Raw genomic sequence first — 137,868 nt, forward strand, 5'->3', positions numbered from 1 at the left:
TGCGCTCCCAGTCCAGGTCCAGCTGAGCTACTTCAACTTTAGCAGCCTTGTCTACTTGCTCATTGTTTTGATGTTCTTCGGTGGCACGGCTTTTGGGCACGTGAGCATCTACATGACGTACCTTTAGAGCCACGTTTTCCACTCGGGCAGCGATGTCCTGCCACAGTGCAGCAGCCCAGATGGGTTTACCTCTGCGCTGCCAATTGGTCTTCTTCCACTCCTGTAGCCACCCCCACAGGGCGTTAGCCACCATCCAGGAGTCAGTGTAGAGATACAGTACTGGCCACTTTTCTCGTTCAGCAATCTTTAGGGCTAGTTGGATCGCTTTTACTTCTGCAAACTGACTTGACTCGCCCTCTCCTTCAGTGGCCTCAATGACTTGTCTTGTGGGGCTCCACACAGCAGCTTTCCACTTTCGATGGTTTCCTACCACACGACAGGATCCATCAGTAAACAGAGCATACCGCCTTTCATCTTCTGGTAACTCGTTATATGGTGGTGCTTCTTGGGCACGAGCCACCTCCTCAGGCAGTGCTCCAAAATCTCTACCTTCTGGCCAGTCCATGATCTCTTCCAGGATTCCTGGACAGTTGGGTTTTCCCAGTCGAGCTCGTTGCGTGATTAACACTACCCATTTACTCCAGGTAGCACTGGTTGCATGGTGCGTAGAAGGATGTTTCCTTTGAACATCCAATGTAATACAAAATCTGGGCAGGGAAAGCGGTTCAGCCTCACCGCTGTCAGCAAGTCACGGTTGGCGTAAGACCACACGAACCTCTGGGGGTGGGAGAATTCGGTGGTGGGTAGGTAGCTCATCACTGCGACATCCACAAAGGCCTCGGCGGCACCAGCACTGGGCACCAGCGGAAGGTGGCCAGGCTGGCAGGTGACTGTGGGTGCAGGAATGGGGTGCGGGGGGGCCTGTGGATGCAGGACAGGGATGGGGGATGCTCAGGGGGGGGCCCACAGATGCAGGACAGGGATGGGGGATGCTCAGGGGGGCCCCACAGACGCAGGACAGGGATGGGGGATGCTCGGGGGGGGCCCACAGATGCAGGACAGGGATGGGGGATGCTCAGGGGGGCCCCACAGACGCAGGACAGGGATGGGGGATGCTCAGGGGGGCCCTGTGGATGCAGGACAGGGATGGGGGATGCTCGGGGGGGGCCCTGTGGATGCGGCGCTGGGGATGCCAGATGCTTGGGGGTCCCTACAGGTGGACACATGAGTGTGGTGGGTGCCAGGTCCCATCTCCCGCACTCTCACCCAGAGCATCCCGATCCTGACGCCCTCCAAGGAGCTGCCAGCGGCCCCCGGCCCGGTGAGCGCAGCAGCCGGCAGCGCAGCGGCCGTGGAGTTTGCCCCTCCCAAGCTCCCCGAGCTGGTGAAGAGCCAAAGAGCTGCCAAAGCAGCACCAACTGCTGCAGCCACTGCGGTGCTGCCCGCGGCGGAGCCCAAACGGCCACACGCGACGCCGTCCCGGTTAACGGTGAAGGAAGCGGCCACCACCAAAATGCTGGCGATGGAGGAGCCACCAGTGAAAACGGAGGTTGCTGGCGGTGCCGCCAAAGTGCTGGCAGGTACCAGCCCGCGGTTACCAGCCGTGGAGGTGGCGGTGCCAAAAGTCACCGTGGGGCTGAGCCTCGCCGGAGCGGCGCCGCTGGCCGCCCCTCAAGCCAAGTAGCCGGTGTTCCGGCTCCCACGGTTGGAGGTGGCTGTGCTCTTCCTCCTCATCCTCCTCCAGCCCCGCGGTGTGTCCCAGGGGTCCTTCTGTCGCCTGTGAGGCGAGAGGACATGGAGAGGGGGCACAGACACCGTGATGAGGGGCTTGGGGACACCCAGGGACGCTTGAGGACAGTTGGGGATGGTAGAGGATAGCAAGGGGCATCCAGGGAGCCCCAGGGACAGTCAAGAAGCTTCTGGGGACATTTGGGGACACTCGGGGACACCCAGGGAGCTCTGGGGATGGTCAGGGACACCCAGAGAACACCACGGACCTTTAGGGACCCCCAGGGATGTCTGAGGATGGTCAGGGACACCCAGAGAGCCCCAGAGATACTTGGGGACGGGCACGGAGTCCTGGGGGTGGCCGAGGATGGCCAGCGACAGCCGGGGAGCTCTGGGCACACGCAGCGCCAGTCAGAGACCGCCGGGGGCTCCCGGGGAGGACTGGGGTCCCCCGAGGAAAGACAGGGACAGGCGCGGCGCCCCCAGACAAGCCCGGTGACAGCTGGGGACACCCGTGGAGCCCCCGTGCCCCCCCTCCCCACCCCGCCCACCCGCCCGCCCGTCCCCTCAGGCCCAGGCCCAGCTTCAGCTGGTGCCGCCGCAGCCGCTCCCGCAGCACCGCCTCGATACCGGCGGTGCCGCTGGCGGCCCGGTCCAGCGCGGCGCGGGCCCGGCGGGCGCCCAGGGCGGCGCGAGCCCCGCAGGCCGCCGCCACCACCCACCCCGCCGCCGCCGCCGTGGCCGCCATCTTCCCGCACCGCGGGCGCCAGGGCGCAGGCGCGGCCGCCGCAGCCAATCCCCTCGCTGTGCTTCCAGCCAATGAGCGGCGGCGGCACGGGAGAAACGGGGCGGGAGCAAGATGCGAGGGGCGGGGACTGAGGGCCGGCCACCAATGGCGGCGCGGCTGCTGGCCAATGGCGGCGGCGGGGAGGCGGGGCCGTCGGCGGGACAGCCAATGAGAGGAGGAGCGGAAGCGGAGGCGGGCTGTAAGGGTGCAGCATGTGCGCGGTTAGCGCTGAAGCCGCTTCACGCCCCCCGCCCCGGAGCGGGGCCCTGGTTCAACCCCCCCCCCGCCCCCCCCCCCCCCCCCCCCCCCCCGAAGCTTTACAGGCCCCCCCCAGAAGGCAGCACAGAAGAGGGGGTGCTGCACCCACAGGCGTTTATTTGACAACTAAACCTTGTTACAACCAGCAACACTGACCAGGGGGAAAATACCGGGTGTGTAGGAAGAAACGGGGGGAAAAAAACAGGTGTGTAGAAAGAAAATAGGGGGACACAAAGAAAATAGGGGGCAGCAGTGGGGCGGGGGGCACGGGGGGGCCCCCCTCAAGCCTTCATCAGTTTGCCGAGGAAGCAGAGGTTGAAGATCTTGACGTCCCCTGAATCCATGCGGACGAACCCCTTCTCCCTGTCGGTGTAGAGCAGGATCCCGGTAGCCTCACGGTCCTCCCCCAGGATCACCTTGATCTGAGGTGGGGGGCAAATGGGAGGAGAGTGGGCCTTGAGGGGGCTGGTGGGGGGACCCAAGGTTGCTGGGAGGGTCCCAGAGGGGTTGTGGGGAGGTCCCAGAGGGGCTGGGGTAGCACCTGAGGGGATCTAGAAGGTCCCCAAAGGAGCATGCGGTGGTGGGGGGAGTGTTGGGGGGCCCAGGATAAAGGAGGGGCCTGGGGTGGGGCCCTACCTTGTTCCTTCTGGTGGGGGTGACGGGCTCCAGGTGCTCGCTGGGGATGCTCACCATGTAGCAGATGTCCTTCAGGTAGAGGATGCACATCCTGTCCTACAAAAACAAAAAAAGGGGGGGTGGGGAAATCAGCATCACCATGTGCGCTACCCCCTCCCTGCCCCAAAACCACCCCTCTGGGGTAGGGGGGGTGTCTCACCATGACGCTGTGGATGACGCCGGTCTGTCCTGCCACCTGACTGTCAGGGTAGGTGTCACAGACCTTCACCTGGATGTTGGTGGTCACCCAGTCACTGGAGCTCTGCTCGATCCCCGAGCCGGGGGTGTGGGGGTTGTACCCCCCCAGAGAGGGGGCCCCAGGGGTCCTGCAGCTGTAGTCCACTGGTCTGGGGCTGGTGCTGGCCTGGGGAGAGAGAGAGGGTGGTGTTGGGGGGTGTTGGGGGGCCACAAGGTGGGGTGTTGGGGGTCATAGTGGGGCTATGAGAGGGTTTGGGGGGGTTGTAGGGAGTTCAGAGGGGTGTAGAGGGGCTACGAGGGGAGTTTGGGAGTTGTAGCGTGGCTAGGAGAAGGGTTGGGGGGTTGTATGGAGTTTAGGGGGGAGTAGGGGGCTACGAGGTGGGTTTGGGAGTTGTAGGGATTTTAGGGGGGCTATGAGGGGAGTTTGAGGGGGAAGCTTGGGGGGGGGGGGGCTGTGGATGCAGGACAGGGATGGGGGATGCTCGGGGGGGCCCTGTGGATGCAGGACAGGGATGGGGGATGCTCGGGGGGGGGCCCTGTGAATGCGGCGCTGGGGATGCCGGATACTTGGGGGTCCCTACAGGTGGACGCATGAGTGTGGTGGGTGCCAGGTCCCATCTCCCGCACCCTCACCCAGAGCATCCCTATCCTGACGCCCTCCAAGGAGCTGCCAGCGGCCCCCGGCCCGGTGAGCGCAGCAGGAGAGGATGAGGAGGGGGACGCCGGCGCGCGAGGGGGATTTACCAGCGTCCGTGTCCTCCTCGTGCTCATCACCGACCCCAGCGGTGCCGTAGAGCTGGTCCCTGAGCTCAGTGTGCCCAAAGCAGAGCCGGCCGTCACCAGCGGGCAGCCACGGGTGGAGGTGGAGTGTCGGTATAGACAGACAAACTGACGCACGCGCTCACACGGGTGAATAAGCGGCTAGTTTTGTTTTTTTTTTTACTAAAAGCATGCATTTTTATATATTTCAGGGGTCAGAGTGTCACAATATAATTGGTCAAAAAGTTGCTTCCAACGTTCTCATTGGATAACCTGTGTCAGTTTTCTCCCTGGTTACTTCATGCTGCTGCGTATTCTGCAGCTCCCTGAAGTTACTTTCTTGAAGCAAAGCTTCCCTTTCTCAGTGATACACTGTAATGTTGTCAAGGTCAAACTCCTCTTCAGTCAGGTTGTCGGCAGACCAGCTGCCTTCCCCAACAATTCCCCCTTTTTGTATTTGTGTAAAAATATTGCATGAGCAGTTTTTTGCAGGGCCCTTTGCAAGAAAGTGCCAAAGCAAGGCAACATCAGTACCACAACCACAACTATCAAGATAATTAGTCCCAAAGTCCTGACCACAGATATTAATCATCCGGACAGTCCCCAGCTTTTGAACGTTTTGGTTAACCAATCTAGATTATCATCCACCTGTAAATGTTTTACTCCTTCTTTTAGCTGCTGTGTGCTTTTATGGATCGACTCAGAATGATCCGATAAATTCATACAACACATTCCTTCAAAATCTTCGCACCCACGTCCTTGTGCTAAAAGCAAGGAATCTACGGCAGCTCAGTTCTGCAAAGCCGCGTGTCTGACGTATCTGCACCAGTTAGTAACCCACTGAGGGCCAGTGGTGCAGCCCTGTCCTGCTTCCTCAGCCAACACCCCAGCCAGTCCATTTCTTTAGTGCAGCCGCAGCAGCGACTCCTGGTGCAAAAAGGGAGGATGCGATAATTTGACCAGGATTCCACAATGTTACTCTGTCATCACAGTTCTCAGCAAATCGATGCATATTCCTTTCATGTCGCAATTCTTTGTGTCTCACTGTAATACCAGGTGTTAGCACAGTAAGACGACCAAGGCTACGTGGGCCACCATTAAGTTTTGAGGGCCGTCCTCCCCACGCTCTGTCCCCACGTATCAAGAATATGCAGGGGGTAGAGCAACGGGAACACCAACTGACTGAGAGACCTTCGGAGTGGTAGAGGCACACCAGGCTGTTGCATTGCGATAGATTGGCTTTACCTGCTTTTCCTGAGCCATCTGTAAAAACAGTGAGGCCTTTCACTGCTTCTGGGTGGCTTAAACGTTTCTGACCAAATGGTACTTCCCGAGCAAATTTCAGCAGGGGTGTGCTGGCAGGTGATATGATATCTGTCCCTGAAAACCTGCCATGGCTGCCTGCAGCTCGTAATTATTTGCCAGGCACCATTCGAAATACCAACTTTGCACAGGTAAAACAACCGTAGCCGGATCACGCCCCGTGAGTTCTAAACATCGCTTTCTGGCTTTTATGATTATGTCAGCAATAAACTCAGACAGTCCGGGAGCAGTTTTTCGTGGCTGGAAGGACAGAAACATCCACTCTAGACTATGCAATGGGTCATCCCATTCAGGGTTCCGTTGTACTGGAGCCCCAAATGGTACAGTTTTGTCAGTTAGTACAGAGAATTGTACTACCTGAGACAGATCTATTCGAGAGACAAATCTCCCGTGTGTAGATTGTTCCTCCATATGAATGACACTTAAGGCTTCCTTGTTTAGTATTCTGGGTTCTGCTGGATCATTAGAATGTTTTAGTAGCTCCAGTAATGGCTGTAATTGAGAACTGGTAAGTCCAGGACAGGGCCTTATCCAATTTAAGGATCCCATCAGTTTCTGTACATCATGGAGAGTTTTGATTTCAAGGTCGAGTTTCACAGGTTGGGGCATAACCTGCTTGCTTGTCACTGTCATTCCCAGATATTTCCACAGTTCTGCCTTTTGCACCTTTTCAGGGGCAATAACCAATCCCTGTTGTTGCAAGGACTCTGGCTAAATGCTCCATGCTGTTCAACTGCTCCTTGCTGTTGCTGCTAACAGGATGTCATCCATATAATGGCAGCAATAGCCAGGAGGGAACTTTTCTCTCACAGGTGACAAAGCCTGGGCTACAAACCATTGACAAATTGTTGGCAAATTTTTCATGCCTTGTGGCAAACCTTCCCAATGGTACCTTTTCGAAGGCTCTGTATGATTTCGAGAAGGCACAGAGAATGCAAATTTTTCTTTATCTTGGGATGCCAATGGGATAGTAAAGAAGCAGTCCCTTAAATCCATCACAATGATTTCCCAAGCCATAGGAATCATGGCAGGTGAGGGTAGGCCCGGTTGCAGGGCCCCCACTGTGGCCATAACAGCATTTATTTGCCGTAGGTCATGCAAAAATCGCCATTTTCCTGATTTCTTTCTAATTACAGACACTGGAGTACTCCATGGGCTGGCAGAAGGCTCACTATGTCCAGCAGCTAGCTGTTCATCACCAACTCCTGCAGGGCCTTTAATTCCTCAATTGGCAGGGGCCACTGATCCACCCCCACGGGGTTATTTCTTAACCAGGTCAATGCAAGGGTGGGTTGTTTTACACCCTGCAGCACAGTGGCCCCTGTCAGAAATCCGTAGTAACCTTCGCTCCCCGTTGTGACAAACAGTCCCTCCCCGTAGGTTCAGGGGGGCTGTCGTCACACAGGGCTTGGCCCTCAGGCTCGGGGACCAGAACAGGCGCAGCTGCTGCCCCTGCTTGTGTTGACCCTCCCCGTCCTACCACTCCCATTCCCGTATTTACAACTGGCCAGGTGGGTGGCCACGAGCACTGAGATACAAGTTACCTCGGCTCCTGTGTCCAGAAGTCCCGTCAGTTTTACTGCTGTCGGCGAGTGCCCTCTGCTGGATAGGACACAGCCCGTCCGCGCTCTCCGGGATGAGACAGTCTGTGACCAGACCTGCGGGGTCCCGTGCAGCCAAATCCTCCGTCATGTCGCTCCCGACGTTCGGTTTGGGGAACACAGCTCAAAAATGGTACGAGCTGAGCAATTCGAGTTCCTGGGGAATGGTTACGGGCGGGCAGGGAGTAGAAATCCCAGCACAAACGTGCCCAGTATAATCATCGGTAATTCCCACGTGCACAATTAGTCCACTCAAGGTGCTGCCAGAGCTCCCAGTCAATCAAGCACTCAGCCCTCGCCCTGTAGGTCCTTCAGCACCCAGCGGTACTTTAACGATGTCTGTCGGTGAAATGGTGGCTGTGTCGGCAGTGCAGACACCCAGTCCTGCTGCCCCGACAGCTCCGGCCGGGAGCCGCTCACAGAGAGGTGCCGAGCCCCTGACGTGCAGGAGGGATTTTTTACCGTCGCGTGCCCCCTCGCGCTCGCCTTCCCGTTCCCCTGGAGAGGCTGTCCGCTGGCAGGAAATCTGCACCAACATTGTTTGGCAAAGCGCCCTATTTTTCCCCAGCGGCTGCAGGTTACTCCTGCGGAATTGCTGGCAGAGTTTCTTGGATTTTCTTGTCTGGCAGGGCAATCTGCTTTAACACGTCCCCCCGGTCCACATCCAAAGCACTTGGGAGCGGATTTAGCCTTCATGGCCGTAGTAGTGCAGCCACTTGATGCTCCACAGTGCCAACTTCAGAGCAGGCAGCGACCGTATCAGGCACAGAGGGGTCTCCAGGCATGGCTTCAATCATTTTTTGGCAGTCCTCGTTAGCATTATCTCTTGCCAATGGCAAGAATACAAGAAATTGCACCCCATAAGTTTTGCCCTGCTGCCTGCCACGCTGATACACTAAACGCCGTGGCAGCTGTTGCTTCAAATCCGTGCATTTTGCTCCAAACGAGCATTCGCCTGAGCCCGTATTCACTAGTCTCACCACCCTTCCGTTGAAGCAATGCTTTCCATGGGGACAGTGGTGTTTCCTCTTCTTTCGTTAAATGCTGTCCCATGGCTACAGTCCCGTTCCCGGTGGCTCACCTTATCAGGTGTCCAAGTTCAGGTCCGGACCACGCAGGTTCCCACTGCTCTCAGCTCCGCCGGGCTCCGTCTCCGCTCACGCCGTCCTGCAGCCCACTTCGGCGAAGTCGCGAATCCCGAATCACGTCCTTGCCAAGTCGCCGTCTCGGCCTCGTTGCACGTCGTCGTCGCGCGTCGGGGCCACCAGATGTCGCTGTACAGACGGACAAAGCGACACACACACACACGGGTGAATAAGCGACTAGTTTTTTTATTACTGAAAGCAGGCATTTTTATATATTTCAGGGGCCAGCGTGTCACAATATAATTGGTCAAAAAGTTGTTCCCAACATTCTCATTGGATAACTTTTATCAGTTTTCTCCCTGGTTACTTCATCCTGCTGCGTAGTCTGCATCTCTGAAAGTTATTTTACTGAAGCAAAGCTTCCCTTTCTCAAGGGTACACCGGAATGTTGTCGAGGTCAAACTCCTCTTCAATCAGGTTGTCGCAGACCAGCTGCCTTCCCCGACACTGTGAGACCCATGGGAAGTCTGTCTGTCCAGAGAGGCTTCTGAAGAGCTGACTTCAGACACAGGAAAGACCCTTCCAATCCAAACCATTCTAGGATAGGATTCTAGGATTTCTCTTTGTCACGGGTTCCTCCCTGCAGGCACAGAAACGCTCCCTCGCTCTTCTCCAGAGCCACCCCTGCTCTCCAGAGAGCCTTTCCCCAGGCGAGAGGGCAGGGGCTGGGCTGGCCGGCCATTCCTGGGGCCCACCCGTGCTCCCCGCAGGGCCCTGCTCTGGCGGTGCTGCCCTGCAGAGCCAGAGGGCTGGGGTGCCCCGGGGCCGTGGGGTGACTCTGCCCTGGCCGTGCTGCTGGGGGGGGGAGCAGAACCTGCTGGACGGGGATCCCTGCTGCTGAGCCCTCTCCCACCATTCCCGAGCGCTCAGCAGCCAGGGACGGCTCTGGGCAGGACCATGGCTCACAGGGGGGCTGTGCCAGATCCACCCCGTGAGTTCTTCCCAAGTGTGTCCCGAACCCCTCTCCAGTCCTGTGTCCCTTTGCCTGCTGGCTCCTCCCAGCCTCTCCCAGAGGGGATCCTCAGCATGGCCCTGAAGATCTGCACATAGGACACCACAACGAAAACAAACCATCCAAGAAATAAACAGGCAGTAACCATGATAAGCCCAACTTCCCTGAGGTAGGAGCGTGAGCGGGAGAGCTTGAGGATCTGGGGGATTTCACAGAAGAAATGCTCTAGGGTTTTGCCTTGGTAGAACGATGATGAAAATGTGTTGGCAGTGTGCAGAAGAGAATTGAGCAACCCAGTGCCCCAGGCAGCTGCTGCCATGTGGACACAAGCTCTGCTGCCCAGGAGGGTCCCATAGTGCAGGGGTTTGCAGACGGCAACGTAGCAGTCGTAGCACATGATGGTGAGGAGACAAAACTCTGCTGTGACTAAGAAGAGAAAGAGAAAGGCCTGGGCAGCACATCCTGAGCAGGAGATGCCCCTGTTGTCCCAGAGGGAATTGGTCATGGCTTTGGGGAGAGGGGTGGAGCTGGAGCCCAGGTGGAGGAGGGAGAGGTTGAGGAGGAAGAAGTACATGGGGGTGTGCAGGCGGTGGTCGCAGGCGATGGCGGTGATGATGAGGCCGTTGCCCAGGAGGGCAGCCAGGGGGATGCCCAGGAAGAGCCAGAAGTGCCAGAGCTGCAGCTCCCGTCTGACTGTGAGTGTCAGGAGGAGGAACTCAGTGATGGAGCTGCCGTTGGACATTTGTTCACTCTTGGCATGGGGGCCTGTTCACAGAGGAAAAGACATCACTAAGTTAGGACAGATTTCTCATTTCTGTCTATTCGGTTTCTCATGAAGCTGCTGGAGAACACAGAGGTGCCCTGGGAGAGCTGTGCCCTTCTGGAGGACAGGCTGCAGCCCAGCAGGATCCCACTGGGAAAGAGTCAAATGTCAAAAAGATGGGTTGTCCTGATGAGTGAACTGGCTCATTTGTATCACCCTGAGCCTGCAGAGTGCGAGGGCACATGGACATTTTACTCCCATGGAAACATCTGCATGGCAGTGCCCATAGGGATTGCTCACGGCTGAACCCCACCCCATCCCAGAAAGTCCGGTGATACCAGCACGGGGAGCAGAGGCCGAAGGGGAAATATGGAGAAATGCCACAGGGCTGCTGTGAGGAGGCAGGACAGGGACAGAGGGTTGGGCTCTGCTGGGTGGGAGAGGAGACCAGGGGGTTCCTCTGGAGTAGGTGTCTGCACTGCAGGGGATGGCAGGGAGGTGCCTGAACTCCTCCTCCCGAGGTCTTTCCAGCAGCAGCTCCCTCTTACTCTCTGCCCACGTCTCTGCTGCCTGGAGCTGTCACAGCCAGGAGCTGCTTCTCTGTCCCCAGGTCTGCTCCCTGTCAGTGCTCACAGCCCCCATCCCACCCGCTGTGTGCTCAGCTTGGCCCTGCAGACCCCTCCCGGCAGCAGGGCCCTGCCCAGGGGCATCTCTGTGTGTGCAGGGGCTCAGGAGAGGCTCAGACAAGTACTAACGAGACCTGGGGTCTTAGTGTCTGTTCCAGAAAGGAGAAATAAATTCCCATCTCCCACTGCCCGCCCAGCAAAACAAGAGGACACTTACTGGGTTAAGTACTGTGAAGATTTCTCCTCCTTCGAGCTCTCCTCACCCTCCCACGCCCGTCTGCCTTTCCCCTCTCTCTGCCCCACTCCTCTGCCCTCGGTGCCTGCAGGCAGTGCCTCCAGCCCTGCTGCGCTTGGCAGAGGAGCTGCTCCTGGGCAGAGCTGGCTCTCTGCAGCGCTGACCACTTGCCCTCAGCTCCCTCTGGCCCAGGAGCCCGGCCCAGCTCCGCAGCAGAGGACCAGCCCAAGGCATTTTAAGGACCCCTCAGGTGGGTTTGGGGCTGAGTCCATGAACCCCAGGCAGCAATAGGAAGTTGAAGAGCCTCTCAAGAAGTCCAAGTCAGATGCAAACTCCAAAGTTCCTTGGAGTGTTAATGGGTCCCAGTGAGGACCATTCCTGACAAAGCCTCCCCAGGGGCTGTTAGAGCAGAAAACTCCAGGCAGAGGTGACAGGTTGTGAGAGACGAGAAACCAGGCCTGCGAGAAACTAAGAAAAACAGCCTGAGAAAGCAAAAGTTGAGGCTGATCAAAGAAATGCCTCAAACACTCGCAAGACAAAACTATGAGTCACAGGGTGCATTCTGTGGAGGCTGAAGCTGATAAGGCTGCTCCAACAACACAAGATGCAGCTGGAGGAGGGAGCCCTGTGGAGACAGGACGGCTCTGCTCTGGGGCACCCGGCCAAATTTCAAGGGCCATCTGTCCCGTGAATGACCTTTGCTTCATTATCCACGAAATGCATATTAAAGTTAGCACCCCTCAATATGCTAACGAGGGCTAACATGATCATGCTAATTACATCATCCCATGAAACACCTTACCCCTCCCACACATGGGATACGTAGGTGTGTGGGTCGACCTGGGGGACGGACCCAAGGAAAGTGGGTATAAATCAAGGGGGGGAAGGAAGGGGGGGCCCTGGAGAGTGCAGGGAAGCGAAGAAGACGGCTGCCTCCTGTGCCTTCTGGAACCCTTGCCGGCGGGATCAGCGCAGGAACCCGGATGGGTGATCTGTATTTCCCCATTCCCTCTGTCTCCCTCTTTTCCCTTTCCCATTAAGACATGCAAGGCATATTGTATTGCTTGCCACAACTCGCTATGTACCTAGCCAACTATCGTGTGTTCAGTTAGTACATTGTGGGTAGTTCATAAATGTTTGGACTTGGAGACTTGTTGTCCGCTCCGTTGGGGTGATACTAAAAAGCCGGTCAAGGAAGAACTCTCTAAGAGTCAGAATCAGAGTGTTAGAAAGCAGGCATTCTTTACTGCAGCGCTGGGTGCACGGGGGATCGCTCCTCCCCAAGCGTGCACACCTTGGAGCGAGAAGCGGCTCCCTTCTATAGTGTAAAGCGTCTACATATTCATTATAATTCTGAGAATAGGGAGAGATATTACAGTTAGTTCTGAGAAGTCATTAACACAAATCCCACCCCAAGTCTCTCTCTGTTGCGCCTGCGCAGGGGCTCCTGGTGGTCTTGGAGGGGGTCTTCAGGGTGAAGACTGAAGATGCCTCCTCTTCCTCTTGTGACATCTCACCTAGTTACCATTTCTAGAGTTATGACAACTTAGCCTTCACTGAGTCACAGAATCACAGAATCATCCAGGTTGGAAAAGACCTTGAAGCTCCTCCAGTCCAACCACTGACCTAACACTGACAGTTCCCAACTCCACCAGATCCCTCAGCGCTAAGTCAACTTTACTCTTCAACCCCTCCAGGGATGGGGACTCCACCACCTCCCTGGGCAGCCCATTCCAATGCCTGAGGACCCGTTCTGTAAAGAAATGCTTCCTAAGAGCCAGTCTGACCCTGCCCTGGCGTAGCTTGAGGCCATTCCCTCTTGTCCTGGTGCTGGTTCCTTGGCTCAAGAGACTCATCCCCCCTTCTCTGCACCCTCCTTTCAGGGAGTTGCAGAGGGCCAGGAGGTCTCCCCTCAGCCTCCTCTTCTCCAGACTAAACCCCCCCAGTTCCCTCAGCTGCTCCTCCTAAGACTTGTTCTCTGGATCCTTCACTAGTTTCGTTCTTCTCTGGCCACATTCCAGCACCTCAATGGCCTTTTTGGGGTGAGGACCCCCAAAACTGAACCCGGTCATCGAGGGGCGGCCTCACCAGTGCCGAGCACAGGGGTGAGATCCCTTCCCTGTCCCTGCTGGCCATGCTATGGCTGATACAAGCCAGGATGATGCCATTGGCCTTTTTGGCCACGTGGGCACACCACTGGCTCATTATCCATCAATCAGCCCTCCAGGTCCCTCTCTGACTGGCAGCTCTCCAGCCACTCCTCCCCAAGCCTGTAGCCCTGCTGGGGGTTGTTGTGGCCCAAGTGCAGCACCTGGCATTTGGCCTTATTGAAACTCATACAGTTGGCCTTAGCCCATCGCTCCAGCCTGTCCAAATCCCTCTGCAGAGCCTCCCTACCCTCGAGAGATCAACACTCCCACCCAACTGGGTGTCATCTGCAAACTGACTGAGGGGGCACTCGATCCCCTCGTCCAGACCATCGATAAAGATGTTAAACAGGAGTGGCCCCAAAACCCAGCCCTGGGGGTTCTTCATCCCTCTGTCGTCTCCACCACAGGCTGTCCCACCGTGTCCCACACCTGCACCTCTTTCTCCACAGGCTGTAGACATCCACCCGGCTACCACGCCTTGCTCTCACCGCAGCATCTCCCTTCCTTTACTGAGATCTCTCCATCCTCCCTGGCTGCTCCTGGAAACACAAAGCCTGGGGCTGCTCCAGTCTCCCTCTGGGTGACTTGTTACACCACAGCACTGCCCTTCGAGTGACAGGTTTTGTGTCCAACCTGGGCCTCCCCAGCTGCACGTAGTGGCATTAGTTCTTTCTCATGCTCACTCATGCTTTCTCACTACACAGAAAAGCTCCATCAGCTCTGAAATCCCCCCTCAGCCACTCTCAGGCTACTCCTATAGTGCCTGGAGCCTCCACACCACTGGCCAAAGAACTCCAGGTCCCTTGCCCCCCCCCCACAGGACATGGGCACTAGGTCCCAAACCCCACCTTGGCAGAGCTTCACTCAACACTCTCCAGGTCCCCCCCTACTTCTCCAAACTGGGGAGCCACACCCTGGGATGCACCCATGTGTGTGGGGCCACACCAGTGCTGAGGGGAGGGGGATGGGAATTCAGGGTGTCGGGGTGGCCCCCGCTCCTCCAAATGCAGCCCCGTAGGCAGCTGCCCTTTTTCCCCATGTCCATCCTCTCCTGGCTCGTAGGGCATCCCTTGTAGTGCCCAGGCCCTTCTCCTCAGAGTCGCTGCTCAGCCGGGCAGGCCCCAGATGTACGGGGCTATTTGCCCCCTGCCTGTGCAGGACCGACCACTATTCCTTGCAAAATTTCAAGTGACTTCCATTTGCTGAACCCCAGGTTTTCTCAAGGTCTCCTTGGACTGAAGATCCATTTGGTCAGCTTTTAATGTTTGTGTGTAGCTGGCTCATCTTGATTGGGGGGGTCTCTCAGAAGAGAACAACGTGAGGAGTTGAAGGGTACTACAAATACCCCCTGCTAGAGAAACTCTGGCTCTTGAGGGGCTGGTACTGCTAAGGCCATGAGGCTGGGCCTGGAGGGGAAGTTGCCCTTCATGGGGGAGAGCAGCAGGAACGTGTGGAGCTCTGCCTGGGGATGGAGGATGAACCAGCTGAGAGCTGAAGGGTCACGGGCAACACTGTGGTGGGCAGATGTCTGGTACAGACTCCCCGATGGAGGAAGTAGATAGACCTTCTTCATTCAACTGGAAGAAGCCCTGGTCCTCATGGCGGACATAAACTATCCCCATATTTGCTGAAGGGGCAACACAGCAAAGTGAAAGTCATCCAGGAGGTTTCTAGAGTTCAGTGACAACATCCTCCTGACAAGGGTGACTGAGGAGGCAGCGAGGGGAGGTGTCCTGCAGGAAATCATACTTAGGAACAAGGAGGAGCTGGTCAGGGATGTAACAATCAGGGGTGAGAAAGTAGAGTTGAGGCTCCCGAGAGAAAGGAACAAGGCAAAGAGCGGGACTTCAGGAGAGCAGGCTCTGGCCTGCTGAGGAACCTGCCCGGAAGAATCCCATGGGATACAACACTGAAGGAAGAGGGGAGAGCTGTTGGATGGTCAAGGATCTCCTCTGCCAGCTCCAGAACAGCACACCCAGACATGCAGGAAGTGAAGCAACATGGCAGGAGGCTGGTGTGGATGAGGAAGAAGCTCCTGACAAAATTCAAGCATGAAGAGGCAGCCCAGGGAAGGTGGAAGCTGGCTGCCTTCCAGCCTCAGTGGTTCTGTGACTGTGCCGGAGAGAGACCTTGGGGTGTGTGTGTGGCAGGGAGGTTGGGAGTACTGGAGGGATGAGGGGATCCCAGGGCCAGCTCCTGGACAGCTGGAGAGTCTAAGCTCAGCTCCTGGAGAGATCACTACCGGACGTGTGTCTATCTAGGGCTGTTTGCCACTGCCACAGCCCAGCATACAAACAGCCCAAACCTCGTTTCTCCTTTCTCCACTGACAGTGGTTGTGCTTGGCCTACAGACCTCCTGAGGTCCCTTCCAGGATGGGTGACGGTGCATTTCCTTCCACCACAGCTCTTCCCTTGATGATGACGGGGAGAGCACTCATGTTCCCCATGCCCATGGAAGCCAGCAGGCATAAGTTTGGAGCGATCAATACTGACTTTTTTGTCCCCTTGAAGTCACTGACGCAGGGCTGCTCGGCAGGGAACCTCTGATGCAAGTTTCATCCTATCTGAGCTTAACCTTTGGTTTTCTTTTTCCTTCTTTTCCCTCCCAAGTTCTTTATTTTGATCACCCTCATACACTCCCTACAAACAGCCCAACTCTGCTCTTTCCCCACTGCCCCTGGCTTTGCTTGCTTCGTGCCCTCCGAGAGTGTTTCTAAGAGGGTTCTCGTGTTGATTCCTGCCTTGCTCAGTCCAAAACCAGCAACTCCTTTTATTAGCTGTGGTGTCCTGCAGTTTCTTATCCTGTGATCTGGTGTTGATGTCTCACCACAACCAGGGTGAGCCACCTGCACACAAACATTAACAGCTCGCAGAATGGAGCTTCAGTCCAGGAGGCCTTTGAGAATCTCTGGGATTTGGCCAACAGAAACTTCTCAAGTTTTACAAGGAGAACTGACCAGTCCTACGAGGGGAAGAATAACCTCTATTGATCCCAAGGTGTAAGAATCAGGAAAGGAAGGCAAGAAACACGCATGGCTGAGTGGAGACCTGCTGGTCAAAGAAGGGCAAGAAGGAAATGCACAGGCAGTGGCAGCAGGGACAGGTACCCTGGGATGAGTAGAGCAGCTACTCATGTAGTAGGGATGGGGTCAGGAAAACCAAGAGGTGGCTTGAGAGGAACTTGGGAAGGGATGCAAAGCATAAGAAGAGCTTCTACAGGTACATCAACCTGAAAAGGAAGGTCAGAGAAAGTGCATCCCCCTGATGAGCAAGACCGACAAACTAGTAACAGTGGACAAGGAGAAGGCTGAGGTACTCAACAACTTTTCTGTCTCAGACTTCACTGCAACCTCTCTTCCCACACCTCTCGAGTGGATGCACTGCAAGGCAGGGACTGGGGGAGCAAAGTCCCTCCCGCTGTGGGAGAAGATCAGGTTCAGGACCCTCTGGGGAACTGAACATACATAAGTCTGTGGGACCTGATGAGCTCCATCCCAGAGTCCTGAGGGAACTGGCTGATGTTGTTTCCAAGCCACTCTCCGGGATATTTGAAAAGTCATGGCAGTCAGGGGAAGTCCCCCCTGCCTGGAAAAAGGGAACCACTGCACCCATTTTTAAAAAGGGTAGAAAGGAGGACCCTGGGAACTACTGACCTGTCAGCCTCACCTCTGTGCCTGGGAGGATCACGGAACAGATCCTCCTCGAAGCTGTGCGGAGGCACATGGAGGACAGGGAGGTGATTCGAGACAGTCAGCGTGGCTTCACCAAGGGCAAGTCCTGCCTGACCATCCTCGTGGCCTTCTAGGATGGGGTGACTACATCATGGACAAGGGAAGAGCTATGGATGTCATCTAGCTGGGCTTCTGTAAGGCCTTTGACACGGTCTCCCACAACATCCTTCCCTCAAAATTGCAGACATCTGGATTTGATGGGCTATTTGGGGTCCATACTGGGACCAGTACTGCTTAATATCCTCCTCAATGACATGGACAGTGGGACCGAGTGCACCCTCGGCACGTTTGCAGATGACACCCAGCTGAGTGGTGTGGTTGACACTCCCGAGGGACGGGATGCCATCCAGAGGGACCTGGACAAGCTGGAGAATCGTGCCCATGTGAACCTCGTGAGGTTCAACAAGGCCAAGGGCAAGGTCCTGCACCTGGGTCAAGGCAACCCCTGCTATCAGCTGCAGAGGACGCAGGGGTACTGGGGGATGAGAAGTTGAACATGAGTCAACAATGTGCCCTTGCAGCCCAGAAAGCCAACCGTGCCCTGGGCTGCATCAAGAGAAGTGTGGCCAACCTGTCGAGGGAAGGGATTCTGCCCCTCTATTCCACTCTGGTGAGCCCCCCCTGCAGTGCTGGGTCCAGCTCTGGGGCCCCCAGCCTAAGAAGGACACGGACCGCTCGAGCGGGTCCCAAGGAGGCCACAAAAATGATCCAAAGGCTGGAACATCTGCCCTGTGAGGACAGGCTGAGAGAGTTCAGTCTGGAGGAGAGAAGGCTCCAAGGACACCTTACTGCAGTTCTGCAAAACTTAAAGGGGGCCTGTAAGAAAGATGAACAGGGAACCACCACCCCTCCCAGAGCAGGTCCGCGCTGCCTGTCCTGCCCGACACCAAACTGTGCTCTTTGGGGGACAGTGCTCGCTGGAGCCCAACAAGAAGCTGTTTCCTGCTGTGCCTCCAGAACACGGGGTGCCCCGAGGGCTGGCACCGGCTGCCCCTCACCAGGACACCCCAGTTTGCCCTAATCTGCCCTTGCCTGGGGCACACGGCGGGTGGGACGGGGATCTCCTCTACAGACTCCCCCCGGCCTCCCTCAGCCACTCTGCTCATCGCCGAGGGGCAGCCAGAGAGGACCCGGGCGCCCGCAGAGGAGAGGGGACGAGGACACGCACACGCACCCGGCCGCAGAGCGTACCTTTGCTGAAGGGGCTTATTGATCGTTAGAGGGAAACGGCCCAGGGCTCCCGGGGATCAGCCAGGGCTGATCATCTCCTCATGCCGCTGCAGGGGAACAGAACAAGGGTGTCACCACCAGCTCCAGTCCTGAAAGACAGAGCTCAAAATGTCACCCCCAGTGTCTGCTGGGACACGGGACGGGACTTGTCCCCACCATCTCTCTCTGCAGAGACCTGGGGAAGGAGAAGGGAATTGGAGCCCTCAAGATAGGACTTGGCTCTCCTGAGACCGATGAGGCACCCAGAGCCCCTGGCCCAGGGTGTCGTTGCCCCGGGATGCCCCTACATCTCCCAGAGCCCTGCCCAGCCCTCACGGTGATCCCGGGGTCTGGATGGCACCAGAGCCCCTGCCTGGCCTGAACAGTGACCCTCCGGGGCTGCAGAGCACCACGGAGCACGTGGGAAGGCACGGGGACAGCTCTGTCCAGCTCACCCTGATGGGGGACACGGGGCAGGGACAGTCCCCTCTGCATCCCTCTCCCACACCCAAGGTCTGCCCACCCCTGAGGGCTCAGGGATCCCCCGGGACCCTTTATGGGGGTAGAGACACCCTGATGCTGCTCACCTGGACATCAACAGCGGCAGTCAGGCGTTTCTGGTCTGCAGCTTCCACCAGCTCGTCACCCATCAGGGACTGGGGAGAAAGGGAGGGTTAGGGACACGCCCGCGTGCACTGGGAGCTACTGGAGGGCAGGAGACAGCAGTGGGGACCTTGGGGAAGGGGCTTCTGGGACAAATGGCATATGTGAGTTAGTGGGGTGCTGCACAGAAAGGAGTGGGGGTCCTGGGGAAGGGGCCCACCTGGGTGCGTGGCTGTGTACTGGGGCATCCTGGGGTGTACTGGGGTGTAATGCGATGGATGGGAATGCAATGGGGACCCCGGGGAAGGGGGCCTCCCTGGGAAAACACTGGGGTGTAATGGGTCACACTGGGATGCCCTGGAGTGTCGTGGCCATGGGAGGGGAGGGTCTGGGGCCAGCAGAACCCGTGGTACCCAGCCCAGCCCTCTTCACTCGCCCGACACTGATTCCCCCCTGGAGAGAGACCACGAGACCTCACTGGTCACTGGGATGTCCCCAGTCCCAGCAAGGGATGGGAGGACCAGTGTGCCCTCCAGTCCCCCACACTGGGTGCCCTCCAAGTCCACCCCACTACCGACCCCCAGGCAAGCACCTCCACTTGCTTCTAATAATGCCTGGGGAAGAAGAGCAAAGGGTGCTCTGGATTGGACCCTGCTGGGGCTGGGGCTGGGGCACAGGTGTCTGCAGTCCCTGCAGGCCTGTGGCTTCCCCCTGCTCTGAGCAGGAACATCCCTTCTGCACCCCCCAGCCCCATTCCTCCAAGTGTCACCTGGCAGAGCTGTCCATGCAGGGACCAGGGGTGGGGATGGGGACAAGGAGAGCCTGGGGAATTCAGGGCCTCCAAACAGGATGGGGTGCGGATGGGGGCAGCCAAAGACGGGGCACTGGGGTGAATTAGTGGACCCCAAGGGCCTGGGCTGGGGATGTTGAAGGGCCAGGACTGCGTCAGATGGAAGCGGGGGGTAAAGAGATCCAAGTGGAGGGGACACGGGGACTTCAAATGCGGTGGTTGGTGGGGACAGAAGGAAGAAGACTGCAGAGGCCAAAAATGAGGGGATTGGGAGAGGGATTGGGAGTGGGGGTTCAAGGAAGGGGATCTGGGGACACCACCACTGTGGACAGGATGAAAGGCAAAGGACTGAGGGGAAAGACAAAATGAAAGGCTTTGGAGGGATCAAAGGGAGGGAATTTGGGTACCCTAGATGGGACATGGAGGAGATCCCAGGGATGAGATGTGTGAGGGGACCAAAAGGATGGCCCGGAGATGCACAAAAGGGATGGAGGGGGGAGCACTGGGACAAGAAACTGGTTGGGGCCCTTCCAGGGAGGACACAGGTCTGACCATTCAGTGAGGAACTCGGGCTCCAGGCAGAAGAACATTAATTGTGGGGGAAGTGGGGGAAGAGACACAATTGTGGAGGGGAGAAAACTGCACTGCCCAGGGCTGGGGGAGCAGGGGAGCCTGCAGGAGCCCCTTGCTTGGGAAAGGGAGAGGCCAAGGCAAGGGGCTTCGTGCTCCCCACTGCGATTCCGTTCTGCAGGAGCTGATGTCCTGCAGCCAAGACCCATCCCCAGCCCTGAGCCCCTCCCTGTGGCACTGGGGACTCACCTGAGCATCTCCCGCGGCGCACAGCAGGATGGGGAAGAGCAGGGCCACGCCGAGCACTGCGACCTTCATCTCCTCTGCGGTGTGGCGAGTGCTGGGGGAAGCTGGGGAAGGTGAGAATTTCCACTGCCTCACAGAAGTGACGGCAGGAAAAAGAGGGAAACTTCCAGAAGTGCTCTCAGCCCTGTTCAGAGAAGGTGGAGGAAGACAGCACAAGTAGGATTAGCTACACGTTAGACCAAGCTTGTAAAGATCCTTGTCCATCTCCTTATCAAAACGGCAAACTCATGACATTTTATTTTTTCAATATGCTACTGTTACATAAACACGAGCACGTCTTTTTAGATGCCATTAAACCAGCGGATAGGATCTCTCTGAACAGCACCTTCCATGTTAAGTGGCTACCAAATGCCACCCACCTGACTGGCAGCCTGTTTTCAGCGCAGCAACCAGCACCATAAGCCGAGGGCCTCCAGTTCCTTGGGGACACTCAGACATCAGCAGTTACTGACATTTTTCACCTCCTGGAACTGGAATCCAGTTGCTGGGGGCTACGTTGGGCAACCTGCGCCCCTAAACCCGATGCTGCCGCTCGCGGTGGCTCCCGGGCCGAGTCAGCACAGGGCAGGGCTGTGCCCAGGCTCAGCACCACGTCCTACCAAGGCAGCCCCGCGGAAATACAGCTGCAGCCTCCCGGCAGGGAAAGGAGCAACACAGGGTTCGCTCCCCAGCTCTCCAGGGTAAGTCTGGACCTAAACCGCCCCTCTCCAGCTTTACGCTCAGGTGACACGTGCCAACACCCACCGCGGACCAGGGAAACTCACAGAGCAGCTCCCGCGGGGACGTCACGGGGGAGCGCAGGGCAAGAGAGAAGGGGCTGGCGAACGCGCAACCAAGCCCCAGCTCTGCACGCAGAGCGAGGGCTGGGACTCCTCAGAAAAGCACAGCTGGCCTGAAAGAAGTCGCCCCTTCCCTCCTCACCTCTCCTCGTCCCAAACACAGCTGTACAGGCCACGTGGTTCTCCAAAAGGAACGGGGCCCTGGTTGCTCATCGCATCCTTGCGCGGTGCCACGGCCTGCGGCACAGAGGGACAGCCTGGAGGGGTTTCTCCTGGAAGGGAGCGGGGTGGGGAACAAAATCAACATCACGAACAACACCACCACCACCACATCCAAGCCACCACTGAAAAACAGGAAAGAAAGTGCTATAAACCCCAGGTGGAACAGTGAAGAACAACAACAATGAACTCAAAATTTCCCCCTGTCTCGCTTTCCAGCCCATGGAGAGTTTCCTCAAGAATCACCAAGCGCAGGTGACAAAACAAGGGATCTGTGTGTTCACAGCACAGGAAAGCAAACGGCTCCTCCTCAGCTGGGGTACCCTGCGATAGACCCCCACACCAGCCCAGCCAGTGCCCCCTGCACACCGCCGGCTACTGCGACGCTGGATCTGCAGGGCCCTGCTGGAGAGCGGCCAGGCCGGGGCCTCTCCCAAGTGCTGGGGACTTTTTCTCCCAAGAAAAGCTCCACGGGAACGACACCGCCAGGGACACGCAGCATCAGCAGCTCCGAGTCCAAACTCAGCTCCACGGACGCTGTGGGCGCAGAGTGACTGAGGGTTTGTGCTGCAGCTTCACAGCGCTGCCTTCGGTCCCGCACAAGTTCACAGAATCACAGAATCACAGAATCTTCTAGGTTGGAAAAGACCTTGAAGATCATCTAGTCCAACCATCAGCCTAACATTGACAGTTCCCAACTACACCAGATCCCTCAGCGCTGGGTCAACCTGACTCTTCAACCCCTCCAGGGATGGGGACTCCACCACCTCCCTGGGCAGCCCATTCCAATGCCTGACTACCCGTTCTGTAAAGAAATGCTTCCTAATATCTAGTCTAAACCTTCCCTGGCGCAACTTGAGGCCATTCCCTCTTGTCCTATCACTCATTACTTGGTTAAAGAGGCTCATCCCCAGCTCTTTGCACCCTCCTTTCAGGGAGTTGTAGAGGGCCATGAGGTCTCCCCTCAGCCTCCTCTTCTCCAGACTAAACCCCCCCAGTTCCCTCAGCCGCTCCCCATCAGACCTGTGCTCCAGACCCTGCACCAGCTCCGTTGCCCTTCTCTGGACACGCTCAAGTAATTCAATGGCCTTTTTGGAGTGAGGGGCCCAAAACTGAACACAGTAATCGAGGTGCGGCCTCACCAGTGCCGAGTACAGGGGCAAGATCACTTCCCTGTCCCTGCTGGCCACACTATTTCTGATACAAGCCAGGATGCCATTGGCCCTCTTGGCCACCTGGGCACAGTGCTGGCTCCTGTTCAGCCGGCTGTCAATCAACACCCCCAGGTCCCTCTCTGACTGGCAGCTCTCCAGCCACTCCTCCCCAAGCCTGTAGCGCTGCTGGGGGTTGTTGTGGCCCAAGTGCAGCACCCGGCATTTGGCCTTATTGAAACTCCTCCCATTGGGCTCAGCCCATCGCTCCAGCCTGGCCAGGTCTCTCTGCAGAGCCTCCCTACCCTCGAGAGATCAACACTCCCACCCAACTGGGTGTCATCTGCAAACTGACTGAGGGGACACTCGATCCCCTCGTCCAGACCATCAATAAAGATGTTAAACAGGAGTGGCCCCAAAACCCAGCCCTGGGGGACACCACTCGTGACCAGCCGCCAACCGGATTTAACTCCGTTCCCCACAACTCTCTGGGCCCGGCCATTGGCCAGTTTTTTACCCAGCGAAGCGTGTGCCCATCCAAGCCTCGAGCAGCCAGTTTCGCCAGGAGAATGCTGTGGGAAACGGTGTCAAAGGCCTCACTGAAGTTGAGGTAGACAACACCCACAGCCTTTCCCTCATCCAATGAGCAGGTCGCCCTTTTGTAGAAGGAGATCAGGTTTGTCAGGCAGGACCTGCCTTTCCTAAACCCGCTGACTGGGTCTGACCATCTGGTTGTCCCGCATGTGTTGTGTGATGGTACTGAGGATGAGCTGCTCCATCAGCTTCCCAGGCACCGACGTCAAGCTGACAGGCCTGTAATTTCCCGGATCATCCTTCCGACCCTTCTTATCTCTGGGCATCACATTGGCCAGTTTCCAATCTGTCGGGACCTCCCCGCTCAGCCAGGACTGCTGGGAAATGATGGAAAGCGGCTTGGCGAGCACCCCAGCCAGCTCCTTCAGCACCCTCGGGTGTATCCCATCCGGTCCCACAGACTTGTGTGTGTCTGTGTGATGCAGCAGGTCACTGACTGTCTCCTCCTGGATTGCAGGGGGGTCGTTCTCCCAGTCTCTGTCCTCTGCCTGAGGAGGCTGGATTCCCTCAGTACAACTGCTCTTGCTATTAAAAGACTGAGGCAAAGAAGGCATTAAGCACCTCAGCCTTCTCCTCATCACTGGTTACCACGTTTCCTCATGCGTCTGGCAGGGGATGGAGACTCTCCCTGGTCTTTCTTTTGCTACTGACATAGAAACATTTCTTGTTGTCCTTGATTGCTGAAGCCAGGGTAATTTCCAGCTGGGCTTTAGACCTCCTGATTTCTGCCCTGCACAGCCTCACTGCCTCTTTTTTGGTCAGGTGTAGACAAACGTAGTTGTTTTGGAAGTTTTAGGTGCTTGTAGTCAGTGCTGTGTGTGTGGGCTGTAACAGAACATTGATTCCACTGTGGAGCATCTCCTGAAGACGCACTGTCAACATAGACTAGTACGTAGTGGTTTTAATCTTGTAGATAACTGTGTTATAGAGATTATGGCCTAGGCAATAGCCTTAGATACACAGATGTTAAGAATCCCCATTAATTTTTATACTGAAGGGAAGTAAACAAACAATTACAAGTCTGTCTTAAAAGAAAAATCAGGAAAATAATCAGTTAAGGCAGCACCAATATCCAGCTAACCTCGTTGCACATATTTTCTATGCAGCCTTCTTAATGCCCAAGAGCACTCTCTAACTCCCCTTTACTTCCAAGATACTGTCAAACTGGCATTTGTTACATGTGCAGCCAGAACTTCCAGGGGCTAAAAGCTAATGCGTGAAGGACAGACTCCTTGTAGCTAGAACAGTTTTTCTCTAATAATAATGATTAAAATTTTAAACTCTCTCTCTTACAATCAAGAGTGTAAAAGAGTATCTTAATTGGTTGAGTCGGTGTGCAACATATGGTTACATTTGTAGAAGACAATCTTCATCTTGCTGCTGAAATGAAGTCCAGGCAACTCAATTGCTAATTTTTCATGGGACCTATGACAAAGTTTGGAATCCATTAGTCTGTATGTCTTTACGAAACTCTGGCTTTCTCATTGTATGGGCATTTATTCCTCCTTCCACTCTAGCTGGATGCTGCTGCTTTCTGAAGCTGCTGTGTGCTTAAAAGAATCGTCATGTCTCAGCTAAAATGGAAAAGAATCGCTCGTCTGAGGCAAAGAGGTGGGGACTGACTTACTGCAGACTTGAAAAAGTTCTCTCTCCCCCAGCTCTCACAGATGTTGTCTCTGAAATCTGCGATCAGAAGTGACTGCTCTTCAGAAGATCAGAGCCTCCAGTGTATCATGCTGGGCTTCTAGTCTACTAGGGGATGAAATGACTAACGATGCTACTAGGGACTGGCGGTGCAAGAGGTCAAGTGTTTCAGAATTTTCCCAGAACCCACGGACTGTGTTCTTTCCATTCAAAGATGTGACCTTCATGTTCTCCTCCTACTGTTAAATGAGAAGAAGGAATCTAATAGGACTCTGCTCCCATGAAAAAGAAATCCATCTATGCATGGTGAAGGAGATCTTTGTGAGAAAAAACTGAAGGACCACCTGTGTAGCTGGGGGGGAAAGGACAGATTTCAGTAATAAGGAATAGTTATACAACCTTTACTACTAACATAGATCTGAAATACAGAATTTTTCTAGTCTGTCACCATTATGGGAGAATAAAGACGATGTTCGGTGATTTCTCTGTCTTCCTTTCCCTCCCTCACAGCAAAGATGAGGCTTTTGCAAATGCTCCCGAAACAAGTCGTGGGGTTAGGATTGCACCACACCATGACGGAGTAGTCATGAAGTCTTATACTTGTGATCTGAATCTTGGCTGTATCACACCTTGCAGAAGTGGTACGATACGTGGTATTTGGCAGTGGTACTCTCCTTTGTCTTACGACAGCTTGCCTGAAAACCATTCTTTAGAAGAAATTACCTGAAATGGGGATTCTACCTTGGAAAGGAAGACTAAATGCATTCAACAGATGCGTAATCAAGACCCTCCAGAAGATAAAATGAAGGAACTTTACCTAGCCTGGATGGCATCATTGAAAACTTAGAAGCAAAGGAAAACTGTTTAAAAAACAGTTGTCGATAGCTTTCAGAATTAATAAAACATGCAGGAGTTGTGACACTGAATGTCCTTATATAGCAGCAACAATAATCATACTTTCTTGTTAAGAAATCAGAGCTGAAGTCTTGTCCTGTGACTAACGGGGGAGCAAGTGTAAGCTGGAGGGACCCGGCGTCTCCGTTACTGCAGCCTATCAAGAAGAATCCAGATGACTCATGCCATCAGCCCGCAGTCACAGAAGAACGGATCCAAACTGGTCCTCTGCGTCTCCTGAAGTTGTGGCCCACCAGGTGTTGGCCATACCTGAACTGACTGGCCATCCTGCTTTCCTAACATGCTGCTTCTCCTGTGTCCAAGCACCGAGTGCCACCAAGCAGCGCTTCCCGGCAGTGAACATGAAGATGTAGGGTTTCTTCTGCCCAGACTCTTTGTGGCTTTCTAAGCAATAGTATCTGCTAAGCAAGCAGCTTGTACATCGCCCTGGAGGGACATGGGCAGCCGGGTTAGGTGTCTGGTGATTCTTGGCTCATCTACGCAGAAGCTATTCAACAACCACTCTGCAAACATCCCTCTTCCAGAATAGGTGAGCCCTATTTTCCTCTTTGGTTAAAACTCACAGTGTTAAACTAAGCCAGAACAGCTCAGCCTTATTCTGGAAATCAGTCAGGAATAGCTCCTCCTGAACACCTACGTGTATAAACAAGCCGTAGACAACATTTATGTTGTCTGGAGCCATGGGGGCCACTGTCACAGATGTAAATTACTTTCCAGTGCCCCAGAAGACATGAAGTAAGAGTTGTGGTCTTCCAACCGGGGACGACGAACACTTCACACCCCGCGTTCGGCCATTGCGTTTGTCCTCGCCGGGCAGTTTGCGGAGCCGGCGGGACTGGACGGGCCCCAGCAGCAAGGCCAAGCCCTGCAACCCGCGCCAGCCCCTTCGGCAAGTTGCCCTGCGCCAGGTGCGCCGGGCGAGGGGCACGCTTGGGGCGACGGATGTATTTTTAGTTTTATCTGTAACGGAGAGTCTCGTCCCGGAGGGATGGATTAGCTGAGATGAAGAAATTCACTCAACAGTCAGAATGCAATCGAACTGTTCAGCAGGAATTCTTTATTAGCAGCGATGGGGTCGCCCTGGGGATTCTGCACCATAAGGGCTCCCCTGAACTAGCAAGGGACATGAGGTTACATACACACAAATCATACATATCCATTAGATTTCCTGGAAAGGGGTGTCTTATGATAATGAGTTCCCAGAATTTATTTACATAGTCCGAGCATGCGTAGTGAAAATAGGGTGAGGGTCTTTGGTGGTGGAGGGAAGAAGTACGTGGTCTTCTTCACGGTGTCCGCTCTTTCCAGAGCATGCTCTGGGAGGTGAAGTCCAGGTGTCTTCTTCCTAACTCCGCGAGCTCACCCTCCCTAGATGGTATCTCTGGGTCCTTTGGTTCAGTTGCCCCTTATCACAGTTTGCCCAAGCGCCCACTGAAGGCCGCTACCAGTGAGTCCTAGAGGGAGCGTTTTACTTTTGCCTGGACAGACAAAGAGGCCGAGGGAGAACAGTTGAGGAGCCCTTGGGAAACAACCACGAGCCAAACTTTCCTGCGTCACAGTTTAGTCTGAATCAGAAATTCCCTGGTTCGGGCCCTTTCGGAGCAAACCCCCATACTGAAGGACGTCGCTCCAGCAGTTTCACTTTCGCGCAGGCCGGCCCCGGCTGTGCCTGTGCCCGCGTGGGACCGCGCCGGGGACGCTCCCCGGGGGCAGGCACCCCCTTGGGGCAAGCACCCCCTCGGGGTCGGCGGCTGGAGCCGCCGGGGCTCGGCGGCTGCCCGCGCCCCCCCGCCCCGCACCAGCGCGGGCGGGCCCGGCACGCAGTGAGCGAGTGACAAGTGGCGGCCGCCCCCGCGGCCCCTCGCGGGCTCCCCCGCTCCGCCTGCGGCCCCGCGGCCCCTCCGCGCCCGCCGAGCCGCGGCCCCGCGGGGAAGCGCCCGCGCTGCGGCCCCGCCGCTCCCCACGGCGCGGGCGGGCGCAGGCGGCGCCCCGGGCGGGGCTACCTGGAGCGATTGGCAGCTGGCGGCAGCCAATGGCGGCGCGGGGGGGCGGGAGCCGGGGGGTGCCGCGCCGCGGAGCGTGAGCAGCGCCGCGGGCTGGTGTCGGTGCGCGTGAGGGCGGAGACCCCGCGGGGCGGGGGAAGAGCCGCCGTCCGAAGCGGCCCGGAGCGTGACTGAGCAGTGGCGAACCGGGCGGGCAGGAGGACGGCGAAGGAGGAAGGCACCGAGCGGCAGAGCCCGGCCGAGCCCGCGAGCGGCGGCGGGACGCGGCAGCTTCGGCCGCGGCGGAGGAGCCGGAACCCCGACCGCAGCGGCGGCTGCCGCCTCAGCCCGCGCCTGCCCTGCCCGAGCGGGGGGGGCCCCGCCGCCTTCCCGGCCGCCGGCCACGTCGGAGCGTGAGGCCGTTGATCCTGAGTCGTCGACGGCGGACAGGGTGGTGAAAGGTGGGTGCCGCGCCCCCCGCCCCCCCCGCCGGCCCTTCGGCCGGGTCGTCCCGCCGTGGCCCCGGCGGGGGTCGCGTCCGCCCCCCCCTTCCCCGCCCCGGGCAGGTGCCGCGGGGCTGCCGGCGGCGCGGCCGCTGGAAGCGTCAGGCTCGGCCCGGGGGCTTGCGCCGGGCCCCGGGGGAGGGTTTGCGTTTTCCCTCGCCTGCCGGTCCGGCGCTGCATTGCAGCATCTGCTCACCTGGAGCGTCTCAAACATCTGAATCTACCGTTTCTGAGAAAACTTAGCAGTGTGTACGGTTAGATATTTGTATAGTGCGGCTAAAACAGAAATCACCTTTGTTAAACTGAGTTAAACTGTTGGGTAAAAAGACAGAACGCACATGCTGCTTAGGTGTCCCTCTCCCCTGGTAACGGTTGTCTCACAACGTCAGTGCTTCGTTGGAGACTAGACGGGAAGATTTAACTGGTTCAGCCCTTTTTAAATATTAAAGTCTTTCTTAAAATAGCAGCCGAAGAGAGTCGTACACAGTAAACTGATTCTTAATAGGATTATTATTTGCTGTACCATAGGCACTTCACACTGCCTTTGTGTACGCTGTAAGGAAATCGAGTAAGACAATAATTGGTGGTAATAATAGAGATGGGAAAAGATTATTTTGTTGTTTCTTTCCCGTAGGACGTGATTTGTACCATTCTCGAGATGAACACTGAAATAGGCTTGCAGTGTTAAGTGGATAAGGAGTAATTGAAAAATAAAAAGGCATCGTGTAAGCACCTGTGCAAGTACTTGGAGAGCCTTGCTATTTTAGAGAGGAAAAGCAGATAATCTGATGTTGGTGAGATATAACCTGTGAAGACAACTTTTTATTTTTTTAGGTTAGAATATCATATAAAACCTTACTTGGAAAGGAAATGTCTTTAATCCAGAGCCTACATCCATATGCTAAACTCTCTCTTCTGTTTGTGTGTGTGTGGGTTTTGCTTGTTTTTATTGTGTTTGGCATTTTTTTACACCCTTCCGTTTGCCGGTGCGTGACAGGAGATGTCTCCTCCTCACACCAATTCTGGGCTGAGTGGTGAAAACCCTGGCTGGGCCCCGTTGTGCAATGGCGGGTGGGTTTGGGGAGGTTACGGTTCCAGCAGCTTCATGCAGATCGCTTGTGGCTGAGGGCTGCCTCTTCAGGGGGTTGCTGGGGGGTTTTTGTTTTGTCTTCTCACGCTTAAAAGACTCAAATATACTGAGACGTGGGGTATTTCCACAGGTGAGGACTTCATCTCACACTCGTTTTGCTTTGCTTGTTGAATTGCCTGAACCGTGCTTAAACTGATTTGAATCAAAAATGAAACATGCTTTTGAGAGAAGGGGAAAAAGGCTTCGGAGCCCCTAACGCTTCCAAGGTCCGGGTATTCTCCCGCCTCTGTTACGCAGCTAGTGCACAATTACATTTGGTGGTTGGAGTGACATTTTTGGATCTGACGCTGTTGTGCAATGAGCAGTGTGTACAAGAAATTCAAGTCTGTGTATTGTTAAGTTTTCAGAAGCAGATTAACTCGTGTTGAAGTTGGCAAAACTCTGTTCTGCGGAGCTAAAGGAAACGTGTGTGAACCTAGAGGATGCAGTTACCGTTTGAGGAGTACTTCTTTTGATTTACTCTTGTGCTCTCCTTAAGATGGTACCTAGGTTATGATGCAAATCAGATAATTCACCTTTACTCTCTGGGTTTTGTGATCCTGTGGAGGAGCAGTACTTTGGTCTGTTGGCTGCAAGTACAATAACCTGTACCTTCAGAAGCCTGCGGGATCGAGGCGCAGGACAACATACTGTTGCAGCAGATGCTGACTTGACATATGCATTAATTGAAATTTCTTGCTTTTTTGTTAAAGGTATGATGCAGTCTTCACCTGGTCTTTAAGTTCTTGTTCTCCTTCAGGACTAAGAAAGTTACTCAAACTTCTTTCTACTTAGAAATAAAGCTGTGTTGTACTCAACTTCTATTGCAGCTTCCCTTTGTTTCTGGTGAGTTGGCTCTGTGTTTCAATATGTCCTTTCTTTTCCTGCCTATTCCTTTCCTACATTTCTACAAACTTTTTTCTTCTTATTGCTCTCATAGTTATTGCTCAGTATGTTGAGCAGCGTAAGTGCTGCCTTGTAGTTGCGATTTGGGTGTGTGTACCTAATGCAAGAGGTTCACTGAACACGGTGTCTTTCCTTTGGTGCATCTATGGACATCTGTAGGTGCCTGGGGAAGCACGTGAGAATAGGGCAAGTATATTCGGCCCCTTCCTCGGGCTTCTGTTGTAGTTCTGTAGCCAGCTGCTGACTGTAGCTTTCTTTTCAGTGAGTAGCTCCACTGTTAGTGTGTTGCTCAGGCTCTACCCAACTTGTCACAGAAGGATGTCTCTGTTTTGCAGTTCAGCTGCTGCTGGCAGGTTGCTTAGCAGTAACGTTGAAAACTCACAGCGTGACTGTTAGTTTTAACTTGTGTGGTTTGCAGAAAGCTCAGAGGGCTAGCATAGACAGTGGTGTGTTTTCCTTAACTTGGAGAGGCAGTATAAGCACTCGTGCTTTGGTGTCTTTGCAACCAGACACGGAAGTTAGTTAGCAGCGGAAGGCAGGATTTGGTGAGTTGGTAATACTTGAAAAAACCCCCTGCAGTTCACCACGGATGAGTGAGCTTTAAAACCCCTATCTTGAACTCTAAGCATAAAAGGTGCAGAACCTAGTCTGTGTAGAGATTCTGCAAAATCTGTGTGGTAAAGAAAGGAAAAACTATGCTAAAATGTGGTTGTATTAAGTCTTCCAATAGTAATAGCTATTTTTTCATCTTTCGGGTAGGTATATATGGCTTAATAAAATAATTGAAGTCTGGTGCATTACAGGGCTTTCAAAATTGAGAAGTGCTGTGAAGAGATTAAACATGTACTGGTGGAGACAGGTATTGGTGTAACAATACGGGTATTCTACACCATATTATTTTTCTCCATCTCATCTTTTAGAGGCATGCAGCTTAGGCATTTTATTGCATTGGATTTGCATGGGCCAAAAAATACTTTCCTTGAGTCGTCCTGACTGTTGCACAATATAAACCAGATGGAGTGGAGCGAAAAAGCATAACTAACCTGCTATGGAGCAAATTCTGCTCTAACGTTGGCTCTGATACTTGCTAATTATACAGAAATATCAAGGCTGCACAGTGTTGTCACAAGAAAGGAAGTGCACTTTGAACTTCTGATTGGAATGGTGGAAATAACATGTGTTAATAATGGGTTACGCAGATGTGATGCTGCAGACAGTCTTTAACACTTATTCTGGCCATTGTTCAATAGGCTTAATTAATAGAGTCCAAGCTACAGGTTTTTGGCCTAATTTAGTGTGTGATTAGATTTTAATTTTTAATTTAAGCTTTTGTGAGTGTCTTTGAAGGTAGCTTGTGTGACTTTTAAATTTTTTTTTTTTTTTTTTAACTTGCTGATAGTGACCGCTCAGTAATTGTGTGGCCGCGTAAAGCAAAGTTCCTGAGTTGTTCATGTTTTGAAGTAAGCGTTGTTTGGAAAGAAATCCTTTGCAGTCTAGATAGATGGCCCAAAGCGAGAAAAAGAGGCCTAGCTTCTGACATGTCTTCCGTTGCTGTGTTTGGTTATGAGTACGTGTTTAACAATTATTTCTCCCTTTCTGTGGATAGGGATGCTTCGTTTTTATTGTTCATTTGCTGTGGCTGTATTTGTTACTTGTTACTGAGTCCCAGACTGGTTCCTATGAAAATGGGCGTATGCTGTGTATGATTAGGTGGTAGTCTTTCTGAAGTGTCTGGAATCCTCCTGGAAGTGCTTTTCTGTCCTGAAGTGGAGAAACTGGTAACATGAATGCTGGTTTTCTTAATAAATTAGTGTTTTCCTTGGTAACTAGGGGGAAAAAAAGCAGTGCAGGAGCGTGTGACTTCTTTCTGGTCTATAGTTCTGTATGAGTGAGTTTTGAGGGGAAGGCACATGGCTGGAGGGGAACATATAACGTTGTAATAGTATGTTCCAGGTACTGTGGAGTCTTGATGTAGGAATATATGCTTTGCCTTCGCTTTTTCTTCATCCGTCAAGGAGTAATGCTCCAGGAGAGAGCTGTATCTGAAAATTCTTTCTGTGTCTATATAGGTGGGTTTTTTCTATTTTAACCTTTTATTTGCTTTTGTATTTGAGTCCTTATGAAAAATCTGCTTTGGTTCACATATAGTGCAGTAAACAAAACAATTAAAATCTTCTAGATAGGGAAGCTCACCCTGTTGTTGGCTCCAGAGAAAAGATGTTTCATCAGCCACTTTGGACTTCAGATAGTTTTACTCAGCACACTTCTTTTCAATAACAAATTTGGTATTTCTTGGCTGAATTCTGCCTTTATTACTGGAAAAGACAATTTTAATAATATAATACCGTTTATTTACCATCATTTTTTAAGTAGATTAACATAATTGGCAATTTGAATGCAGAACTGTTCACGCAAAATCCCTTCCTATCCCCCCGAACACAAAAAGCAACCCATGAACAGAAATTAAAAAAAAAAAAAAATCAAACAGATTTTAAATAATTTTTTAGTCTCTTTTCCATCATGCTTGCCAAGTGTTGGTTTGATGTAGATTACGATGGCCATACTGTGTTACAGTCTTTGCAAAAGTGCAGCTGGTCACTAGCTGCAGTGACACGAACAGCTGTAGTATTTTATGATAACAGCTGGCAACAATCTGGTTCTCTTCAATAACTTTCTTTTATTGTTCTTTTCATGCCACTTTTAAAATGAGAAAGCAGGATTATTGTATTTGTTCTCTATTTTACACCAGGGATTTCCTCATAGGCGGTGGTGGCAATTAGGTATCGAAACAGGCCATGCTGATGGTGACTTGGGACATTTCCCTCTGCAGGACCTGTTTCATAACCTGCTGAAATCTGCAGGAGCTGGAGTCTTGTCATTAGCTTGAGTGAGCTGTGAATCAAGTCATCATCCAAGGACTTACCATTTTGGCCCTCCTTTTCGGTGCATGATTTCTCTTTGGTTTAAACTGCTTTGTTACATCTGATTTTACACAGCTTAGGGCAGGACAGCATTAGCTCTTATTTTCACACTGAGCAAAGTACACTTCTGCTTTGCAGCGCTCTCATTTAGCAAGTGGAAAGGGACTTGGCTGTTTGTAGGCAGCTGGTTTCCCAAGAAATAGTTTGCTCTTTTGTGCTGTGTCTTCAGAAGTGTAGTCTAAAACGTGTTCCATGTACGTGTGGTTGTGCTTTATCGTTGCAAAAACAAGTAGGAGCCTTTCTCATGTACAAATTTTTTTTGTGTCCCCTTACAAATGAATTTTCTTCAGTAACGAACACATCTGGGTTGCCTTAAGTAAAATCTGTTTAACTTATTTTTCTGGTGCAATAGAGTAAGTCTTAATATTAAAATCACACTGGTGGTACTAAAGATGTACGTACCAGATCTGCATCGGAGCATTGTTGTCTTCCCTGAGAGACCTGCTGTTCTGTGCCACAGGTGGTGGTGTCTGTGATTCCTGGAGAGGAGCCTAATGGCGTAACAAGGTATATTGGGCGTAAAGCTGAGGCGTTTGGGAAGAAGAGCACAGTGGGCAAGGGTGTGTGTTTTGAGTGCAGTAAAGTGTTACTTAGGGAATCCGATCTAGTTTGGCCATCAAAAGCAGAGCGCTGTGTAGGAGTGCTTTGCCTGATGAGGTATGTTGGCTCAGGTGAATGTCTTAGCGGTGTCTGTGCAGCAGGGCGAGAAGCTCTGTGGTAGCTACTGGGGAGCTTGACTATCAACAGGCAGAGAACTGGCAAAGGCAGTTGGTGAAACTTTTAGTTACTCATATACTCTGTGTGTGTAACCCTAAGTTTAGTTTGCACTAACAGTGAAAGATCTTTCTGCATCTTTAAGAAGAGTTTCGCGAGATAAAGTGCTTATAGTTTCTGTTAACTGTAACAACTTCTAAGCTGTTTGTCCGTATGTTTTCAGTAATAAGGAGGGGAAAATGACTTTGAGATGCTATCTTTTGAGCATACTGAGATGAGATTACTTTTGGTAGAGGGAGGGACGGAGGAGTGAACTCAAAAAACCATATTTGTACTACAAAAGAGGATGAACCTGCATTCGTTTCAGTTGAGAGCTTAGTTTTAGCTTCTGGGCTCTTGACTGCCTTAACAGGCATGGGGGTTTTTTTCTTTATTATTTAACTTTCTGCTCACCACTCCACTGGAGAAACAGCGTATCCTTAATTTTTGTGAATGATGTGTCAGAATTGCTTTCTCAATCACTCACAACTAAACTTCACAGAAGCACAGAATGGTTGAGGTTCTGGTCTAGTCCCAACTCTCTCAGCCTTTCATCATAGGAGAGATCCCTCAGTCTCTTAAATCATCTTTGCGGCCCTTTGCTGGACTTTCTGCAGTTGCACCGTATCTCACAATTTCTGTGTGAAATCTAAATGTCAGTAAAAGTTAACTTGTACATATAAAGAACTTGCACATTAGGGAGTAGCACACTCTTATTCTTTTTAACAAGGTACTGCTGCTTCCCTGGAGGATTGAATCTCAGGTGACAGCTACATCACAAGTAAATACTGTCTGTTTACCACATAGAAGATGAGGGATATTGCTGTCGTTAACAAAGGCCTTAACTCCGTGTGAACTTTCTGTACAGTATTAACTTCACATCTTGTATCCTATTGTCACAGACAATACTTTGCTGTAGGATGTTGTTTGTATAACCTGGGCTACTCTTAGAAGTAGTACTAGCCAGAAAGTTACTCTGCAGATACCTTTTTGGTTGTAATCCAGTTGCTCTGGTTATAATCCAATATGCTGAACATATATTAGACTTCTTTTTTTTTTTCTCTCCCTCCTCCGCCCTCCCCCTGATTTATGGGAGTTGAAGGAGACAGAGGTTTTTATAGGTCATTTTAGAGAATTTGCCTCCTGGGCTGCATTAGGAGGAGTGCTGCCAGCAGGTCGAGGGAGGTGATCCTTCCCCTCTTCTCAGCCACAGTGAGGCCACACCTGGAGTGCTCGATCCAGTTCTGGGCTCCACAGTATGAGAAAGACGTGGACATACGGGACCGAGTCCAGTGCAGGGCGACAGAGATGCCTGTGGGACTGGAGCATCATTCGTATGAGGAGAGGCTGAGAGAGCTGGGCTGTTCAGCTGGGGATCTCGTCCTTGTGTATAAATACCTGGTGGGAGGAAGTGAAGAAGCGGCAGTCAGGCGCAGTCAGTGACAGGACAAGAGGTACTGGGCACAAATTGACTTCTCTCACAGTAAGTTAATTTTCTGGTTTTCAAACACTGGCACAGGTTGCCCAAGGAGGTTGTGGAGTCTCTGTCCTTGGAGACATTCAAAAGCCATCTGGATGTGGCCCTGGGCAGCTGGCTCTAGGTGGCCTTGTTTGAGCAGGGGTGTTGGACCAGGTGACCTCCAGAGGTCCCTTCCAACCTCAACCATTCTGTGATCATCTTTTACTGAACACTTCTAGATGGATAAATAAAATGCTGTTTATCAATTCACAGACCTTTTGACCAAACAGGAAATACAGGAATCTCCCTTTAAAAATGAAAAGCTGTGTCTGCTAATGAGGTATTCTACAAGAAGAATGCCTTGTATGATGATGAGGATCCACCATACAAATACTTATTTTGAAATAGCAGCAAGACATGTTGCATTGGGAAATTATATACTTGTTTTCGTTGACGCATCCATATGTAGCTGGTAGTGTTGCTGGCAAAACATTTGCACAAATCACTCTTGACAAGTTTCAGAACCTCCTGAGCGTGTGTAGCTCTGGAGTTTGGTGTACCTTGAAAGCAGGGACACATAATATGCCCACTGTACTTTGCTTTGGGCAATTGTAAGAAAAATGGAAGAAAGCTTTTATGTAACTATTTCATAGTTATTACCAACACTTCTGTTGTGACCATCAGAAAGGGTCCATTTTCTAATCACTGAAAGGAAGTGGTTATCTTTTACTAGTCCTTGGTTCATCTGGTTTTTCCATAGTGGCATGACGATTAAAACTGAGGGTGATGGCAATTGTCTCTCAGCTCTAATACTGTCTGACATATTTTTTTCTTTGCTGCTTTCTCATGCCTTTTTATTTCCCTCTGAGGATGCACATTGCCCTGTAAAGCTGACTAGGAAATACCTGAATATTGCAAGTATAAAAGTAAAATCAAACCTGTGATAAGGGAGTCTCCTGATGTGGGTGACAGGGAATGAAAATAAGCATTTTGGAAGAGTGTGTGACAAAAGTATGCTGACAGCTTTAGAAAAGTTATAGAGCTACCACACTAGAAGTTTTGAGCAAGTTCTCTAGGTGGAATCACCTTCATGGGTAATTAATCTGAATAATGGAGATTTTTTTTTTGTAGTAAAAATGCAGCTTCCAGGGTTGCTCAGTGACTAGATACATTTGAGGAAAGTGATAGACAGATGCTGTAAAGTTTGAATTACCGCAGTGCTCATATAGGTCATACTGTATAATAAAAACCTGGGGCAGCATACATCCTTATGAAAGAAGTTTCAGTGCATTTACTGTATTTACAACATGCTGGACAATGACTGGGAAGTGGACTTACTAGTGCAGCTAATTAATCTTTGGCCTAATTATTTGTAATTGGAAAAGTTATGTCAAAAGATCAGTTGTTCTGGAGAACTTTTGGTTGCAAAAAGGCAAGTAGAATGTCGAAGAGTTGCCTTAAAGATACCAAAGGAAAGGAAAGGACAAGTTGAACATGGATATCACGACCTTTCACAGGCCAAAGCCAAGCTTTCAAATGTCTACTGAACCTGCCAGATTCTGTTATCAGGGGGTTGTCTGTCAAGAGACTCAAACCTTTCCATGGATTCAGCAAATGGAATTGAGCAGCAGGGATAAAAATCCTGGAAAGGATTTGCTGGGAAGGCCCCTGTGTTTGTAAGGACACCTCAAATGCCCAGGATCAGCCTATGAATAACTGCCCACCCATGTTACTTTTAGTAGGTACGAGATGTGGAGGAGTTTCAGGGCAAGAATCAGCAGTCCAATACATTTCTATTGTGTAGAAGAGCTGTGAACAGCTGGTGCCCCTCCTTTGTGGAAAGAGCCGGTGCTTTGTGAAAGCCAGTTCTGCTTCATGTTTCAGACCCTGATAGTCCAATGGGAAATTATAAGGTAGCCCCAAACTATCACAGCTGTAATGTTTCCTGTCTGATGGCCAGAGCTCACAGAAAACCTTCTAAACCCTGACTACAGACTCATTTAATTGAACCTCATATTTTAAACTGGGCATATCTTGGACTGAGTCCAGGGCGTGAAACTGGAGAGGATCTGGTGGCACTAACAGAAGGTGTTCTCCTGTAACTGGATTGCCAGGCATCTGTTGCCTGCCCAGGAGGAGGCAGCATGAAAGAATGTGCCTACTCGGCGATAGGCAAAGAAACTTCCCTCTTAGATTGCTTCTTGCTGGGGATCTCGTAGAATCTTTTATGCTGGAGCTTAGGGCTCCAGAATGAGGCTTTTGTACGTGGTTTTGCTCCTCTGGCACAAGGGAAGTACCCACAGCAAGAGGATATGGATTTTGCTTTATTGCTAGGCTGAAGTTGTGGAATCAGGTCTCTCTTTCACTGGGATGAAAGGTGGTCCTAGATCTTATGCTCTGTACACCTGTGTAAGGTGTGTCTATCTTTGACCTTTCCTTTTCTCGTGCAATCTATTATCTGTTTCAAATCTGGGTGGTTAGATGTAGCTCCCACCAAAATAAAGTGCTCTTTTTTTTTTTTTGCTTGCCCATCTCTCTGTGGAATGGTGAAGAGTTCAGACCTCATGTTGCAGATGCTGATAGTTGTTGTTTAATTCAGTTCAGGTTCTCCAGCAAGAAGGACGATGTAAGAACAAAAAGTGGAGAGAAAACAAGTAGTGATAAAAACAAATCATGCCTGTATATGTGGCCGTGTAGCTTTTGTCTTCCTTCAGAGCCAAGGACTTCTTGGTTCATGCCTGGCTGCCTCACCTGGCCTGCACTGCCAGGCTGTGCAGTCTGTCTTCCCGAACAGGTTTTAACAGGGTTTTTTTCACCTGTCTGAGAATTTTCCATTTTGCAGGTTTGGGTTTGGTTTTTTTTTTTTCAGGAGTCCAGTCCCCTCCCCCAGAGGTCATCTCTTGTATGTTGATGTACATAATCCTAGAATCCCAGAATCATTCAGGTTGAAAAAGCCCCTTGGGATCATCGAGTCCAACCCTCAGCCTGACTCTACAAAGTTCTCCCCTACTCCACATCCCCCAACATCTCATCCAAACGACCCTTAAACACACCTAGGGATGGGGACTCCACCCCCTCCCTGGGCAGCCTATTCCACTGTCTGACCACTCTTTCTGTGAAAAATTTTTTCCTCATGCCCAGTCTGAACCTCCCCTGTTGCAGTTTAAAGCCATTCCCCCTTGTTCTGTCACTATTCACCTGTGAGAAGAGACCAGCACCAACCTCTCTACAATGTCCTTTCAGGGAGCTGTAGAGAGTGATGAGGTCTCCCCTCAGCCTTCTCTTCCCCAAACTGAACAGTCCCAGCTCCCTCAATCTCTCCTCACAGGATTTATTCTCCAGGCCCTTCCCCAGCCTCGTTGCCCTCCTCTGCACTCACTCCAGCACCTCGATATCCCTCTCATATTGAGGTGCCCAAAACTGGACACAACACTCCAGGTGTGGCCTCACCAGTGCAGAGCACAGGGGGACTATCACCTCCCTGCTTCTGCTGGTCACACTATTGCTGATACAAGCCAGGATGCCGTTGGCTTTCTTGGCCACCTGGGCACACTGCCGGCTCATGTGCAGCTGCTTGTCAATGAGAACCCCCAGATCCTCCTCTTCCAGACAGCTCCAGCCACACCTCCCCGAGCCTGTAGCCATGCAGGGGGTTGTTGTGGCCCAAGTGCAGGACTTGGCACTTGGCCTTGTTGAAGCTCATCCTGTTAACGTTGGCCACCGATCTAATCTATCCAAGTCTCTCTGTAGTGCCTCCCTATCCTCGTGCAATCGACACTCCCGCTTAACTTGGTGTCATCTGCGAACTTACTGATGATACACTCTGTGTCCTTATCGAGATCATCAGTAAAGATGTTGAACAGAAATGGTCCCAACACCGAGCCCTGAGGAACACCACTTGTGACCGGCCTCCAGCTGGACTTAGCTCCATTGACCACCACTTTCTGGGACCGTCCATCCAGCCTCAAGATTTAATCTACCTCAAGATTTTCTTGAAGAATAATGGAAACAAGCCCACTAGTGCCCCCAGGAGGAAAGTGCAGTGAGGTCAGCGATATTCCTTTTGCTTCCCTTTTGGTTTTGTTCACCCTTACACCTTGTAAAACAGCCAGGAAGATTTTAATTAATTTAATTTCATTTCCTCTTGTGCAGAATATGATTCAATATGGACTTTTATTTTTCTTGTAGTAAATCTACCAGAAATTGTTTGGGTTTTTTAAAAACCTTAAAACAAAATACAAAACCAAAAAAGCACCCCCAAAACCCACCTGAGTGTTACAAACATATCTTGGGCATAACTTCACTCAGACCATTTCATTATTGTCTCTCATTCGTTTGATCCCCATGCAGTTAATGGTTATTGACTCATGGGATGCGTAACTAAGGTTCACCTTGCCTGTATAGCCTTTGGTTATTTTGACTTGTGTTTAAAAAACCCTATATTATAAATTTAAATGACTTATGAACATCTTTCTTCACATCTATCTGTGGATTATTATTCAGGCTTTCAGATGTTGGAGGGTTTTATTGGGGGGGGGGTGTGACATCATGACATTAGCAGAAGTGCTTCAGGGAGGGATAATCTGCAGAAAGGGGGAAGGGTGCAAACCTGGGGCAATGCAATGTTTTGTTCTCTACCAACTTATTTTCTTTCCTGATAGTTTTCACTTGAGCCCAGGCCAAGAAAGGGGAATGTTATGGATTTTGGTTTTGTGTTGCTTTTTATTTGGTTTGGGTTTGGTGGTTGTTTTTTTTTTTTTTCTTCTGATTACTCATATGTTAGCATCCTCCTTCTGGTCTCAATGTGAGTTACTGAAAGGAGAAATGGTTCAGGTGGCCCCGGGGGGACTTAATACATGTGGTGAGACCCACAGCGAATTTTCTCTCTGAAAATACGCTGTGAGTTACTGGAGTTCGTTGCATAACATTGCACATCAAAGTAAATGACAATAAAAATGGTATTTTGCTGTGCTGGTACTCTTTTTAACATGCAAGCTGTGTGTTTTTTCTGTTCTTTGAGAGACAGAAGAACTTGCCTCTCTGAGTCCACAGCTGCTCAGTGACTTTCCCATGGTCTTGCAGGAAGCCAACAGCAGAGTCAGGAATGGCATTTTAGTCTCCTGATTTGGAGTCCAGTGCCCCAATCTGTTATATCAATATTGCTCTCAGAGTAGTGCCACCTGGTGCCACCTGTGTGATGAGAACATTTGGTCTGTCACACAGAGCTGTGTTCTCCTTGTACTGCTTTGCCTTTTGCTTAAATTAGAGCATGTGTCTTTCCCCACCATGTACATGATCCTTCTCTTCACAGCTGGGATCCCAGAACATAAGCAAGGATTGATCTTTAGATGAGAATATGCATTGTTACTGTGAAGCCTGGACTTTAATTACAGTCTGTTGTCCTTCAGTAGCAAATCTTTTCTCTATCTTGTCTCATGTTTTTAACTGGAATATCTGCTACCTTTTAAAAACTTTACTGGATTTGTTATGGATGGAAAGTAGTCGAGCTGCTCACAGCACAATATTCAAAGGTTTGCAGTGTGTACTAAGAGTCTGTTGCTTTCACAGCACCTTTTGTTTTTGATTCCTCTCTCCGATCTTACTTCATCAAAACCCAGAGTCTCTGGCACTGGGAAGTAAATGTGAAAGGCCAAAATATCTCATTCAGATGACAACTCGGGTGTGTAGTCACTTAACTTTCGAGAGGCTTTGTTGTGTCTTAAAACAGTGTGTGCATCACGTTAGTATATCCTTAGACCTTGAGGATGTTGTTGGGCACTCAGCCAGATACAGATTATCACAACCCTTGAAAGCTGGTTGGATCCCAGTATAGTTTTGTGGTGGTTTAGCCCCTGCCGGGGTCTGAGACCACGTGGCCGCTGCCCCTCCCCCACAAAGGGAGTGAAATACAAAGCCCCAAGACTGAAATAAGGAAAGGTTTAATACAACAATGCAATAGCAACACAACAAACAACAACAATAACAGTAACAGTAATAGCGATAGCAATGAACAGAGCAAAATAGCTACCAAATACAGCAGTGAGAGGAGCAGATGTACAAAACCACGCGTGCACCGCGCTCCCGCGCCAGGAAAATGTGACGCGCCAGGATGTGACTTCCGCATGGTATCTGAATAACCCGGCTAGAGCTCCCCCCCCACTGCTGGGGAAACTTAACCCTATCCTGGCTAAACCAGGACAAGTTTGCAGTAATTTGGTTTTATGTAGCAATGACTAATCAAGACAAATATCCTCTGAAAAGCCTCTTAAAATTTTAGGAAGAAAAGGTCTTATTTTCTCTGATGCACACTTTCCTAAGGCAAAGTGATTATTCTATAAAATCTGAATCTTCTGTGGTGATTTTTCTCCCCCAAGAAAATCTATGTGAAATTCATAAAGAGCTGCGTATAGAAAATATATTGCGCTCAGCTTCTCAGAGGGAGAAAATGTTGTTACAAATTGAAAAGATAATAAATTTACAGCATTACGGAGGGCAACTAAGAAATAATTCTTCATGTTTTTACCTTGAGAGAGTGGCAACAATTAAAGCAGTTTTGCAATTCAACCAAAAACTGACATTGGTATTCATAACGGCCTGTGACTTGTGCATTTAATGAAAAGAAGGACCAGGAAGATGCGTCCCGTCTGCGGAACAGCTCATTCTGTGGGTTAGAGGTGCTGACTTGAAGGGGACATGGTGTTGTCCGGGGAAGAAATTTATCTTTCCTTCCACTCTTGCATCTTGCCTCTTTTTGTGTGTGTGTGTGTGTGTGTGTGTGTGTGTGTGTGTGTGTGTCTTTTTCTTTCTAGCTGAACTGTGTAGATTTGTGACATGATCCAAAGAACAATGAAAACAAAGTGTGGTGACACTGAATAGGTTGATATTCTTTGAGATCTGGTGCCAGAAGACTTTTGGAAAGATACCTGATTCTAACATGTGCGGAAACTCAGATCAAATATTAAATGTGAGACCACTTTCATTTGGTCACTACAAAAGAGGAGCAAATTATAACAGTGTCCTAGCTCAGGTGGGCTGTCAGGAGTATTGCCCTCCTGGGGACATCTGTTTGCAGAAGTAAAAAAGGCAGGTTGCATAGTTTTAGGATAGGATTCCCTACATGTAGATCACTTCTAAATTGCAGTTATTTTACACATAAACTGACTTTCCATCTAAACTCACAATTAGCAGAAAGTAAGCTGAAGGGGATATTTGTGGATATTTGTCTAAATCACTTCTAGTCATGTGGAAGTTTCTCAGTATTCATACCGGGCTGTATTCCTGAGCCTCCACGTTGCTGGACTGGCCATGAGTGGAAGCAGACCACTCGCTTCAGTCTTCTCTCATCAGGTATTTTCTTTAGCTGTGTGGAGACTATGTTTTGCCTTTAATTCAACTAATGTAACATCCATCCAGCTGATAGCTTTCATTGGCTGTGTGTGCAAGAGGCAGTGATCCTGGCTGCTGAGCGTGCAGTTGCTAGGTAGGATGGCTTAGCACAGCCCCAGCGGCTCACCCGTGCTCCTTGCAAGAAAGCCTCTTCAGGGAAGGGTGGCAAGCTTACAGTTGAGTCTTCTCAGTTCGCAGGCTTTGTACCAAGCCAGCTTATTAAAGTGGCAAAGTGCAGCCTTTTTTCTTTTTTTTTTGGTTATTCACTAACACTGGTTTGCAGTGTGGCTGAAGAGCCAGTTCCTCACAATGCATGGCCTGTGAGTCAGCCGTGGTGCTCCCTGTATCAGCAGTCAGTCCTGTCTTCATGGATCAGGTAAGCGTAACAGTTTATAGAAGGTGAGGAAATTCACTTAAGGACTGGTAAATACTGTTACCTTACCTCTATTAACCTAAACAGTTTCTCTAAATGGCTGGTGGTAAATGATCTTGGCTAAGTTATATGAAAATAAATTATTTTATTTTAAATTAGTTTAAGAGACCAGCCAGAGTTTACTTGTTTGTGATGGTAAATTTTCAAATAAATCACAAAATCATCTATGGGTGGTCTTGAGACAGGCTAATTAAATACATTAGGAATCTTAAACTCAAATTGAAATAGCAAGATTTCTCCTCCATAGTTTTTTGTTCTTAAAAGGTTAGTTACTTTTTCCAGAATTATGTAATCCGGGGTCTTATGGAAGTGGTTGCCAGAAATTGTAAAAGTTTCAGGATCCCCTCAGAATGATTAGAAAAACAATTTCAGTGTAGTGCTCTTGCAAACATCTGCAAGAGGCTGGAGTTTGTTACCTTGTCATTGTGTAGAAGCAGGGATGGGTCAGAAGGCTTTTTCCGGCTGACGTCTCATTTACTGCTCCATGGTCAGCTGAAAGGATAATGAAGAGGCACAGTGTCTTGGCTGTGAGGGAGATACAACCCTTGACCTTTTCTTGCAAAGGCTAGATGACCTGTTTTCTCAGGGTCTTGCCTAAAGCCAAGTATGGAGCACTTGTTCAGTAAATTAATGATGTATTTTTGATAGTGTTGCCAGGTCCTGTTCAGCTCATGATGTCTTACTGATTAATGTAAAAGTTGCAGTTCCTTTTAAACTTTGTCATCCTCTTGCTTTACCTTTGGTATAAAACACTAGGAACCTCTCTGAAATTTATTTTCTCTTGCTTTGCTTGACCTGTGAAATCCTTTTGATTTTATAATTTGTAAAAAAGTATGTTTAAAACAAATTCTGCTGCCACCTATCCTTCTGGAGGGGGATGGAGGGTGACCGCCCAGGGTTTCTGCATTACTCAGTACCAGTCACCTCTGCTTGCTGAGGATGTCTTGGTTGCTGTTGCCCTCCCTGTGAGAGGATGAGGTGCTGCTGGTGGCCTGCTTTCTTGCACCACCATCCAGACAGAGCAGCTTCAGCACTGCTACCATCCCTGTAACATAATGCAGGTCAGGGGACTTCTCGCCTATGGGTGAGGAGGGCCTGTGTGTAAAAGGAACAAGCTTTAGAAAACTCTTTTCTCGTAGGATATTATTAATAGCAGGAATAATTAATAAATATTGTTTTATAGGTTTAATTAATAGAGCACAGGTGCGGTAGGAACAATACTGACAGTTTAAGCAACTTAGAAAAGCCAGGTAATGAAAAGCTAGACATAGATTAAGTATATGTTAAATAGAACATTCTGAGCCTTTTCTCAGAAGTCGAAAAGTGAATTATGATGAAGATTGTTCAGAAGATAAGTAACCATGATGGCCGAAGACTGCAGCAGTGAGCAGTGGTGTCCGAAGGGGAATTGGAACGGCACGGTCAGAACTAGCTGAAACTGTGGAATACAATGGACTTTTGAAATGGGTGATGAATTGAGAGCTGGAAGTGCCTGGAAACTCCCCAGAGACTCTTTGTATTGTATGTTATATCAATCTCTAGAGAGGGCGCTTTTTGTGAGCTGTGGCCACTCCCTGAGGTGCTGGCCCAGCTCTGAGTTGTTAATAAAGCCAGCCCAGAGGTACCCGCAGCCTGGGAAATCCTTTAACACTGTGATCTTCTGTACAGTGTAGGATTCTTCAAAGCCTCTGTGCCAGTTTAAAATGTTTTTCTTTATGTAGGAGGAGGAAAGAAAAGAGAAGCTGGGAGTGTTCAGATCCTCCTTTTTTTCTTTCCAACATGAAAAAGATCATTAGCTGATTGCTAAAACCTACAGCAGTTTCATCTGTGATGCAAGGCAAGAGTCACAATAACTAATTAACTATCTAAATAACTAACTGAAGTCACTGTTAAATAACTATTTGTGGTGGTTTGACCTTGGCTAAATGCCAGGTACCCACCAAGTCGCTCTATCACTTCCCCCCCTTTCCCCTTTTTTTCTCAATAGGGCAAAGAAGGGAAAGAAAATAAGATAGGAAAACAAAACAACCCTTGTGGGTAAAACAACAGCAGTTTTAATATAAGCAAAGCGAAGCAAAGGTCCGCGCGCGGAAGCAAAAAAAAGAAAACAGATTTATTCTCTACTTCCCATTAACAGGCGATGTCGGGCCTTCTCAGGAAGCAGGGCTCTGATACGCGTAGCGGTTGCCTCGGAGGACCAAGGGTGACCCCACCCCCTTCCTCCTTTCTCCCAGCTTTATACTGAGCAGACGTCATATGGTATGGAATATCCCTTTGGTCAGTTCGGGTCAGCTGTCCTGGTTGTGTCCCCTCCCAAGATCTTGCCCACCCCGTCCCACTGTGGGGGGGGGGAAATGTCAGAAAGAGCCTTGGTGCTGTGTAAGCACTACTCAGCAGTAGCCACAACACCAGTGTGCTATCAACACCCTGCCAGCTCCCAGCATAAAACACAGCACCATGAGGGCTGCTACAGGGGAAAACCAATTCTGGCTCAGCCAGACCCGATACACTATTCTAAAATGAAGAATCATAAGACCGTTCTGTAGAACATCTGAGATCACGTCTGGATGTCATAAAGTGTAGGTATGGATGTGCTTGTCCCTTAAGTTCTTTAAAAGGTTTCTTTGAGTTGAACATTGCAGCTTTTTAAAGGACCAAACGCAGTATATGAACTGTGATATTCTCCAAAGTTGAAGTATAAGAACGAGTCATAAGCACCTCCTAAAACTGTAACGGAGTAAGTAGACTTGCTATAATCTAGAGTTGCCTTTCAGATCCAACATTCTGTATTTTTTGTATTCATACAGAGGTCTCTTCCCCTATGCTGGAAAGTCCTGAAGTGATGCAGGGAAGCTTCCTTGCAAATCTCTTTACCGGTGGTGTTCTAGCAGAACTTTTCTCCAGCTGTGTGCAGAGCGTAGGCCCTTGTGACTTTTAAAAACAATCCTTACTGTTTATGAATGCAGTGGTGAGAGAGAATGGGGCTTCTGGAAATAGATCCAAGTCTGTGTTTGTGGGTGGGAGCGTCTGAGTTTTTATGGTGTTTTTTTAAAACTGGTATCTTGAGACAAGCAGCTGCAGTGCCTCTAGCATTGCTCAAAGGGCTGCAAAATTGAATTAACCAGATGTGCTGCTTTTACTGATAGTTAGAAACCAATGGCAACCCTGCCACTGTCCACGGTCAGCTGAATTTCACCTAGTTGGAAATCCAAGTGTTGTTCTCTGTTTGCAGCAGAGGACGCTGAGCCACTGGCCAGACCGTTGCCTGTTGACCTTCTGTGGTGATTTCTACCTTCCCTGGGAAAGGCTCTCCTGGTTGTTGAGGGGTGAAGGATTTGGTCCCTTTGTAGGAATTTTCTGTAGTCCTGAACATCCTGACTTAGAGGTTAGTGTGGAAGAACATAGACCCGGGCTTCCAGGTTGAGCTTTTTTGCATCCATACCTCTTCTTTGGGACCCAAATAGTACAGGCTGTTCCATTAGGCCTAATGATCTGTGCCTCATTAGAATTGTCATTTCCTTTAATATAGAGTCTATACGCAATTCATATGTTACAAAACAGCTGACCAACACTATTTTCAACTGGAATTACAATGCTGGGAAAACTTCACATAGTCTCTGTTTTTAGTCACGGACTCTGAAGTCCAGAAAAAATAATGACAATACTTATATGACTGCAGGTGCAATATGAATGTGTTTCAGGTAGTATTTTAAAATCTGCTAGGCTTCCTGTGGTAACATGTTAGGTGCTTTTTTTGACACCGTATATAAAGACAATTAGAGAGTTGATCACTAAAGCTTAGAAGGTGTGAGTATGATGGATAAAATACCTGTCTTACTACTTATTTCTGTATCTAATGGTTTAAATATCCATTGGGGTGTGCTAACAGCAAGATAAAACTAAATATAAACGTATCCCAGGCTGATGTAGCATCAGCTAAATATACAATATATTGTAAGCTTCCAGACCAGCATGAAAAGTGCAAAACGCCTGAAAGGCTGGAGGAGACAGTCAGGCTTGGGGGGGCGGCCACATTCCTCTGCATCCTGGTGCTCCCTGCCAGTCCCGCAGCAGGGTGGGAAGCTCCTTCAGGGACGGCAGGTTGGCAGTTGAGCACTGCTGAACTGCTCCCGAGCATCCCCCACCCTTCTCTGGAGACTGGGCTGTGCTCTGGTGCCTGCCAGATGTTAATTTTGTGCTCGTGAAGTCAGAAGACACAGAGGCTTTTCCCACATCTGGGTGTGGCTGGCGCCTCAGACTTCCTTGCTCGTTTTTTCTTTTAAATGTGGAGATATCTGCCCAGGTCACAGAGTTGAAACTAGACCATGTCTCTTGGTACGTGGCCCCGTGTCTTCTCGAGCTGTGACTCTGTGGCTTTAATTATGGTATGGAAGCAAAAGTAAGGCAGGGAGAGTTGTTGCTCCCGTGCAGTGTAACATCACATACTGGTCACCTAGCGGTGCCGGTAAGGTGAGCGTGTTTTGCCTTTGATATTTATGCCAAGAGGTGTCAAGCTGAAAGCTGTACCCTCCAGAGGAGGGAGCAGGACAGTGACAGTGGTGTGTGGCTCTGCTAGCAGCACAGCAGAAGGCTCTTACTACTCTTGAGGATATTTTCAGTTACCTGATCTGCTGAATGATTTGTCTTTCAGCCTCTCAGATTAATGCAGATGCTAACCTGCTCTCAGAGCACTTTTGGGTGTTATTAGTTTCAGACTTGTGAAACCCTTCTGCTCAATAGATTTTAGTATGTGCATTTCACAACTGGGGTGTAAAGGCCGGGTTGCAGTAGTGATAGCCTGAAGGAGCCTTGGCTCGAAGCATGTAATGAATTAGAAACTTGGCTTGATCCATAAGGTGGGGTTTGCATTTCTTTTGGGATGACTCTTTTGTTGTTCAGTCTGCATAAATATCAGATCTCACCTTTACTATGCTCAATAAAACTTGAATAATTCATGCAACTCTGACTGGTGCTTGACAAGAAGAAGCAGCAGTGCTCTTGGAATTTTTGTGATTGCTGAGATGGCTGCTTGTTAGGAATTATGATGAAGTTCCTAAAAACTGAGAGTAGAAAAATTATTTCAACTGGAAGCATGCTATGGACTTGCAAACCTTGTTAAACAGAAGCATAGCGATAAGAAACAAACTACTGAAAAGGAAGGCGGTATTCGTGTGTTTCCTGTTTTATCATTATTTTGTGTTTAACTTGTCAGTAGCAAGGTTCGCATGACCTAAAACATCCTTTTGAAGCGAATTTGCCAACTTGTACGACTGTGCTTATTAGTTCTGCATTTTGAAGAAATCCTGAGTGCGTTCATGAAGAAGCTTACTTTCGCTATGATACAATATATTGTGAATTATCAAATACTGCTTTATTTTATTTCACCTACAGGAAATGAAGTATAGATGACCTTAAGTTATTTAGCTGGTAGTAGGTGGTCCTTGTACTTTTTGGTATTTAATTTATAGAAGAAACATGTGTGAACTGAGTGTGGGAAGTTACATTTCTCTTTTTGTATGAATAAACAAGGTTTTAATTGCTACTCTAAGGAGTAGGATTGAGTTTATAAATGTATCCCTCCTTTTAGAATGTAACAGATATATTACTGTTCTCCCTTGGTCACTCTTGCATGAAACAGGAAAAAAGATGCAAAGCTTTCCTTCAAACTACAAAGCAGCTTACACTGTATAAAAGCTGTCAGAAGCACCAATGTGACTTGTAAGTTGATGTTTTCTGTTGAGAACGTTTTCAGTGAGCAGTCTCCAAAAGGACAGGGAAGCTCTAGTGATGAGGTAGGAGGAGGAGATGAATTGTGCTGGCACTCCAGAGCAGTGGGATCAAGGCAGCTTCCTAGGCCCACCTACATGTCCCAGTTACACCATGACTCCATCTCAGGATGGCAGATGATGTCTAGCATCTTTTTCCCTTTCCCAGGCTCTCTTCTGCTGTATTTTCCAACACAAGGAATCTTGAGTGGCGTTTGGCAGGGTGCCTGGGTGCTGTGCAGCCTTGCCCTGGCTTGGGGTGCTGGACCCTGGGTGGCTTTTGCAGAAGGCACCTACAGCTGGGCTTCCTCATGAGCTCTCCTCATAGAAGAAGAGCTGCCCAAGTGTGTCCCATGCAGGAAATGAAGGGGGTGAGTGGTTTCCAGGTAATGTGCTGAGCCAAGTGAAGGGATGTTATTCGTCATCCTCTTGTTTTGAACTCAGGAGCAGATCTAGGGGGTTGTCGAGTTAAGAGATGGTGCCAATAAGGAGCATTGCAAAGAAGAGCTGAGCATTTGTGTGCAGAACGGAGCAACAGGAAGGTATGCGTAGCTCCTGCAAAGGCTGGCACTTGTCCTGCTGAAGTGATCTGTGTAATGTTACAGTAGACCGCTGACACTACAGAATTTTGATAGGTTAAACTGCAGTTTGTTTATACAGATTTTTCTCTAAGGTTCAGTAATTCCAATTGAAGATGTCAGTCTTAAATAAAATTATTTTCAGCTCTGTTTCCAAAGCTTGCATGATGTTCAGGCTGAAGAGTAGTTGCTATTTTGGGACTTAAGCAGTAAGTTATTTTTTTGTATAGCTTTGCAAACATGAAATAACCCCACAGTCAAGTGAATAGTCTTCTAATCTACAGAGATGTGTTCCTCCTTTATTTGAAGTAGGTGGATCAATTACTACAGTTTTATTACCTATGTCTTCTATGTGCTTGGGAAGGGTGGGTGGATTTTGTTTTGATTTGGTTTCTTTTTCCCCATTTAGGGGAGCGCATGGTTTCGGGAGAGTTTCCTTATATCTGAAAACTTTGCAAGGAGTCTGCAGCTGATATAGTTAGTTCCATTCCTAGTGACTTCTTTTCCAGATATCTTTTTGGTTTCTGCTTAATTAGATACTTTTGGTGATGAGAATGTTTTTTAGGACAGTAAATAGGTACACGTGTATAAAAATAGGCCCTGTTCAAACTCTTGCCTACCAAGCTAAATGGTAGCATTTAAAAGTCTATCAACAAACTCAGTGAGGAAAGAAGCATTCATAGTGATGAGGTACGATTAGCTTGGTTAAAGCGTGTGCTGAAGAAATGATTCTTTCCATTGCCTGGATGATAACAGGCATTAATGCTGCAGGCCACTTGAGAAGTGAGGCTGAAATGTTGAGCTAGACTCGGTTGTTTGCTGTCAGACTATTAAGTTAATTCCTGGAGGAGGCTTAAGTTGTTTACTGGTCGATATGCTCAGTATTCATCATCCATTTGTTACTGTCAAAGAGGATGATTTGAGCATTTTTGGAAGACAAAGTGGGAAGGGATTATAAACAGTTAGGAGGACAGATTTAGAATTTCAGATGATGAATTGGAAAAATGGTCTGAAATTTACTAAAGACAACTGTAAAGTGTTACACTTAGGAGAAGTCAAATGCACAAATATAAATGGGCTAGTCAGCATGCTGGCCAGGAAGGACCCAGGAATCGCAGGGGATGGCAAACTAAATTTGTCAGGGGTGGTGTGCATGGTGCTGAGATTTCATTGTATAGGTGATGAAACATGTCAGATAAATAGCAGAGGAGGTAGTTACTCTTCTGTGCTTAGCACTGTGCTTTTAGCCTCTGTTTTAGACTCCTTATTAAAGAAGGCTGTGGTAGATAAAGTGGGCAGGGTCTCAATGGCACCAACAAGGCTAGGATGCGAGGTTTGAAAAACTCCAGCCTTTTGGGAAAATCTTAAGCCTTAAAGAGTTAAAACTTAAAGAGTTTCTTTAGCCTGGAAAACAGAAAGATTGGGGAATGCCCAAATCTTCAACGAAATGAAAAGATGGTGTAAGGAAGATAGAGAACAACAATTCTTCATTTTTGCTGAGGCTAAAAGAAATTATTTTAATTTGCAGTGGTGGAGCTTTAGATTACACAGGATGGAAATTTTCCAGTACTGAACATGTTTTTAAGGGAGAGAGATGAAACATTGACACGGTTGCAAAGATGCACAGGTAAAAGCTGGCCTAGGTGGGTAGCCCCCTCAGTCGCCTAGCTGTGGTGTACAGCATAGGAAAGGAGATCGTAGCTGGACTCTGAAAGCAACAGAGCATTGAGTTAACCCCGTTGAGAGCCCCTCAGCTCGGCCTCAGAGCTGCACTAACGTAGCCAGGGATATCTGGTTCTGTTCATGCAGCTGCCTGGGATGCTTCTGCAGAGAAATTCTGCTGCGTGTGGTAGAGACTGCCTAAAGATGCCGGAGTCTGTCCTGGAGGCAGGGACTGGTATTAGTCAAGGCTTCTCAGCTTTTCCGGTCCATATCCAATTCTTCCTTTTAAAAATTCTTGTCTCATTACAGTATGTGGTTCTTGGAGTGGGGAAGGGTCTTTATGCCTCACTTGCTTTCTGCAGTGTTTCAGCAGTGAGTTACACCTCGCAAGTGGGGAAGAACAGGCGATTGCCAGGGACTGTGTTCTGAGTTCTGTTTTTCTGTCATTCACTGTTAAAATGATCAGCTCTTTGTGTAATTCAAGACTGCAGTTGATTGAGCCTGAAACCTTACATCTCCCTTGTTCAGTTTCTTTTCTCTGTAAACGAGCTTCTTTCAGGACAGCATCTTTCATCTACTGAGTATTAACACTAGTAATATTACTTTAAAGATGTTGTTAACATTTACTTATACTCTTGTATACAAAGACTATGTTCGCTTTTCTTTCCAGTACCATCTGAACTGAGTTTGATAAGCTAATGTGATGCGTACTTAGCTCTGTACTCATTGAGGTCAATCTTGTGTTGAAGTTACCCAGGAAAAAATATGCTCCTTTATTTCTTTCTACTTATCCAGATGCTTTAGTCTTGGGATTTCAGGTTGTTGGGATTTGTGTTGTCTTTGTACCTTTGGTAAAACTGCACGCAGCTATGCAATGAATTGACGTTCTGTAGCAAGTGGTAGTTTTATTGCTTCCCTTTTTATTTCTGCAAAGTACGGCATGTATTTCTGGATTCCCTCTGTGTGTGTGTGAATACTTTAACTGGATGGTTTTCATGTTCTCTAAATAGTACCAAGTGATTATTTCTCGGATGTTTTTCAGTTTCATCTAAAGGTGCGTTTCAAAGTTGGGAAACGAGTATCTGAGGATTAGCTTGCGACTTTAAAACAAGTCTCGGATTTGTAAGAAGCCTGTGGTTGAGCAGGCTCAGGAGCAGGTCAAATGACAGAGCTGGCTGTAGTGAGCACATCTGAGTCAGTGCAGGGTTCGCTTCTCAGCCGGGTACATTTGCCTACAAGAGACTCTGTGCTACAAGGGCTAAATTGGTTCTTGTACCTGAGTAACGCGTTGAGAAGTGGCTTGGGAGCCTCTGCAGCGCTGAGCGACCTGACCCTCGGGCATGTTCATCAGCCCCATAGCTGTGGTACAGGGAAAAGCAGCCTTTCCTCTGCTCTGTATCTGGCAGGACTGACTCTGAGTCAGCCCCACCGGGTGAGCTACTGTGTTTGGACAATTATTAGGTGGTAGCTAAAGTCAAAAGGTTTTTCTTTTCCTGTCCAGATCTATCCAGCTGCACAGAGAACTGGACCCAGGTAAATTGTTTACTGCCTTTTGCTGTGACTTGTAGTAGGAGCTGCTTGCACTGATGAATAGGAGGTGATTTTTTTTTTCCTTTCTTTTTTTTTTCCCACTCCCCACTGGCCTTAAACAATAGAGCAGTATATTGAAGAACTAGTTATGCTTGAACATCATGGGGGGGGGGGGGGGGGGGGCGGAAATCCTGATTACAGATCCTAATGACTTTTTTGCTTTCTAAATACGCTTGCTATTTTTGAAATTCATGTCTTAACTCTTGCATACAAAAGGGGGGATGAGGCAATTTCAGGGAAACTTACAGGTTTTATAGAAGTTATAGAGCTCTAGTTCAGGGGTTTTACTGCAGACTGGCTTTTGAGCTCAGTGAAGTCACTTTTAACTTAGGTGCTACTGCAAAGAGAATGCTTATTTTGGTAAGTTAAGGGGGGAAGATTAATCTGAGCCTTCTGTGAAATGATTTTATTCTTGAGAGTGGAGGAAAGTGCACAGAAGTGAAATCAATGTATTTATACTCACAACAAATTGGCTTTTTAACTACGTAATTTGCAGAGGCTAAAATTTCGAAACTTCACCATTCATGTAAGTTCATCACTTTCTAAGGGCCTGATTTTCAAAGTGCTACAAACATGAAAATTGTGCCTTTTGGTATTATTTGGTAAGTGAAAACCAAAACATTGGCATTCAGCACTGAGGCTGTTGACCATTTATATCTGTCTCAGGGAAGTCGAGTTAAAATGTCACCTACAGAAGGAACACGTGTTCCAGATGATTTACAGGAGGTGACTGTTATAATTTAGCACAGCGTAATTTCCAGGCTGCTGCTGTTAATTCCTCACTCAGGTGCTTCTTGAGGAGAAGGGAGCATTTCATTTGGAAAACCTTGTTCTTTGGGCAACTGCACTGGTGGTATTCAGACTTTGTGTCTTCTGGCATGCAATGAAGACTAGTGTTAATCCCTACGTTTTCTCTTTATTGGGGTCTCTGTATCTCAGCTGTAGATAGGATACAACGCTTGATGCAGTTGCCTCCTCAGCTGATTGAGGGTTTATGCTGGAAGTCCCTCTTATTGCTCAAAGTAGAACTAATAGTCTAAAGATTTTCACAGGCAGTCCTAGGTCAGTTTTGTGGCAGTCATTGAGATGCAGATTCAATGATCAAGTGATGGTCGTCTTGTAATGAGCTCTTTCAGTGCCCTGTGGGGAGCCAGGCTGGTTTCACTTGGACTCCTTCATTTGGCATTGCTTTAGCCTAGTCCGTTTTAATTTCATTTCCTTCCCTGACAGGATACCTACAAAAGTTTCTCATGCAGTTTTTTTCAAGGGAAAATAGCTTTGTTAATTGGCTAACATCACTGTTAGGGTTCCCTTTGCTTCTGGTCAGTTCTCTTTTCTTCACTGTGTGAAAGCATTAGCTTTGCTGCTTGCCATAGTGTAGTAACGTTTTTCCAGAAACTCAAATATTTAGACAGCTGTTTCCTTTATTCAGTACAGCACTAAAGAGGTTATTTTTACTACCCTGACACTGTGCTCTTAAACGAACTCATTAATTCACTGGGCTTGTTGCTTTGCCTTCTCTCTGCTAAGACAATTGGTTTATGAGAGTCTGTTCTCTTATTTCTCCGCGGCACTTTCTGCTCTCGCTGTATGAGGCACAGCAGGTGTTTTATCAAGGGGTTTGGCATGTGTCATATTGAATGGTATCTGGGATGGCGCTCGACTTCCCTGAAAACCTGCAGGAATTTTCAGTGGGGTAAATTCAGGCTTCATAAATATTTTATAACATGTCCAACATAGGCTTGTTGCACTAAAATGAGACTGGTGTTCTCTTGCCAGCCCAGGCAGTGCTCGGCATCGGTTTCCACACACCAGCACTTCTGCAAATCCCCCCCAAAAAGCTCTGAATGCTTTCCACATTAGTTGAAAGGCATTTATATTTATCATCTGATAGGATTTTATGTACCAGCCACACCTGCTACTTTTGCAGGATGTAAATATGCTACTTAAATACACCATGTGCTTTAATATACTGATTTAAACTTAATACTTACTCGAGGCACACCTCGTGTTTTCAGCTGGCACATCTTTGCGTATCCTGGCATCACAGAAATCTGAGGCACCTCCTGGTAGAGGTTTGCTGAACTTCTTTGTGGGTGGTATTTACTGTCAGTCCCGCTTTGAACATCACGTACTTAAGGACAATTTGTGGTCAGCAGAGTGGTTGCACAGGAGGGCTTTTAAACCTGTAGTTCTACGTAGGCTAAATAACTCTGCAGCATGTATCCTAGACTTTCTGCATTACTAAAACTTCTCATATTTTGCAAGAAATTTCCCGATGTTTACAATTGTATGGAACTTTCAAAATACTTCTTATGGCACACAGAGCTAGCGTTTGAAATATATGCAGTGCTGGGAAAAGTCATGTCCCAGTTCTGCAGCGGGTCTGAGAGTGGCAGGGGCTGTGCCCAGAGCTTGCAGCACCGGGCGCTCATCGCTCCTCCTCTCTGCGGGGGTGCCCCCTGCCCGAATCGGACCGAATCCAGAGCCTGCGGTGCTCCCGCGGGTCCTCTCGGGGAGGAGGAGCACACCTACAGCCTCCGAGTGGGCTCTCGGGGCGAATGCCGGCTGCCCCATCCTAAAGACGTCGACCTGGCAGGGAGGACTATGCGGGATTTGGGTTGGGGCTCTGGAGAGCGAAGCACGTCTGGATGCCCCCCGCGTCCCCAGGAGGTGCCGGTTGGTCCCAAACCAGGCAGGTCGGGGGCGTAAGGGGCGACGGGAAAAACGCAGGGCCGAGGTAAGGGTGCTTCGTCTTTTGTTTCATCCCCAGTGGATTTGTTTGACGGAGCGCTTGCTCTGTGTGGCCGCAGCACAGCAAACACGCTCCGTTCTTCAGTTTGAAATGCAAATTTTTATGTGTTTCCTTTATGGTCTCTTTTTTTAAAAATTTAATTCCCTTCTTGTAAAGCTAGCATATGCTCAATAGTTTGCATTCCTCTACAATTTGTGACTGTTTAATTCATTTTATGTTTTAAATAATTCCCATCTGGGGGTTTTTGTTGTTTCGAGGAAACGCCGAGGAAATGGAATTATATGTGGCTCTGTACTGTTGCTGGGCCCTGGCTGTGGGAGAGGGAGGTTTCGTTCTCAGTCATGTACTGCATATGTTTGGCAGAAGCGGTTAAAATTGCACCAGCTTAAACTCCTTCATTCTTACAAGTCAACACTGGAAAAAAATGAGTCTGGAAAGTTTGGCCTTGTGAATTTGCTAGAAGGTATTTCCTGGAAGGATAGATCAGTAAGCAAAGCTGTGATCGTTCTGCTTACTGAGGAGCCTTCCTGCCGGGGTGTAACTCTTGGATGCTGATCCCAGAGACACGACCTGCTTTTCTCTCTTGTCCTCATGTGTTTCATAGCACCATTTCTCTTAGTTTAGGTAGGTTGCTTTGCTGTAATTCAAATGTGCAGGCTACAGTAATGTGCAGCAAATAATGGAAAGGTTTATTCTCTCAATTTCTTGCCTTTAAATTTCAGCTGTCTAAGCTCTGCCATTTGACTTCAGGTTGGATTTGAGCAGGTGCCAGGAGCTACAGGTGACTGAGAAATCGACTGAGTTCTGAGAAGATCAAGGTTTCCGGAGAACTTGTCGTGTGCTGTTTTTCAAGGATATTAGAAGTTCTTGAAAAATCCTGCTCCTGAATTTTGCAGAAATCCGCCTGTTTCTCAGTAATCTGTAGCTCCTGGCAACTGCAAAAACTCACATGGCAGAGAGAAGGGGTTATTTTATGTCCAACTCTCCACCCCTGTTAATGTCTGCAGTGGTTTTGCACCCATACTGAGGTGAAAGTACACATTCTAACCTTTTTCTTACCCCCTCCTATTACACCTGTAGCAAAGTACAGATTTTTTTTTATTGCTTGGAAAAAAGTCAAGTTTTGTGAATGGTTCCAGCAGTTTCTAACATCTTGACTTTATTACTCGTCTCTAAATATAGGCTGATTCTAAATATACAGATTTTATGCTCATGTAGCTGCTTGACTTCAATGGAGTCACTTGTGATTTATGCTGCCGTGCGACCAGCAGCAGGTTTATGTCTGCTAACAGTTGTTACCTGTTCCTCTGGCTCTTGTATCTCATTCCTGTCAGAGGCTCTGGGCAGGAGATCCTGACTTGTTAAAACTTCTCTCACTCTGCCCTCACACGCTCACTGCTGTATTCGCTGTAAGAATAGGTAATAGCCGACACTGATTCTATAAATGTTTTCTCTTTGTTGTGCTGCTGTGTGAGTTATACATTGAATTTCTGATTGACAGCGCAGAGGGTGCTGGGAGCTTTAGTTTTAGTGACTCTACCCCTGATCAAGCAGTCTTTTTCCTTGCTCCTTTCTAGGGTTTTTTGCTGATCCAGCCCCTTTTTTGGGAGCGTACAACTCCATTAGCCGCCTCCTGGCAGACTTCTCCTGCGGAGAGCTGAGTCTGACCCATCCCTTACTCTTACTCCAGATACAGGAGGAAAGCTCATTGACTGACTAGAGGACAAAAGGTCACATCATCATGTCCAGGCTTTTCCTTTCTCCTTTTGGACCTAAAATCTAAACCTAAAAATCCACCCTAAAATCGAATCCGTGTTTAATTGCAGGGCTAGAGTGTCACCGATACCAAATACGACAACGACTCCCTGTGAGCATCCCCCAGTAACGTCCTCCTCGCTCGGCCGTGCCGCGTGGACCCGATCTTGCAGATGTCTCTTTCCGAGAGTGATGCTGATTTGTCTACTGATAAAGAAGAGTAAATGCGTTTGCATGACCCTGTGGTGGGGTTGGCAGGCAGCCAAGCATCTGCTGTAAAACTGGAAAGAAGTGCCTTTTTTGTGCTTTTTCATTTTCCTGGCTGAGATTTCCTGTTCCGACTAACACTTGAGTCGAGTAAGTACCAGTGAGAGATACAAATTTAATCTCTGGAAAACTGGGGCGAGAGAGAGGGAGTACCCCAGGACGTGCTTTACCGGCGGGCTCTGAGCTGCTGCTCTGCCAGGGCTTTGCCACCACCCTGCCTCCGCCGCTGCCGGAGCCTTGCAGGGAAGCGGCAGATGACCGGAGCGGTCAGCTCACCGCCACGTGAGGAGAGGAACCGTACGCTCATCTCACCTCCGAATTGATAATGCAGTGGCAAAGATGCCTCCTTCGTTATCGAGGTTATTTAATTTACTGGTGTCTAATCTCAGGGCTGTGGAGCAGCCAGTGAGACCGGCGAGCAGCAGCCACTGTGCTCCCGGACGGGAGAGGGTACCTGGTACACTCCTCAGCATGGAAGAACAGCCTCTTGCCAAAAATTGGATTTTGGTGGGCTTGGCTGCAAGGTGCTTTTTAAAGACCAAAAGATTGAACGCATTCACTTCTTACAGATGCTGGATTACAGGAAGGACATTCATTTTGGCCTCCTCACGAAGAATTTTGCAGTTGATTGGACTGGCAGATGGGGCATCCTTTCCCTTGTGAAATAGGTAGCAGCAGTGGGAAATGTGCCTGGTATTTGTTTTCAGTTTCTAATTGATGCTAAAGTTATGCCTCTGAACCCTGCAAAAAGGATGCTTTGGTTTTACAGTGAACCCTCAGGTAGGAGCTGAAGAATCTTTTGTGTTATAAGGAAAGTAATTTTTTCACTTGATTGGTCCTACGAAGGTCTGTGTGTCTGTAGCAGCCTTAAAGGTGCAAGCAAAAATCGGAGCAATATTAAAGGTAAAAACTGTAACCAGGAATTTCTTGGAGAGGAGCACAAGTACATGGAAGACTGGGCATGCTGTGTCAGGGAAACAGAGTCGGGGAATGTTCTTGATGAAATATTTTTCAGTCTGGAGGTTCTACATTTGTCAGAATGGAAGGAGAAGGGAAGAAAGGAAGAGGAAAGGGAGGGGCAGACCTTTTTGAAACCACTTGCAGGCAGTTGAGCGTCAGAACACCAACAGACCTTGAGATAGGTTCATTTCTGCTCAGAAACAATTCTGGGGAGAAACTTTATATTTGTGAAAATAAGGAATAACAACAAAATAGAATGATTTTATGGATCTGATTCGAAGCTTTTAAAGATTCTATTTTAAAAAGCTGGACGTGGTTTTTTGCATGCTATTTCAGATAGAATTCAGATTTCATTCTGTTTCAGAAAAAAGTTTGAGTTTTGCGTTAAATCTCCTATCCGGTAACAAATACAGACAGAAGCACTTCCCTGCATTAAAAAAAAAAAAAAAAATTCTGCAAAAGTTCCAAGAAATGTGTGGCAGAACTTCTGCTCTTTTTGGTTTTCTGTCTTGTCACAGTTGTAAAATAATGAGACAAAGGTGCTTGTGTTCCTTTTTTTTTAATAAAAACCTCTAATTATTTAGGGTAGGCAAAAAATTGTAATTTAGTGAAATGAGTACCCATAGCTAGACATTGACATTCTAAATAAAATTTAACCTGATTTTCTAACCTGATGTGTGTGCTCACTAAACATATTAAAGTCAGGAGCAAACAGTTTTAGGGGTTTTTTAAATTATTATTATTTGGATTATGAGTCTTTTTAGATACTTATTTCTTAAACTCTTCATTCTATAGGTAAGATGACAACAATGATGCAGTAGAGTTGGATTTGGGTTTCTGTTTCCTTTGCTTTTGTAAGGGAGAATTCAGGTCAAACTCAGTCAAGGGATAACCCGTCTGTTGAGGCTGAGGTAGGGCTCTTTTGTTGGCCTCTGTAATTTGAATTTCCCTTATACTGTGATAGACAGTAAACTGTTTGTTCATCAAATTCCATTGAAGATACTGGGAGCTCGTGACATGTTATTCCATAAACTATGTTGGCCTAAGCTTAATCTTAACTATTACACTGTGTAACGACTAACTGACTGTAAGTGCTTATCTAAGTTGAAATGCTGAAGCAAGGACTTCTACTAGGCAAAAGACTGAAAAGAGGGAGAAAGGGAAGAAGGACAAAGGGGAGAAAGACAAAGGGAAGAAGAAGAAGAAAAAAAAGGGGGTAGTGTCTATATTCTGTAAGATATAAACAAAGACTTTGTGAGCCACTCTCAGGAAAGTAGGAAATACGAGAAGCTGGTGACGTGAGGAAGACCCGGATGGAGCGACCCCCTAGCTGCAAAGTGCGCAGACGCAGGATACACCTCTCAGAGAGACCCGATAACGGAAGGCGGAGGATATAAAAAAGACGGACCCTCGGGAAGTGAGTGCGCGCCGTTGGTGGAGCAGGGACTCCCCGGCCGCCCAGCGCTGTTTTGCTTATTGCCGCTTGCTAAAATAAATAATTGAAATTTAATTTGTCCTAACTTGCATCATTTTGGCAAGATAGTCTATAACAAAATTGGTGCCGTGACTCGGATAGAGGCAATCTGGTGGGAAGCCCCATACGGGGAGGCGCGCCCCGCTGAGTTCAGCGACCCCGGCTAAGTGCTATCACATCACGCCCTCTACCGACGAACTCCAAAACTCGGCAACAAGCAAAAAAAAATACCGGTAACCCCGTAATCTTTGTGCACGAAGCCCCGGACGAAGACGCAGGGTTGCGTGAGTATAGGCCGGTTACCGTTCGGTTGGGGTTGGGTTTCCCGGAGCGTGGTGTGTGAGACGCCCAGCAGGGCGAAACGAGTGCGGACCCCTCGGTAGTGCAGTTCCCATATCCCGCGAGGGACTGAGTCACGAAAAGGGGGAAGCGAATTGTGTGAGTGTGTGAAGGCGCTCCGGAAGATGGGACAGAAGAAAAGCAAGCCTTCTGATCCCATGGGTGATTTGGGACCCGAGGTGAGGTACCCCCAAATACCACCAGATAACCCTTTAGGCTTGATGTTAAACCATTGGGAAGATTACCCCTCTAGGCGGGGTAAGGACAAAGCAAAAATGATTTATTATTGTATGGAAGTTTGGGGAGGGAAACAAATCAGAGGCGATCATCTCTATTGGCCTGTTTTTGGGTCCTTTGAAGAATGGGTCTGCCAAGCCCTAAACATTTATGTCAACTCAAGGGAACCCTTTAATTTAGAGGAGAGTGAATATACACAGATATGGATAGCATCAGATACCCGAATAAATCTATATCCTCTAAAAGAAAAAGTTAAGAAAAAGAAGGTACGTGATGAGGACGAACCTCCCACCTCTCCTCCTCCTTACATACCTCCACCCCCACCTCCGGCGCCTTCACCTCCTCCGACTGCGCCGGAGGACCCAGAGAATTCAGACTCCCCACCTGAATCCCCAAAAGAACCGAGACGAATAACCCGTAGTCAAACTAGAATGGGGTGAGGTGATAGTGGCTTGTACCCCCTAAGGGAGGTTGCGATGGGAGAACCCCAGCCTGACATGGGATATGTGACTGTCCCTCTTAATTCAGGGGACGTCAGAGAATTTAAAAAAGAGATGGGGAATCTATTGGAGGATCCCTTAGGTGTGGCGGAGCGGGTGGATCAGTTTTTAGGACCAAACATCTATACCTGGGATGAAATACAAACCATAATGGCTATACTATTCACTGTTGAAAAAAGGGATATGATCAGGAGAGCAGGAATGAGAATTTGGGATCAACAGCATCAGCAAGGTCCGGCAGCAGATGTAAAATGACCTCTAAATCGACCTAATTGGAATAATCAAAATGAAATCGATAGAGGTCATATACAAGACCTGAGGACGATTGTAATCCAGGGTATAAGAGAATCAGTCCTTAGAGGACAAAATATAAATAAAACCTTTAGTGAACATCAGAAAAAGGATGAAACTCCTACTGAGTGGTTAGAGAGACTGAGGAAAAATCTTCAGCTTTACTCAGGACTAGACCCTAATACCCCAGTGGGACAAGCATTGTTAAAGACACAATTTGTGGCAAAAACATGGATAGATATTAGAAAGAAGCTAGAAAAAATAGAAGATTGGCAGGATCGGGGGTTGGATGAATTACTGAGAGAAACACAGAAAGTCTATGTCCGAAGGGAGGACGAGACTCAAAAGAAACATACCAGAATGATGGTAACTACGATAAGGGAAGGACAGAGAGTGAACAGTGCTGGGAAAAAACAAGAAGGTCAAAGAACAGGCTATAGATCAAAGGAACCGGAGAGAAAGAGAGAAAAAGGGAGTATTGTCTGCTTTTATTGCGGAAGAAAAGGTCACACAAAGAAGAGCTGCAGAAGGAGAATGATGGATGAGAGAATGTTTAAAAAAGATTAGGGGTGTCAGGGGCTCTATTTGCTGAGGACCCGAGAACGAACTGAGCCCTTGATAAAGTTAAAAGTAGGTCCTCAGCAACAGGAGGTAGAATTTTTAGTAGATTCAGGAACGGAGAGATCTACTGTTCAATCATTGCCCCAAGGATGTAAGATTTCATCAGAAAAAGTACAAGTAGTTGGGACGAAAGGAGAACCATTCGGAATACCGGTAATTAAAGATGTACTCCTTGAAACAGATTCTAAAGTGGGGGTGGGATCCTTATTGTTAGTACCTGAGGCAGATTATAACCTACTGGGGAGAGATCTAATGATTGAATTAGGAATTAGTTTGGAAGTAACAGAACACAAACTTGAAATCAAACTATGCCCCCTACGGGTTGAAGATGAGACTAAAATCAACCCTGAAGTGTGGTACACTCCGGATACGGTGGAAAAATTGAATGTTGAACCTTTTATGGTAACCATCCGGGATCCTGAAGTACCGGTGAGGATTAAGCAATATCCCATACCTCTGGAGGGAAGGCAAGGATTAAAACCAGAAATTCAGAGATTAATAAAGCAGGGATTATTGGAACCCTGCATGTCCCCTTTTAATACTCCCATTTTACCTGTCAAGAAGGCAGATGGTGGATATAAATTAGTCCATGACCTAAGGGAAATTAACAAAAGGACTGTAACTAAATTCCCTGTAGTAGCTAACCCACACACTCTCTTAAGTCAATTAGGCCCGAACGACCGGTGGTACAATGTAATAGACTTGAAGGACGCTTTCTGGGCATGTCCCTTAAAAGAGGAGTGTAGAAACTATTTTACTTTTGAGTGGGAGGACCCAGACACCCACAGGAAAACTCAACTCCGGTGGACAGTCCTACCCCAAGGTTTCACTGAATCCCCAAACCTGTTTGGGCAAGCTTTAAAACAAATTTTGCAGGATTACCAGATAGGAGATACCCTTACCCTAGTCCAGTATGTAGATGATCTTTTAATAGCAGGGGAGGATGAGGAAAGGGTTCGGGAAGAAAGCATCAAGTTGTTAAATTTCCTGAGCTTAAAGGGACTGAAAGTGTCAAAATCCAAATTGCAATTTGTTGAAAAGGAAGTTAAATACCTAGGGCATCGATTAAGTCAAGGAACTAAGAAATTGGATCCAGAAAGGGTGAAAGGGATACTTTCCCTACCAAATCCAAAAACTAAAAAACAAGTCCGACAACTATTAAGGCTATTTGGATATTGTAAGCAGTGGATCGAAGGGTATAGTGGAAAGGTAAAGTTTTTATACACCAAAATAACTAAAAATGGATTATTAAAATGGACTCAGGAAGATGATCAACGGTTAAAAGAACTAAAAACTGAATTAGTAAATACTCCTGTTCTGAGCTTGCCCGACCTAAAAAGACCATTTTTCTTATTTGTCAACACAGAGGAAGAAACTGCATTTGGAGTATTAACCCAGGAATGGACAGGAAAAAAGAAACCAGTAACATATATCTCAAAATTACTGGACCCCGTAAGTCGGGGATGGCCTACGTACCTACAAGTTGTGGTGACAACTGCTTTGTTAGTTGAGGAAACGCATAAAATAACTTTTGGTAGTGAATTAAGGGTACTATCACCCCATAATATTAGAGGTGTGTTACAGCAAAAAGCAGAAAAATGGATAACCGATGCTAAACTAGTAAAATATGAGACAATCCTCATTACGTCCCCCCACCTGACCCTTGAAACAACATCGTTACAAAATCCAGCCCAATTTTTGTATGGAGAACCTAGTCAAGATCTTTTTCATGATTGCCTCCATAACATCGAGGAGCAGACTAAGATAAGACCAGATTTGGAAGAGGAGGAATTAGGGAAAGGAGAAAAATTATTTGTAGATGGATCCTCTCGAGTGGTAGAAAGGAAAAGAAAATCAGGGTATGCCATAATTGATGGAAAAACTTTTAAGGTGATAGAATCAGGACCCTTGAGTCCCAGCTGGTCAGCACAGGCATGTGAATTATATGCAGTATTAAAGGCTTTACAATTACTAAATGGAAAAGTGGGAACTATATACACCGATTCTAGATATGCCTTCGGAATAGTACATACCTTTGGGAAAATATGGGAAGAAAGAGGTTTAATCAATTCTCGGGGGAAGAACCTAGTACATCAGAAGTTAATATCACAAATTTTGCAAGCTATACGAAGACCCAGCAAAATTGCGGTAATACACGTAAAAGGACACCAGAGGGGGCTAAATCCTTTAGTACGGGGGAATAACCTTGCTGATCAAGAGGCAAAAAGAACAGCGCTATCAGCACTGGACTTGGATGATCCGATAGAGGACAGAAAGCGGTGTGTTAATTATGGAGATAATTACCTCCCCTGTTATGGTTGCTGGAAAGAATACGGAATAGACGGTATAGAATGTGTATGTGAAAGACCAGGGTTTAAGTGGTGCTTTTTCCATGGAAAATCCTATGAACTTTTAAGTTTTACTGTTCAAGAACAAGCAAAATTAAATCAAATGGGAATTAAACAGAAAGCTAATGGAAAATGGGAACTCCCGGACGACCGAGAAGTTCTCCCAAAACCCATAGCTACCAAGATAATGCAGCAATTCCATAAAAACACTCATTGGGGAACTCAGGCATTAGTGAATCAATTTACAACTAAATACATGTACATTGGGATATATGATATAGCCAAACGAGTGATAAGAGAATGTCTCATTTGTCAAAAAATAAATAAACATCAAATAAGAAAACGAGTATATGGGGGGCGAGAATTGACTCATAAACCTTTTGCAAGAATACAAATAGACTTTACTGAATTACCAAAGGTGGGGAGGTATAATTACCTATTAGTAATTATAGATCATTTAACTCAATTCGTAGAAACCTTTCCCACAGCCCAAACCACAACTCACACAGTAACAAGGATATTACTTGAAGAAATTATACCTCGGTATGGAGCAATAGAAGCAATAGACTCAGATAGAGGTCCACACTTTGTATCCAGAATAGCCAAAGAGACTTTGGCTGCACTGGGTACACAGTGGCAGTACCACACTCCGTGGCACCCGCAGAGCTCAGGGAAAGTTGAACGTATGAACGGAGAAATAAAAAAACAACTTACCAAACTAATGTTAGAAACTAAAATGTCATGGGTAAAGTGTCTCCCTTTAACCTTATTAAATATCAGAACTCAGCCCCGAACTGATGTAGGCATTTCTCCCTTTGAAATGCTATATGGGATGCCTGATGATTTAGAAATGCCACCGGATCACCCCCAACTTGAAGAATTAAAGATAAAGTCCTACCTGATACAGCTAATGACAAGGAGAAAACAACTACAGGCTCGGAAGATGGTAGTACAAAGACCTCCATTGAATGTGGCCATGCATCAAATCCAACCAGGAGATAAAGTACTAATCAAATCATGGAAAGAATCTTCTTTGACCCCCCGTTGGGAAGGACCCTATGTTGCTCTTATCACTACAGAAACTGCTGTTCGGACTGCTGAGAAAAGGTGGACACACGCAAGCCGAGTAAAGGGACCTATACAGGATCCGGCCTGGAAAGTGACCAGCCCTCCTGGGGATCTACGAGTCACCCTTCGGAAAACCTGAAAGAACTCTCTACACATTGTGAGATAAGAACCTACGAAGGACTCGATGAGTGAGACCCTGATATTTTTGTCCAATTGAAACTTATATTTGTTTTCCTTTTATATGCATAAAGTGTAAAGTGTAATGTATGTAAAGAAGGCTGGGGGATTCATAATGCACATGGAATAAATCTTCGGTCTAGTTGTAATCAGTGTTATTAACGAGAACGGAGATTAACTAATCAGGCCCTAAAACTGGAGATTCTAAAACTTGGTAGAAAATATTTACTAAAGGGATAAATCCTGAAAGAGAGTGCACTCACTCTAATTGACCTACTCAATAGCACTCTCAGATCCTAAGGGTGATCTGTAGAAAACACATCTCCTGGGTCCCCTGTCGTGAACCTGAGGTCAAAGATAAAAACTGGGAGACCTATGTGTCCCGGAATAGAGGCAAACGTACCCCTGAAGAATACGGCTGCTGCCGAGAAGATGGAACACCCTGCTACTCTAAGCAACAGAGTAGGCAGAGGAGGCAGAGACGTATCAAAGTGGGGAAAACTTTACTGCCCTACTCTGAAGAAAAAAGAACCTCTAAGGGAGAAGGGCCAGACGAGAGTGTCAGACACCCCGATACAAAAGAGACTAAGAAAAAAATATGCAAATCTATAGAATCCCGTCAACCTTCTATTGGAACTATTGGATAGTCTGGCTAGGTGTATTAGCTACAATGAATACACTACCAGGATGGACTAGAACGACTAACCAATCCCACCAACCTTTTGAACATACCCTAACTAATCAAATTATATGACCTTGGACAGATGCTTATTATGGACATACAGGAAGTATGGATGCAGATTTGTATGGGACAGAGTTAGCAACTACCATACTAAGCAATAACCTAACACTCCAAACATATAAATGGGAGAATTCATCCCATACCTGGACAGCTAAAAAAGGAGATGAGATACAAATAGGCTGCAGAGTATTCAACGTAAATGTGATAATAAGTCGGCACCCTTTAATTCAAACCGTCCGTCAGCCCCCTTTTACTCAAATCGTTATCAGAGACAAAACGGAATCTAAAATAACTCAAACCCGTTGTGAGTCGGAAACCTGTTGGTATGCATTTACTGCAACCCAACCGGTGTCCATAGTTTGTTTGGGAGGGACCAGGTCAGGAGATCAAGCTATATCTTTCCGATTTCCATTGAATATACAGGAGGAAACTACAACAACCACAACCCACGCTCCCAAAGAGACTACTCAGACTACTCATACTGTTCCAACACAACCAACAGTCGTGCTTAGCCCAAGAATTTTTAAAATTGGACCATATGCAATTAGAAATACAGGTAAACAACAAATGCTGTTTAACCCGGCGTGGTCTCTCAAACAAGTTGAATTGTTAATGCAAAATAATATTTCAAATATTCAACCAGCATGTTCACCTTTCCTAAAGACTTCTTACGAGGGATGGACAACCTGGCTGCAAAAACAAACTCCTCACACAAAAAGAACGCAGAGAAACTTAACCGGTGCTTTGGGAACAGGATTGGGAGTTTTAAATAATATTGATTCGGAGGTGATAATGAACAAATTGGCTACCTCAATTAGTAATTTAACTAATATACAAAGACCTTTGCGATCTTCCTTATTAACTTTAGGAGCTAACCAGTGGCTGTTGTCGAATATATTACCAAAAGGGGAAAAGGTAAATATAAAAGATCATGAATTGATTACAGATGCACTCAGTGTGCTCCAAAATAACCTCTCTTTAGCTCTCAGCTGCATCCAGGCTCAAATATGGATGCAGTCGATAGCTACCTCAATTATAAGAGAAGGTGAAGAAGGTATTCTTCCTACTGAAATTCGGAGAATAATTTGGGACAGTGCTACTAATTTTGAAAAGAAACTCCAATCCTGGTGGAACCTGGTAAACTTTACCTATGACCCCATCACAAACACAGCTACTACCTTTATACTCACTATTTACAATGCCACCATATACCAAATTTATCCTATCATTGCATTAGGGCTGAATCACAACGGAACCATACTCTATCCTTCTGAGCATAGAGTATGGGCCCGAAAGGTAAACGAAAAATGGCAAACTGTCAATCTAGAGTCCTGCATTGTACGGGAACAACAAGGATTCATTTGTGAAGGCAATGCAATTGAGGCACAAGATATTTGTTTAGATACCGAACAAAATATTTGTCACTTTGAGGTCCATCCCAATGAAAATCCTAAAACAGTACTTATATATATTGACAAAGGTTGTATATGTTTGAGGACGGTTTGTGAATTCTTAACCGTAAACAAGATCATAATAGAGACAAAAAATTATTCAAATCTCTGTGTTTACAACTTCACAAAGGTAATCGGATGTGACTTTTCCTATTTAACCCCGGTCACGTCTTACCAACTCCTACAATCCAATTATACATTAATACATAATCTACAACCTACACCCATTGGAATGAATCTCACTTTGGTTAAGCAGTTACTTCAACACAAAGACTTAGTTAGAATTTTAGAGAAAGTTAGAAAAAACGGACAGAAAACTCTAATAACTGTTCATCACAATGTGGAAGAAATACACCGAGTCTTGGAAAGAGCGAAAAAGAATACAGAACATAACTGGTGGGACACCCTTTTTGGATGGTCACCTACTACTACAGGCATCTTGAACAAGTTGTGTCACCCCATTGTGGTTCTCTTGATATTAATCTTAATCAGTTTGACTTTGTCAATAATATTATATGTCATAACTTGGAGAATGATGCAACGGGTAACATATCTGATATCTGTCACCCGTCCAATACTCATTAAAACCAAAAACAATCAATTAGATGATGACTTTAAATTGAAAAAAACTCTCCTGTTAAGTCAACAAGAATTGCAACGATTTGATGAACAAAATGATAAAAAGAAAAAGGGGGGATTGTGATAGACAGTAAACTGTTTGTTCATCAAATTCCATTGAAGATACTGGGAGCTCGTGACATGTTATTCCATAAACTATGTTGGCCTAAGCTTAATCTTAACTATTACACTGTGTAACGACTAACTGACTGTAAGTGCTTATCTAAGTTGAAATGCTGAAGCAAGGACTTCTACTAGGCAAAAGACTGAAAAGAGGGAGAAAGGGAAGAAGGACAAAGGGGAGAAAGACAAAGGGGAGAAGAAAAAAAAAAAAAAAAAAAAAAAAAAGGGGGTAGTGTCTATATTCTGTAAGATATAAACAAAGACTTTGTGAGCCACTCTCAGGAAAGTAGGAAATACGAGAAGCTGGTGACGTGAGGAAGACCCGGATGGAGCGACCCCCTAGCTGCAAAGTGCGCAGACGCAGGATACACCTCTCAGAGAGACCCGATAACGGAAGGCGGAGGATATAAAAAAGACGGACCCTCGGGAAGTGAGTGCGCGCCGTTGGTGGAGCAGGGACTCCCCGGCCGCCCAGCGCTGTTTTGCTTATTGCCGCTTGCTAAAATAAATAATTGAAATTTAATTTGTCCTAACTTGCATCATTTTGGCAAGATAGTCTATAACAATACATTTCTTAGTGGATTGTGCTTAACCACTGTGCTGTTCTATGTTTTTAGGAAAAATTATTTGCAGTTTGTAGTGTTGACATTCTTCTGTTCTCTGGATGCATACCAAATTTCGCAGTCCAGAGGTGGAAATGCTGTGCTGTGATATGCTATTCGATGGTTATGGTTCTGATCTGGGAGAGATGTGTGTCCCTGTTCCTCCCAGCAGATGGAGGAATCAAGCCTCAGTGCTCAGGCTTGAAAACAAATCCCCAAGCTATTGGAAAAGAAGATGATTTTATTTTCTAGTGTTCTTATCAAAAGTTTTGTTTCTCATTTGTTTTGCTTTTATTAAAAGCACATGAAACAAAGGAACAGTGGCTGCTTTTTTCATTTCAGTAAGTAACATTTTAGAAAGAGTGTCCAATAGCAGTTGGGCTTTTTTCTTCTGTTTTTGTGCTGAGAGCCAGCTGCTTCTGTAGCCCTAAGATTTCAATCTCTGCCTAGGTAGTGCAAATGTAAGCCAGCATTTATTTTTAATTGAAACAGAGGATGTGGTGCTGTGGTGGTGCAATTCTTACCGCCTGCCCCCCCCCCCCGCCCCCTTTGTTGGGCTGCTTGGTGCTAGGTGCGATTCCACCCACATCCCCCGAGCTATACACCAATCTGTGGAGATAAGGACTAACAATGTTAACGAGCCTGGCTCCTGCCCCTCCCCATTGCTCGGAAATGGTTAAAATGGCCCATCAACTCCTAAGGGCCTGGCACACCTGTGCCTGGGATGGGGTCAAATGGGAACAATAACAGAGTTGCACATTCATCAAATTCTTGTGTAACTGCTGGAAGGCACCAGAAGGTATTTGACAAAAGTCAATTATCTTGGACCCTATAAATGGCGACCACCAGGGAGACCCTTTGAGCTCTCCTGGATCGCAGCGGGCCTGTGACCAGCATCTCCCCTGAGCTGGGACGCCTCTCAGGTACCAAACCCTTAAGGTGTCGTCTGCTCCAGACGGAAGGCCAGGGCGAAGTCCCCCGCTCGAGTCTCAATTATCGCCCGTTGAGGAATGCCAAGGCATTGTGAGGATTTGCTCTAAACTCGAGAGGGAAATTTTCTTTGAGCTCGCTTCTCTTTACTCTGTGTGTGTGTGTGTGTGTGGGTGGGTACGTACCCTTGTTTCTGTGTGTGTGTGTGCGTTCTGTGTTCATTCCACTGAGTCCAAACACCTTTGTTTCTGTATGTTTGTCCGTTTTGTTATGTGCATGCATGTGTATATAAAGGTACCGTTAAGTAAGTTAGTGTGAATCTTGTCATTTTAGAATCTGAATAAGTTGCTTTTCTTTCTTTTAGTGTTTCTGAATTATTTTATAATAATAAATTGCTGTTAGTTATTAATAAACCTAGATTTGTTACTAAATATTACTGTGTCAATACTTTCATTCGCGACAGGTGCATTAAGTTTTGGAGACACCAAAGCTCTGAGAGTGTTTGGATTACAGGTCTCCCAGCTCCCTTTCCCTTTGGTCAGTGGTGTGGCAGGCAAATATTGCTCGTCTTCCTTGCCACCCCAGTGCAGAAGGGGCTGGTGGGGTTTCTTCTGCCAAAGCAGCCTCTGCTGCACAGATGGAATATATGGTATTGCCAGCACCCAAAACAGCCCTGGCAGCCCTTGAGAACCCTAAAATTGTGAATCCTTGAAAGTATGCCTGTTAACACTGTTTGCCAGTTTCCTAAGGGAAAAAAGTATTTGGATGCCGTTAGGAACATGGCAAGACTGTGTCCGTTATTAGACCCTAATGTTATTAGCCAAGCGCAAAGAGCAGGTAGTGTTTGTTTATTCCAGCAGCCTGTAAGGTTGGGCCATTGATTACAGAATAGGAGACAACTTTAGAAAAAGGGAAAAAAATGAAGCTGTGTTGTTATCAGTGTAGCTTAGCTCACACCAGGATTTTCTGGCACTGTACTGTGTGGATTTGAGCGTGTGTTCTCTGACCAGGCTCAGCACTTCTCAGGAGCCTTCCTGAGCTGCTCAGAGAGAGCCCGGCTGTGGAGAGGTGCCCTGTCCTCCTGGGCCGCCGTCCCTACCAGCAGCGTGGGCATGGTGATTCAGTGTTTCAGAATGCTTTGGAGGTTAGTGCTGTGTGAAAAGCTTTGCACAAGTATTCCAGACAAATAGCAAATACTTAACCCTTGTAAATTTAGCATTCAGAACGGTTCAAAACCTTCCCTGTTTTGGATAGGGAAGTGCTGCTATAAAGGTTAAAACAATTGTGTTTTGTCATCCAATAAAGTACTGCTCTCTCACCCATAACCTTTCAAAACTCTTGTTTTACCTGCTCTCTTTTATTTCCAAAGGTTTGCCTGGAGGCCTTCCAAATGGAAAGCTTGCCAAGCGTCTCTCCTCCTTGACCAGGAGGACCCCCGCTATGAGAAGCACGTAGATCTGTGTGGAGGTGGCGTACAAACCCGGGAGGTCTGCTGCGTCCAAATCACCGTGGAGCCTGGGATGCACCGACTGCAGGAAGGTACGTGCCAAGGGTCGTTCTGAAATGTCTGGCCCAAGTAGATCTGAGTAAGAGAAATGGGGGGAAGAAAAAACGTAAAGAACATGCAATCATTCGTAGGCTTCGGCTAGGTGATGCCCTCGTTGTATCCATGCTTACAAGGGAGGTGTTACTCGGCATCGGAGGGAGCAGGAGGGCGTGGTCCTCAGGGTCCTCAGCCAGGAGCCACAGCCTTCTGGGGTGGATGGCTGCCAGTGCTGTAGGTTACTTGTGTGGGTGGGTTTCAAAGGATGAAGGAGCTAAATTTTGCTTGGAGTTGAGTTTCCTTGCTCTCTCATGTATCAGGTCGCCCAGCCCTTTGGTAGCTGAATACATTTATCTGTGGTTTTAGTCCTGGTTTAGTCCTGAACAAAGATGTCCCGCTCCATTCCGGGTATGGCTTTAGCCTCTGCTTCAGCGTGATACACAATCTTTCTTGTGATTTGAAGGGGAAAGCAAAAATAATGTTGTCACAACTTCTGAGCAGACAGACAGTTTTTGGACTCTGGAAGTGAGTTTATTTCTTTTAGAAGAATAATGAGTGGATACAGATGCATGATGAATAATTCATCTTATGCTGTTTTATTTACTCTATGTGGTGCTCTTGCAGAACATGTTTTTGAGCAGAGATGTAAGATAATAAGAATGCAATGCCGTATCTCTAGATTTATTTACTTACAAAGGCAAAGCAAACATTTTCTGGACACCCAGTGTGTCCTAGCATCCCACACAGACTCTGAGATGACAGAAAACCAGACCCATTTTAATCTCTACTCAGTCCACGCATAGTTGCTGCTTCACCTCTCCCATACATCTGGTGCTGCCTTGCTCTCCCAGCACAAACCCTGCTCTGTTGTTCTGCACAAGTGTGTGATGCCCATGACTTTCAAAGTAAGAAAAGGGCTGTTGATGGGAGGTCTGTGTTATTTCTTGACTGTCTTCATCCTTCTGACCTCTTCTGTGGTCCATGCAGCCACTGTACGGCAAGTTGGTGAGCAGCAAGCTTTAAGTGACTTCATTCACACTTCTTTATTCTTTTTCGGTATTGTGAATTACTCAAGAAGATTAGAGGAGTGCATCTGAAACCCTTACACCAACAGAATTCGTTACAGAATTGGTGCTGTATATCCAGTGTGTGATCACATGCAGGTTGTTCCCTTGTTCAAAGTTGAGTTCGAAGTTCAACTTAAAAATTCCAAGACCTCCCCTCAACAAAAAGCAAACACTGGCATACCTCCTCCCAGGGCCGCCTTCCGTACCAGCAGCGTGGGCATGTGAGAGCTTCTTACATGTGTCAGATCATTTTGGAGACGATCCTTTCAGTTAAAAGTCTCAACTATAGCCACCTGCCTCATCCTCTAACATAAGGAAATGCATTCGCCTTTCATTCTGAACGCATTGATACAGTTGAGAAAGGAAACCAGGGATAGTTCCTGCGCGGTGCCCAGCCTGATTTAATGATGCGCTGCTCCTGGACGGTCTTGCTCCTTTTTCCCGCTGAGACGTGTTTCCGCTCATCTCCTCGTGGCGGATGTGGTGGCTGTGTGACCGTGAGGCACGTAGCACAGATGCACCCAGCTGTTAGAAAATTTACTTTTTTTTTGGTGGGTTACTTTTTTGTCCAGAGCAGAAAGGTGGTGTGGCTCAGCCTGGGGCCACACAATTACCGTATCTTGTTGGGGAGAGTGTGTCTGGAGATGGAGGAGAAGAGCAGCTCTACCCCGCTGGCAGCAGCCTGCAGTTACGCAGCCACAGGGGACGGGGAGCTGCACAGCAGGAGTGGCACGCAGGGCAGCTTTTCCTCCGCCTCTTCTTGCTCCAGGACTGTGCAAGTGTAAAAGAGGCATGAGTAGGCTTCCTTTGGTTTAGTGGGGTTTTTTTGTACGTGGTTTATTCCCCTTCATTACATGAGAGAGTAAGAGGGCGCTCGTGGGAGACGTCGGCCTGTCAGCCCTGCACAGCCTCTGAATCAACAGCCAGGCTTTGATGAGAAACAGGCCTTGGGAGAAAGATCAGAAACTGCTGAGTTGTGCCAAGGTGGCAGGGAAAAACCACGGACAGCTGCAACACTGAGCTGTGGGAAAGCGCTGAACTGTGAGAAGTTACCGCCGCATGAACGAGAAGGTGATTGGTCTGCACAGCGCATGTTAGAGCGGTCTGATGCTGATAGGAGAAAAGCTGCCTAATTGCTGATTTGCTAATTATGAAGTAAGAGCTTTGGTGAGAGCATAAGTATGTACTATTGGAAAAATAAACGGCTTTGCTGGATATAACTCTCACAGAGTTGTGCAGGTGCAATATCCTCCCGCAACAGGCGCTCTGCCGCGTGAGTGAGCGAGGCTTCGTGTCGCTGTTACCTGCTGAGTGATCCCTCCGCTTTATACCACAGGCAGCGTAAGGTACATTGTGAAACAGTTCCTGGGGCTTTACAGTGTCGATCCAAGCATGTAACATAGCAAAAAAGCATTAATCACGTAAGTATCCTGCTATGTCACAGTTATTAGATTGACTCCCGAGAGGAAGATCTAACCTGATAGCTTAATATGTGGAAAGTTTGTTTAAAACCAGGCTTATGTAGTCTCTCCCGTCCTTCAGACCCTCCTTCCTCTCCCTGCGGGCTGGGATGCAGCTACAGCAGCGCAAATACACGTCTGGTTTGCAGCCCCAGGCTGGCAAGTGTCTCACACGTCTCGGCTTTATCTGTACTAGATTGTCCTAAATGCATCTGTGACGTACAAGACTGTGTCGGAATTCCATGGAGAAGCATGGTTTTACATTTGTCTTTGTGTTGCTGGTGTCACAGTTAATTTGACTTGGAGGCTCTGAACGAGTAGGTACAAGTTAATTAGATTCACTTTCTGCTGGGCCGTTGCATGTAACTCTCCCTCAAAAAGCATCTGTTCGAGCAGAAAGGGGGAAACCGCCACCTGGACGTCTTGTTCGCCGTAAGGTCGATGAAGTTCTCTCTTTAGCCTTTTGTAGTAGCAGCAGTGGAGGGATTTTCAGGGAAGGAAACGCCTGTTCAGTCTTTGCATCCTGCAAAAGCTTTTGCAGACAGCAAGGATGATTGCTGGGCAGAGATGTGCTCTGCGGCCAGAGTGTCAGCATAGGTTGAATCCATGAGGAGAGGTGTTATAGGTATTGTCTCGCTCAGATTTGGGGTTAGCAATATTCATTTTAAAGAAGACCCCAAAGCAGATTTTTAAAGGCTTCATTTTGTTTGGTATTTCAGTAAAGATCAGGCAAGACTTTAAATCTCCTTTGCAGCGGCACAACCCCGGAAATGAATTTGGGTTTTTGTACTGGTATCTGAATGTAAAATTTTGATGACTCTTTAAATTGTGAGATCAGTTACCCTGCATGCTGTGTTCTTAGATAAACTCTTCTTGTGGATTTGTCGTAAATTTGAAGCAGAAGGTGGAAAAGGCAGTGTGTATTTATGCCCTGCTCAGCCTCTTCTCACGGTACTTAAGGTCCAGGCTTCTGCAGTCACTTCTTTGAACCCAAATTGTGTGAGAGAATTTATGGTGTGTGGGTGAGTGGAGTCAGAGGTGGGGGTTTGTGGATGGCTGTGTTGGAAATGAGAAGTAGGAATTCTGCTGGGGTGTCTGAAGAGCTGTTGGGAGGCCTGTGCTGAGAGGGGTCTGGATGGCAGGACTGCTGCATCTGATCTGCCTCCACAAGGAGCTGAGGCTTCACTCACCTGCAGGGGTTTGTCTCCGCAACAAGCGTCTCCAGTGTGTGTGTGAGAGAGAACGTGGGGTGTTCTTGTGTCGGTGATACTGAAGGCAGAGAGAGAGGAGTACAACCTGGATAGCATTATAGAAATGATTTCTTCGGAGCTCTACATCTCTAAGCAGGTTTTGTTCATGTCAGAAAATAAATAAAAGCAGAGCCTTGCCCCTCTGGCCCAGAGAAGCTGCTCCTCCCTTACGAGGTGACCAAAAGGGAGGGTGGAACTTCATTGGTAACTTGTGGAAATTACCTGCAGCTTCCTTACTAGATATAATTTACCTTGGGGAGATAATTTGGGAATTGCTGTGGTTCACTCAGGTCAGTACGTTTTCCATGACATACTTCTGAAGATTGAGAAGGTCTGATTAACAAAACATTCAGTATCTATTGCGCCGGCCGGTGCAAAGAGAAGAGCGTGAGAGCTGGGTGCCCGCGGAGAGGAGCAACCCGGCCCGTGGGGTACCCTCGTAGCTCCGGATAGTCGTAGCTCGGGGTCTACAAAATCAGGCTGCTTTTCCTCCCTTTGCTCGTTACTAGATGGACTTTTTTTTTTTTTTTTTCGGCTGCACGCATGCAAAATGTCTGTTGGTAGAAAACGGGATTTGGCAAAGTCGTAAGTGGGGTCAAACCATTTGATTTGGCTTCATTCTTGAATTCAGCATCTGGCTGCACCAGTGGGCACACATGAATCTGAGCAGGCGCATCTGAATTTGTCTGGCAGATGTAGGTGACTGTTCATGCTGTCCTGCGTATGTGTCCTGCATCTGCACGGGACAGTCATTCAAAATTGGTACCTAATGGGTGAATTTGTAAAAATAATCCTCAGTTATAAAAACAGGGAGAAGAGACTTTAGCTTTGGAAGGATTAATTTTAAATTAATTGAATTTTCTGCCGTGAATTGTCTTCAAAGCAAAATAAGCTAAAATGGAAAAAGCTACCACCCTTCTGGAGTAAGCTTACCCATTCCTGAGAAATGTTCTACATAATTACAGGAGTATAATGATATCTGTTATTTCCTGGAGTAAACAAGTTCTCAGTATGATTTTAAAAAAAAAATCAGAAAGGGAGAGTGAACATTTATATCACTACAGTCTAGTAATGAATAATAGCCGGGGTATTCCTTTGCTCTGTTGTTAAGGGAGTTAAATCAGAGGTTCAGTGTTCATTAAAGCAGTTTCCTAGTTGCTTGTTGGACCCTCTGCTTCTCTGGAATGTTTTAATTTCTAAGAGGGTCACTCCATGTGGAAACAATCAGCTTAATTGCAGGTGGACCTGAGAATGGCAGCCTGTTTCAGGATTGTTGTGTACAAACAGTCCACAGGAAATAAATATCATAGAAATTTAGACTGAAAACGTGCATCGTTTTCCATTCTGATTAAACTGTGTGACATCTGCGTTTTTTGGTGATATTTTTCCTCTTCTCTGTTAGATCCTGCCTCACATCTTCTCAGTAGCGTAAATATTTCTGTGGCATCACTCCGGGACAATTTCGTTGTGTATTTCTTTCTATTTCAGAAAAGTCGACACAGAAATATTGAATATATTTGATTGAATAGTGCAATAAAACCACACGCAGCTCTGTAAATATGCAGCTGTATGTATACACTCAGCTTAATGTATGCAACACTGAAAAAACTGGATACTGTTGCTGTGTTACTAATGAGCCCAAGAACTCTGGGGGTAGCAGAACAAATACTCTCTATTCAAAGATTCCTTACTGCTGTTTTACTTCCAAGGCAACAGCTCATCCTGCGAAGATCACCTATCCAGAGCTACCAGCTGGGGATTCTTGCGTTTTGAATATAATTGATATTATTATCTGTTATTCCAGGAAATGACAGTTCTTAGACTGAAGGATTAATTTTCCACCACGAGCATCCTCTGGTGAACTGAGTCATTGGGCTCATTCTTTGACACAAACAGAACGTTTTGTGTGAGACGTGACGTAAGTCTCCGCTCACCTCGCTGAGCACATCAGGAACGTCGAACGGAGCGACCTGTGCCTTTGGAAACGGCCACCTGTCCCCTCCGCAGCTCGGAGAGGCCCAGCCGCGGTGACCCCACTGCGGTGTGCTCAGGGGCTCCGGACACAACCGCTCGCACTGCAGCGAGTCTTGGCCTCAGCCTGTTCTCGGACCTCAAACCCGTTGAGAATCTGAACCCTTGAGCGCAGCTGCAGGGGGACCCGCAGGTCCCCGCAGTCCTCGGCACTGACGCTCCCAGCTCCCGGGACCTGGCCTGCTAAGAGGGACTCTCTTGGCTACAGGGTGTTTTCACGCTGTCGTCAGTGGTGGCCGTGGGTCCATCTCGGTGTGGGAAGGCAAGTCCGGACGCACGCTGGTGTCAGAGGAGCAGCTCTCTGGGCTCCCTGCTAAATGTCGCCACCTTTGCACTGTCACTCTCACTTCTGTCAAGTGAACGTGATCCCAGAGGTGTGTTCTTCTTGGCTTCAGGTACTCGGTAGCTTTGTCCTTCATTGCATTAACTAATTCTGTAGCTTCAGGCGTTTTTCCAGCAAACGTCTTTGCTCAGACGACGCACACATACCTTCCCTCGGATTATTTAAGAAGCAACTGCTGGTGTGTACGTAACCCATCAAATGGCATTTCTTGGCACCATCATCCCAGTAGCTTCACATTCCATTTACTGAAACCTCTGCCCCCGTGGTTCCCCAAACCAGTACAGGTAGCTGGATAGTTTTGAATTTTTCCCTGCATGGCTCAGTAGGCTGAGCTCCTGCAGAGCATCATGGGAGCTGGCAGAGTTTCTCATTTGCTTCTTTTCTTATGTGTGGTCTTGGTGCCATACACATACGGGGAAATCGGGGCATATCTGGAGAAAAACCTGTCATCTGGGGCCATGGTTTTTTTGGAAATAACAAATGTTACTGCCTGGCAAATATCCAGTGGCTCGCACGCATCTTCATAACAGCAAAAAGCTCAGTGTTTGTCTCCTGTAGAGGAGGACGATCTTTAAGTCTTCAGCACAAGACCCACATAGATAAATAGTTGTCTATTCTTTGAGAAATCTTTTGAAAATTATACTGGGTAGTAATTTTGAATGAAATCTCCTGGCTGCAGTAAGGAATTGTTTATAGAAGAACTGGTGCAAGCAGTCGCTGAAGTGCTCAGGCTTGGACAACAGGCCCAAGCCAGAGCTGACCTGTAGATGAATCCTGTACATTTTATAACTGATAACCATTGTGCTAACTGGTATTACACTGAGTTATAACAAACCACCTATTCTGATGGGAAAGGTGGAAGTGTTGAAGCCTGAGCAACAGGCCCTGAGCCGAAACTGCTAACTCGGTGTGTAACCCCTAATGAAACCTGCATGGGGGATGGAGCTGTCTGGGATGTATCTTTCCCTTCCTTTGTGTGTGGATAAAATAACAGGGTCACGGAGACAGCTGTCTGTTGCTGTGGCCTGATGTGAGACCTTGGACATAATCCAACTAGACCAGCAGAGAAACTCCCTGAGCTTCTCCCCTGAGCCCTGGCCAGGCTCTGGGGGAATCTCATGGCTCGTTGTGCACTGCTGGTTCATTACAGCATAGGATCAGCCTCTGAATCTCTTGGCTAAGGAACTTTTAAAGCCAGTGTTAGACCATATTAGTGCCATATTGCTTGTAACTTACTAACAATTTTTTTGGTTCAGAAGCAACTCAGTGTTTATACTAAGTAGTTGAGCAGTGTAAATTCTGTATTTATCACAGTTTAGGAAGAACATGAAAGTAGCAAAAAATACTTTCTTACGCCGTTATCTGTTCCTTTACAGGCAGTTGAAGATGCGTACGTACCAGTCAAGTTTGATGGCGTGGAGGTAAGCGGTTTGCTTTTTTTCTTTAAGTGAGAAATACTTTTTTCTTCCTTTGGAATAGGGTAACTTCTCCAGGGAGCTGTGACCATGCTATTTCACAAGGTTATTGGTACCTTATAGTGTATTTAGGAAGCTGTAATTAAACGGCCTGAGCACAGCCTGTCCCAGGAGAAGACGCTGCAGCAAAATGGAAAATAAGCCCCCAGGCAGCCTGGCAGGCGTGGGGACATCGGGGACACCCCTCTCTAAACCTGTGCTGTGGAGCAGGGTAGCGTGCCCAACTTTTATTTCTGCTTTCCAAATTTTTGCCTGTCTCCTCCAGATTTGTTTCTCCATCAAAATTGGTGTTTCTCCATCAGAATTTTTGATTTTTTTCCCAATTGCTGTTCCCACTCCCAGTTTTTTTGTTTCTCCCCATTTTAATTTTTTTTATTTTTTCCTCCCAATGTTTTATTTCTCTCTTCTAGTGCTTTATCTTTTCCTTCCAAGTTTTTATTCCTCCCTTCTAAATTTTTATTTCTTCCTTCCAAATTTTTGTTTTCTTTTCTCCAAATTATTGTTTCTTCTTCCTAAACTTCAGGGTTTTTTTCTCCAAATTTTGGTTTTCCTTTCCCAGTTTTTGATTTTTTCCCAGTTTTTGATTTTTTCCCAGTTTTTGATTTTTCCTTTTGAAATTTTTGTTTCTCCCCCACTTTTGTTTCTGGCCTCCCAATCTGTGCGTATTTCCTCCTCCACCTTTTCCGCCCTTTTACCTCCAAACATTTGCCCTTTTTCCTCCCCAGTATTGCCGTTTTCGTCACAAATGTTGCCCTCTCGCTCCCCATTTTTGGCCTTTTCCTCGCAGGTGTTTTTTTGCCCTTTCGTTTCCCTCCCGCTAACAGCCCCTGTGCCCCTGCAGACGCTGTCCCACGAGCCCAAGGGGCTGCAGGAGGGGCTGCTGCAGCTGGAGGCCGTGCTCTCGGCGCTGGAGCCGCTGCACCGGCCCATCGAGGCGCGGGGGGGTTGGTGCTGCTGCGGGAGCTGGGGGGGGCCGGCAGCGTCCCCGACGCCCCGCTCTCGGCACAGGCCACCCCCCTCCTCCACGCCCTCACCGCCTCGCACGCCTGCATCATGATGTTCGTCCACACGTGTCGCGTGGGGCAGGTAAAAACCCCTTGAAAACGCCCCCAAAAAACCCCAGGGGCGGCGCTTTTTCGGGGGGGGGGGGGAGTTTTGTCAGTTTTTATTGTCGGGCCGTTTCAGTGAACCAGTGGGGGTCCCAGTTGGGGCTGAGCGTGTTGGGGAGGCTCAGTCAGCTCTACTGCTCCTTGGTGTGGGAGAGCACCGTGCTGCTCTCGCTCTGCACCCCAAACAGGTACCGGGGTTTGGGGGGGTTGAGGAGGAGTTTGGGAGGTTTAGAGGAGGATTTGAGGGCGTTGAAGAGGATTTTGATGGGGCTGAGGGGGGCTTGAGAAGGAGTTTGGGGGGACTGAGGATTTTTGGGGGCTTAGAGGAGGATTTTGGGGGGATTTACAGGAGGATTTGAGGGCACTGAGGAGGTTTGTGGGGGGCTGGAGAGGGGTTTGGGGGGTTTGAGAAGGATTTTACGGGGTTTACAGGAGGATTTGAGGGCATTGAGGATTTGGGGGGACTGAGGATTTTGGGGGGCTTGGAGGATTTGAGGGCATTGAAGAGGATTTTCAAGGGGCTGAGGAGGATTTGGGGAGGGGTTTGGGGGGCTTGGAGGATTTTCAGGGGTTTAAAGGAGGATTTGAGGGCGTTGAGAATTTCGAGGGGGCTGAGCAGGATTTGGGGAGGGGTTTGGGGGCTTTGAGAAGGAGTTTGAGGGGACAGGATTTTGGGGGGCTTAGAGGAGGATTTGGGGGGTTTAGAGGAGGATTTGAGAGCATTGAAGAGGATTTTTGGGGGGTTGAGGGGGATTTGGGGAGGGGTGTGGGGGGTTTGAGAAGGAGTTTGGGGGGACTGAGGATTTTGGGGGGCTTAGAGGAGGATTTGGGGCTTGGAGGATTTTGGGGGGTTTAGAGGAGGATTTGAGGGCATTGAAGATTTTCAGGGGGCTGAGGTGGATTTGGGGGGCTGGAGAGAGGTTTGAGGGGGTTGAGAAGAAGTTTGGGTGGTTTAGAGGAGGATTTTGAGGTGGCTGAGGAGGATTTTGGGGGGGTTGAAGTGGATTTTGGAGGTTTAGAGGAGGATTTTGAGGGGGCTGGGGAGGATTCGGGGGGGGGCTGAAGAGGATTTTGGGGGGGTCAAGGAGAACTTTGGGGGGTGATGAAGATTTTGGAGGGGGGTGTTGAAGAGCATCTTGGGTAGGGGAGGGAGGATTCACAAGAATCTCCAGGTGCTGGCGAGTTCCTGGGGGGGATGAGGAGGATGTTGGGGTGCTGAGGAGGCCCCTCCAAAGCACGGGGTACCCCAGTGACCCCCCTTCTTTTTTGTGGGGGCCCCCCCAGTCTCCCCCCGGTGTGTGAGTTCGGGCAGGCCGACATGCAGAAGGTGGTGCCCAAGGAGGAGAAGGCAGCACCCAGCCCCCCCCCAGGGCGGGAAGAGGGCAGGTAGGTTTTTGGGGTGCAGGGGGGGGGTTAGGGGTGTGGGGAGGTCTATGGGGGGGTTTGTGGGGAGGGTTTAATGGGAAAGAGAAGAGTTTTAATGGAAGGGGGGTGTTGGAGTGGGTTTGGGGGTTGAGGGGAAATGGGGGGGTCAAGGGGATGTTGGGGTGTCTTGGGGAAAGGGGGGGTCTCTAGGGGAAAGGGGGTCTTTGGGGGGTCTTTAAGGGGAAGGAGGGGTCTGGTGGGGAAGGGGGAGGTGTTTGGGGAGGCTTGAGGGGAAGGGGGGGCTTTGGGGGGAGGGGAGAGTTTTTGGGGAGGCTTTGGGGGAAGGGGGGAGCTTGGGGGGGTCTTTAGGGGAAGGGGGGTCTTTATGAGGGGGTTTGGGGGGAAAGGGGGGTGATTAGAAAGAATGGGGGGTTTGGGGGGGTCTCTAGGGAAAGGGGGGTCTTTGGGGGGCTTTAGGGGAAAGGGGGGGGCTTAGAGGAAGGGGGGAGGTTTTTGGGAGTGTCTTTGGAGGGGAGGGGGGTTTGGGGGGGATCTTTAGGGAAAGGGGGCTCTTTAGAAAAAATGGGGGGGTTAGAGGAGACCTTTAGGGAAAGGGGGGGCTCTTTATAAAAAACGGGGGGGGGGGGTTGGGGGGCCTTTTTGTGGGGCTTTAGAAAGAATGGGGGGTCTTTAGGTAAAGGAGGTCTCTTCAGAAAAAATGGGGAGGTTTCGGGGTGTCTTTAGGGAAAGGTGGATTGTCATGGGGGGGTCTTTAGAAAGAATGGGGAGTTTGGGGGGGTCTTTAGGGAAAGAGGGGCTCTTTACAAAAAAATGGGGGGCTCTTTAAGAAAAAGGAGATTTAGGGGTGTCTTTAGGGGAAGGAGGATCTCTAGAAAAAAGCAGGGGGGTTTAGGGGGCTCCTCTAGGGAAACGGGTGTCTTTATAAAAAATGGGGGGGGTTGGGGGGTCTTTAGGGAAAGGGGGGCTCTTCAGAAAAAATGGGGGAGCTCTTTAAAAAAAAATGGGAGATTTAGGGGTGTCTTTGGTGGAAGGGGGATTCTTTATTGGGGGGGTGTCTTTGAGGGGAGGTCTTTAGAGGAAGAGGGTGGGGGGAGACGTTGAGGGGGTTCTTTGGGGGTTCGAGCAGCACTTTGGGGGTGCTGAGGTGTGTGTGTCCCCTTTTTTTTCAGAGGGCAAAGGGGAGGGAGCGGGGAGCAGCGACACACCCCCACACACCCCTCCCCCCCCCCCCCCCAGTGCAGGGGCTGCCAGAGAGGATGGGGCTGGAGGGGGAGGCGCTGGCCCCCATGGACATGGACGAGCCCAGCACCGCTGACCCCAAAGCCAAGATCACCCCCGCCATGGCCACCCGCATCAAGCAGATCAGGCCCCTGCTCTCTGGTTGGGGGGGGGGGGGGGGGAACCCCAAAATTATGGGGGGGGGGGGGGGGCCTAAAATCCCCCTCAAAAAACACCCCAGGGGGTGTAAAACCCAGCCAAGGTGGAGGGGAAAATGCAGCGAGAGGAGGGGGGGGAAGCAGAGGAGGGGCTGTGGGGATTGGGGGGCCCCCCCGAAAAAGGATGGGAGTGTGGGGGTCCCTAAAGAAAGGGGGTGCACAGGTGGTCCCCAAAAAGATGGGGAGCATAAGTGGGGGAGTCGCTGAAAGGGAGGATGGAGGGGGGGTCCCCAAAAGGGGGGAGTGTGGGTGTGGGGTGTCCCCAAAAATGAGTGTGGATCCCTAAAAAGGGGGGAGAACTTGGATAGGGGGTCCCCAAAAAGGGGGGAGTGTGGATATAGGGTGTCTTAACACTTTTGAGGGGTTCCCGATCCATTTTTGGGGGTGCCTGATGCTTTTGAGGGGGGTTCCCCTTCCGTTTTTTGGGGGTGTCTCACTCTTGGGGGCTTTCCCCCATTCCCCATCGATTTCTGGGGGTGTCCTCCTTGTGGGCGTGGCCACGCCCCTGGGCAGAGCCTGACCTTCCTCCCTGTCTCCTCTTCCTCGCGAGCCTCACCTTCTTCATCTGCTTGGTGGGTTTTACCTCCCCCGTGCTCTTTGACGAGCGCAAGTTCCCGTATCACCTCATGCTGCAGAAATTCCTCTGCTCCGGTGGCCATAACGCGCTCTTCGAGTAAGACCCCCGCCCCCCGAAAACCCCCCCTTAGAAATTCGGGGGACTCCCCATTTAACCCCCTTTGTTCTTTCCCACCCAGGACTTTCAACTGGGCTCTCTCGATGGGGGGTAAAGTACCAGTGATGGAAGGTTTGGAACACCCTGATTTACCCGACGGTACCGGGGGAGTTTTTCGACGCTTGATTGATGTTGGTGGAGAAAACGGTGAACCCCAGCATGGTGCTGGAGTCGCCCCACGCGCTGCCGGCCAAAGCCCCCGCTCACGGCCAGCCCCACTTCAGCGCCCTGCAATTCCTTGTCACCCAGAAGGTTGGGGGGGCAGAGGGGGATTTTAGGGGTGTGGAGGGGGGTTTTGGGGGCTTGGGGGGTGGTGGAGAGGGGGTTTGGGGCTGTAGAGGGGACTTGCGGGGCTGTGGAGGGGGTTTAGGGGGTGCAGGGGGGAGCTGGGGGGCTGTGGAGGGATTTTGGGGCATCAGAGGGGACTTGGGGGGTGCAGAGTGGGGTGAAGAAGGGATTTGGGGGGCTGTGGAGGGGTGGTGGGGAGGGGGTTTGGGGCTGCAGAGGGGGCTGTGGAGGGAGTTTGGAATGGCAGAGGGGACTTGGGGGCTGTGGAGAGGGTTTTAGGGGTACAGAGGGGGATTTTGGGGGCACGGAGGGGGATTTTGGGAGCTTGGGGGGCAGCGGGGAGGGAGTTTGGGGGTGGAGAGGGGACTTGGGGGCTGCAGAGTGGGGTACAGAAGGGATTTGGGGGGCACAGAAAGGACTTGGGGGGCTGTGGAGGGGGTTTTGGGGGTGCAGAGGAGACTTGGGGGGGTGCAGAAAGGACTTGGGGGGCTGCAGAGGGGTCCCCAAAGGAACCCCAAGTCAACCAGCAGCAGCTGCAGCAGGTGAGTTGTGGGGAGCGGTTGGTGACACCCCCCCCGCCCCTAAATTCATTCTGGTCCTCCCTGGCCCTTTCTGGTCCCCCCAAATCTTCTCTGGTCCCCCCCATCTCATTCTAGTCCCCCCCAAACCTCCTTCTGGTGTCGTGTGTCCCCCCCCCCCCGCCCCCAGTTTTCTCTGGTCCCCCCAGATCTCTTCTGCTTCCCACCAAATCTCTTTTGGTTTTCCCAGATTTTTCTCTGCTCCCCCCCAGATTTCTTGTGCTTCTCTCTGCCCCTTTTTAGTCCCCCCCAAACCTCTTCTGCTTCCTGACAAATCTCTTCTGGTTTTCCCAAATTTTTTCTGGTTATTCTTGTCCGTTTTTAGTCACCCCAACCCTTTTTCTGGTTCTCTCTAAATTTTTTCTGCTTCCCCCCAAACCTCTTCTGGTTTTCTGAAATTTCTTCTGGTCCCCCCCGTCACCCCCCCCCGATTTTTTCTGGTTCCCCCCAAACCTCTTCTAGTTTTCCCAAATTTCTTCTGGTCCCCCCCAAACTTTTCCTGGGTCCCCCAAACCCCCTTTCTGTCACCCCAAACCCCTTTTTTACCCCCCCAAACTCCTGTTTTGTTTCCTTAAATGCTCTTCTTCCCTCCCAAACTTGTTTTTGGTCGCCCCCAATCCTCCTTTTTCCCCCCCAAACCCCTTTCTAGTTCCCTCAAATCTTCTCTGGGTTCTTCCTAACCCCCTTCTCGTCCCCCAAATCCATTCTTGCCCCCCAAACCCCCTTTTTTACCCCCCCAACTTCTCTTTTTGTCCTCTCAAACCCTCTTCTTCCCCCCCCAGATCCTCTTTCCCCCCCAGATCCCTTTAGTTCCCTCAAACCTCCTTCAGGTCCTCCCAACCCCCCTTTTTATCCCCCCCCCACCCCCTTTTTGCCCCCCACCCTTTTTGTCCCCCCAAATCTTGTGCCCCAAACCCCATTTTTTACCTCCTCAATTCCTTTTTTGTCCTCTTAAATGCTCCTTTCCCACCCCCTCCCCCCCGGAAACCCCTTCTTGTCCCCTCCAAATCCTTCCTTGGCCCCCAAACCTGTTTTTTTAGTTCTCTTAAATGGTGGTTTTTCCCCCGCCAAACCCCTTCCTAGTTCCGCCAACCCCCTTTTTGTCCCCCCCAAATCCTTTCTTGTCCCCCAAACCCCCTTTTTTACCCCCTTAATTCCTTTTTTTGTCCTCTTAAATGCTCTTGTCCCCCCTCAACCCCCTTCTTGTCCCCCCCCAACCCCTCTCTGTGACCCCCCCAGCTGATGGACATGGGTTTCTCCCAGGAACACGCCATGGAGGCGTGCTCAACACCAGCACCATGGAGCAAGCAACCGAATACCTCCTCACCCGCCCTCACCCCCCTCATGGGGAGAGTCGTATGGGTAAGAACGGGGTGCAGGGGGGTAGGGGGGAGCCCCCAAATCCTCCTGCTCCTTCTCCAGCTCCTCACCTCGCTTGTGGCCCCCCCCCCCCTTCTTTTTTTTTTTTCCAGGATCTGAGCATGTCGGAGGAGGACCAGATGATGCATGCCGTCGCCATGTCCTTGGGCCAGGACATCCCCATGGACCAGCGGGCAGAGTCCCCCGAGGTTTGGGGGGGACACAGGCTTTCAGATGGGACTCCCGCATCCCCCAGCCCTGTTTTGTGCCTCTCTGCACCCCGTTTTCCACCCCCTCTCCCCCGTTTTGCACTCCTTGAGTCTGTCTCAATCCCTCAGCCCCATTTGGGGCCGCCTTGGCCCCATTTTGTGCCCCCTCAATCCTATTTTGTAGCCTCCCCCCCTTTTTTCACCGCATGACCCCATTTTCTGCCCCCCCTTCTCACCCTATAACCCCATTTTGTGCCCTACGACCCCCCCAATACCTTCTTTTCACTCCCTGCACCCCGTTTTGTGTCCCCCCAACCCCTTTTCTTGCCCTGTGACCCCATTTCTCACCCCACTCACCCCATTTCTTGCCCACTCACCCCCTTTTGTGCCCCCCTAACCCCATTTCTTGCCCTGTGACCCCCTTTCTCACTCCCTGGGCCCCATTTCTTGCCCCCCAACCCCATTTCTCATGTTGTGACCCTGTTTCTCACCCTGTGACCCCATTTCATGCCCCCTTGACCCCATTTTGTACCTCTTGGACTCCATTTCTCCCCCCTGTGACTCCCATTTCTCCCCCCTCCTCTCCCCCCGCAGGAAGCCGGCTGCCGCAAAGAAGAAGAATGCCGCGCCCATGAACGCCAAGAAGAAGCAGCCGCCAAATGTCTGGAAAAATTCGAAGGGGCCGAACCTTTGGAAGTGGCCGAGCTGTTGGCTTTCACCGACTCCATGTTGCTGGGGTGCTCCCAGCTCCTCGACGAGCTCCCCGACACTGTCTACCGTGTCTGCGACCTCATCACGACGGCCATCAAATGCAACGGCGCCGCCTACTGCGACTCCGTCCTCAAGCAAGTCGTCAAACAGGTACCAAAACCCCACATTTCTCCTCATTGTAAGCTCGCTTTAATTAGGGGGGCTTGACTCACCCTGACACCCCAACATTTAGGTTTGGGAAGCGGCGACGTCCTCATCCAGGCGGCGTTGCCACTCACCACCAGTGACACCAAAACGGTGTCGGAATGGATCAGCCAAATGGCGACTTTGCCTCAAGCCTCCAACTTGGCCATGCGGATCCTTCTCCCAACCTACCCCCAGCTGGTATAGCAAAAAGAGACTGTGAGTTAGACCTTGTCCCAAGAGTGAAAAACTGAAAGGCTTTTGGGTTTATCCTATGTTTTTCCTCCCCAGATGCTGGCAAGTAAGAAAAACTAATGGCTTCTGTCCCTCTAGAGACTTCTGCCTCAGCTGCCTGTTGAAGAGCATACCTATGGCATTGCTTTTCATTGGATTTGTTTCTCCTTAGATGACTTTTGAATTTGAGACTACAAGTAATATAAATAGCAAATAGGAACATTATAAATTGATTTTTCATATAAAATCCTAGGGCAGCCTCAAGGGGAAAAAGTTTATTTTTTATTATGAATCTGTAATTTGAAATAACATATTTGGTCAATATTGGCTGCTTTCTTCAAATACTAGTGAAGGATGTAAATTAGACACACGCCAATGCTGTTGGTATTTGTCTGGATCCCTGAGTGTCTGATGGCTGGTCACGGTGAGACGGGTCATAGCTGATGATGTCCAGAGTCCAAGAGCAGGGATTTACCATGTGGGACAGGGAACCCAAATTCTTCTGGTAGTGTGGAGTTGTGGTGGGAGAAAGAAGCCTTCAGAGGTAGGGCTGGAGCGTGCTGATTGCTTCCAGACCTGAGCTGGCCTCTCTCAGCTCTTCTGCACAGGTCCATTTGGTGCTTCCAGCTGTGAGACTGACGCAGGCAAAGGGCAGCAGCTGCCACGTGGAAATGAATCCTGAATCCACTTCCCGTCACCCGTGTGGTCAAAAGAAGCAGCAAATACAAAACCGGGATCTAATCTGTGTGAATGCCATGAAGAATGACTGAAGCAGTTTGTTACTTTACTCGCTGCTGAAACGTTTTTCTGTGTAGCAGGACAGGTGGTTTTGTGCCACGTGTGGTGGCGGCAGTTTGGATGGGTGGCTCTGTGCAGCGGGGATGCTCGCTGACGCAGCTGCCTGCTGTGCGGCCTCAGGACTGTGCCGGAGCAGCACCCGTGCGCAGTCCAGAGCAGTAGCTTGCTTTGTGTGGATACAGCAGTCTGCAAAATTTGGGTTTTTATCCTGTTTTAAAAGTTGTTTCAGCTCTGCTAGAAAACAGGACTTTTAATAAGAAACGAATAGAGTGAATCATCTGTGGGAACAACAATGAGTTTCATATTCTGCAAAGATCAAAAATGGAGTGACAGTTAAAAAACATCAGGTATCTGAACACTTCAGGTATTTAGACGTGATGCAGCTGTAGTTCAGTTTGGAGACAGTCTCATTTCTTTACAACCAGAACATCAATTCCCATTTGAAGCATATTATATGGACTATAAATATTTTTGCCACCCAGGAAATTTTACATAAGCTGCTGTTTGTATTGCTGGGCAAGTTGCACACTGCTGTTTTGTAGTCAGAGGCTCCTGCTTCAGTTTGTACAGGCTGCTGTCTGCATTTCCTTCTGCCCAGTGCCTCTGCAAATTGCTTTCATTGTAAATCAAAGAGAAATTTGAGCAATGATTTTTCTTATTCTGTTTACAGCCTTAAGGTTGGTGGCCCTTTCTGGAAGTTGTGCTTGCAAAGTCTTTTTCGTGAAGAATGCAGAGGTACCGACAGGGAGCTGCCCATGATATACATGTATTATAAGCTGGACTCTTCTCCCTGGTATTAAGTGATAGGACTTGTGGGAGTGGTTCAAAGTTGTGCAGAAGCATTTCTTTACTGAGAGGGTGGTCAAACACTGGAACTGGTTTCCTAGAGAGGTGGTTGATGCCCTACGTCTGGCAGTGTTTAAGAGACATTTGGACAATGCATTTAACATGCTTTAACTTTTTGGTCAGCCCCAAATTGGTCAGGCAGTTAGACTAGATGATCATTGTAGGTCCCTTCCAACTGAAATATGTAGAATATTTCCTCTCCCACCAAGAATAAAGATTAGGTGTATTGCAATGATCATAAGCTCTAAAAGTAGCCATTCCTAATTTCTGTAGGTCGTTAGTCTTTATCATTATTTCCTCTGAGTCTCGCATCTATAAACATGCTTCTCCCGATCTGCCAGAGGCTGAGTGCATCAATTAGGCAATATTTAATTAACAGTTGGAAGTGCATGACTGAGAGAGGCTCTGGGAAAAATCTTGTTGGATGAAAGCCATTCCCTTTTTCTTTGGAGTGGTTTATGGGTCCCTGAATCCTGTTTCCTTTAGATTCTTCCCTGGCAGTGCTGTGTGTGAGCACTGCTTCATGATGCTGCAATATAGGGGTAGCTTTATTGATTAAAATGGGTCAATAAAAATTTATACTGGCTTAGTGGATGGACCAGAGTTTTTCACTTCATTTTTACAGATAGTTAACCAAGGGAAAGCACAGAGCAGGGGGCTATGCATTTGAACTTCAGGGAGACAAAAAAAAAAGTGGCATACCAGTTCCACAGGTATCCTGATTTTGTTTGGAGAAAAGTTGCCAGTTCAACAGGTAATTTTTCTCCAAATGTAAAACCACCTTTTTAATTGCGACCAATCTATCATGATTGCTTTTATTTTTAGAGCATCATGATGAGGGATCACACTGAGATAATTGGTTTGAATGAACTGTCCCTACCTATGCAAATAAAAGATGGAAAAATCAGATCTATTCTGAACGTGTTGTGTTCAGGCAGGAGGGAAAAACTTCCAATGATACTGAGGCTGAACACTAAGATTAGTGCTCATCATCTGCACTTACCAGTGCTTTTAAAATTTTACTTCATATGCCAAATGTGCTGCAGAATTTCACCTTTTAAAATTAATCCACAGTGCTGTAAGTACAGTCATCCCTGATGAGCACTGAGTAAAGTCTAGAGTAACTTCTGAGTATTGTTCAATTGTCCTGGTCTTGTTCAACTGTTGATAATATGTGTGGGAGAGTTACTGGAGACAAATACTGCTTGGAGTTTTAGTCTATGGTGATGTGCTCTTGAAGTTTTTAATTTTGTGGAGGTGTGTTTGTAAGGTTTAAGGCCATTTCAGGAACTTTAATCATAATCTATTAATACAATTCTTTTAAATTCTGTTTTTTAGCAAGAAGGGTTGTCAAGGATTTTGCAGACTTCTTTTCTTGTTTCTGTGATGCTTGTGGCCATAAAGGTTTTGCAAAGAAGTAAAAGCAGTTTTTCCTAGCAGAGATAAGGATGACCATTTCCAGGGACTCCCGCTTGCATCCCAGATCCCATCTCCATGTGAGCAAACAGCTCCAGACCGCACTTTCATCTTTGGTAGGAGGGCTCACACCGTTTCAGTAAAGAGGGAAGAGCTGCAGGAATTCCTGACAAGTTTTTAGTGAGGGCATAAGAGAGTGCCCTCATTTTACCTGTGTTTGAATCAGACCATGAGGAAAAAAATCTTTAATAATATATTTTTCTTGACAATGTATAGTTATTTTATAAGTATTACACTATGAAGCCAATAGCTTAAAAAAGCCTGAAATGTGCCAGTGTATGTTATGAGGAAGGAGGGGTGTTGCTGCCGTTGGGTTTGCACACAACTTCTCTGAAGAGGGACAGAGCCATTGACGGTGACAGCTCGGCACTCCCAGGAGCTGACGAGCGAGGAAGAGCTAAAGCAGTGCCAGCTCATGCGTGTAGGAGGACAAGAGGCCTCTAACTTTCCCCGGCAAAGAAGGGCAAGAGCTTTGAGATGGGAAGATGGCCTTGCTGGTCCTGCTGATGCAGCCCAGAGGGTGAGATGTGCCGGGTGGGGATGTGGCGGAGGGCATTTCCCTGCCTGGGAGCTGCTGTGCATCCCGCCCAGTCCCCTTGCAATCAGCAGGGAACTGCTTTCCCTGTGCTTGTGTGCAGCTGTACCCTTTCTTTTTTTTCCTGTTAGCATCTGAAGTACCGCTGTTGTGCAAACAGTATACATTTTTTTTTTTCCCTGGCACTCCCTGTGAATGCAGCGAGGCTCTTAACCTATTTCTGCATTGCAACTTGCTGCTTCAGTCTGCTGAGAGGAGAATATGCTCCCAGGCACATGCCTCCTTTCTCCTTCCTTCCAGTCAGTGGTGGTTTAATGTCAAACTAGATTATGAAATTTAAGAAGAAAAATGTTACAGAATGATCATCAGAAATATTAAAGTGTAATCGGAAGTGAAAGATTGGAGTTAAAAACTTCAAGATAATGAATTATCATTGCATAAGCACACAGAAATGGCTGCATGTACAACTTTTTAAATCATTTTATCTAAACGATATCATTAATGTTAGAAATATTTGGCTAGGAGACAGCAAAATTGCTGTATTTAGTATGAAGCTAGTGAGTTAGTCAGACTACTATTATGCCTAGAAAAAAATTCTCAGTAGATGGCAAATATTGGTGTTAAAGAGAGCGGGTCCTTTTGATAACTATTTTTCTTTGCGCAATACAGGAGAGTCTAGAGGATTGTAATAGATTTTTATAACAAAGAGAAAATTTGAATCCTTACCAGTAATCAAGTAATACTGCCATATGGGAAGGTGATAAACAAGGTCTGAAAGGAGAGCTATCATTCTGAGCCAGCAGTCCCACGAAAGATTAGATTAAAATAGCTTAGACAGAAAACGCTGGAAAAAGTCATGACTGTGGATGGATGAAAAAGGATGAGTAAGAGTTATCCGGTAAATGAAAGGGAAGAAATAGGAAACAGGATGAATGGCAAAGAACAAAAAATAAATGGCAAAGAACCAGCTGGATTCGGTATTAGACTCACGCAGCAGCAATATTACCTGTCCAGGAGCTCGGAGGGGGGAGAATGAGTAGCGTCAGTCTGTGACAACTTAAAGTTGTCGTGGGTCTCTGGAGAAATATGGATGCGGTTGGGATATTTGGGTCTGTAAAGAGTCAGAATAAATACGTGAATTCGAGTACCAGAGCATGGAGTGTAACAGCACTCCCTTTCCCAGAGAAGGTGGCCGTGGTTTAGCATTCTGGAGGGGTTTGGAGTTTGAAAACGTTGGCTGCAAATTACTGAATGCAGAGCTTGTATTTATGAGATTACATAGTTTTTTCGCTTAATATTGCTTTCCATCCTTTCCTTTTTTCTGCTTTTTCATATTATTTTGCCTCCTCCAGTAGGGAAGCCAGTAGTAATACAGTGAAAAGTGGTGAGAGCCTTTAATCTTCTCGGCTTTGTGATGTTTCTTCCCACGCTGCAAGGCTCTAGAATCGGGTGTCCTTGGGCTGTTCACAAACCATACGTGCTCCGGGATTATCTATCCCAGCAGCAGGGATTCCTGTAGAAGGGCAGATTAGCTGAGGGTTAACCAGGCTGTGACGTCTCTTCAGCAGCAATATCTCGGGGCTGGTGGGATGGAATAGTTACCTTTGCAGGGTGGCACGTCTTGAGGCAGGGAGCTGTGTTCCTTGAGTTTTGTGCCAAAAGAGCAGTGTCAGTGCAATTAGGTGGCCGGGATCCATCACTGAAATATCTGGGCTGATGAATGCCGTGCTTTCAGAGGGATAGAGCTGTTTGGATGTATGTGGGACTCACTCCTTTATTTTGTTTACCCAAATGGGTGAAGATTTTGCTGTCTCTAAGAGTGTGGAGGTAGCTGAATGCAAACTGTGCATACATTTGAGAAGGGGTCGTGAAGAAAAATGTGAAGTTTTCTGCTTTAGTTCCACTTCAGAGTTTGTGTATTCCTCTCAGCTTTCTGTCAGAGTTGTTCACTTTCAATTTATGCCTCAAAGACACAGCATAGCTGTGTGCGGGCTGAAAAGCCTGGCTAGGCAATCGTGTGTGTTTGTGACTAAGCGGCATGAGAGGCACTGAAATAAATGATCTTTTAATTTGATGTGCTTATTGTTTGAACTCTGAGAGGCATTTTCCTCTTTAATCAGTGGTGAGCTTTTTTCTTTCTTTTCAGAGACCAGATGAATAAAGAGCTATAACAAATACTGAAGATTTAGAATTCATAGGATAGTTCATAAAAGCATCGTTATAAATCATATTGTCCATTCAAAAGATTGTGCTCTAATGACTTGAAATAAATTGGAGTCTGAGGTGTTTTTCAAGGGCTGTTTCTCTGTGAACAACAAAACAGCTGTATAAAATACTGCTGCATGCTGCAGCAGTTCAATGTAGTGAAAGGAGAACAATGGATCGAGAACCCAAATGTATGATGCCCTCCTTCAAATCAGTGAAGGAATTGCTGAAGATGTCCTAATTAACTACAAGTGGGTATATTGCCATTCCAGAAAAGGTGTTTTATGCAGATTGAGGGGGACTATTTCGAAGGGACTATTTTGGGGGTGTGTTTCTGGGAGGGGAGTATTTCTGGGGGGGACCCCGAAATGTGGTGGGAGGCCGCAGGGAAGTAGAGGCCAGAGGCAAATAAAGGCCCGAAAAATGTAGATGCCGAAAAGAGGTGCAAGTACTGATGGGCATTGGAGTTTGAAAAAGGCTGGGAAACCAAAACAGGGTGGGAGGCTAGAGGGCAGTAGAGGCCAGAAAGAAGTGGAGGCTGAAAATGGGTGGGAGGCTGAAACGGGGTGGGAGGCCGGAGGGAGGTAGAGGTCAGAAAAAAGTGGAGGCCAAAATGGGGTGGGAGGCTGAAATGGGGTGGGAGGCCAGAGGGAAGCAGAGGCGAGAAAAACATGGAGGCTAAAACAGGGTGGAAGGACTAAAGAGGGTGGGAGGCCACAGGAAAGTAAAGGTTAGAAGAAAGTGGAGTGCTTGGAGGGGGGGAACTATTTGGGGGGGGATGATTTCAGGGGGACTGTTTCACGGCAGTATCTATTTTGGGGGGGGACTATTTCGGAGGGAAGTGTTACGGGAGGGTCTATTCCAGAGGAACTATTTGGGGGAGACTCTTTTGGGGGGGGACTCTTTCGGGGTAGTATTTAAGGTGCAACTATTTCTCAGAGGAGTATCTAAGGGGCAACTGTTTCATGGGGGAGTATTTTGGGGGTGAGGCATTTCAGGGGGGATTATTGCTGTGGAGATTCTTTCGATGGGACTATTTTGGCGGTGTGTTTCTGGGAGGGGAGTATTTCGGGGAGGGGAGATTATTTGGCGTGGGGGCAGTATTGGGGTGGGGGGAGTGTTTCTGGTGGGGCCCCGAAACGTGGTGGGAGGCCGCAGGGAAGTAGAGACTGAAGAGCAAATACCGGCCAGAAAAATGTAGATGCCAAAAAGGGGTGCGAGTTCTGATGGGCATCAGAGTTTGAAAAAGGCTGGAAAACCAAAATGGGGTGGGAGGCTGAAAAGAGGTGGGAGGCCAGAGGGCAGTAGAGGCCAGAAAAAAGTGGAGGCCAAAGCGGGGTGGGAGGCCAGTTAAAGGGGAGGCTGAAGCGGGGTGTGAGGCCGAAGTGTGGGGGGAGGCTGAAGCTGCATGGGAGGCCAAAGCGGAGTAGGAGGCCGAAGCAGGAGGGAGACTGAAGGAGGGTGGGAGGCCGAAGCGGGGTGGGAGGCTGAAGTGGGGTGGAAGGCCAGTTGAATGGAACACCAAAGCAGGGTGGCAAGCCAGTTGAAGGGGATGCCTGTCCTGGTTTAACCAGGATAGGGTTAAGTTTCCCCAGCAGTAGGGGAGGAAGCTCTAGCCGGGTTATTCATATGCCATGCTGAAGTCAGGTCCAGGCGCCAGAGCGCGGGAAGAATCGGTGATCGCGTGGGGTTCGCGCCGCCAGGTTTTCTCTCACTGCTACATTGGTAGATATTTTGCCCTGTTCATTGTTATTACTATTATTCTTATTGTTGTTGTTTGTTGTGTTGCTATTGCACTGCTGTATTAAACCTGTCCTTATCTCAGATCGGGGCTTTGTATTTCACTCCCTTGGTGGGGGAGGGGCAGTGGCCGCGTGGTCTCAGACCCCGGCAGGGGCTAAACCATTACAATGCCGAAAGCAGGGTGGGAAACCAGTTAAAGGGGAGGCTGAAGCTGGGTGAGAAGCCAGTTAAAGGAAAGTCCGAGGCGGGGCGGGAAACCAGTTAAAGAGGAGGCCGAAGCGGGGTGGGAAGACAGTGAAAGGGGAGGCCGAGGCGGTGTGGGAGGCCAGATAAGGGGAGGCCAAAGCGGGGTGGGAGACCAGTTAAAGGGGAGGCTGAAGCTGGGTGGGAGGCCAGTTAAAGTGGGAGCCGAAGCGGGGTGGGAGGCTGAAGAAGGTAAGGAAGCCAAAGCAGGGTAGGAGGGCAAAGCGAGGTGCAAGACCAAAACGAAGTGGGAGACCAAAGCAGGGTGGGAGGCCATAGCGGGATGGGAAGACAGTTAAAGGGAGACCGAAGTGGGGGGGGGGAGGCTGAGGCAGGGTGGGAGGACAGTTAGAGGCCGAAGCGGGGTGGGAGGCCAAAGTAGGGTGGGATCCTGAAGCGGCGTGGGAGGACCAAGCTGGGTGAGATCCCAGTTAAAGAAGAGGCCGAAGCGGGGTAGGAAACCGATTAAAGAGGAGGCCGAAGAGGGGTGGGAAGCTGAAGCGGGGTGGGAAACCAGTCAAAGGGGAGGCCGAAGCAGGGTGGGAGGCCAGTTAAAGGGGAGGCTGAAGCAGGTTGGGAGGCCAAAGGGGGGTGGGAGGCCAGTTAAAGGAGAGGCCGAATGGAGGTGGGAGGCCAAATTGCAGTGGGAGTCCAGTTAAATGCGAGGCCGAAGCGGGGTGGCAAGCCAGTTGAAGGGGACGTCGAAGCAGGGTGGGAAACCAGTTAAAGGGGAGGCTGAAGTGGGGTGGGAGGCCCAAGCTGGGTGAGAAGCCAGTTAAAGGGGAGGCCAAAACGGTGTGGGAAACCAGTTAAAGAGGAGGCTGAAGCGGGGTGGGAAGACAGCGAAAGGGGAGGCCGAGGCGGTGTGGGAGGCCAGAAAAGGGGAGGCCAAAGCGGGGTGGGAGACCATTTAAAGGGGAGGCTGAAGCAGGTTGGGAGGCCGAAGCTGGGTGACAGGCCAGTTAAAGGGGAGGTGGAAGCGGAGTGGGAGGCTGAAGTGGGGTGGGAGGCCAGTTAAAGTGGGAGCTGAAGCGGGGTGGGACACCGAAGCGGGGTGGGAGGCCAGTTAAATGGGAGGCCGAAGGGAGGTGGGAGGCCAAAGCGTGGTGGGTGGCCAAAGCGGGGTAGAAGGCAAGTTAAATGGGAGGCTGAAGTGGGGTGGGAGGCCAGTTAAAGGGGAGACCAAAGCGGGGTAGGAGGCCAGTTACAGGGGAGGCCGAATGGAGGTGGGAGGCCAAAGTGCGGTGGGAGGTCAGTTAAAGGGGAGGCCGAAGCAGGTTGGGAGCCCAGTTAAAGTGGAGGCGAAAGCGGGGTGGGAGGCTGAAGCGGGATGGAATTCAAGTTAAAGGGAAGGCTGAAGCGGGGTGGGAGGCCAGTTTAAGGGAGGCCGAAGTAGGGGGGGGAGGCTGAAGTAGGGTGGGAGGTCAGCTAAAGTGAGAGCCAAAGCGGGCTAGGAGGCCGAAGCAGGGTGGGAGGCCAGTTAAAAGGGAGGCCGAAGGGAGGTGGGAGGCCAGTTAAATGGGAGGCTGAATTGGGATGGGAGGTCGAAGCGGAGTGAGAGTTCAGTTAAAGGGGAGGCCAAAGCGGGGTGCGAGGCCGAAGCGGGTTGGGTCTCCAGTTAAAGGTGAGGCCAAAGCGGGGTGGGAGGCTGAATCGAGGTGGAAGGCTAGTTAAAGGGGCGGCTGAAGCGGGGTGGGAGGCCAGTTAAAGGAGAGGCTGAAGTAGGGGGGGAGGCTGAAGCAGGTAGGGAGGCCGAAGCACGATAGGAGGCCAGTTAAAGGGGAGGCTGAAGCGGAGTGAGAGGCCAGTTAAAGGGGAGGCTAAAGGGAGGTGGGAGGCCATTTAAATGGGAGGCCTAAGCGGGATGGGAGGCTGAAGTGGGGTTGGAGGCCAGTTAAAGTGGGAGCCGAAGCGGGGTGGGAGGCAGAAGCGGGGTAGGAGGCCAGTTAAAGTGAGAGCCGAAGCAGGGTGAGAGGCTGAAGCGGGGGGAGAGGCCGAAGGGAGGTGGGAGGCCAAAGCTGGTTGGGAGGGCAAAGCTGGGTGCGAGGCCAAAACAGACTGGGAGACCAAAGTGGGGTGGGAGGCCATAGTCGGGTGGGAGTCCGAAGCGGGGTGGGAGGCCGAAGCAGGTAGGGAAGCCAAAGCAGGGTAGGAGGCCAGTTAAAGGGGAAGCTGAAGCTTGGTGGGAGGCCAGTTAAAGGGAAACCGAAGTGGGGGGGGAGGCTGAGGCAGGGTGGGAGGACAGTTAAAGGAGAGGCCTAAGGGGTGGGAGGCCAAAGCAGGGTGGGATCCTGAAGCGGCGTGGGAGGACCAAGCTGGGTGAGATGCCAGTTAAAGGAGAGGCCGAAGCAGGGTAGGAGGCCGAAGCGGTGTGGGAGGCCATTTAAAGGGAGGCCGAAATGGGGGGGGAGGACAAAGTGAGCTGCGAGGCTAAAACGGGGTGGGAGTCCATAGTGAGCTGGGAGGCCGAGGCGGAGTAGGAGGCTGAAGTGTGGTGGGAGGTCGAAGCAGGTAGGGAAGCCAAAGCAGGGTAGGAGGCAAGTTAAAGGGGAAGCTGAAGCTTGGTGGGAGGCCAAAGAGGGGTGGGAGGCCAGTTAAAGAGAGACTGAAGTTGGGGGGGAGGCTAAGGCAGGGTGGGAGGACAGTTAAAGGAGAGGCCTAAGCGGGGTAGGAGGCCAAAGCAGTGTGGGATCCTGAAGCAGGGTGGGAGGACCAAGCTGGGTGAGATGCCAGTTAAAAGAGAGGCCGAAGCGGGGTGGGAGGCCAAAGTGGGCTGGTAGGTCAGTTAAAGGGGAGGCCGAAGTGGGTTGGGAGCCCAGTTAAAGGGGAGGCCGAAGCAGGGTGGGAGGCTGAAGCAGGGTAAGAGACCAAAGTGGGGTGGGAGGCCATGGCCGGGTGGGAGGCCAGTTAAAAGGGAGGCTGAAGGGAGGTGGGAGGCCAAAGCGCGGTAGGAGTCCAGTTAAATGGGAGGCCAAAGTGGAGTGGGAGTTCAGTTAAAGGGGAGGCTGAAGCTGGGGGGGAGGCCAGTTAAAGGGGAGGCCGAAGCAGGGTGGGAGGCCAAAGCAGGTTGGAACTCCGGTTAAAGGGGAGGCCAAAGTGGGGTGAAGGCAAGTTAAAGGGTCGATTGAAGCGGGGTGGGAGGCTGAAGCAGGTAGGGAGGCTAAAGCAGGATAGGAGGCCAGTTAAAGGGGAGGCTGAAGTTTGGTTGGAGGGCAAAGCGGGGTAGAAGGCTAGTTAAAAGGGAGACCGAAGGGGGGTGGGAAGCCAAAGTGGGGTGGGAGGCCAAAGCGAGGTGGGAGTCCAGTTAAAGTGGGAGCCGAAGCGGGGTGGGAGGCCGAAGCAGGGGGGGAGATCAGTTAAAGTGAGAGCCGAAGCGGGGTGGGAGTCCAAAGAGGGGTGGGAGGCCGAAGCCGGGTGGGAGAGCAAAGCTGGGTGCGAGGCCAAAACGGAGTGGGAGACCAAAGCGGGGTGGGAGACCGAAGAGGAGTAGGAGCCTGAAGCGGGGTGGGAGGCTGAAGCAGGTAGGGAAGCCAAAGCAGGGTAGGAGGCCAGTTAAAGGGGAAGCTGAAGCTTGGTGGGAGGCCGAATCGGGGTGGGAGGCAAGTTAAAGGGAGACTGAAGTGGGTGGGGACATTGAAGCAGGGTGGGAGGACAGTTAAAGGAGAGGCCTAAGGGGTAGGAGGACAAAGCAGGGTGGGATCCTAAAACGGGGTGGGAAGACCAAGCTGGGTGAGATGCCAGTTAAAGGTGAGGCCAAAGCAGGGAGCGAGGCCGAAGCGGGGTGGGTGGCCAGTTAAATGGGACGCCAAAGCGGGGTGGCAAGCCAGTTGAAGGGGACATCGAAGCAGGGTGGGGAACCAGTTAAAGGGGAGGCTGAAGTGGGGTGGGAGGCCCAAGCTGGGTGAGAAGCCAGTTAAAGGGGATGCCGAAGCGGGGCGGGAAACCAGTTAAAGAGGAGGCCGAAGCGGGGTGGGAAGCTGAAGCGGGGTGAGAAGACAGTCAAAGGGGAGGCCAAGGCAGTGTGGGAGACCAGATAAGGGGAGGCCAAAGCAGGGTGGGAGATCAGTTAAAGGGGAAGCTGCAGCAGATTGGGAGGGCGAAGCTGGGTGACAGGCCAGTTAAAGGGGAGGCGGAGGCGGAGAGGGAGGCGGAAGTGGTGTAGGAGGCCAGTTAAAGTGGGAGCCGAAGTGGGCTGGGAGGCCGAAGCGGGGTGAGAGGCCAGTTAAAGGGGAGGCCGAAACGGGATGGGAGGCCTAAGCGGGGTGGGAGTCCAGTTAAATGGGAAGCTGAAGCGGGATGGGAGGTCGAAGCGGAGTGGGAGTTCAGTTAAAAGGGAGGCAGAAGCTGGGTGGGAGGCCAATTCGGGTTGGGAGGCCAGCTAAAGCGGAGGCCGAAGTGGGTTGGGACTTGAGTTAAAGGGGAGGCCAAAGCGGGGTGGGAGGCTGAAGCGGGGTGGAAGGCAAGTTAAAGGGGCGGCTGAAGCAGGGTGGGAGGCCAAAGCGGGGTGGGAGGCCAGTTAAAGGGAGGCTGAAGTAGGGGGGGAGGCCAGATAAAGGAGAGGCCGAACCGGGGTGGGAGGCGCAAGCTGGGTGAGAAGGCAGTTAAAGGAGAGGCCAAAGCGGGGTAGGAAACCGGTTAAAGAGCAGGCCGAAGCGGGGTAAGAAGCTGAAACGGGGTGGGAAGACAGTCAAAGGGGAGGCCGAGGCAGTGTGGGAGGCTGAAGCGGGGTGGGAGGCCGAAGCAGAGTGGGAGGTCAGTTACAGGGGAGGCCAAAGGGGGATGGGAGGCCAAAGCGCAGTGGGAGGCCGAAGCAGGGTGGAAGGCAAGTTAAAGGGGAGGCTGAAGCGGGGTTGGAGGCTGAAGCAGGGTAGGAGACCGAAGTGGGGTGGGAGCTCTGAAAATTTGAGAGTGAAAATGAGTGGGAGGATGAAACGGGTTGGGAGACTTGTGGGAAGCAGATGTCAGAAAAAATAGAAGGACAAAATGGGATGGGAGGCTGAAACAGGGTGGGAGGTTGGAGAGAGGTAGAGGCCAGAAAAAAGTGGATGCCGCAAATGGTGTGGGAGGCTGAAATGGGGTGAGAGGCCAGAGAGCAATAGAGGCCAGAAAAAAGTGGAGGCTGATAATGGGTGGGAGGCTGAAAGGGAAGTAGAGGCCAGAAAAAAGTGGAGGCCGAAGCGGGGTGGGAGGCCAGTTAAAGGGGAGGCCAAAGGGAGGTGGGAGGCCAAAGCGCAGTGGGATTCCAGTTAAATGCGAGGCCAAAGCGGGATGGGAGTTTGAAGCGGAGTGGGAGTTCAGTTAAAGGGGAGGCCGAAGCGGGGTGGGAGGCCAGTTAAACGGGAGGCCAAAGGGAGGTGGGAGGCCAAAGTAGGTTGGGACTCGAGTTAAAGGGGAGGTCAAAGTGGGGTGGGAGTCTGAAGCGGGGTGGAAGGCAAGTTAAAGGGGCAGCTGAATCGCGGTGGGAAGCTGAAGCAGGGTGGGAGGCCAGTTAAAGGAGAGGCCGAAGCGGGGTGGGGGGCGCAAGCTGGGTGAGAAGGCAGTTAAAGGAGAGGCCGAAGCGGGGTAGGAAACCGGTTAAAGAGGAGGCCGAAGCGGGGTGGGAAGCTGAAGCGGGGTGGGAAGACATAGTGCTGAGAGATATGGTGTAGATGGGAACTGGCAGTGCTAGGTTAATGGTTGGACTAGATGATCTTCAGGGTCCTTTCCAACCTGGTTGATTCTGTGACAGTCAAAGGGGAGGCTGAGGCAGTGTGGGAGGCTGAAGCGGGGTGGGAGGCCGAAGCGGAGTGGGAGGTCAGTTAAAGGAGAGGCCGAAGCGGGATGGGAGGCCAAAGCGCGGTGGGAGGCCGAAGCAGGGTGGAAGGCAAGTTAAAGGGGAGGCTGAAGCGGGGTGGGAGGCTGAAGCAGGGTAGGAGACCGAAGTGGGGTGGGAGCTCTGAAAATTTGAGGGTGAAAATGAGTGGGAGGATGAAACGGGTTGGGAGACTTGTGGGAAGCAGATGTCAGAAAAAATAGAAGGACAAAATGGGATGGGAGGCTGAAACAGCGTGGGAGGTTGGAGAGAGGTAGAGGCCAGAAAAAAGTGGATGCCGCAAATGGGGTGGGAGGCTGAAATGGGGTGGGAGGCTGGAGGGCAATAGAGGCCAGAAAAAAGTGGAGGCCAATAATGGGTGGGAGGCTGAAAGGAAGTAGAGGCCAGAAAAAAGTGGAGGCCGAAGCGGGGTGGGAGGCCAGTTAAAGGGGAGGCCGAAGCGGGGTGCGAGGCCGAAGCGGGTTGGGACTCCAGTGAAAGGTGAGGCCAAAGCGGGGTGGGAGGCTGAATTGGGGTGGAAGTCCGGTTAAAGGGAGGCTGAAGTAGGGGGGGAGGCTGAAGGAGGGAGGGAGGCCAGTTAAAGGAGAGGCTGAAGCGTGGTGGGAGGCCGAAGCAGGTAGGGAGACTGAAGCAGGATAGGAGGCCAGTTAAAGGGGAGGTTGAAGCGGGGTGAGAGGCCAGTTAAAGGGGAGGCCGAACCGGGGTGGGAGGCGCAAGCTGGGTGGGAGGCGAAAGCAGGGTGGGAGGCCTGTGAAAGGGAGGCCGAAGCGGGTTGGGAGGCCGTAGTGGGGTGGGAAGCCAAAGCGGGCTGGGAGGCCAGTTAAAGTTGGAGCCGAAGCGGGGTGGGAGGCAGAAGCGGGGTAGGAGGCCAGTTAAAGTGAGAGCCGAAGCGGGCTGGGAGGCCGAAGCAGGGTGGGAGACCGAAGTGGGGTGGGAGGCCAAAGCTGGGTGCGAGGCCAAAAGGGAGTGGGAGACCAAAGCTGGGTGGGAGGCCATAGCCAGGTGCAAGGCTGAAGCGGAGTAGGAGGCTGAAGCGGGGTGGGAGGCCGAAGCAGGTAGGGAAGCCAAAGCAGGGTAGGAGGCCAGTTAAAGAGGAAGCTGAAGCTTGGTGGGAGGCCAAATCGGGGTGGGAGGCCCGTTAAAGGGGAGGCCGAAGCGGGGTGGGAGGCAGAAGCAGAGTGGGAGGCCAGTGAAAAGGGGAGGCCGAATGGAGGTGGGAGGCCAAAGTGCGGTGGGAGTCCAGCTAAATGGGAGGCCGAAGCGGGATGGGAGGGCCAAGCGGGATGGGAGGCCGAAGCGGGTTGGGACCCCAGTTAAAGTGGAGGCAAAAGCAGGGTGGGAGGCTGAAGCAGGATGGAAAGCAAGTTAAAGGGGAGGCTGAAGCGGGGTGGGAGGCCGAAGCGGGGTGGGAGGCCAGTTTAAGGGAGGCCGAAGTAGGGGGGGAGGCTGAAGCAGGGTGGGAGGCCAGTTAAAGGAGAGGCTGAAGCGGGGTAGGAAACCGGTTAAAGAGGAGGCCGAAGCGGGGTGGGAAGCTGAAGCAGGGTGGGAAGACAGTCAAAGGGGAGGCCGAGGCGGTGTGGGAGGCCAGATAAGGGGAGGCCAAAGCGGGGTGGGAGACCATTTAAAGGGGAGGCTGAAGCAATTTGGGAGGCCGAAGCTGGGTGACAGGCCAGTTAAAGGGGAGGCGGAAGCGGAGTGGGAGGCTGAAGCGCGATGAGAGGCCAGTTAAAGTGGGAGCTGAAGCGGGGTGGGAGGCCCAAGCTGGGTGCGAAGCCAGTTAAAGGGGAGGCCGAAGCGGGGCGGGAAACCAGTTAAAGAGGAGGCCGAAGCGGGGTGGGAAGCTGAAGCAGGGTGGGAAGACAGTCAAAGGGGAGGCCGAGACGGTGTGGGAGGCCAGATAAGGGGAGGCCAAAGCGGGGTGGGAGACCAGTTAAAGGGGAAGCTGAAGCGGGTTGGGAGGCCAAAGCGGGGTGAGAGACCAGTTTAAAGGGAGGCCGAAGCGGGGTGAGAGGCCAGGTAAGTGGGAGCCAAAGCAGGGTGGGATGCGGAAGCGGTGTAGGAGGCCAGTTAAAGTGGGAGCTGAAGCGGGCTGGGAGGCCGAAGCAAGGTGGGAGACCGAAGTGGGGTGGGAGGCCAGTTAAAGGGGAGGCCGAAGGGAGGTGGGATGCCGAAGCAGGGTGGGAATCCAGTTAAAGGGGAGGCTGAAGCGGAATGGGAGGTCGAAGCGGGTTGGGACTCGAGTTAAAGGGGAGGCCAAAGCGGGGTGGGAGGCTGAAGCGGGGTGGAAGGCAACTTAAAGGGGCGGCTGAAGCAGGGTGGGAGGCCAAAGCGGGGTGGGAGGCCAGTTAAAGGGAGGCTGAAGTAGGGGGGGAGGCTGAAGCAGGGTGGGAGGCCAGTTAAAGGAGAGGCTGAAGCGGGGTAGGAAACCGGTTAAAGAGGAGGCCAAAGTGGTGTGGGAAGCTGAAGCGGGGTGGGAAGACAGTCAAAGGGGAGGCCGAGGCGTTGTGGGAGGCCGAAGCGGGGTGGGAGGCCGAAGCGGGCTGGAAGGCAAGTTAAAGGGAGGCTGAAGTAGGGGGGGAGGCCGAAGCAGGTAGGGAGGCCAAAGCAGGATAGGGGGCCAGTTAAAGGGGAGGCTGAAGCTTGGTGGGGGGCTGAAGTGGGGTGAGAGGCCAGTTAAAGGGGAGGCCAAAGGGAGGTGGGAGGCCAGTTAAATGGGAGGCTGAAGCGGGGTGGGAGGCTGAAGCAGGTAGGGAGGCCAAAGCAAGATAGGAGGTCAGTTAAAGGAGAGGCCTAAGCGGGGTGGGAGACCAAAGCAGTTTGGGATCCTGAAGCGGGGTGGGAGGCCAAAGCATGGTGGGATCCTGAAGCAGGGTGGGTGGCCAGTTAAAGGGGAGGCTGAAGCGGGGTGGGAGGACAAAGCGGGGTGGGAGGCCAGTTAAAGGGAGGCCGAAGTGAGGGGGGAGGCTGAAGCAGGGTGGGAGGCCAGTTAAAGGAGAGGCCGAACCGGGGTGGGAGGCGCAAGCTGGGTGAGAAGGCAGTTAAAGGAGAGGCCGAAGCGGGGTAGGAAACCGGTTAAAGAGCAGGCCGAAGCGGGGTGGGAAGCTGAAATGGGGTGGGAAGACAGTCAAAGGGGAGGCCGAGGCAGTGTGGGAGGCCGAAGCGGAGTGGGAGGTAAGTTACAGGGGAGGCCGAAGGGGGATGGGAGGCCAAAGCGCGGTGGGAGGCCGAAGCAGGGTGGAAGGCAAGTTAAAGGGGAGGCTGAAGCGGGGTCGGAGGCTGAAGCAGGGTAGGAGACCGAAGTGGGGTGGGAGCTCTGAAAATTTGAGGGTGAAAATGAGTGGGAGGCTGAAACGGGTTGGGAGACTTGTGGGAAGTAGATGTCATAGAAAATTGGAGGACAAAATGGGATGGGAGGCTGAAACAGCGTGGGAGGCTGGAGAGAGGTAGAGGCCAGAATAAAGTGGATGCCGCAAATGGTGTGGGAGGCTGAAATGGGGTGGGAGACCAGAGAGCAATAGAGGCCAGAAAAAAGTGGAGGCCGAAGCGGGGTGGGAGGCCAGTTAAACGGGAGGCCAAAGGGAGGTGGGAGGCCAAAGTAGGTTGGGACTCGAGTTAAAGGGGAGGTCAAAGTGGGGTGGGAGTCTGAAGCGGGGTGGAAGGCAAGTTAAAGGAGCAGCTGAATCGTGGTGGGAAGCTGAAGCAGGGTGGGAGGCCAGTTAAAGGAGAGGCCGAAGTGGGGTGGGGGGCGCAAGCTGGGTGAGAAGGCAGTTAAAGGAGAGGCCGAAGCGGGGTAGGAAACCGGTTAAAGAGGAGGCCGAAGCGGGGTGGGAAGCTGAAGCGGGGTGGGAAGACATAGCGCTGAGAGATATGGTGTAGATGGGAACTGGCAGTGCTAGGTTAATGGTTGGACTAGATGATCTTCAGGGTCCTTTCCAACCTGGTTGATTCTGGGATTCTGTGACAGTCAAAGGGGAGGCCAAGGCAGTGTGGGAGGCTGAAGCAGGGTAGGAGACCGAAGTGGGGTGGGAGCTCTGAAAATTTGAGGGTGAAAATGAGTGGGAGGATGAAACGGGTTGGGAGACTTGTGGGAAGCAGATGTCAGAAAAAATAGAAGGACAAAATGGGATGGGAGGCTGAAACAGCGTGGGAGGTTGGAGAGAGGTAGAGGCCAGAAAAAAGTGGATGCCGCAAATGGGGTGGGAGGCTGAAATGGGGTGGGAGGCTGGAGGGCAATAGAGGCCAGAAAAAAGTGGAGGCCAATAATGGGTGGGAGGCTGAAAGGAAGTAGAGGCCAGAAAAAAGTGGAGGCCGAAGCGGGGTGGGAGGCCAGTTAAAGGGGAGGCCGAAGCGGGGTGCGAGGCCGAAGCGGGTTGGGACTCCAGTGAAAGGTGAGGCCAAAGCGGGGTGGGAGGCTGAATTGGGGTGGAAGTCCGGTTAAAGGGAGGCTGAAGTAGGGGGGGAGGCTGAAGGAGGGAGGGAGGCCAGTTAAAGGAGAGGCTGAAGCGTGGTGGGAGGCCGAAGCAGGTAGGGAGACTGAAGCAGGATAGGAGGCCAGTTAAAGGGGAGGTTGAAGCTTGGTGGGAGTCCGAAGCGTTGTGGAAGGCCAGTTAAAAGGGAGGCTGAAGCGGGGTGAGAGGCCAGTTAAAGGGGAGGCCGAACCGGGGTGGGAGGCGCAAGCTGGGTGGGAGGCGAAAGCAGGGTGGGAGGCCTGTGAAAGGGAGGCCGAAGCGGGTTGGGAGGCCGTAGTGGGGTGGGAAGCCAAAGCGGGCTGGGAGGCCAGTTAAAGTTGGAGCCGAAGCGGGGTGGGAGGCAGAAGCGGGGTAGGAGGCCAGTTAAAGTGAGAGCCGAAGCGGGCTGGGAGGCCGAAGCAGGGTGGGAGACCAAAGTGGGGTGGGAGGCCAAAGCTGGGTGCGAGGCCAAAAGGGAGTGGGAGACCAAAGCTGGGTGGGAGGCCATAGCCAGGTGCAAGGCTGAAGCGGAGTAGGAGGCTGAAGCGGGGTGGGAGGCCGAAGCAGGTAGGGAAGCCAAAGCAGGGTAGGAGGCCAGTTAAAGAGGAAGCTGAAGCTTGGTGGGAGGCCAAATCGGGGTGGGAGGCCCGTTAAAGGGGAGGCCAAAGCGGGGTGGGAGGCCAGTTAAAGAGGAGGCCGAAGCGGGGTGGGAGGCAGAAGCAGAGTGGGAGGCCAGTGAAAAGGGGAGGCCGAATGGAGGTGGGAGGCCAAAGTGCGGTGGGAGTCCAGCTAAATGGGAGGCCGAAGCGGGATGGGAGGGCCAAGCGGGATGGGAGGCCGAAGCGGGTTGGGACCCCAGTTAAAGTGGAGGCAAAAGCAGGGTGGGAGGCTGAAGCAGGATGGAAAGCAAGTTAAAGGGGAGGCTGAAGCGGGGTGGGAGGCCGAAGCGGGGTGGGAGGCCAGTTTAAGGGAGGCCGAAGTAGGGGGGGAGGCTGAAGCAGGGTGGGAGGCCAGTTAAAGGAGAGGCTGAAGCGGGGTAGGAAACCGGTTAAAGAGGAGGCCGAAGCGGGGTGGGAAGCTGAAGCAGGGTGGGAAGACAGTCAAAGGGGAGGCCGAGGCGGTGTGGGAGGCCAGATAAGGGGAGGCCAAAGCGGGGTGGGAGACCATTTAAAGGGGAGGCTGAAGCAATTTGGGAGGCCGAAGCTGGGTGACAGGCCAGTTAAAGGGGAGGCGGAAGCGGAGTGGGAGGCTGAAGCGCGATGAGAGGCCAGTTAAAGTGGGAGCTGAAGCGGGGTGGGAGGCCCAAGCTGGGTGCGAAGCCAGTTAAAGGGGAGGCCGAAGCGGGGCGGGAAACCAGTTAAAGAGGAGGCCGAAGCGGGGTGGGAAGCTGAAGCAGGGTGGGAAGACAGTCAAAGGGGAGGCCGAGACGGTGTGGGAGGCCAGATAAGGGGAGGCCAAAGCGGGGTGGGAGACCAGTTAAAGGGGAAGCTGAAGCGGGTTGGGAGGCCAAAGCGGGGTGAGAGACCAGTTTAAAGGGAGGCCGAAGCGGGGTGAGAGGCCAGGTAAGTGGGAGCCAAAGCAGGGTGGGATGCGGAAGCGGTGTAGGAGGCCAGTTAAAGTGGGAGCTGAAGCGGGCTGGGAGGCCGAAGCAAGGTGGGAGACCGAAGTGGGGTGGGAGGCCAGTTAAAGGGGAGGCCGAAGGGAGGTGGGATGCCGAAGCAGGGTGGGAATCCAGTTAAAGGGGAGGCTGAAGCGGAATGGGAGGTCGAAGCGGGTTGGGACTCGAGTTAAAGGGGAGGCCAAAGCGGGGTGGGAGGCTGAAGCGGGGTGGAAGGCAACTTAAAGGGGCGGCTGAAGCAGGGTGGGAGGCCAAAGCGGGGTGGGAGGCCAGTTAAAGGGAGGCTGAAGTAGGGGGGGAGGCTGAAGCAGGGTGGGAGGCCAGTTAAAGGAGAGGCTGAAGCGGGGTAGGAAACCGGTTAAAGAGGAGGCCAAAGTGGTGTGGGAAGCTGAAGCGGGGTGGGAAGACAGTCAAAGGGGAGGCCGAGGCGTTGTGGGAGGCCGAAGCGGGGTGGGAGGCCGAAGCGGGCTGCAAGGCAAGTTAAAGGGAGGCTGAAGTAGGGGGGGAGGCCGAAGCAGGTAGGGAGGCCAAAGCAGGATAGGGGGCCAGTTAAAGGGGAGGCTGAAGCTTGGTGGGGGGCTGAAGTGGGGTGAGAGGCCAGTTAAAGGGGAGGCCAAAGGGAGGTGGGAGGCCAGTTAAATGGGAGGCTGAAGCGGGGTGGGAGGCTGAAGCAGGTAGGGAGGCCAAAGCAGGATAGGAGGTCAGTTAAAGGAGAGGCCTAAGCGGGGTGGGAGACCAAAGCAGTTTGGGATCCTGAAGCGGGGTGGGAGGCCAAAGCATGGTGGGATCCTGAAGCAGGGTGGGTGGCCAGTTAAAGGGGAGGCTGAAGCGGGGTGGGAGGACAAAGCGGGGTGGGAGGCCAGTTAAAGGGAGGCCGAAGTGAGGGGGGAGGCTGAAGCAGGGTGGGAGGCCAGTTAAAGGAGAGGCCGAACCGGGGTGGGAGGCGCAAGCTGGGTGAGAAGGCAGTTAAAGGAGAGGCCGAAGCGGGGTAGGAAACCGGTTAAAGAGCAGGCCGAAGCGGGGTGGGAAGCTGAAATGGGGTGGGAAGACAGTCAAAGGGGAGGCCGAGGCAGTGTGGGAGGCCGAAGCGGAGTGGGAGGTAAGTTACAGGGGAGGCCGAAGGGGGATGGGAGGCCAAAGCGCGGTGGGAGGCCGAAGCAGGGTGGAAGGCAAGTTAAAGGGGAGGCTGAAGCGGGGTCGGAGGCTGAAGCAGGGTAGGAGACCGAAGTGGGGTGGGAGCTCTGAAAATTTGAGGGTGAAAATGAGTGGGAGGCTGAAACGGGTTGGGAGACTTGTGGGAAGTAGATGTCATAGAAAATTGGAGGACAAAATGGGATGGGAGGCTGAAACAGCGTGGGAGGCTGGAGAGAGGTAGAGGCCAGAATAAAGTGGATGCCGCAAATGGTGTGGGAGGCTGAAATGGGGTGGGAGACCAGAGAGCAATAGAGGCCAGAAAAAAGTGGAGGCCGAAGCGGGGTGGGAGGCCAGTTAAACGGGAGGCCAAAGGGAGGTGGGAGGCCAAAGTAGGTTGGGACTCGAGTTAAAGGGGAGGTCAAAGTGGGGTGGGAGTCTGAAGCGGGGTGGAAGGCAAGTTAAAGGAGCAGCTGAATCGTGGTGGGAAGCTGAAGCAGGGTGGGAGGCCAGTTAAAGGAGAGGCCGAAGTGGGGTGGGGGGCGCAAGCTGGGTGAGAAGGCAGTTAAAGGAGAGGCCGAAGCGGGGTAGGAAACCGGTTAAAGAGGAGGCCGAAGCGGGGTGGGAAGCTGAAGCGGGGTGGGAAGACATAGCGCTGAGAGATATGGTGTAGATGGGAACTGGCAGTGCTAGGTTAATGGTTGGACTAGATGATCTTCAGGGTCCTTTCCAACCTGGTTGATTCTGGGATTCTGTGACAGTCAAAGGGGAGGCCAAGGCAGTGTGGGAGGCTGAAGCAGGGTAGGAGACCGAAGTGGGGTGGGAGCTCTGAAAATTTGAGGGTGAAAATGAGTGGGAGGATGAAACGGGTTGGGAGACTTGTGGGAAGCAGATGTCAGAAAAAATAGAAGGACAAAATGGGATGGGAGGCTGAAACAGCGTGGGAGGTTGGAGAGAGGTAGAGGCCAGAAAAAAGTGGATGCCGCAAATGGGGTGGGAGGCTGAAATGGGGTGGGAGGCTGGAGGGCAATAGAGGCCAGAAAAAAGTGGAGGCCAATAATGGGTGGGAGGCTGAAAGGAAGTAGAGGCCAGAAAAAAGTGGAGGCCGAAGCGGGGTGGGAGGCCAGTTAAAGGGGAGGCCGAAGCGGGGTGCGAGGCCGAAGCGGGTTGGGACTCCAGTGAAAGGTGAGGCCAAAGCGGGGTGGGAGGCTGAATTGGGGTGGAAGTCCGGTTAAAGGGAGGCTGAAGTAGGGGGGGAGGCTGAAGGAGGGAGGGAGGCCAGTTAAAGGAGAGGCTGAAGCGTGGTGGGAGGCCGAAGCAGGTAGGGAGACTGAAGCAGGATAGGAGGCCAGTTAAAGGGGAGGTTGAAGCTTGGTGGGAGTCCGAAGCGTTGTGGAAGGCCAGTTAAAAGGGAGGCTGAAGCGGGGTGAGAGGCCAGTTAAAGGGGAGGCCGAACCGGGGTGGGAGGCGCAAGCTGGGTGGGAGGCGAAAGCAGGGTGGGAGGCCTGTGAAAGGGAGGCCGAAGCGGGTTGGGAGGCCGTAGTGGGGTGGGAAGCCAAAGCGGGCTGGGAGGCCAGTTAAAGTTGGAGCCGAAGTGGGGTGGGAGGCAGAAGCGGGGTAGGAGGCCAGTTAAAGTGAGAGCCGAAGCGGGCTGGGAGGCCGAAGCAGGGTGGGAGACCAAAGTGGGGTGGGAGGCCAAAGCTGGGTGCGAGGCCAAAAGGGAGTGGGAGACCAAAGCTGGGTGGGAGGCCATAGCCAGGTGCAAGGCTGAAGCGGAGTAGGAGGCTGAAGCGGGGTGGGAGGCCGAAGCAGGTAGGGAAGCCAAAGCAGGGTAGGAGGCCAGTTAAAGAGGAAGCTGAAGCTTGGTGGGAGGCCAAATCGGGGTGGGAGGCCCGTTAAAGGGGAGGCCAAAGCGGGGTGGGAGGCCAGTTAAAGAGGAGGCCGAAGCGGGGTGGGAGGCAGAAGCAGAGTGGGAGGCCAGTGAAAAGGGGAGGCCGAATGGAGGTGGGAGGCCAAAGTGCGGTGGGAGTCCAGCTAAATGGGAGGCCGAAGCGGGATGGGAGGGCCAAGCGGGATGGGAGGCCGAAGCGGGTTGGGACCCCAGTTAAAGTGGAGGCAAAAGCAGGGTGGGAGGCTGAAGCAGGATGGAAAGCAAGTTAAAGGGGAGGCTGAAGCGGGGTGGGAGGCCGAAGCGGGGTGGGAGGCCAGTTTAAGGGAGGCCGAAGTAGGGGGGGAGGCTGAAGCAGGGTGGGAGGCCAGTTAAAGGAGAGGCTGAAGCGGGGTAGGAAACCGGTTAAAGAGGAGGCCGAAGCGGGGTGGGAAGCTGAAGCAGGGTGGGAAGACAGTCAAAGGGGAGGCCGAGGCGGTGTGGGAGGCCAGATAAGGGGAGGCCAAAGCGGGGTGGGAGACCATTTAAAGGGGAGGCTGAAGCAATTTGGGAGGCCGAAGCTGGGTGACAGGCCAGTTAAAGGGGAGGCGGAAGCGGAGTGGGAGGCTGAAGCGCGATGAGAGGCCAGTTAAAGTGGGAGCTGAAGCGGGGTGGGAGGCCCAAGCTGGGTGCGAAGCCAGTTAAAGGGGAGGCCGAAGCGGGGCGGGAAACCAGTTAAAGAGGAGGCCGAAGCGGGGTGGGAAGCTGAAGCAGGGTGGGAAGACAGTCAAAGGGGAGGCCGAGACGGTGTGGGAGGCCAGATAAGGGGAGGCCAAAGCGGGGTGGGAGACCAGTTAAAGGGGAAGCTGAAGCGGGTTGGGAGGCCAAAGCGGGGTGAGAGACCAGTTTAAAGGGAGGCCGAAGCGGGGTGAGAGGCCAGGTAAGTGGGAGCCAAAGCAGGGTGGGATGCGGAAGCGGTGTAGGAGGCCAGTTAAAGTGGGAGCTGAAGCGGGCTGGGAGGCCGAAGCAAGGTGGGAGACCGAAGTGGGGTGGGAGGCCAGTTAAAGGGGAGGCCGAAGGGAGGTGGGATGCCGAAGCAGGGTGGGAATCCAGTTAAAGGGGAGGCTGAAGCGGAATGGGAGGTCGAAGCGGGTTGGGACTCGAGTTAAAGGGGAGGCCAAAGCGGGGTGGGAGGCTGAAGCGGGGTGGAAGGCAACTTAAAGGGGCGGCTGAAGCAGGGTGGGAGGCCAAAGCGGGGTGGGAGGCCAGTTAAAGGGAGGCTGAAGTAGGGGGGGAGGCTGAAGCAGGGTGGGAGGCCAGTTAAAGGAGAGGCTGAAGCGGGGTAGGAAACCGGTTAAAGAGGAGGCCAAAGTGGTGTGGGAAGCTGAAGCGGGGTGGGAAGACAGTCAAAGGGGAGGCCGAGGCGTTGTGGGAGGCCGAAGCGGGGTGGGAGGCCGAAGCGGGCTGGAAGGCAAGTTAAAGGGAGGCTGAAGTAGGGGGGGAGGCCGAAGCAGGTAGGGAGGCCAAAGCAGGATAGGGGGCCAGTTAAAGGGGAGGCTGAAGCTTGGTGGGGGGCTGAAGTGGGGTGAGAGGCCAGTTAAAGGGGAGGCCAAAGGGAGGTGGGAGGCCAGTTAAATGGGAGGCTGAAGCGGGGTGGGAGGCTGAAGCAGGTAGGGAGGCCAAAGCAGGATAGGAGGTCAGTTAAAGGAGAGGCCTAAGCGGGGTGGGAGACCAAAGCAGTTTGGGATCCTGAAGCGGGGTGGGAGGCCAAAGCATGGTGGGATCCTGAAGCAGGGTGGGTGGCCAGTTAAAGGGGAGGCTGAAGCGGGGTGGGAGGACAAAGCGGGGTGGGAGGCCAGTTAAAGGGAGGCCGAAGTGAGGGGGGAGGCTGAAGCAGGGTGGGAGGCCAGTTAAAGGAGAGGCCGAACCGGGGTGGGAGGCGCAAGCTGGGTGAGAAGGCAGTTAAAGGAGAGGCCGAAGCGGGGTAGGAAACCGGTTAAAGAGCAGGCCGAAGCGGGGTGGGAAGCTGAAATGGGGTGGGAAGACAGTCAAAGGGGAGGCCGAGGCAGTGTGGGAGGCCGAAGCGGAGTGGGAGGTAAGTTACAGGGGAGGCCGAAGGGGGATGGGAGGCCAAAGCGCGGTGGGAGGCCGAAGCAGGGTGGAAGGCAAGTTAAAGGGGAGGCTGAAGCGGGGTCGGAGGCTGAAGCAGGGTAGGAGACCGAAGTGGGGTGGGAGCTCTGAAAATTTGAGGGTGAAAATGAGTGGGAGGCTGAAACGGGTTGGGAGACTTGTGGGAAGTAGATGTCATAGAAAATTGGAGGACAAAATGGGATGGGAGGCTGAAACAGCGTGGGAGGCTGGAGAGAGGTAGAGGCCAGAATAAAGTGGATGCCGCAAATGGTGTGGGAGGCTGAAATGGGGTGGGAGACCAGAGAGCAATAGAGGCCAGAAAAAAGTGGAGGCCGAAGCGGGGTGGGAGGCCAGTTAAACGGGAGGCCAAAGGGAGGTGGGAGGCCAAAGTAGGTTGGGACTCGAGTTAAAGGGGAGGTCAAAGTGGGGTGGGAGTCTGAAGCGGGGTGGAAGGCAAGTTAAAGGGGCAGCTGAATCGTGGTGGGAAGCTGAAGCAGGGTGGGAGGCCAGTTAAAGGAGAGGCCGAAGTGGGGTGGGGGGCGCAAGCTGGGTGAGAAGGCAGTTAAAGGAGAGGCCGAAGCGGGGTAGGAAACCGGTTAAAGAGGAGGCCGAAGCGGGGTGGGAAGCTGAAGCGGGGTGGGAAGACATAGCGCTGAGAGATATGGTGTAGATGGGAACTGGCAGTGCTAGGTTAATGGTTGGACTAGATGATCTTCAGGGTCCTTTCCAACCTGGTTGATTCTGGGATTCTGTGACAGTCAAAGGGGAGGCCAAGGCAGTGTGGGAGGCTGAAGCGGGGTGGGAGGCCGAAGCGGAGTGGGAGGTCAGTTACAGGGGAGGCCAAAGGGGGATGGGAGGCCAAAGCGCGGTGGGAGGCAAGTTAAAGGGGAGGCTGAAGCGGGGTGGGAGGCTGAAGCAGGGTAGGAGACCGAAGTGGGGTGGGAGCTCTGAAAATTTGAGGGTGAAAATGAGTGGGAGGCTGAAACGGGTTGGGAAACTTGTGGGAAGTAGATGTCATAGAAAATAGGAGGACAAAATGGGATGGGAGGCTGAAACAGCGTGGGAGGCTGGAGAGAGGTAGAGGCCAGAAAAAAGTGGATGCCGCAAATGGTGTGGGAGGCTGAAATGGGGTGGGAGGCTGGAGGGCAATAGAGGCCAGAAAAAAGTGGAGGCCGATAATGGGTGGGAGGCTGAAAGGAAGTAGAGGCCAGGAAAAAGTGGAGGCCGAAGTGGGGTGGGAGGCCAGTTAAAGGGGAGGCCGAAGCGGGGTGCGAGGCCGAAGCGGGTTGGGACTCCAGTGAAAGGTGAGGCCAAAGCGGGGTGGGAGGCTGAATCGGGGTGGAAGGCCAGTTAAAGGGAAGCTGAAGTAGGGGGGGAGGCTGAAGGAGGGAGGGAGGCCACTTAAAGGAGAGGCTGAAGCGGGGTGGGAGGTCGAAGCAGGTAGGGAGACTGAAGCAGGATAGGAGGCCAGTTAAAAGGGAGATTGAAGCTTGGTGGGAGGCCGAAGCGGGTTGAGAACCCAGTTAAATGGGACGCCGAAGCGGGGTGGCAAGCCAGTTGAAGGGGACGTCGAAGCATGGTGGGAAACCAGTTAAATGGGAGGCTGAAGCGGGGTGGGAGGCCCAAGCTGGGTGCGAAGCCAGTTAAAGGGGAGGCCGAAGCGGGGTGGGAAGCTGAAGCGGGGTGGGAAGACAGTCAAAGGGGAGGCCGAGACGGTGTGGGAGGCCAGATAATGGGAGGCCAAAGCGGGGTGGGAGACTAGTTAAAGGGGAAGCTGAAGCGGGTTGGGATGCCAAAGCTGGGTGAGAGACCAGTTTAAAGGGAGGCCGAAGCGGGGTGGGAGGCCAGGTAAGTGGGAGTCGAAGCGGGCTGGGATGCGGAAGCGGTGTAGGAGGCCAGTTAAAGTGGGAGCTGAAGCGGGCTGGGAGGCCGAAGCAGGGTGGGAGACCGAAGTGGGGTGGGAGGCCAGTTAAAGGGGAGGCCAAAGCGGAATGGGAGGTCGAAGCGGAGTGGGAGTTCAGTTAAAGGGGAGGCCGAAGCTGGGTGGGAGGCCGAAGCGTGTTGGGACTCCAGTTAAAGGGGAGGCCAAAGTGGGGTGGGAGGCTGAAGCGGGGTGGGAGGCCAGTTAAAGGGAGGCTGAAGTAGGGGGGGACGCTGAAGCAGGGTGGGAGGCCAGTTAAAGGAGAGGCTGAAGCGGGGTGCAAGGCCGAAGCAGGTAGGGAGGCCAAAGCAGGATAGGAGGCCAGTTAAAGGGGAGGCTGAAGCTTGGTGAGAGTTCGAAGCGGGGTGGAAGGCCAGTTAAAGGATAGGCCGGCGGGGTGAGAGGCCAGTTAAAGGGGAGGCCAAAGGGAGGTGGGAGGCCAAAGCAGGGTGGAAGGCCACTTAAATGGGAGGCCGAAGCGGGATGGGAGGGCCAAGCGGGATGGGAGGCCGAAGCGGGTTGGGACCCCAGTTAAAGTGGAGGCAAAAGCAGGGTGGGAGGCTGAAGCAGGATGGAAAGCAAGTTAAAGGGGAGGCTGAAGCGGGGTGGGAGGCCGAAGCGGGGTGGGAGGCCAGTTTAAGGGAGGCCGAAGTAGGGGGGGAGGCTGAAGCAGGGTGGGAGGCCAGTTAAAGGAGAGGCTGAAGCGGGGTAGGAAACCGGTTAAAGAGGAGGCCGAAGCGGGGTGGGAAGCTGAAGCAGGGTGGGAAGACAGTCAAAGGGGAGGCCGAGGCGGTGTGGGAGGCCAGATAAGGGGAGGCCAAAGCGGGGTGGGAGACCATTTAAAGGGGAGGCTGAAGCAATTTGGGAGGCCGAAGCTGGGTGACAGGCCAGTTAAAGGGGAGGCGGAAGCGGAGTGGGAGGCTGAAGCGCGATGGGAGGCCAGTTAAAGTGGGAGCTGAAGCGGGGTGGGAGGCCCAAGCTGGGTGCGAAGCCAGTTAAAGGGGAGGCCGAAGCGGGGCGGGAAACCAGTTAAAGAGGAGGCCGAAGCGGGGTGGGAAGCTGAAGCAGGGTGGGAAGACAGTCAAAGGGGAGGCCGAGACGGTGTGGGAGGCCAGATAAGGGGAGGCCAAAGCGGGGTGGGAGACCAGTTAAAGGGGAAGCTGAAGCGGGTTGGGAGGCCAAAGCGGGGTGAGAGACCAGTTTAAAGGGAGGCCGAAGCGGGGTGAGAGGCCAGGTAAGTGGGAGCCAAAGCAGGGTGGGATGCGGAAGCGGTGTAGGAGGCCAGTTAAAGTGGGAGCTGAAGCGGGCTGGGAGGCCGAAGCAAGGTGGGAGACCGAAGTGGGGTGGGAGGCCAGTTAAAGGGGAGGCCGAAGGGAGGTGGGATGCCGAAGCAGGGTGGGAATCCAGTTAAAGGGGAGGCTGAAGCGGAATGGGAGGTCGAAGCGGGTTGGGACTCGAGTTAAAGGGGAGGCCAAAGCGGGGTGGGAGGCTGAAGCGGGGTGGAAGGCAACTTAAAGGGGCGGCTGAAGCAGGGTGGGAGGCCAAAGCGGGGTGGGAGGCCAGTTAAAGGGAGGCTGAAGTAGGGGGGGAGGCTGAAGCAGGGTGGGAGGCCAGTTAAAGGAGAGGCTGAAGCGGGGTAGGAAACCGGTTAAAGAGGAGGCCAAAGTGGTGTGGGAAGCTGAAGCGGGGTGGGAAGACAGTCAAAGGGGAGGCCGAGGCGTTGTGGGAGGCCGAAGCGGGCTGGAAGGCAAGTTAAAGGGAGGCTGAAGTAGGGGGGGAGGCCGAAGCAGGTAGGGAGGCCAAAGCAGGATAGGGGGCCAGTTAAAGGGGAGGCTGAAGCTTGGTGGGGGGCTGAAGTGGGGTGAGAGGCCAGTTAAAGGGGAGGCCAAAGGGAGGTGGGAGGCCAGTTAAATGGGAGGCTGAAGCGGGGTGGGAGGCTGAAGCAGGTAGGGAGGCCAAAGCAGGATAGGAGGTCAGTTAAAGGAGAGGCCTAAGCGGGGTGGGAGACCAAAGCAGTTTGGGATCCTGAAGCGGGGTGGGAGGCCAAAGCATGGTGGGATCCTGAAGCAGGGTGGGTGGCCAGTTAAAGGGGAGGCTGAAGCGGGGTGGGAGGACAAAGCGGGGTGGGAGGCCAGTTAAAGGGAGGCCGAAGTGAGGGGGGAGGCTGAAGCAGGGTGGGAGGCCAGTTAAAGGAGAGGCCGAACCGGGGTGGGAGGCGCAAGCTGGGTGAGAAGGCAGTTAAAGGAGAGGCCGAAGCGGGGTAGGAAACCGGTTAAAGAGCAGGCCGAAGCGGGGTGGGAAGCTGAAATGGGGTGGGAAGACAGTCAAAGGGGAGGCCGAGGCAGTGTGGGAGGCCGAAGCGGAGTGGGAGGTAAGTTACAGGGGAGGCCGAAGGGGGATGGGAGGCCAAAGCGCGGTGGGAGGCCGAAGCAGGGTGGAAGGCAAGTTAAAGGGGAGGCTGAAGCGGGGTCGGAGGCTGAAGCAGGGTAGGAGACCGAAGTGGGGTGGGAGCTCTGAAAATTTGAGGGTGAAAATGAGTGGGAGGCTGAAACGGGTTGGGAGACTTGTGGGAAGTAGATGTCATAGAAAATTGGAGGACAAAATGGGATGGGAGGCTGAAACAGCGTGGGAGGCTGGAGAGAGGTAGAGGCCAGAATAAAGTGGATGCCGCAAATGGTGTGGGAGGCTGAAATGGGGTGGGAGACCAGAGAGCAATAGAGGCCAGAAAAAAGTGGAGGCCGAAGCGGGGTGGGAGGCCAGTTAAACGGGAGGCCAAAGGGAGGTGGGAGGCCAAAGTAGGTTGGGACTCGAGTTAAAGGGGAGGTCAAAGTGGGGTGGGAGTCTGAAGCGGGGTGGAAGGCAAGTTAAAGGGGCAGCTGAATCGTGGTGGGAAGCTGAAGCAGGGTGGGAGGCCAGTTAAAGGAGAGGCCGAAGTGGGGTGGGGGGCGCAAGCTGGGTGAGAAGGCAGTTAAAGGAGAGGCCGAAGCGGGGTAGGAAACCGGTTAAAGAGGAGGCCGAAGCGGGGTGGGAAGCTGAAGCGGGGTGGGAAGACATAGCGCTGAGAGATATGGTGTAGATGGGAACTGGCAGTGCTAGGTTAATGGTTGGACTAGATGATCTTCAGGGTCCTTTCCAACCTGGTTGATTCTGGGATTCTGTGACAGTCAAAGGGGAGGCCAAGGCAGTGTGGGAGGCTGAAGCGGGGTGGGAGGCCGAAGCGGAGTGGGAGGTCAGTTACAGGGGAGGCCAAAGGGGGATGGGAGGCCAAAGCGCGGTGGGAGGCAAGTTAAAGGGGAGGCTGAAGCGGGGTGGGAGGCTGAAGCAGGGTAGGAGACCGAAGTGGGGTGGGAGCTCTGAAAATTTGAGGGTGAAAATGAGTGGTAGGCTGAAACGGGTTGGGAAACTTGTGGGAAGTAGATGTCATAGAAAATAGGAGGACAAAATGGGATGGGAGGCTGAAACAGCGTGGGAGGCTGGAGAGAGGTAGAGGCCAGAAAAAAGTGGATGCCGCAAATGGGGTGGGAGGCTGAAATGGGGTGGGAGGCTGGAGGGCAATAGAGGCCAGAAAAAAGTGGAGGCCGATAATGGGTGGGAGGCTGAAAGGAAGTAGAGGCCAGGAAAAAGTGGAGGCCGAAGTGGGGTGGGAGGCCAGTTAAAGGGGAGGCCGAAGCGGGGTGCGAGGCCGAAGCGGGTTGGGACTCCAGTGAAAGGTGAGGCCAAAGCGGGGTGGGAGGCTGAATCGGGGTGGAAGGCCAGTTAAAGGGAAGCTGAAGTAGGGGGGGAGGCTGAAGGAGGGAGGGAGGCCACTTAAAGGAGAGGCTGAAGCGGGGTGGGAGGTCGAAGCAGGTAGGGAGACTGAAGCAGGATAGGAGGCCAGTTAAAAGGGAGATTGAAGCTTGGTGGGAGGCCGAAGCGGGTTGAGAACCCAGTTAAATGGGACGCCGAAGCGGGGTGCCAAGCCAGTTGAAGGGGACGTCGAAGCATGGTGGGAAACCAGTTAAATGGGAGGCTGAAGCGGGGTGGGAGGCCCAAGCTGGGTGCGAAGCCAGTTAAAGGGGAGGCCGAAGCGGGGTGGGAAGCTGAAGCGGGGTGGGAAGACAGTCAAAGGGGAGGCCGAGACGGTGTGGGAGGCCAGATAATGGGAGGCCAAAGCGGGGTGGGAGACTAGTTAAAGGGGAAGCTGAAGCGGGTTGGGATGCCAAAGCTGGGTGAGAGACCAGTTTAAAGGGAGGCCGAAGCGGGGTGGGAGGCCAGGTAAGTGGGAGTCGAAGCGGGCTGGGATGCGGAAGCGGTGTAGGAGGCCAGTTAAAGTGGGAGCTGAAGCGGGCTGGGAGGCCGAAGCAGGGTGGGAGACCGAAGTGGGGTGGGAGGCCAGTTAAAGGGGAGGCCAAAGCGGAATGGGAGGTCGAAGCGGAGTGGGAGTTCAGTTAAAGGGGAGGCCGAAGCTGGGTGGGAGGCCGAAGCGTGTTGGGACTCCAGTTAAAGGGGAGGCCAAAGTGGGGTGGGAGGCTGAAGCGGGGTGGGAGGCCAGTTAAAGGGAGGCTGAAGTAGGGGGGGACGCTGAAGCAGGGTGGGAGGCCAGTTAAAGGAGAGGCTGAAGCGGGGTGCAAGGCCGAAGCAGGTAGGGAGGCCAAAGCAGGATAGGAGGCCAGTTAAAGGGGAGGCTGAAGCTTGGTGAGAGTTCGAAGCGGGGTGGAAGGCCAGTTAAAGGATAGGCCGGCGGGGTGAGAGGCCAGTTAAAGGGGAGGCCAAAGGGAGGTGGGAGGCCAAAGCAGGGTGGAAGGCCACTTAAATGGGAGGCCGAAGCGGGATGGGAGGGCCAAGCGGGATGGGAGGCCGAAGCGGGTTGGGACCCCAGTTAAAGTGGAGGCAAAAGCAGGGTGGGAGGCTGAAGCAGGATGGAAAGCAAGTTAAAGGGGAGGCTGAAGCGGGGTGGGAGGCCGAAGCGGGGTGGGAGGCCAGTTTAAGGGAGGCCGAAGTAGGGGGGGAGGCTGAAGCAGGGTGGGAGGCCAGTTAAAGGAGAGGCTGAAGCGGGGTAGGAAACCGGTTAAAGAGGAGGCCGAAGCGGGGTGGGAAGCTGAAGCAGGGTGGGAAGACAGTCAAAGGGGAGGCCGAGGCGGTGTGGGAGGCCAGATAAGGGGAGGCCAAAGCGGGGTGGGAGACCATTTAAAGGGGAGGCTGAAGCAATTTGGGAGGCCGAAGCTGGGTGACAGGCCAGTTAAAGGGGAGGCGGAAGCGGAGTGGGAGGCTGAAGCGCGATGGGAGGCCAGTTAAAGTGGGAGCTGAAGCGGGGTGGGAGGCCCAAGCTGGGTGCGAAGCCAGTTAAAGGGGAGGCCGAAGCGGGGCGGGAAACCAGTTAAAGAGGAGGCCGAAGCGGGGTGGGAAGCTGAAGCAGGGTGGGAAGACAGTCAAAGGGGAGGCCGAGACGGTGTGGGAGGCCAGATAAGGGGAGGCCAAAGCGGGGTGGGAGACCAGTTAAAGGGGAAGCTGAAGCGGGTTGGGAGGCCAAAGCGGGGTGAGAGACCAGTTTAAAGGGAGGCCGAAGCGGGGTGAGAGGCCAGGTAAGTGGGAGCCAAAGCAGGGTGGGATGCGGAAGCGGTGTAGGAGGCCAGTTAAAGTGGGAGCTGAAGCGGGCTGGGAGGCCGAAGCAAGGTGGGAGACCGAAGTGGGGTGGGAGGCCAGTTAAAGGGGAGGCCGAAGGGAGGTGGGATGCCGAAGCAGGGTGGGAATCCAGTTAAAGGGGAGGCTGAAGCGGAATGGGAGGTCGAAGCGGGTTGGGACTCGAGTTAAAGGGGAGGCCAAAGCGGGGTGGGAGGCTGAAGCGGGGTGGAAGGCAACTTAAAGGGGCGGCTGAAGCAGCGTGGGAGGCCAAAGCGGGGTGGGAGGCCAGTTAAAGGGAGGCTGAAGTAGGGGGGGAGGCTGAAGCAGGGTGGGAGGCCAGTTAAAGGAGAGGCTGAAGCGGGGTAGGAAACCGGTTAAAGAGGAGGCCAAAGTGGTGTGGGAAGCTGAAGCGGGGTGGGAAGACAGTCAAAGGGGAGGCCGAGGCGTTGTGGGAGGCCGAAGCAGGGTGGGAGGCCGAAGCGGGCTGGAAGGCAAGTTAAAGGGAGGCTGAAGTAGGGGGGGAGGCCGAAGCAGGTAGGGAGGCCAAAGCAGGATAGGGGGCCAGTTAAAGGGGAGGCTGAAGCTTGGTGGGGGGCTGAAGTGGGGTGAGAGGCCAGTTAAAGGGGAGGCCAAAGGGAGGTGGGAGGCCAGTTAAATGGGAGGCTGAAGCGGGGTGGGAGGCTGAAGCAGGTAGGGAGGCCAAAGCAGGATAGGAGGTCAGTTAAAGGAGAGGCCTAAGCGGGGTGGGAGACCAAAGCAGTTTGGGATCCTGAAGCGGGGTGGGAGGCCAAAGCATGGTGGGATCCTGAAGCAGGGTGGGTGGCCAGTTAAAGGGGAGGCTGAAGCGGGGTGGGAGGACAAAGCGGGGTGGGAGGCCAGTTAAAGGGAGGCCGAAGTGAGGGGGGAGGCTGAAGCAGGGTGGGAGGCCAGTTAAAGGAGAGGCCGAACCGGGGTGGGAGGCGCAAGCTGGGTGAGAAGGCAGTTAAAGGAGAGGCCGAAGCGGGGTAGGAAACCGGTTAAAGAGCAGGCCGAAGCGGGGTGGGAAGCTGAAATGGGGTGGGAAGACAGTCAAAGGGGAGGCCGAGGCAGTGTGGGAGGCCGAAGCGGAGTGGGAGGTAAGTTACAGGGGAGGCCGAAGGGGGATGGGAGGCCAAAGCGCGGTGGGAGGCCGAAGCAGGGTGGAAGGCAAGTTAAAGGGGAGGCTGAAGCGGGGTCGGAGGCTGAAGCAGGGTAGGAGACCGAAGTGGGGTGGGAGCTCTGAAAATTTGAGGGTGAAAATGAGTGGGAGGCTGAAACGGGTTGGGAGACTTGTGGGAAGTAGATGTCATAGAAAATTGGAGGACAAAATGGGATGGGAGGCTGAAACAGCGTGGGAGGCTGGAGAGAGGTAGAGGCCAGAATAAAGTGGATGCCGCAAATGGTGTGGGAGGCTGAAATGGGGTGGGAGACCAGAGAGCAATAGAGGCCAGAAAAAAGTGGAGGCCGAAGCGGGGTGGGAGGCCAGTTAAACGGGAGGCCAAAGGGAGGTGGGAGGCCAAAGTAGGTTGGGACTCGAGTTAAAGGGGAGGTCAAAGTGGGGTGGGAGTCTGAAGCGGGGTGGAAGGCAAGTTAAAGGGGCAGCTGAATCGTGGTGGGAAGCTGAAGCAGGGTGGGAGGCCAGTTAAAGGAGAGGCCGAAGTGGGGTGGGGGGCGCAAGCTGGGTGAGAAGGCAGTTAAAGGAGAGGCCGAAGCGGGGTAGGAAACCGGTTAAAGAGGAGGCCGAAGCGGGGTGGGAAGCTGAAGCGGGGTGGGAAGACATAGCGCTGAGAGATATGGTGTAGATGGGAACTGGTAGTGCTAGGTTAATGGTTGGACTAGATGATCTTCAGGGTCCTTTCCAACCTGGTTGATTCTGGGATTCTGTGACAGTCAAAGGGGAGGCCAAGGCAGTGTGGGAGGCTGAAGCGGGGTGGGAGGCCGAAGCGGAGTGGGAGGTCAGTTACAGGGGAGGCCAAAGGGGGATGGGAGGCCAAAGCGCGGTGGGAGGCAAGTTAAAGGGGAGGCTGAAGCGGGGTGGGAGGCTGAAGCAGGGTAGGAGACCGAAGTGGGGTGGGAGCTCTGAAAATTTGAGGGTGAAAATGAGTGGGAGGCTGAAACGGGTTGGGAAACTTGTGGGAAGTAGATGTCATAGAAAATAGGAGGACAAAATGGGATGGGAGGCTGAAACAGCGTGGGAGGCTGGAGAGAGGTAGAGGCCAGAAAAAAGTGGATGCCGCAAATGGTGTGGGAGGCTGAAATGGGGTGGGAGGCTGGAGGGCAATAGAGGCCAGAAAAAAGTGGAGGCCGATAATGGGTGGGAGGCTGAAAGGAAGTAGAGGCCAGAAAAAAGTGGAGGCCGAAGTGGGGTGGGAGGCCAGTTAAAGGGGAGGCCGAAGCGGGGTGCGAGGCCGAAGCGGGTTGGGACTCCAGTGAAAGGTGAGGCCAAAGCGGGGTGGGAGGCTGAATCGGGGTGGAAGGCCAGTTAAAGGGAAGCTGAAGTAGGGGGGGAGGCTGAAGGAGGGAGGGAGGCCACTTAAAGGAGAGGCTGAAGCGGGGTGGGAGGTCGAAGCAGGTAGGGAGACTGAAGCAGGATAGGAGGCCAGTTAAAAGGGAGGTTGAAGCTTGGTGGGAGGCCGAAGCGGGTTGAGAACCCAGTTAAATGGGACGCCGAAGCGGGGTGGCAAGCCAGTTGAAGGGGACGTCGAAGCATGGTGGGAAACCAGTTAAATGGGAGGCTGAAGCGGGGTGGGAGGCCCAAGCTGGGTGCGAAGCCAGTTAAAGGGGAGGCCGAAGCGGGGTGGGAAGCTGAAGCGGGGTGGGAAGACAGTCAAAGGGGAGGCCGAGACGGTGTGGGAGGCCAGATAATGGGAGGCCAAAGCGGGGTGGGAGACCAGTTAAAGGGGAAGCTGAAGCGGGTTGGGATGCCAAAGCTGGGTGAGAGACCAGTTTAAAGGGAGGCCGAAGCGGGGTGGGAGGCCAGGTAAGTGGGAGTCGAAGCGGGCTGGGATGCGGAAGCGGTGTAGGAGGCCAGTTAAAGTGGGAGCTGAAGCGGGCTGGGAGGCCGAAGCAAGGTGGGAGACCGAAGTGGGGTGGGAGGCCAGTTAAAGGGGAGGCCGAAGGGAGGTGGGATGCCGAAGCAGGGTGGGAATCCAGTTAAAGGGGAGGCTGAAGCGGAATGGGAGGTCGAAGCGGGTTGGGACTCGAGTTAAAGGGGAGGCCAAAGCGGGGTGGGAGGCTGAAGCGGGGTGGAAGGCAACTTAAAGGGGCGGCTGAAGCAGGGTGGGAAGCCAAAGCGGGGTGGGAGGCCAGTTAAAGGGAGGCTGAAGTAGGGGGGGAGGCTGAAGCAGGGTGGGAGGCCAGTTAAAGGAGAGGCTGAAGCGGGGTAGGAAACCGGTTAAAGAGGAGGCCAAAGTGGTGTGGGAAGCTGAAGCGGGGTGGGAAGACAGTCAAAGGGGAGGCCGAGGCGTTGTGGGAGGCCGAAGCGGGCTGGAAGGCAAGTTAAAGGGAGGCTGAAGTAGGGGGGGAGGCCGAAGCAGGTAGGGAGGCCAAAGCAGGATAGGGGGCCAGTTAAAGGGGAGGCTGAAGCTTGGTGGGGGGCTGAAGTGGGGTGAGAGGCCAGTTAAAGGGGAGGCCAAAGGGAGGTGGGAGGCCAGTTAAATGGGAGGCTGAAGCGGGGTGGGAGGCTGAAGCAGGTAGGGAGGCCAAAGCAGGATAGGAGGTCAGTTAAAGGAGAGGCCTAAGCGGGGTGGGAGACCAAAGCAGTTTGGGATCCTGAAGCGGGGTGGGAGGCCAAAGCATGGTGGGATCCTGAAGCAGGGTGGGTGGCCAGTTAAAGGGGAGGCTGAAGCGGGGTGGGAGGACAAAGCGGGGTGGGAGGCCAGTTAAAGGGAGGCCGAAGTGAGGGGGGAGGCTGAAGCAGGGTGGGAGGCCAGTTAAAGGAGAGGCCGAACCGGGGTGGGAGGCGCAAGCTGGGTGAGAAGGCAGTTAAAGGAGAGGCCGAAGCGGGGTAGGAAACCGGTTAAAGAGCAGGCCGAAGCGGGGTGGGAAGCTGAAATGGGGTGGGAAGACAGTCAAAGGGGAGGCCGAGGCAGTGTGGGAGGCCGAAGCGGAGTGGGAGGTAAGTTACAGGGGAGGCCGAAGGGGGATGGGAGGCCAAAGCGCGGTGGGAGGCCGAAGCAGGGTGGAAGGCAAGTTAAAGGGGAGGCTGAAGCGGGGTCGGAGGCTGAAGCAGGGTAGGAGACCGAAGTGGGGTGGGAGCTCTGAAAATTTGAGGGTGAAAATGAGTGGGAGGCTGAAACGGGTTGGGAGACTTGTGGGAAGTAGATGTCATAGAAAATTGGAGGACAAAATGGGATGGGAGGCTGAAACAGCGTGGGAGGCTGGAGAGAGGTAGAGGCCAGAATAAAGTGGATGCCGCAAATGGTGTGGGAGGCTGAAATGGGGTGGGAGACCAGAGAGCAATAGAGGCCAGAAAAAAGTGGAGGCCGAAGCGGGGTGGGAGGCCAGTTAAACGGGAGGCCAAAGGGAGGTGGGAGGCCAAAGTAGGTTGGGACTCGAGTTAAAGGGGAGGTCAAAGTGGGGTGGGAGTCTGAAGCGGGGTGGAAGGCAAGTTAAAGGGGCAGCTGAATCGTGGTGGGAAGCTGAAGCAGGGTGGGAGGCCAGTTAAAGGAGAGGCCGAAGTGGGGTGGGGGGCGCAAGCTGGGTGAGAAGGCAGTTAAAGGAGAGGCCGAAGCGGGGTAGGAAACCGGTTAAAGAGGAGGCCGAAGCGGGGTGGGAAGCTGAAGCGGGGTGGGAAGACATAGCGCTGAGAGATATGGTGTAGATGGGAACTGGCAGTGCTAGGTTAATGGTTGGACTAGATGATCTTCAGGGTCCTTTCCAACCTGGTTGATTCTGGGATTCTGTGACAGTCAAAGGGGAGGCCAAGGCAGTGTGGGAGGCTGAAGCGGGGTGGGAGGCCGAAGCGGAGTGGGAGGTCAGTTACAGGGGAGGCCAAAGGGGGATGGGAGGCCAAAGCGCGGTGGGAGGCAAGTTAAAGGGGAGGCTGAAGCGGGGTGGGAGGCTGAAGCAGGGTAGGAGACCGAAGTGGGGTGGGAGCTCTGAAAATTTGAGGGTGAAAATGAGTGGGAGGCTGAAACGGGTTGGGAAACTTGTGGGAAGTAGATGTCATAGAAAATAGGAGGACAAAATGGGATGGGAGGCTGAAACAGCGTGGGAGGCTGGAGAGAGGTAGAGGCCAGAAAAAAGTGGATGCCGCAAATGGTGTGGGAGGCTGAAATGGGGTGGGAGGCTGGAGGGCAATAGAGGCCAGAAAAAAGTGGAGGCCGATAATGGGTGGGAGGCTGAAAGGAAGTAGAGGCCAGGAAAAAGTGGAGGCCGAAGTGGGGTGGGAGGCCAGTTAAAGGGGAGGCCGAAGCGGGGTGCGAGGCCGAAGCGGGTTGGGACTCCAGTGAAAGGTGAGGCCAAAGCGGGGTGGGAGGCTGAATCGGGGTGGAAGGCCAGTTAAAGGGAAGCTGAAGTAGGGGGGGAGGCTGAAGGAGGGAGGGAGGCCACTTAAAGGAGAGGCTGAAGCGGGGTGGGAGGTCGAAGCAGGTAGGGAGACTGAAGCAGGATAGGAGGCCAGTTAAAAGGGAGGTTGAAGCTTGGTGGGAGGCCGAAGCGGGTTGAGAACCCAGTTAAATGGGACGCCGAAGCGGGGTGGCAAGCCAGTTGAAGGGGACGTCGAAGCATGGTGGGAAACCAGTTAAATGGGAGGCTGAAGCGGGGTGGGAGGCCCAAGCTGGGTGCGAAGCCAGTTAAAGGGGAGGCCGAAGCGGGGTGGGAAGCTGAAGCGGGGTGGGAAGACAGTCAAAGGGGAGGCCGAGACGGTGTGGGAGGCCAGATAATGGGAGGCCAAAGCGGGGTGGGAGACCAGTTAAAGGGGAAGCTGAAGCGGGTTGGGATGCCAAAGCTGGGTGAGAGACCAGTTTAAAGGGAGGCCGAAGCGGGGTGGGAGGCCAGGTAAGTGGGAGTCGAAGCGGGCTGGGATGCGGAAGCGGTGTAGGAGGCCAGTTAAAGTGGGAGCTGAAGCGGGCTGGGAGGCCGAAGCAGGGTGGGAGACCGAAGTGGGGTGGGAGGCCAGTTAAAGGGGAGGCCAGAGCGGAATGGGAGGTCGAAGCGGAGTGGGAGTTCAGTTAAAGGGGAGGCCGAAGCTGGGTGGGAGGCCGAAGCGTGTTGGGACTCCAGTTAAAGGGGAGGCCAAAGTGGGGTGGGAGGCTGAAGCGGGGTGGGAGGCCAGTTAAAGGGAGGCTGAAGTAGGGGGGGACGCTGAAGCAGGGTGGGAGGCCAGTTAAAGGAGAGGCTGAAGCGGGGTGCAAGGCCGAAGCAGGTAGGGAGGCCAAAGCAGGATAGGAGGCCAGTTAAAGGGGAGGCTGAAGCTTGGTGAGAGTTCGAAGCGGGGTGGAAGGCCAGTTAAAGGATAGGCCGGCGGGGTGAGAGGCCAGTTAAAGGGGAGGCCAAAGGGAGGTGGGAGGCCAAAGCAGGGTGGAAGGCCACTTAAATGGGAGGCCGAAGCGGGATGGGAGGGCCAAGCGGGATGGGAGGCCAAAGCGGGTTGGGACCCCAGTTAAAGTGGAGGCAAAAGCAGGGTGGGAGGCTGAAGCAGGATGGAAAGCAAGTTAAAGGGGAGGCTGAAGCGGGGTGGGAGGCCGAAGCGGGGTGGGAGGCCAGTTTAAGGGAGGCCGAAGTAGGGGGGGAGGCTGAAGCAGGGTGGGAGGCCAGTTAAAGGAGAGGCTGAAGCGGGGTAGGAAACCGGTTAAAGAGGAGGCCGAAGCGGGGTGGGAAGCTGAAGCAGGGTGGGAAGACAGTCAAAGGGGAGGCCGAGGCGGTGTGGGAGGCCAGATAAGGGGAGGCCAAAGCGGGGTGGGAGACCATTTAAAGGGGAGGCTGAAGCAATTTGGGAGGCCGAAGCTGGGTGACAGGCCAGTTAAAGGGGAGGCGGAAGCGGAGTGGGAGGCTGAAGCGCGATGGGAGGCCAGTTAAAGTGGGAGCTGAAGCGGGGTGGGAGGCCCAAGCTGGGTGCGAAGCCAGTTAAAGGGGAGGCCGAAGCGGGGCGGGAAACCAGTTAAAGAGGAGGCCGAAGCGGGGTGGGAAGCTGAAGCAGGGTGGGAAGACAGTCAAAGGGGAGGCCGAGACGGTGTGGGAGGCCAGATAAGGGGAGGCCAAAGCGGGGTGGGAGACCAGTTAAAGGGGAAGCTGAAGCGGGTTGGGAGGCCAAAGCGGGGTGAGAGACCAGTTTAAAGGGAGGCCGAAGCGGGGTGAGAGGCCAGGTAAGTGGGAGCCAAAGCAGGGTGGGATGCGGAAGCGGTGTAGGAGGCCAGTTAAAGTGGGAGCTGAAGCGGGCTGGGAGGCCGAAGCAAGGTGGGAGACCGAAGTGGGGTGGGAGGCCAGTTAAAGGGGAGGCCGAAGGGAGGTGGGATGCCGAAGCAGGGTGGGAATCCAGTTAAAGGGGAGGCTGAAGCGGAATGGGAGGTCGAAGCGGGTTGGGACTCGAGTTAAAGGGGAGGCCAAAGCGGGGTGGGAGGCTGAAGCGGGGTGGAAGGCAACTTAAAGGGGCGGCTGAAGCAGCGTGGGAGGCCAAAGCGGGGTGGGAGGCCAGTTAAAGGGAGGCTGAAGTAGGGGGGGAGGCTGAAGCAGGGTGGGAGGCCAGTTAAAGGAGAGGCTGAAGCGGGGTAGGAAACCGGTTAAAGAGGAGGCCAAAGTGGTGTGGGAAGCTGAAGCGGGGTGGGAAGACAGTCAAAGGGGAGGCCGAGGCGTTGTGGGAGGCCGAAGCGGGGTGGGAGGCCGAAGCGGGCTGGAAGGCAAGTTAAAGGGAGGCTGAAGTAGGGGGGGAGGCCGAAGCAGGTAGGGAGGCCAAAGCAGGATAGGGGGCCAGTTAAAGGGGAGGCTGAAGCTTGGTGGGGGGCTGAAGTGGGGTGAGAGGCCAGTTAAAGGGGAGGCCAAAGGGAGGTGGGAGGCCAGTTAAATGGGAGGCTGAAGCGGGGTGGGAGGCTGAAGCAGGTAGGGAGGCCAAAGCAGGATAGGAGGTCAGTTAAAGGAGAGGCCTAAGCGGGGTGGGAGACCAAAGCAGTTTGGGATCCTGAAGCGGGGTGGGAGGCCAAAGCATGGTGGGATCCTGAAGCAGGGTGGGTGGCCAGTTAAAGGGGAGGCTGAAGCGGGGTGGGAGGACAAAGCGGGGTGGGAGGCCAGTTAAAGGGAGGCCGAAGTGAGGGGGGAGGCTGAAGCAGGGTGGGAGGCCAGTTAAAGGAGAGGCCGAACCGGGGTGGGAGGCGCAAGCTGGGTGAGAAGGCAGTTAAAGGAGAGGCCGAAGCGGGGTAGGAAACCGGTTAAAGAGCAGGCCGAAGCGGGGTGGGAAGCTGAAATGGGGTGGGAAGACAGTCAAAGGGGAGGCCGAGGCAGTGTGGGAGGCCGAAGCGGAGTGGGAGGTAAGTTACAGGGGAGGCCGAAGGGGGATGGGAGGCCAAAGCGCGGTGGGAGGCCGAAGCAGGGTGGAAGGCAAGTTAAAGGGGAGGCTGAAGCGGGGTCGGAGGCTGAAGCAGGGTAGGAGACCGAAGTGGGGTGGGAGCTCTGAAAATTTGAGGGTGAAAATGAGTGGGAGGCTGAAACGGGTTGGGAGACTTGTGGGAAGTAGATGTCATAGAAAATTGGAGGACAAAATGGGATGGGAGGCTGAAACAGCGTGGGAGGCTGGAGAGAGGTAGAGGCCAGAATAAAGTGGATGCCGCAAATGGTGTGGGAGGCTGAAATGGGGTGGGAGACCAGAGAGCAATAGAGGCCAGAAAAAAGTGGAGGCCGAAGCGGGGTGGGAGGCCAGTTAAACGGGAGGCCAAAGGGAGGTGGGAGGCCAAAGTAGGTTGGGACTCGAGTTAAAGGGGAGGTCAAAGTGGGGTGGGAGTCTGAAGCGGGGTGGAAGGCAAGTTAAAGGGGCAGCTGAATCGTGGTGGGAAGCTGAAGCAGGGTGGGAGGCCAGTTAAAGGAGAGGCCGAAGTGGGGTGGGGGGCGCAAGCTGGGTGAGAAGGCAGTTAAAGGAGAGGCCGAAGCGGGGTAGGAAACCGGTTAAAGAGGAGGCCGAAGCGGGGTGGGAAGCTGAAGCGGGGTGGGAAGACATAGCGCTGAGAGATATGGTGTAGATGGGAACTGGCAGTGCTAGGTTAATGGTTGGACTAGATGATCTTCAGGGTCCTTTCCAACCTGGTTGATTCTGGGATTCTGTGACAGTCAAAGGGGAGGCCAAGGCAGTGTGGGAGGCTGAAGCGGGGTGGGAGGCCGAAGCGGAGTGGGAGGTCAGTTACAGGGGAGGCCAAAGGGGGATGGGAGGCCAAAGCGCGGTGGGAGGCAAGTTAAAGGGGAGGCTGAAGCGGGGTGGGAGGCTGAAGCAGGGTAGGAGACCGAAGTGGGGTGGGAGCTCTGAAAATTTGAGGGTGAAAATGAGTGGGAGGCTGAAACGGGTTGGGAAACTTGTGGGAAGTAGATGTCATAGAAAATAGGAGGACAAAATGGGATGGGAGGCTGAAACAGCGTGGGAGGCTGGAGAGAGGTAGAGGCCAGAAAAAAGTGGATGCCGCAAATGGTGTGGGAGGCTGAAATGGGGTGGGAGGCTGGAGGGCAATAGAGGCCAGAAAAAAGTGGAGGCCGATAATGGGTGGGAGGCTGAAAGGAAGTAGAGGCCAGAAAAAAGTGGAGGCCGAAGTGGGGTGGGAGGCCAATTAAAGGGGAGGCCGAAGCGGGGTGCGAGGCCGAAGCGGGTTGGGACTCCAGTGAAAGGTGAGGCCAAAGCGGGGTGGGAGGCTGAATCGGGGTGGAAGGCCAGTTAAAGGGAAGCTGAAGTAGGGGGGGAGGCTGAAGGAGGGAGGGAGGCCACTTAAAGGAGAGGCTGAAGCGGGGTGGGAGGTCGAAGCAGGTAGGGAGACTGAAGCAGGATAGGAGGCCAGTTAAAAGGGAGGTTGAAGCTTGGTGGGAGGCCGAAGCGGGTTGAGAACCCAGTTAAATGGGACGCCGAAGCGGGGTGGCAAGCCAGTTGAAGGGGACGTCGAAGCATGGTGGGAAACCAGTTAAATGGGAGGCTGAAGCGGGGTGGGAGGCCCAAGCTGGGTGCAAAGCCAGTTAAAGGGGAGGCCGAAGCGGGGTGGGAAGCTGAAGCGGGGTGGGAAGACAGTCAAAGGGGAGGCCGAGACGGTGTGGGAGGCCAGATAATGGGAGGCCAAAGCGGGGTGGGAGACCAGTTAAAGGGGAAGCTGAAGCGGGTTGGGATGCCAAAGCTGGGTGAGAGACCAGTTTAAAGGGAGGCCGAAGCGGGGTGGGAGGCCAGGTAAGTGGGAGTCGAAGCGGGCTGGGATGCGGAAGCGGTGTAGGAGGCCAGTTAAAGTGGGAGCTGAAGCGGGCTGGGAGGCCGAAGCAGGGTGGGAGACCGAAGTGGGGTGGGAGGCCAGTTAAAGGGGAGGCCAAAGCGGAATGGGAGGTCGAAGCGGAGTGGGAGTTCAGTTAAAGGGGAGGCCGAAGCTGGGTGGGAGGCCGAAGCGTGTTGGGACTCCAGTTAAAGGGGAGGCCAAAGTGGGGTGGGAGGCTGAAGCGGGGTGGGAGGCCAGTTAAAGGGAGGCTGAAGTAGGGGGGGACGCTGAAGCAGGGTGGGAGGCCAGTTAAAGGAGAGGCTGAAGCGGGGTGCAAGGCCGAAGCAGGTAGGGAGGCCAAAGCAGGATAGGAGGCCAGTTAAAGGGGAGGCTGAAGCTTGGTGAGAGTTCGAAGCGGGGTGGAAGGCCAGTTAAAGGATAGGCCGGCGGGGTGAGAGGCCAGTTAAAGGGGAGGCCAAAGGGAGGTGGGAGGCCAAAGCAGGGTGGAAGGCCACTTAAATGGGAGGCCGAAGCGGGATGGGAGGGCCAAGCGGGATGGGAGGCCGAAGCGGGTTGGGACCCCAGTTAAAGTGGAGGCAAAAGCAGGGTGGGAGGCTGAAGCAGGATGGAAAGCAAGTTAAAGGGGAGGCTGAAGCGGGGTGGGAGGCCGAAGCGGGGTGGGAGGCCAGTTTAAGGGAGGCCGAAGTAGGGGGGGAGGCTGAAGCAGGGTGGGAGGCCAGTTAAAGGAGAGGCTGAAGCGGGGTAGGAAACCGGTTAAAGAGGAGGCCGAAGCGGGGTGGGAAGCTGAAGCAGGGTGGGAAGACAGTCAAAGGGGAGGCCGAGGCGGTGTGGGAGGCCAGATAAGGGGAGGCCAAAGCGGGGTGGGAGACCATTTAAAGGGGAGGCTGAAGCAATTTGGGAGGCCGAAGCTGGGTGACAGGCCAGTTAAAGGGGAGGCGGAAGCGGAGTGGGAGGCTGAAGCGCGATGGGAGGCCAGTTAAAGTGGGAGCTGAAGCGGGGTGGGAGGCCCAAGCTGGGTGCGAAGCCAGTTAAAGGGGAGGCCGAAGCGGGGCGGGAAACCAGTTAAAGAGGAGGCCGAAGCGGGGTGGGAAGCTGAAGCAGGGTGGGAAGACAGTCAAAGGGGAGGCCGAGACGGTGTGGGAGGCCAGATAAGGGGAGGCCAAAGCGGGGTGGGAGACCAGTTAAAGGGGAAGCTGAAGCGGGTTGGGAGGCCAAAGCGGGGTGAGAGACCAGTTTAAAGGGAGGCCGAAGCGGGGTGAGAGGCCAGGTAAGTGGGAGCCAAAGCAGGGTGGGATGCGGAAGCGGTGTAGGAGGCCAGTTAAAGTGGGAGCTGAAGCGGGCTGGGAGGCCGAAGCAAGGTGGGAGACCGAAGTGGGGTGGGAGGCCAGTTAAAGGGGAGGCCGAAGGGAGGTGGGATGCCGAAGCAGGGTGGGAATCCAGTTAAAGGGGAGGCTGAAGCGGAATGGGAGGTCGAAGCGGGTTGGGACTCGAGTTAAAGGGGAGGCCAAAGCGGGGTGGGAGGCTGAAGCGGGGTGGAAGGCAACTTAAAGGGGCGGCTGAAGCAGGGTGGGAGGCCAAAGCGGGGTGGGAGGCCAGTTAAAGGGAGGCTGAAGTAGGGGGGGAGGCTGAAGCAGGGTGGGAGGCCAGTTAAAGGAGAGGCTGAAGCGGGGTAGGAAACCGGTTAAAGAGGAGGCCAAAGTGGTGTGGGAAGCTGAAGCGGGGTGGGAAGACAGTCAAAGGGGAGGCCGAGGCGTTGTGGGAGGCCGAAGCGGGCTGGAAGGCAAGTTAAAGGGAGGCTGAAGTAGGGGGGGAGGCCGAAGCAGGTAGGGAGGCCAAAGCAGGATAGGGGGCCAGTTAAAGGGGAGGCTGAAGCTTGGTGGGGGGCTGAAGTGGGGTGAGAGGCCAGTTAAAGGGGAGGCCAAAGGGAGGTGGGAGGCCAGTTAAATGGGAGGCTGAAGCGGGGTGGGAGGCTGAAGCAGGTAGGGAGGCCAAAGCAGGATAGGAGGTCAGTTAAAGGAGAGGCCTAAGCGGGGTGGGAGACCAAAGCAGTTTGGGATCCTGAAGCGGGGTGGGAGGCCAAAGCATGGTGGGATCCTGAAGCAGGGTGGGTGGCCAGTTAAAGGGGAGGCTGAAGCGGGGTGGGAGGACAAAGCGGGGTGGGAGGCCAGTTAAAGGGAGGCCGAAGTGAGGGGGGAGGCTGAAGCAGGGTGGGAGGCCAGTTAAAGGAGAGGCCGAACCGGGGTGGGAGGCGCAAGCTGGGTGAGAAGGCAGTTAAAGGAGAGGCCGAAGCGGGGTAGGAAACCGGTTAAAGAGCAGGCCGAAGCGGGGTGGGAAGCTGAAATGGGGTGGGAAGACAGTCAAAGGGGAGGCCGAGGCAGTGTGGGAGGCCGAAGCGGAGTGGGAGGTAAGTTACAGGGGAGGCCGAAGGGGGATGGGAGGCCAAAGCGCGGTGGGAGGCCGAAGCAGGGTGGAAGGCAAGTTAAAGGGGAGGCTGAAGCGGGGTCGGAGGCTGAAGCAGGGTAGGAGACCGAAGTGGGGTGGGAGCTCTGAAAATTTGAGGGTGAAAATGAGTGGGAGGCTGAAACGGGTTGGGAGACTTGTGGGAAGTAGATGTCATAGAAAATTGGAGGACAAAATGGGATGGGAGGCTGAAACAGCGTGGGAGGCTGGAGAGAGGTAGAGGCCAGAATAAAGTGGATGCCGCAAATGGTGTGGGAGGCTGAAATGGGGTGGGAGACCAGAGAGCAATAGAGGCCAGAAAAAAGTGGAGGCCGAAGCGGGGTGGGAGGCCAGTTAAACGGGAGGCCAAAGGGAGGTGGGAGGCCAAAGTAGGTTGGGACTCGAGTTAAAGGGGAGGTCAAAGTGGGGTGGGAGTCTGAAGCGGGGTGGAAGGCAAGTTAAAGGGGCAGCTGAATCGTGGTGGGAAGCTGAAGCAGGGTGGGAGGCCAGTTAAAGGAGAGGCCGAAGTGGGGTGGGGGGCGCAAGCTGGGTGAGAAGGCAGTTAAAGGAGAGGCCGAAGCGGGGTAGGAAACCGGTTAAAGAGGAGGCCGAAGCGGGGTGGGAAGCTGAAGCGGGGTGGGAAGACATAGCGCTGAGAGATATGGTGTAGATGGGAACTGGCAGTGCTAGGTTAATGGTTGGACTAGATGATCTTCAGGGTCCTTTCCAACCTGGTTGATTCTGGGATTCTGTGACAGTCAAAGGGGAGGCCAAGGCAGTGTGGGAGGCTGAAGCGGGGTGGGAGGCCGAAGCGGAGTGGGAGGTCAGTTACAGGGGAGGCCAAAGGGGGATGGGAGGCCAAAGCGCGGTGGGAGGCAAGTTAAAGGGGAGGCTGAAGCGGGGTGGGAGGCTGAAGCAGGGTAGGAGACCGAAGTGGGGTGGGAGCTCTGAAAATTTGAGGGTGAAAATGAGTGGGAGGCTGAAACGGGTTGGGAAACTTGTGGGAAGTAGATGTCATAGAAAATAGGAGGACAAAATGGGATGGGAGGCTGAAACAGCGTGGGAGGCTGGAGAGAGGTAGAGGCCAGAAAAAAGTGGATGCCGCAAATGGTGTGGGAGGCTGAAATGGGGTGGGAGGCTGGAGGGCAATAGAGGCCAGAAAAAAGTGGAGGCCGATAATGGGTGGGAGGCTGAAAGGAAGTAGAGGCCAGAAAAAAGTGGAGGCCGAAGTGGGGTGGGAGGCCAGTTAAAGGGGAGGCCGAAGCGGGGTGCGAGGCCGAAGCGGGTTGGGACTCCAGTGAAAGGTGAGGCCAAAGCGGGGTGGGAGGCTGAATCGGGGTGGAAGGCCAGTTAAAGGGAAGCTGAAGTAGGGGGGGAGGCTGAAGGAGGGAGGGAGGCCACTTAAAGGAGAGGCTGAAGCGGGGTGGGAGGTCGAAGCAGGTAGGGAGACTGAAGCAGGATAGGAGGCCAGTTAAAAGGGAGGTTGAAGCTTGGTGGGAGGCCGAAGCGGGTTGAGAACCCAGTTAAATGGGACGCCGAAGCGGGGTGGCAAGCCAGTTGAAGGGGACGTCGAAGCATGGTGGGAAACCAGTTAAATGGGAGGCTGAAGCGGGGTGGGAGGCCCAAGCTGGGTGCGAAGCCAGTTAAAGGGGAGGCCGAAGCGGGGTGGGAAGCTGAAGCGGGGTGGGAAGACAGTCAAAGGGGAGGCCGAGACGGTGTGGGAGGCCAGATAATGGGAGGCCAAAGCGGGGTGGGAGACCAGTTAAAGGGGAAGCTGAAGCGGGTTGGGATGCCAAAGCTGGGTGAGAGACCAGTTTAAAGGGAGGCCGAAGCGGGGTGGGAGGCCAGGTAAGTGGGAGTCGAAGCGGGCTGGGATGCGGAAGCGGTGTAGGAGGCCAGTTAAAGTGGGAGCTGAAGCGGGCTGGGAGGCCGAAGCAAGGTGGGAGACCGAAGTGGGGTGGGAGGCCAGTTAAAGGGGAGGCCGAAGGGAGGTGGGATGCCGAAGCAGGGTGGGAATCCAGTTAAAGGGGAGGCTGAAGCGGAATGGGAGGTCGAAGCGGGTTGGGACTCGAGTTAAAGGGGAGGCCAAAGCGGGGTGGGAGGCTGAAGCGGGGTGGAAGGCAACTTAAAGGGGCGGCTGAAGCAGGGTGGGAAGCCAAAGCGGGGTGGGAGGCCAGTTAAAGGGAGGCTGAAGTAGGGGGGGAGGCTGAAGCAGGGTGGGAGGCCAGTTAAAGGAGAGGCTGAAGCGGGGTAGGAAACCGGTTAAAGAGGAGGCCAAAGTGGTGTGGGAAGCTGAAGCGGGGTGGGAAGACAGTCAAAGGGGAGGCCGAGGCGTTGTGGGAGGCCGAAGCGGGCTGGAAGGCAAGTTAAAGGGAGGCTGAAGTAGGGGGGGAGGCCGAAGCAGGTAGGGAGGCCAAAGCAGGATAGGGGGCCAGTTAAAGGGGAGGCTGAAGCTTGGTGGGGGGCTGAAGTGGGGTGAGAGGCCAGTTAAAGGGGAGGCCAAAGGGAGGTGGGAGGCCAGTTAAATGGGAGGCTGAAGCGGGGTGGGAGGCTGAAGCAGGTAGGGAGGCCAAAGCAGGATAGGAGGTCAGTTAAAGGAGAGGCCTAAGCGGGGTGGGAGACCAAAGCAGTTTGGGATCCTGAAGCGGGGTGGGAGGCCAAAGCATGGTGGGATCCTGAAGCAGGGTGGGTGGCCAGTTAAAGGGGAGGCTGAAGCGGGGTGGGAGGACAAAGCGGGGTGGGAGGCCAGTTAAAGGGAGGCCGAAGTGAGGGGGGAGGCTGAAGCAGGGTGGGAGGCCAGTTAAAGGAGAGGCCGAACCGGGGTGGGAGGCGCAAGCTGGGTGAGAAGGCAGTTAAAGGAGAGGCCGAAGCGGGGTAGGAAACCGGTTAAAGAGCAGGCCGAAGCGGGGTGGGAAGCTGAAATGGGGTGGGAAGACAGTCAAAGGGGAGGCCGAGGCAGTGTGGGAGGCCGAAGCGGAGTGGGAGGTAAGTTACAGGGGAGGCCGAAGGGGGATGGGAGGCCAAAGCGCGGTGGGAGGCCGAAGCAGGGTGGAAGGCAAGTTAAAGGGGAGGCTGAAGCGGGGTCGGAGGCTGAAGCAGGGTAGGAGACCGAAGTGGGGTGGGAGCTCTGAAAATTTGAGGGTGAAAATGAGTGGGAGGCTGAAACGGGTTGGGAGACTTGTGGGAAGTAGATGTCATAGAAAATTGGAGGACAAAATGGGATGGGAGGCTGAAACAGCGTGGGAGGCTGGAGAGAGGTAGAGGCCAGAATAAAGTGGATGCCGCAAATGGTGTGGGAGGCTGAAATGGGGTGGGAGACCAGAGAGCAATAGAGGCCAGAAAAAAGTGGAGGCCGAAGCGGGGTGGGAGGCCAGTTAAACGGGAGGCCAAAGGGAGGTGGGAGGCCAAAGTAGGTTGGGACTCGAGTTAAAGGGGAGGTCAAAGTGGGGTGGGAGTCTGAAGCGGGGTGGAAGGCAAGTTAAAGGGGCAGCTGAATCGTGGTGGGAAGCTGAAGCAGGGTGGGAGGCCAGTTAAAGGAGAGGCCGAAGTGGGGTGGGGGGCGCAAGCTGGGTGAGAAGGCAGTTAAAGGAGAGGCCGAAGCGGGGTAGGAAACCGGTTAAAGAGGAGGCCGAAGCGGGGTGGGAAGCTGAAGCGGGGTGGGAAGACATAGCGCTGAGAGATATGGTGTAGATGGGAACTGGCAGTGCTAGGTTAATGGTTGGACTAGATGATCTTCAGGGTCCTTTCCAACCTGGTTGATTCTGGGATTCTGTGACAGTCAAAGGGGAGGCCAAGGCAGTGTGGGAGGCTGAAGCGGGGTGGGAGGCCGAAGCGGAGTGGGAGGTCAGTTACAGGGGAGGCCAAAGGGGGATGGGAGGCCAAAGCGCGGTGGGAGGCAAGTTAAAGGGGAGGCTGAAGCGGGGTGGGAGGCTGAAGCAGGGTAGGAGACCGAAGTGGGGTGGGAGCTCTGAAAATTTGAGGGTGAAAATGAGTGGGAGGCTGAAACGGGTTGGGAAACTTGTGGGAAGTAGATGTCATAGAAAATAGGAGGACAAAATGGGATGGGAGGCTGAAACAGCGTGGGAGGCTGGAGAGAGGTAGAGGCCAGAAAAAAGTGGATGCCGCAAATGGTGTGGGAGGCTGAAATGGGGTGGGAGGCTGGAGGGCAATAGAGGCCAGAAAAAAGTGGAGGCCGATAATGGGTGGGAGGCTGAAAGGAAGTAGAGGCCAGAAAAAAGTGGAGGCCGAAGTGGGGTGGGAGGCCAGTTAAAGGGGAGGCCGAAGCGGGGTGCGAGGCCGAAGCGGGTTGGGACTCCAGTGAAAGGTGAGGCCAAAGCGGGGTGGGAGGCTGAATCGGGGTGGAAGGCCAGTTAAAGGGAAGCTGAAGTAGGGGGGGAGGCTGAAGGAGGGAGGGAGGCCACTTAAAGGAGAGGCTGAAGCGGGGTGGGAGGTCGAAGCAGGTAGGGAGACTGAAGCAGGATAGGAGGCCAGTTAAAAGGGAGGTTGAAGCTTGGTGGGAGGCCGAAGCGGGTTGAGAACCCAGTTAAATGGGACGCCGAAGCGGGGTGGCAAGCCAGTTGAAGGGGACGTCGAAGCATGGTGGGAAACCAGTTAAATGGGAGGCTGAAGCGGGGTGGGAGGCCCAAGCTGGGTGCGAAGCCAGTTAAAGGGGAGGCCGAAGCGGGGTGGGAAGCTGAAGCGGGGTGGGAAGACAGTCAAAGGGGAGGCCGAGACGGTGTGGGAGGCCAGATAATGGGAGGCCAAAGCGGGGTGGGAGACCAGTTAAAGGGGAAGCTGAAGCGGGTTGGGATGCCAAAGCTGGGTGAGAGACCAGTTTAAAGGGAGGCCGAAGCGGGGTGGGAGGCCAGGTAAGTGGGAGTCGAAGCGGGCTGGGATGCGGAAGCGGTGTAGGAGGCCAGTTAAAGTGGGAGCTGAAGCGGGCTGGGAGGCCGAAGCAGGGTGGGAGACCGAAGTGGGGTGGGAGGCCAGTTAAAGGGGAGGCCAGAGCGGAATGGGAGGTCGAAGCGGAGTGGGAGTTCAGTTAAAGGGGAGGCCGAAGCTGGGTGGGAGGCCGAAGCGTGTTGGGACTCCAGTTAAAGGGGAGGCCAAAGTGGGGTGGGAGGCTGAAGCGGGGTGGGAGGCCAGTTAAAGGGAGGCTGAA

The 137,868-nt window shown here is 52.2% G+C and overlaps 3 protein-coding genes across 3 annotated transcripts; 1 reads left to right on the forward strand and 2 right to left on the reverse strand.

Annotated features, from left to right (window-relative positions):
* Window positions 1–2,870: 2,870 nt before the first annotated feature.
* LOC141935964 (transcription elongation factor SPT5-like) lies at window positions 2,871–21,527 on the reverse strand. The gene is made up of 10 exons (XM_074852652.1): window positions 21,331–21,527; window positions 20,353–20,533; window positions 18,728–18,796; window positions 18,123–18,250; window positions 9,999–10,191; window positions 7,273–8,603; window positions 4,391–6,394; window positions 3,609–3,812; window positions 3,410–3,505; window positions 2,871–3,195 (listed from the first exon to the last, which is right to left on the reverse strand). Exons 7-10 carry the CDS (start codon window positions 4,415–4,417, stop codon window positions 3,055–3,057), a joined length of 468 nt encoding a protein of 155 aa, XP_074708753.1. The 5' UTR covers window positions 4,418–6,394; window positions 7,273–8,603; window positions 9,999–10,191; window positions 18,123–18,250; window positions 18,728–18,796; window positions 20,353–20,533; window positions 21,331–21,527; the 3' UTR covers window positions 2,871–3,054.
* A 578-nt stretch (window positions 21,528–22,105) lies between these two features.
* On the reverse strand, window positions 22,106–25,023 carry LOC141935938 (uncharacterized). Its single transcript, XM_074852620.1, is given in 6 exon segments — window positions 22,106–22,502; window positions 22,504–22,600; window positions 22,603–22,673; window positions 24,045–24,090; window positions 24,504–24,577; window positions 24,926–25,023. Coding segments are annotated over 6 exon segments (783 nt in total).
* Window positions 25,024–27,821: 2,798 nt separating this feature from the next.
* LOC141935962 (E3 ubiquitin-protein ligase HUWE1-like) lies at window positions 27,822–93,434 on the forward strand. The gene is made up of 14 exons (XM_074852650.1): window positions 27,822–28,154; window positions 71,466–71,635; window positions 79,167–79,211; window positions 80,107–80,351; window positions 80,451–80,562; window positions 81,659–81,760; window positions 83,747–83,869; window positions 83,952–84,181; window positions 84,713–84,759; window positions 86,035–86,157; window positions 86,268–86,363; window positions 86,958–87,224; window positions 87,307–87,476; window positions 93,293–93,434. The coding sequence occupies exons 3-14, from the start codon at window positions 79,177–79,179 to the stop codon at window positions 93,315–93,317; spliced, it is 1,575 nt and encodes a 524-aa protein (XP_074708751.1). The 5' UTR covers window positions 27,822–28,154; window positions 71,466–71,635; window positions 79,167–79,176; the 3' UTR covers window positions 93,318–93,434.
* Window positions 93,435–137,868: the final 44,434 nt, after the last annotated feature.

This window comes from Strix uralensis, chromosome 30, assembly GCF_047716275.1.
Source record: "Strix uralensis isolate ZFMK-TIS-50842 chromosome 30, bStrUra1, whole genome shotgun sequence".
In the NCBI taxonomy this organism is placed as follows: domain Eukaryota; kingdom Metazoa; phylum Chordata; class Aves; order Strigiformes; family Strigidae; genus Strix; species Strix uralensis.

What these genes read in the sequence shown, in the direction of transcription:
- LOC141935962 (XM_074852650.1), top strand. Translation starts at nt 79,177, where the DNA reads ATGCGTACGTACCAGTCAAGTTTGATGGCGTGGAG. An exon ending in GGCCATAACGCGCTCTTCGA is followed by an intron (nt 83,870 to 83,951) that starts GTAAGACCCCCG and finishes TTTCCCACCCAG; the next exon opens with GACTTTCAACTGGGCTCTCT. An exon ending in TGGTATAGCAAAAAGAGACT is followed by an intron (nt 87,477 to 93,292) that starts GTGAGTTAGACC and finishes CTTTCTTTTCAG; the next exon opens with AGACCAGATGAATAAAGAGC.
- LOC141935964 (XM_074852652.1), bottom strand. Translation starts at nt 4,417, where the DNA reads ATGAGCACGAGGAGGACACGGACGCTG. An exon ending in CGAGGAGGACACGGACGCTG is followed by an intron (nt 3,813 to 4,390) that starts GTAAATCCCCCT and finishes CTCTCTCCCCAG; the next exon opens with GCCAGCACCAGCCCCAGACC. An exon ending in GCGTCATCCACAGCGTCATG is followed by an intron (nt 3,506 to 3,608) that starts GTGAGACACCCC and finishes TTGTTTTTGTAG; the next exon opens with GACAGGATGTGCATCCTCTA.